We start from the raw sequence: 144,179 nt of genomic DNA on the forward strand, positions 1-144,179 counted from the left end.
CCTCCGTGACGAGGGCCCTATAGGCCGCTTGCTTGAGTTGGAGGACATGCAATACGGCATCCGTCACCCCGCTTTCTAGATTACCCTCCAACTCGGCTATCTCAGCTTCCACCCGGGTCACCTCCTCCCGCTCCCGCCTCCGGGTGTGGGAAATGAGGGACAGGGCCTCTCCTCGTAGTACTGTCTTGAATGCCTCCCACAATGAGACAGCCAAAGGCACGGACCCCACATTCTCGTCAAAGTAGCGCTGGAGTGATTTAATCAATTCAGCGCGAATAGTGGGGTCGCGCAAGTACCAGGGATTGATCGGGACCACCCTACCCTCACCCCTCGGAAAAAGGTCCAGGTGTAACAGGAGCGGGGAATGGTCCGAGATACCCCGTGCCAAATGGCGCACCTCTCCCACCTTCCCAACATAGGCCGCCGGGACCAGGACATAATCTAGTCGTGAGAGACTACCATGGGCCCCCGAATGGAAGGTATACTGTAACTGCGTGGGATGTTTTAAACGCCAGCAATCCACCAATCCCAAAGTGTCCAATAGACCAGAGAGCCACGCTTGGGCCCGGGGGAGGTCCCTAGGGGGGTGACGATCCACAGTCCCGGAAACCACCGCATTGAAATCCCCCCCCACCACCAGAATCCCCCCCGGAAGGCCAAGGAGGAGGCGCCCCAGGTCCGCAAAGGTAGTCGACTGCAGCCCCGGTGGGACGTATACTGACACAAAAACCACCACTTTGCCCTCCATCCTTCCCACCAAGACCGCGTAACGTCCCCTGTCGTCATGGAGCACCTCATCAATCTCCAGCGGAAGCGAGTTCTTAACCATGATGCCCACACCCCTTGAGCCAGACGTAAAGCCCGAATGGGCCACTAGGCGATAGCCACGCCGATTCATGGCGCAGAAGGAGTTGCCAATGAGGTGCGTCTCCTGCAGAAAAACTACATCGGGCGAGATTCGCTTCAAGAACTGCAGGACCACCCCACGTTTAATCCTGTCCCCCAGTCCATTCACGTTCCAGGACAAAAGAGTTAGTTCCCTACCCCCCATCATAAACAAGAGCCACCATTCGTCCCCCCGAGAGCACTATAGAGCTAGCACAATGATACCTTTGCCTTGTGGTGAAAACGAACAACACCCCCCCATCCCTACCCACCCACCCCAACAAAACTCCCCCCTCCCTGCACCCCTGCATGAGCCCGAACAGCCCCCCCAACGTGCAGTGTGCCTGTCGCCCCATATATATAATAAAAACTAGCTAAGCCCCCTAGAGGAGGAGGGAGAACCCCCAAGAGACCCCACACAACCTCCATAGGAGGGGAAATTATACAGACATATGCTTAATCGAGAGTGGCAACATTTTTGTCCAGAGTGAAGCCGAACATCACCCCCTCAGTCCCGATCCAGTGTGCCGTCTCCCCCCGCCGCCCCCCCCGCCCCCCAGATCACGATCCCCAGACAGAGTGTCCAGCCAGTCTCCGGCCGCTTCGGGGCGATCAAAAAAGTGCGTGCGACCCTCTACCTCCACTCGCAGCTTGGCTGGGAAGAGCATTGCGTATTTAAGGTTCAAGTCCCGAAGACGGCGCTTGACGCCTTGGAAGCTCAGTCTCTGCTTCTGGACCGCTGGGGTGAAATCCGGATAAAAGTTCACCTCCATGTTGTCAAGCTTAACCGGCCCCAACAGTCTGGAGGCTTGCAGGATAGCGTCTCTGTCCCGAAAGTTGAAAATCTGGGCAATGAGGGGCCGCGGAGGGGCTCCGACCTTCGGCCTTCCCCCGGGAACCCTGTGGGCCCGCTCCACCGCGAAGAATTTACTCAGCCCCCGTGGCTGGAGATGGGTAGCGATCAGGTCCTCCACAAATAGGTCCGCCGCCGCTTCCTCCCGTCCCTCGGGTACTCCGATGATGCGGATGTTGTTTCTCCGGGCCCGACTCTCGGAGTCCTCCAGGCGCTGATCCATAAGCGCGCTCGCCTGACTAAGCCGGCGCACCTCTGTTTGTAGCGCCGCCACATCAGTAGTAAGGCCCGATGCGGTGTGGGCCAAAGAATCAACTCGGTCGTTGGTCTTGGAAAGATCGGCCCTCACCAGGCCGACATCCACGAGGACCGAGTCGATCTTCTGTGCCAGTGTGTCGAACCGCTGGCCTACCGAGGCCTTCATCTCGGCAATGGCGCCCATGACATCCCGCAGAGTCAGATCCGTGGGCAGGTCCGGGGCATCAGGAGGGTCCTCAGGGGATTTGTGCGGTCCGCCGGGAGATCCCTTCTGGAGGGTATAGCGGTCCATACTGTTGGCCTGATGGGTGGTGCCACGCCGGGTCGGCTTGGTCTTTGCCCGGTCTCCATCTTGTTTGGTGGCCATGGCCACTAGTCTCCCGGTCGCACCAGTCACGTCGTGAAGGGCAGGCAATCAGGGCCACAAGCTCAGGGGGGGGCCACCCCCGATCGGCGGGGTGGGTCACAGCCGGCGGGCAGGCCAAGTCTCCCAGCGAGACCACACCAACACAAAGAGCCCCGCGACCCAACCCTGCAGTGATTGCAAGGGGGTGCGAAAGCGAAAGCGCGGGGTGCGCAACTCGCCAGGCCCGGCCCGCCGCTGTTGTTCACTTTGTCACTGGGTCACCCCTCAGCGCAAATCCGGGGTCTGGCGAGGAGAAGGCCGCAGACTTCAATCGGTGCTCACTCCGGTGTCCGTGGTCCGATTTGACAACGGGAAACGGGTGCCACCTCAGCTCAGGCTCACCAACACATTCCCCTCATCCGAGACAGGATAAATTCAGGATAGTTGTGGGAGGTTGCGGAGGTCCTCGGGAGCCTCGCACCTACGCGGCCATCTTGGTTGCGCGCTAGGCTCCTCCGGGGAAAACATTTTCAAATAACAATTAGGCGCACCAGCACCTGCCGCACGATACTATCAATGGCTGGTAGTGCCCCTGCGACCTCGCCTCTGATGGCGGCAGCGCACAAGCGGCACCTCACCTACCTATGGTGAAAGCAAGGGTGGCGATGTTACCTGCAAAGAACAAGCGGAACAAACCCAATCCTCCCCCCAAATGACGGTCGACAGCAAACATTGCTAAAAGCCTAAAAAATATGACCAACGAAGAGGGAGGCATGGCAAAAGACGTACCCCCAACACAACTGTGGAACTAGGAGGAGGTGGGAGGGAGTAAAACTATATTTAAATATAATCAGCTGTGGTGCCGAAACTACACACAGGCAAACAGAAACAGAGCAGGAAACCGAGAAAAAAAGTAGTCCCCCAGAGAAGAGACAAACAACTGTAGTGTGATGAGACAGTACTTAGTCCCTGCTGCATGGGAGGAATGGAAGAGAAAAAGGATGGACAAAGAGGAAGGACTGACCACTGAAAAGCAAGGATTTTTGAAGGACACTGAAACAAACAAATCCAAAGCAGGGGGATGGCTTTAAGCCAACATAAGAAATTACAACAGGTCTCGAATGCTCGACCTAAAAAGAGTGTCGACATGTTTTGCGCCTCATCTGGTCGTAAGGATTCACAGCACTTCATCAGGACAAACAAACATGTATAGTGGACAAGCTACCCCACACTAAATTGTTGCCACTATGTGCTACCTATGTGTGTGTGTATGTTGTTCCTGGTCCAAACTGTAGGGAGGGAAAAGTGAAGGAGAATGTTAAAAATGCTGGCAGAGCAGATATGGATCTACCAGTGTTGTCCCTAAGTTATGGACCCATAGAATGGTACCCCAACAATGTAGCGCAAGAGAAAGGGCGTAAAGACATAGGAAAAATGCTTATAAAAAATTGCACACTTGGATTGAAAAGTGTAAAGGACACAGGTGAGTACCGCTGTATGGTGCCCAAAAGGTGAGCAGTCACAGGGATGTCCGTAGGAGACGTTGTCACTGTGACCCTGGTATTTACGGTCAACAAATAACTCCCTCCTTTGTATAAGGGATATGTATCTAAGGCAAGAAAATAGTCGTAAGGAATCCAGAGTCTGTCATGACTAGCGTAGGTCCTAGTCTGAGTAGCCATCGGTTTTAATGTATTATTCGGATGTGTGGCTTAAAGCAGGTTACTATCACAGGAGATCTTGCCCTATGCAATAGGTTGGAGTGGTGACAATACAAATCTTGGCTATGCTGGTGCAGGAGAAATCTAGGCACTGCTGGTGCAGGCTTGAATGTTTCATAGGTTTCCTGGATCCGCATGAATGTCTAGCTCCCCAGCAGATCCCAATAATAGAACACGATGCCCCTTAAGTGCTGTTATATTCCATATAGGTACCATAATATAGGCCCCAGTAACTTCATTACCATTCACCTATATTCTTCCCTACATTAAACTTGTCACGGTTTACAGGGACTGACCTTTTACCTAGATACGAAACTGCATTCAGAACACGGGTTTTCCCTAGTTCGAGATCTCATACATTATGCATGAGGATTCTTGGAAGCACAGCAGGACGACCATCTCCTGTATAATATCTATGTATAAAGTTCATGCCCGACGTCATCCTTAGGCCGACACAGTAATACAGCGAGGTAGGACCCCTGGGCAGACCTATAGGTATATATACATCACATCTTGCTAAGATAGAGCAGAGGAGACCGAGACTTCCCGGACGACACACTGACCATAGACGCTGAGGTTCCTGAATGCAGATACTCCAGCTAGCAGTGGTCTAACATCCCTCGCGGGGTGTCCAGCTCGAGACCAGGACGGGGTCCCACAGTCTCTCACTTCAGGTAATGGGGTTGACTAAATCCTAGAGGGATTCTTGGCTTAACACCTATACACATGCTAGGTACATTCAGGTACAGCTATTTAGGGAGGCATCGTAGGATTATGCATTTTTTATCCTGTGTTCTATATACTAATATGTATTCATGATTATTGTAAGATGGTAGAGCTATACCATCCCTTTACCTTTGTAGTACTGCTAATCATTTATATCTTATACCATCTAAAGGTTGTTACAGCTCATCTATTTTACACCAGAATAACAACTGTTCAATAAATACTTTTTGAAAACGCCCAGCCGTTTATTCTGTGTATCTCTCTGAGACAGACCAAGTAAGCAAGAGTGACTGAGCAAAAAGTAGTATATTGTTTCCATGGTCCTGAGGGATCAGGGTTGTCATGTTCGATGGTTGCCAAGAACTATTCTCTCCTTGGTAAGAGGGTATTCTAGTGGCACTGTGAGGTAGTTGGTACAAAAGGCCAACATACCCGGTGGGGAAGTTCAGAATCAGCCTGACACCTGTCCTACAGTGTATGTTGACCAATCGCGCAGATCCTGTATTATTATTATAGGGACTACATGACATGGCGCCGCCAATGTTGGTTGGGTACTTATTTAGCAGAAGAATCCGAGTAGGTCAGTCATGCTATTCTCAGAAATCCCTACTCACAAAACACCAGAGATGTCTGGAGTGGGTGGGCAAAACTCCGCCACAGCTGAGTAGGCGAAATACCCTATTTATTGGCTGTTGGTTAATCAAACTTGATGGACACAGTGTTCCTAAAAATTGTGCAAAACACCCTATCTTAGTTACCTTGAAAAGTTATTACATGTTCCAAACACAATGACTAACCAAGACATAGACCCACTAGAGCAACCACTGCACCTCTTGGAAGACGAGGAATATGCAAATGCAATACATATTGCGGCCAATGTTAGAAATGCGGTCACCCTGAAACTGCTTGCGCATGGTCTATTGCCTAGGGGTGGCATAGTAGCTTTTGTTACACAAATCATACAGAACAGAGGTATTCTATTCGTGGGTTACATTCCCAGCAGCAAATACAAGAACAAAAACATTTCATTTCTACACAGAAGATGAAGCACCAGTGGAATATTGTCCGTATGAAGACATTGAAATTCTGCTCAAGTACAAGGAACACTTATACTGGTTTATAGGTGCCCTCCCCCAAAACAAGAAGTAGAGTAAGACTTGGTCCGCTCGGAAGAGAAGGAGCAATATGGCCAATATTAGCAGCCTACACACCACATCCTGACATCGAAACAATGTCAGGAGGAGACTTACTAATACTTCACAAAGAATTAATACAAATTTATAGAAACATGACGCAGTTTGTCATGAGGACACTTACAGTCCAGCCAGCAATAGTTATAACAAATACAACTCCAGTTCAAAGTAACGCAACTAAAATAACACCACAAACTTTACACGCAGTAATGGGTAAAATGCCCGCAAAACATGAACAAATGCCATTCTGGGTAGCTCAGAAAATAACACAGCTAGAAGCAGTATTTCCGAATACTAGCCCTTATGAAAAACACAGAATGCTGACAATCTGCTTGCCCATGGGGATAAAACCACAGATAGAGGACTGTACCTCTTGGGGTACAGTTTTCACTGCCATATATGCCAGAACTCATGGTTTCCCGTCATTAGCAGTAATACCAGATGTATTAAGACAAATACAAAATGAGTACGGACAGAGCCTGCTCTGAACTTAGTGATGAAATTAATAGGTAATCATGCCCAGGTATCAGCCATAATATTAGCAAATATTAAAGGGGAGGCAGCATCAGTGGCTATCCGCCAACGCATAAGGGAGTTCAGTCCTTTACAACAGGAGCACGAACTGCCTAAAATCATTGAAACTGCGGATGCAGAATTAGGCAGGGAACGTTTGGGTGGAAAAGCATTAAAACCACAACTGATGGGTAGTCCCGAAAAGGACACCTTCAAGCAGACACCTGCTTCATTAAAAAAGAAGTGGTCCAATAACAAAAAATACAAAAAGTTAAAGAAAACAGATCTCAATCCAGAGGTAGATCTCCTCCACAGGAGCCCATCGAAAGGAAGTATAACCTTAGGAATGGGGACAATATTAGGAAACCTGACAGGTATCAGGATACTGATATATGTTCCTCTCGTTCCTTTCAGGGTTCAATGAAAAACTCCGAGAGGGAAGGACGGTCAGACAGACAAGAAGAGCGTACAAAGTCCAGAGTCAAATAGTTCGCTCGACTATACTTCCAAAAAAGAAGATAAACCAAAACAAAAGTCACAGTTCAAAAAGAAGGTTGCAGGTCAAAAGATCAGACATGCCCAGAATTCTGAGGACTCGACTGCTGAACGGGGTATGGGCTCTGACGATGCTAGACAGTGTGGCAGAAGTAAAAATAGCTCGCCAGAACCTGATGGAATTTCTGGTGACAGTGGACTTGAATGATTACATTACGGTAGAAACACCTGATACTAGGGTAAATGTACCACAGAAGTTATACGAAATAACACTCCAAATGGAGGGGGACAAGCCCAGGAAAGTTAGAGGTCTCTTTTGGGAGAACCTGACGTTTGGCTATGACATTTTGTTAGCTGAACAAGATTGGCCGCCAGCATTCGTCATGGATTGCCCTTGGGGAGAATCGGTAATTTTACCAGCATTTTTCGACACTGTGCCCAGATATCTCAAATATACATATGCACAGGAGTGGGCGGTAGCCCTAGCTCGGGCATTATACAAAAACCATGTTGGATGGGATGAGGATTCAACCCACCACATTATTCTATTAAAAAATACTTCGACTGCACAGAGGCAGTATCCAATAAAGCAGGAAGCTAAAAAACAGGTCAGGGAGATCTTAGATCAACTTGAATACCAAGGGGTGATTGAAACTTGCACCTCTCAAATGAATAACCCTTTGTTTCCCGTATCAAAACCGGACAATTCATATTGTTTAGTTTTGGATTACAGACATTTAAACACTTGCACTAAGAGATTTGCAGTTCAAAATGCACACAGTCCCGCATTAAAGAATAACATTGTGCAGGAAAAATACAAAACCATGCTTGATATCTCAAATGGATTTTTCAGCCAGATTGTAGCACCTGAGAGCAGGTATTTAACTGCATTCTCTGTGTTATGCTCCCAGCGACAATTTTGTAGACTCCCCCAGGGGTATAGGAACAGCCCGGGGTTATTTTCAGCCAGAGTAACTGAATTACTTCAAAATGTTTATAAAGAGGCATTGTCCTATGTGGATGATATTTATCTAACGGATGATGGAGGAACACTTGACCAGAGTAAATACTATAATTTTGGGATTTACCTCTGAGGGTTACAAATTTAATTTATAAAAATCAAAGATAGCCCACCTCAAGGTCCTTTTTTTGGGATATGAGCTTTCAAGTGAAGGAAAAAGCCTAGCAGGTAACTTTTTGGAAAAATGTGTGCTGATCCAACCTCCAAAATCATTAAAAAACTTACAATCAATCCTGGGATTCCTGAACTTTGGCAGAGCATACATTTTGGATTACGCAACAAGAGTAAAACCTTTCTACGATTTAATAAAACCTGACTTTTCAGTTAGACAATGGACACAGGAACATACAGATATCCTTCGTTCTCTGCAAGCTGATATGATAGCTTCTAAATTCTTACAGACATGTGTAAACGTACGCAACCTGGTGATCCGTATAGTTGCTTTGTCAATCAGGGTACACCTACCTGACATATAATGAAGCTGATAAAGTACCAATAGCACACAAATCACATTTGTACACAAATGCTGAGATGCGCTTTGCATCAACAGAAAATATTCTAACAGCAGCACAGACTGCTGTCGTGAGAGAAAGAGCACTGGCCCAAGAGAAGCGTATAATTGTCGTTACCCCAGTTCCAGCCTTAGAAGCTGCGACAAAGGCAAGCGTTCCCAACGCTAAAGCCTTCAATCCAAGATGGATACAATGGGCTAATTCTCTCACTTCAAAAGATGTAGAATACAGGTACGACCCAAGTCTAAAAACACAAGCATTTCTGCAATACGAACAAGAATATCCTCAACCAAATGAAATAAAGCCTCTGGATCAGTATGAATATATCATGTACACTGATGGTTCTGCTCAGTCGGCCATAGGAAGTAAACAGCAATACAGCGCAGTGTGTGCTATCGTTAAAGGATGCATGCAGGATGGAAAGTTTCATCTGAGTTGTACAAAATCCCAGTCACTAGGAGGCTGCACGGTGCTGCTGGCAGAATTAAAAGCCCTGTTACTGGCACTGGTAAATACGGCTCAAGAATTCCCCACACTAATCGTGTGTGATTCCTTTTACTGTGTGCAGTCATACAAGGAATATTTACATCAATGGGTGGACAGAATGGGTTTAAAGATGCAAAAGGTGGCACAAATAAGCACAAAACGCTATGGGAATATGTAGTGGAGTTGAAGGACGAACTACCAAGGGCTCACGTGATACACACACTGAGTCATCAACGTGATGGCGTTCACGTTGAAGGGAATTCATTGGCTGACGAAGCCGCAAAGGGGGCTGTATGCACGGCTTCCATAGCTGCAATCACTCGTTCAAAAACGAAAATAGACGGTGAGATTATGGTTGCGATTATTGCTACATGCAATAAATCGGCAGTACCGAAAAGATTTCCACTCAAGTACTCCTACAAGTCAGATGCAAACAACGTTCCATTTGCTCAGATTCCTGGAGTGGGGGATAGAGTAATGCCAAATATGGATCGTAGGTTATGATTAATTCTAGCAGCACACAAGGGTATAGGTTATGCACACGCAGGAGTTACAGCGACTGTTTCTCTACTGAAACAATGCTACTGGTGCCCTGGATTAAAAAAACAAACTAAGGACTATGTCTTGAAATGTGATATCTGTCAGCAGATGAAAGGCTCGACGATAACACGTTCAGTGCAGACACCATTGCTAATATCAGACAAACCACTCGCGTGTATTTATTTGGACCACTGGCGGCCCCTTACAGACAAATGGGGCTTGCAAGTATATCATGGTTGCAGTTGATTACTGCTCTGGATTCCTATTGGTGTGGCCTCAGCGCTTGGCTGACGCTCAAACTGTTATAAAGGATTTACGAGTCTTTATAGGGACATACAATTGGCACATTACATTCTGGCTCTGGCCACATGTTTAGCTCTAAGGCTCACAAGGAAGCGATGGGAAGTTTGGGTGTAGCATTGCGGTACTCCTCTCCGTACCATCCCGGGGAAATTCAGTTGTGTAGAGGAAAAAACGGGACTTAAAAGCAGTCTTTAACAGCTAGAGTATTAGTCTTGGCTGGAAGCTGGGTAAAACATCTGTATGGAGTTTAAAGGGCATTGAATAACATGCCAAGAAGTACTCTAAGGGGTGTCACTCCTTATGAGGTCTTATTTGGGATGAGAATGTGGGAACCTGATCTTGATTGTGAAGGCACAGTGGCGGATGAAAAACCTTTTGACATCCATAAACATTTGGCTGTTTTACAGGATCTAAATAAATCCAGGGCACTATAAAGCAATGTCAAGGTGAAACGGACCATAACTGGGGAAGTCAAGTCTGTCACAGAAAGACCTGTCTGGATCTCTAAAGTTGGGGACCTGGTCAGAGAAAAAATAGTGGACAAAAATAATTTGGGCCATCATACAGAAAGCCTGTACCTGTCCTGGCGGTTGAAGGAACAAGAACAGTACATCTGCTGCCTCTTGCTGGTAAAAAGGAGAAAAGATGTGTCTCACTATACCTAATCAAACCACACTATGTGGCCGATACTGAGTAATAGGCCGCGTAGACTCCGGAGTAACAGACACTCTCCTCTTGCAACTATACAAGAAGTTCAAACAGAAAGACTCATCATGTTTGAAGAGTCACCTGCACGAATGATGGACTATGCAACAATGCAATGGAACTCGTTCCTCTTGAAAATGAAGTTCAAAATCAGAACTCAAATGAAAGACAAATTTCATTTCGAACAAACACCGATATCTAAGTCAACATGCCCCAACAAGAGCAAGCTACAGTTTCCACAAGACCTGCGGAAATACCGAAAATTGATCGGACTGCATCTGGCTATTTCATTGACTTTGATACTTTTTCATTGGATCCAAGTGAACCTGAAACGGTGCCAGCCCAAGAACTTGGCAGCAGCGAATTAAAGATTTTCTGAACTTTCTTAAAAATACTTACCTGGTATCACCTTGGGTTGAACTCTGGGTAACTACCGGTATACTTTTCTGGATAGGCTTAGTAACTGTCTTTTGTATGTTTATAAAAAGAACTTATCTTCGAGAAAGCTCTGCAGCACAAAAAGTGAATGTGATTCTGAAACTACATCTATCATCGCATCATGAAAAAAGAGACCCATCATCAGTGAACATTACAGTAGTTCCTATACCTGACAGTATACTGTAGGACAAGGTTGACTACGATATATTTAGCCCGACCAAACTTTTAAAAATACCACATTTATTTAAAATTTCATTGAGTGCTAGCATTACCTCCAGTACATTTTCCAATGCTTGGGATTATGAAACTGTAAATAATATGTTGTCTGATTTGGAAAAATCTGCTGCTTTTTCTAATAATGAAATGTTGGAAGATACATCAGATTTTGAAACAATGTATTGCTATCAACATTATGGTCATCACTTTCTGCATAAATCTGCTAATCCCAGAAATGTTTTCGCATACCACCAATGGGAACATTGCCCGACACCGCCGAATAGCAGTTTAAGGACATTTGCACAGAAATGTCCATAGTTTTCAGGGTTTAACACGTCAGACCCAGCCTCATATTATTATAAGGTTGCACCAACACCAGCACAGAAAAATATGTTGACTAACACTAAACAGATTTATTCTGCTTCCTTTATTGCCCAGTTGTCTGAACTAAGTTTCGACTTATGGAAAGACATCATAGACTTAAAATCTGTCTGAGGTACTAGAGACTGGCAGGTCCAGGGAACAGAGGCACTATTTAGAGCATGCCTTACTTTTCAGCAAATAATGTTTTTGAATGAAACGATGCAACAAACGACCTGTCTTGGATTAGCCAAGAACAAAGATTTGAATACACCTCGGATGCCCACACCATCACACACCGAGGGTAACATAACAGAAGAAGGGATTACGCTAGATGAGATAATGTAATACAATAGATCAGACCCTGATTGGAAGGGATGGTTGATTTGGCCCACAGACACCAATAGCTGTCGGGAAAGATTCATGGGTAAAACCAAAGGGTTTAGTATCAACAGGCCAGATCCACAATATGTACAGAGGCAACACCCAGGGGTAGTGACATCATACAGTGTTATGAAGTTATGCCTTGATTGGCTAAAGACCTCAACACTTACACATGTGAAACAACACTTATACTTACTTACAGTGGATGTGGACCTACTGGATTTTATATTAGGTGCTAGGAAGCCACGTCATAAACGTTTCTATTATGCTGTCTATAATGAGATTTTGAAAATATCACAACAAGAGGCCGCAGAAAGATTACGAGAAATAGATCGTATAAACCTAGAAAAAGCTCTAGCAGTGGTTGACAATGGGTTAACTACACTAACCTCCAGAATATTCACTGGGCAACATTGTATCTTCTGCTACTGATATACTGGAACAGGATTTGTCCATATTTCAACACGGCCAATCACAATTGCATTCTATTATGTTGTTAAGCTGGACGCTGCAATCTTTGTGCGCATTCTATGTGCCTTGGCATTTCAGAAACAACACGTCTCTGTTTTCTTCATACAATCTAACAAAAAAACAGATAGAAATGGCACAGTGGGGAGCAAAGTATACAATGCTGTGTATTGAAAAACTGGACAAATTAGCATTTACAGTGGCAGAGTCACCGTCCACAGAATGGCTAATCCATGGCCACATAACTCTCTTCCGGTCACTACTTTTCAATTCCAATATTGTCTTGAACAAATGCAGGCAGGCAGATATGAAGAAATGGGTAGGGAATTCATCAAGGAAACTTGGGAATTACCGTACAGATTTCGATGTCGGAGTGGGGAAAAAGAAGTATTTCTAAGCGGTACAAACTGCGAGAATACTTTAAGTGGATTACTCAGATGCCAGGATATAATGCTTCATCGGGCCGGTAACGCTTTAGTAGCAAACTTATCCTGTCACTTGAGGGGTGCCCCAGCTGCTGTGATCACTCCAGTGTTCAGGCTGCTTTCAAATGGGAGTTACTTGATGCTGAACGATCAAGGCTGCTAAAGATGCTTCCGGGCATCGCATATCTGGTAACCTTGAGCTCCAGGCTTACTTGCTGTATGCAAGTATTGTTTCCACCAACACATACAGTCAGGGAGGCGCCGTTATGGCCTTCACTAAATGGTTCATTAATACGGTTTGATGCTTTGAGCAGAATGAAAGCCATGCTTTTACAGAAATCCGTGCCCTTAACCTCCACTCGAGAGACTTTTGATCTTCAAGTCGCAAGGTCTTCGGCAGAGATACAGGCACTCATACGTACAAACTGCCCCTTCCATTTTGCAGAAATGGTAAATCGTATCTTTAACATGTCTTATACGACAGGCATCGTCCACCTATTTAAGACCATAGGTTCTGGACTATTATGCACCTTTCAGATAGTCCTCGGAGTTATACCAATCTTTACACACTCCTTATTTGGAAGCATATGGGAAGGGCTGCCGCTGATCCTGTTTCTAATAGCAGGTGTCCTGCTACGCAATGGACGTCCCAGTCACCAAGGAGAGGGAAACTGTACTCCTGGAGTGAAAATACTGTGATCGCATGGTACAACATCTAGGCACACCTCGCCTAAGAGAACTAAGTGCATCTTGGTTCTTGTCATTTAGACCAGCCTGAATGGAATGCATCTTACCTGTCCTCCGATGCCTGTTTTGCGGAGAAGAATGCTAGTTAGATCTCTGTCTGACACTCCCATTATGTGCGCAACCGGACGTTGATGCTTTACTGGACCCGATAACAGCCCATGTTCTGCAGTGTCCCCAGCATATTCTGATGTTGATGGTGGCATTCCTAAAGCCACCACAGGTAGCATCAACTCCTGTTGGTATGGACATCAGATCATTCTCTGACACCCAGGCCTTGGATGGCACGCAGGCTGCCCCAGCATTGGTTGTGGACAGTACGAAAGATCATCTGTGCTCAATTGACATAATCTGCGAGGTGTTACAGGGACCTTCATCTGCGGAGGCAGCCAACGAGAATGTTGCGTCTTCCAGCCAGGACACAAACATTTGACTCACTTGGCCTGTTGTGTGTTGGGAGAAATTTAACCTTTTATTTTTGAGAAACAAACTGGAACTCCATAATAAATTGACATTCTTTTGAGCATTCATGGCTTTCAAATGCTTATAGTAGTTCGAACTATACCTTCGGACACATTAGGGCTATGGCTTGAGTCACAGTTTCCTTTTTTTTTTTAATTTTAAGATTTTTTTAGACCTTTTTAAATATTGGTTTTAGCACAGCAAGAAAGTAATGTTTTTTAACCGTTTGCGTACCAGTATCTAGTCAGCCTAGTAGTAGTTTAAAATGTAACTATATCATCCATTCGGAAGAGCAGTGGGTGTTATATTCCATATAGAAACCATAATATAGGCCCGGTAACTTCATTACCCTTCACCTATATTCTTCCCTACATTACACTTGTCATGGTTTACAGGGACTGACCTTTTACCTAGATACGACACAGCATTCAGAACATGGATTTTCCCTAGTTCGAGATATCATACATTATGCAGAAGGATTCTTGGAAGAAGAGCAGGACGACCATCTCCTGTTTAATATCTATGTATAAAGTTCATGCCCGATGTCATCCTTCGGCCGACACAGTAATACAGCGAGGTAGGACCCATGGGGAGACCTATGGGTATATATACATCACATCTTGCTAAGATAAAGCAGAGGAGACCGAGACTTCCCGGCCGACACACTGACCAGAGACGCTGAGGTTCCTGTATGCAGATACTCCAGCTCGCAGTGGTCTAACATCCCTCACGGGGAGTCCAGCTCAAGACCAGGATGGTGTCCCACAGTCTCTCACTTCGGGTAATGGGGTTGACTAAATCCTAGAGGGATTCTTGGCTTAACACCTATACTCATGCTAGGTACATTCAGGCACATCTAGTTAGGGAGGTATCGTAGGAATACGTATCTTTTTATCATGTGTTTTATATACTCATATGTATCCATGATTATTGTAAGATGGTAGAGCTATACCATCCCTTTACCTTTATAGTACTGCTAGTCATTTATATCTTATAATGTCTAACGGTTGTTGCAGCTCATCTATTTTACACCAGAATAACAACTGTTCAATAAATTCTTATTAAAGACGCCCAGCCTGTTTATTCTGTGCATCTCCCTGAGACATACCAAGTAAGCACGAGTGACTGAGTGAAAAGTAGTATATTGTTTCCACTGTCCTGAGGGATCAGGGTTGTCATGTTCGATGGTTGCCAAGAACTATTCTCTCCTTCGTATTCTAGTGGCACTGTGAGCTAGTTGGTACAAAAGGCAAACATACCCAGTGGGGGTGTTCAGAATCAGTCTGACACCAATCCTACACTGTATGCTGTCCAAACCCGCAGATCTGGAAAATTATTATCAGGACTACACAACAGCGCACTGCATGGAGGAGGAAAATGACCCTCCTCATCATGGCACTGGTGACTGTCATCGTAGATATAGACAGTACAAACACATAATATCTAAAATTCCAGGTTTCATGTGGCTACAGGATTGTATGGCACATTACCAGACCCCTGTAATCAAACACCATTCCCCATAAGAGCGCGCTGTAGGGAGGGAAAGACCATCTTCAACATGACTATGGTGACTGACATCGTAAATACAGATGTTTAAAAACACATTAAAGCATCTAAAAGTGCCTCCGGATATTTGTGCCTCAAAAGTGCTCATGGAAACTGACTGACAAACAATAATTGAGCAGTTATTTTGCAGCAAAGAAATGTAAGACAAATGTCCCTGGAACCGTGCTCTCCTCAGACACGTGTGGTGTCATTCATCGTAGTGCTGCGATAATGTGTCAAAAACCGGATCAGTTTGACTTGGGCTGTGGCGCTTACCTGAGTAATGCAAAATTGTAGCAACATCAGGTGGCACGGAGGAGCCGCGTTGAAGCGTGCTATCTGTAAGAGGTAGCAGGTATCAAATGCTGGAAAAGGTTACAAAGCCAAGAGGGAATGGAAAGGAAGTCGGCCGATTGGGGATTGGTCAGAGTACTTACAGTTTTAGTGTAAGGACTGCATGTCTGCACTTACCCATCTCCGCTTCCCCGGTATAATGATTCCACAGGGGACCGGAGCTTGTTATGACCGGTTCCTGTATTGGAACACTAGCGCGCTGACCCGTCCTTGTGGCTGTACCGCGCATGACCAGCGGCCATTTTGAGGAGTTCGCGAGTCACATGAAGGATTGCAAGGTGCATTGGTGTGTTTTATGAGAGGCCGAATGGTGCACCAAAGTGAATGTTTAATGTGAGTCTCATAGGTTGGCTTCCAAAAGCATTATATGAGGACTGGGAAACTGGTCTATTATCCGTTAGAAGAGTGTGTTGTGAGTCTGACAGGGAGAGCCAAGTAACGGTCCCTGGAGGGAAAAAAGAGTTATTTTGGAGATTGTTATAGGGATGGCAGATAGCTCCTAGTGCTGTCAAGCTAATGAAGTGGGCAGCATCTCACAACCAATAATGAAGGGATCTCTTAGGTGGTTGGGTCCCGACGTGGAGGTTATGGTCTTGGTGAATGTAAAAGGCACTCTTCTCCGAGGAGCCATCGGAGCGCGGTTGAGCAGGGCTTGCTCTTTCAGTTTACATGTAGCCTCGTGGGTTGGTATAAAGAAACCCCGTTTGGACCCTTTCCGAGGAGTTTAGTACTGTTATAACCAGCGGGCGTACAAAAAAGGGGATGTAGGTATTTAAATGTTCCCATCCGGGTTGTCATAGGACCGGTACTGTGTCAGTCTGGTCATGATCAGAAGGAGATAATTCTCAGGTGGGGAAGGGGGTTTAGACCTCCGTCCAGGGGATCTCATCATTGAGCCCATTTTTGTTTGTCTGGAGGCGAAACTCCCACTGTTGTTCCCGTCTGAAGAGAGTGCTTACATTCCAAGATGGATCCCTTTCCAAGACGGTCCATTTTAGATCTGCGGTGGAATGGTTCACCTCCTTGTAATAATTGCTTATTTTGGTCGCACTTCGGCCACATCTGATGGTGCTTCTGTGTTCTCCTATTCTGATCTTCACTGATCCCGTGGTCATGCCTACAGAGAACATGGTGCATGGGCAGGTAATCAGGTAAATACCATTTTTTGTGTTGCAATTTGTGTGTTGCTTTTGAATCCACCGGAAGGGGCCCAGCTGGAGGACTGTGGAATGGGCAGTGGAGTTGCATGTTGTGCAACTGCCACAAGGGTGGTGTCCTGTTACCTGCGGGAGAATCCAGAGGGTGGCCTGTGTGTTGAGTTTCTTTACACGTGGTCTGGTGTGTACCAGTTGATCCCTCAGTTTAGACGTTCTCTTGAAAGCAAAGCGTGGGAGTTCCAAACTTAGATTACCAGAATTCAAGAGCCTCCAATGTCTTAGGATGATGGATTTCACCTTGTTGGAAAGGGGAGTGAAGGAGGTGACACATGTCATAATATCATCTTTGGAACGTGTGTTCTCTTCCAGAAGTGCCTCTCTATTGTTGTTCCGTGCCCTCTTCTCTGTAAGTCTTACTACTTTCGGTGGATATCTCCTTTCAAGGAGATTCTTGCTGAGTTCCTTAGCTTGAGTGAGGTAGCTGGTCAGGTCGCTGCAATTGCGTCGGAGGCGAAGGAACTGTCGTACGGGAGATTCTCCTGGAGGGCCTTGGGATGGTGACTCTCAAATGAGAGGAAGCTGTTGCAATCGGTGCTTTTTCAGTTAGTCTTGGTTCCAGCTGGCCTTCTTTTAGGCTGATCAGTAAGTCGAGGAATGGAATTTCTGTGTCGGAAATGGTGCTGGTAAACTTGAGATAGGGGTTTAAGGTGTTGATCCACTCTGTGAAGGAGTCGCAGCTGTTTCTGTCACCCTTCCAAAATACCAGGAGTCGTCAATGTACCTCTTCCATAGCAGGATGTTGGTCATGAACAGGTTGGTGGCACAGAGTATGTGTTTTGTTTCAAAATCTGCCACATACAGGCAGGCCAGACTGGGGGCAAACGTGCTCGCCATTGATGTACCTTGTACCTGAGGATAGAGCTGAGTCTTGTAAAGGAAGAAATTGTTCTTGAGCGCTATAGTAGCGCATTCGATGATGAATTCTGCTAGAGTGGGGGTCGGCAAGTTAGTTGTTCTCGGGAGGCTCTCCACAACTTCCAGGGTGGCGTCTTGGGGGATGTCGTTATAAAGTGCCTCCATGTCCAACGTCATAAGGATGTTCATCTCACCTGGGTTTTCAATGTTGGCAATGAGGTTCATTAAGTTTTTGCCTTCTTTCAGGTAAGAAGGGATGGTCTGGACCAGGGGTCTGACAAAGTAGTCGCAAAACTAGCTGAGTGGTTCTAGAACAGAAGCTATCCCTGAGACGATGGGTCTCTCCAGGGGTGGGCGTGTCACTTTGTGAATCTTAGGCAGTATGTAAAAGTACATAGTGACGGGTGTCCCATTGACCATGAAGGCTGCCTCTTTCTTGAAGCTCAGCTGAGTGGGCTAGACTCTGAATCCTTTTTTGGAGATTGTTTGTGAGATCTGTGTCCATTTTGGCATAGTAAGCGGTTTTCGCCAACTGTCGCTGGCATTCACGGTCATAATCTTCCACGTTCAGGATGACTGTAGCTCCGCCCTTGTCGGCAGGTTTAATGATGATAGTGTAGTCCTGAGTGAGGTTATTGATGGCTGCCTTCAATCTGGTGGGGAGGTTGTTGTAATTCTTTTTCCTTTTAAATTTACCCACATTCTTCAAGACAGCTTTTTCAAAGGTCAGTATTTCACTGGGGGTCATAGCTGTTGGTGGAGTGAAGGTGGATTTGGGTCTCAGGCCTGTATCTGTTGGTGTGGCGATGGACTCATGTTGAAAAAAGGAGTGGAGTCTGATTTTCCGGAAGAACTGGTGGAGTTCACCCGAGAGGCGAAAGGAGTCCTCTCCTGGAGTGGGAACGAAGCCCAAGCCCATTTGTAGGGCTTCCGTCTCGTCTTGGTCTAGTGTCCTGTCTGACAGGTTGACAACTAGGATCATCTGGATGCTTGGCTCAGTGTCTTCCTTTGGTTGTCCTCTTTCTGCCATTGAACCTGCTTGTCATTTCGTCTCCTTCTTCCTCTGCTCCAAAAAGGTTGAGGGATAGGGTTTGGGAAGAATGGTGGATAGGGTTGTTGCCCAGCGAAGCCTGGGTACCACATCGGGTTGCCAGCGGGAAACGGTGGTCCGTGAAACTGTACATTTGAGGGGACGGAAGTAACCCCTGTTGGCCTCTGTTGTTGTGGCAGCTATCGCTGCTGGAGTTGCTTTGTGAGGATTGGTAGGATCTATTGGAAGAGGTAGAGTCATCATATGAGGATTGGTCACCCCCAGAGGGTCAGTAATCCTCTTTTGTGTAGGGGTATAGAGTCGTGGCGGTGTTGCAAATATCGCACATGATTAAGAAAATCTATTTTGGACACATAACTTGTGTCACTATCACCTCCAATTCTCAACCAAGTATATCCACTCTGACCCCTTTTTGTGGGCTTTCACACACATTTTCAGCCCCGGGAACCGTTCCTAATAGATAAAATGGAAGCTGCAACTTTCTATTCAGGTTTCGACCAGCCAATCAGAGCATTCCCGTTGGCGCGTGTATTTGCGATTCATCGCAAAACCACTGCAAAATATCCACGGCCAGAGATATCACTATAATTTTAAACTTACATTTCTCAAAAACTACTTAACGCATTTAAACCAACTATGCAAAAGGCACTTCCTTGAACGGACATTAACCTCCATGCCAAATTTGGCGTAAGTCCGTTCAGCGGTTCGGGCTGTAGAGGTGGCTAAAGGTTCCTATGGAAATTAACATTACAAACACAACCTTATTTCGTGCGCCAAGTTCCCAGTCCCCACTGCACATATCACCCCCAAACTTTCCCAATCAATAGTACCCACTGTGACACTTTTTTGTCAAAATTTCATGCAGATTGGTCAAACATAGCCAAAGTTATAGCCAAGTCACAAACTGCTTTTACTATGGAAACTAGGTCCTAACTTGAATACCTACTTGTAATATATATATATTTTAGTTGTAGTAATGATCATAGGATTTTTTTTGATTTGCTAATAACTTTGAGGCAATTTGATGAATCTTCACAAAACTTTCCACAAAAAGGTCTCATTCACCTCAGTTCAGTAAAAACAGGGGAGTGAAGGTAAAAAGTCTAGGGAATGCCAGGTCAAGAATGTCAGGTCTAACATTACATCACTCATGACATGTTAAATGACATCATTGATGACATTACAGATGACATTTCAATTGACATAAATGATTACACCACTGATTACATCACTTATTACATCATTCAGTGAATGTGACAGTTTGCTATACACTTTCCATACTGGAAGTCATTCAGTGAGCTACACCTAGGCCTTATTTTCTATCATCTCTGTAGTTCTAATGAGCGTAACCTTTCACAATATGCAGCACATAAAACGTATCTGTGAAAGCAGCCACATTTAATAGCTATTATGCTCTTTTTTATAGGTATTTACGCACCTAAGAAATGTAATGTCTCTGTAGACATCAATGTGCTCAGCAATTTATTGAACGCTGAATACTGTTCAAAAGAGTGTTCGGTCATTATTTACCTTAATAAGTTGTACTTGTGAATTAGCTCGTCTGACATAGAATTGTAAGTCAGCAGCTTGACATAAATGCATTAGCTACTGCTAAGGCATGCACAACCAGGTCCTATTGACAACCCTCTGTAGTTTCTATAAATGCCTTACACATATTCGTGAAATTGGCAGATGTCATATACATACCTTACTGTGACTTGAACCATTTGTTAGTGAGTTACCCATACGTTATACATTCTTCAACAATTTATAATGTGTCAGAGTTTTCACTGAGTTTCTGGAAATAATCATCTGCACCTTATAAATCTCCATTTTATATAAACATTTTCGATAGCACTAATTTTCAACTCTTTAATGTCAGCATGTGCCCAGAAACCCACAGGTAAATATGTATTGCAAGGATAAGCTTTAGTTTTTCTCACATATTTTGTCAACAAGACTTTGATTTAAGCCACAATCTACTTTAAGTGTACGTCTGCGATTCACACTAGTTGCGCTTACTCTCTACCTTGTTTAAATGAAGTACTGTTTGCACTTAAAAATGTACTGGTAGTTAAACAAGCAGTTGCACCATATCGCTTTTTCCATAGTGAATCAGACTTGTCTCCAGGAGTACACTATTTCTATTTGTATATGGACACATATGCATACACTCACCTACATTGGATTTGTTTGTTTGTCATTTACTACATATTTTGTTTTCTAAAATGATCTAGCGATTTCTAGAGTGATTTGAGAACTAATAGCTTGAATGATGTCATCAGTGATTTTAGACAGTGGTGTTTGCCATTTTGTAGTTAGTTATACATAAGTCAGATATTCCATAGGAAGACCATTTTTTGTTTTGCTGATAACTTTAGCACTGTTTGATGAAACTTCATGAAATATTCCAACAAAAAAATCTCATCCACTTCAGCTGCTTCCTGGAAAGTTTTTGGGTGATCTGTCAAGTCGAGGCTGAGAAAAATAGGGGGCTCCCAAAACACTTTCATGCCACTATATTTTTTATTGGAAAAATTAAAAAACAATATAGCTTAAACGGCTGAACAGAATTACACCAAATTTGGCAGAAAGCTAGGTCTTCACCCAGAAAGCATGCTTTTTGGGATTTGGTGTAAATCTGTTTAGCCATTTTTGAGAAGTTATGTTCAAACTCTATTGACATATTAACAGTTTATCTAGTGAGACTTCTGCAAGAGTTCCACTGGACCCAAATCTAAAGAATTGTGGGTATATGATTGGTTGCAAAGCTGTTTTCCCATGAGCTGGGTTGCTCCCACGGGATTGTGAGTCTCGCGGGAGCGAGCGATCTGATAGACTGGCTGAAACATGAAAGAAAACGTTGCAGCTCCTATTACTGGACATGGGGACTCTTTCCCTGTGTCCTGAAAATGTTTAATAAATTAGATTTTACGGATCAGGACACCCTTGACCTTTATGAAGGCAAGTGATTTACAATGGGAGACTGAGGCAAAAGAATACCACACTTATCACTATAGTGGGTGCTGGTTAAGCTATTAATACAGTGGTGCATGAATCTGGAAGACCTGTCATCTTAATCTTCCACACCAGAGAAGCTCCATCAATAATAAAAAGGCAGGATTCAGCACCCACCCTTTGTTATTTTTTGTATTGACATACAGGTTATTCAAAAAGTAGGGAATTTAAGCATTACTTTAAACATATGATGCACAGACTCAAAGGAATTATTTCTTTAAAATGTGATTTCTTTAGTCATGATCTCATTTTTTATAAAAACTTATTTTATTTTGTAGTAGCCAACGTGCTTCATCCCAACGGGACTTCTTCAGGGCTTCAATTAGTGTATCCTCTGTCTGATATAGTAGTAAAGTGAGCCTTCCCTTGTCAGAATGAGGGAGTCACCTTAATCTTGGAATACTCTAGGTTCTTTCTTCAAAAATTCAAATATGTGGTAGTGTAGTTAAATCCAAATGGTCGCACACTGCTGACCTACCTGCGTGTTACCCCAAAGAACTGTGGTCCCTGTAGTCAGCGTCGGCGGATACACCTATGCTTGTGTTGTGAGTGCAAGTGTGAATAGCGTTAGCCATCCCTGGACACGTGTTTCGAGGTAGTTGCCTCTCGTCAGCAGGGAGTAGGAAAGAGTGTAGGGTTGCTGTGTAGGCTGCTAAAATCATTATCAGGTAAAGTACCTTTCGTAGCAACGCAGGTGCGTAACCTGAGTCCGTCGACTCCCCGGCTCATGGAGCCACTAAATAATTAAATCCAAATGGTCGCACACTGCTGACCTACCTGCGTGTTACCCCAAAGAACTGTGGTCCCTGTAGTCAGCGTCGGCGGATACACCTATGCTTGTGTTGTGAGTGCAAGTGTGAATAGCGTTAGCCATCCCTGGACACGTGTTTCGAGGTAGTTGCCTCTCGTCAGCAGGGAGTAGGAAAGAGTGTAGGGTTGCTGTGTAGGCTGCTAAAATCATTATCAGGTAAAGTACCTTTCGTAGCAACGCAGGTGCGTAACCTGAGTCCGTCGACTCCCCGGCTCATGGAGCCACTAAATAATTAAATCCAAATGGTCGCACACTGCTGACCTACCTGCGTGTTACCCCAAAGAACTGTGGTCCCTGTAGTCAGCGTCGGCGGATACACCTATGCTTGTGTTGTGAGTGCAAGTGTGAATAGCGTTAGCCATCCCTGGACACGTGTTTCGAGGTAGTTGCCTCTCGTCAGCAGGGAGTAGGAAAGAGTGTAGGGTTGCTGTGTAGGCTGCTAAAATCATTATCAGGTAAAGTACCTTTCGTAGCAACGCAGGTGCGTAACCTGAGTCCGTCGACTCCCCGGCTCATGGAGCCACTAAATAATTAAATCCAAATGGTCGCACACTGCTGACCTACCTGCGTGTTACCCCAAAGAACTGTGGTCCCTGTAGTCAGCGTCGGCGGATACACCTATGCTTGTGTTGTGAGTGCAAGTGTGAATAGCGTTAGCCATCCCTGGACACGTGTTTCGAGGTAGTTGCCTCTCGTCAGCAGGGAGTAGGAAAGAGTGTAGGGTTGCTGTGTAGGCTGCTAAAATCATTATCAGGTAAAGTACCTTTCGTAGCAACGCAGGTGCGTAACCTGAGTCCGTCGACTCCCCGGCTCATGGAGCCACTAAATAATTAAATCCAAATGGTCGCACACTGCTGACCTACCTGCGTGTTACCCCAAAGAACTGTGGTCCCTGTAGTCAGCGTCGGCGGATACACCTATGCTTGTGTTGTGAGTGCAAGTGTGAATAGCGTTAGCCATCCCTGGACACGTGTTTCGAGGTAGTTGCCTCTCGTCAGCAGGGAGTAGGAAAGAGTGTAGGGTTGCTGTGTAGGCTGCTAAAATCATTATCAGGTAAAGTACCTTTCGTAGCAACGCAGGTGCGTAACCTGAGTCCGTCGACTCCCCGGCTCATGGAGCCACTAAATAATTAAATCCAAATGGTCGCACACTGCTGACCTACCTGCGTGTTACCCCAAAGAACTGTGGTCCCTGTAGTCAGCGTCGGCGGATACACCTATGCTTGTGTTGTGAGTGCAAGTGTGAATAGCGTTAGCCATCCCTGGACACGTGTTTCGAGGTAGTTGCCTCTCGTCAGCAGGGAGTAGGAAAGAGTGTAGGGTTGCTGTGTAGGCTGCTAAAATCATTATCAGGTAAAGTACCTTTCGTAGCAACGCAGGTGCGTAACCTGAGTCCGTCGACTCCCCGGCTCATGGAGCCACTAAATAATTAAATCCAAATGGTCGCACACTGCTGACCTACCTGCGTGTTACCCCAAAGAACTGTGGTCCCTGTAGTCAGCGTCGGCGGATACACCTATGCTTGTGTTGTGAGTGCAAGTGTGAATAGCGTTAGCCATCCCTGGACACGTGTTTCGAGGTAGTTGCCTCTCGTCAGCAGGGAGTAGGAAAGAGTGTAGGGTTGCTGTGTAGGCTGCTAAAATCATTATCAGGTAAAGTACCTTTCGTAGCAACGCAGGTGCGTAACCTGAGTCCGTCGACTCCCCGGCTCATGGAGCCACTAAATAATTAAATCCAAATGGTCGCACACTGCTGACCTACCTGCGTGTTACCCCAAAGAACTGTGGTCCCTGTAGTCAGCGTCGGCGGATACACCTATGCTTGTGTTGTGAGTGCAAGTGTGAATAGCGTTAGCCATCCCTGGACACGTGTTTCGAGGTAGTTGCCTCTCGTCAGCAGGGAGTAGGAAAGAGTGTAGGGTTGCTGTGTAGGCTGCTAAAATCATTATCAGGTAAAGTACCTTTCGTAGCAACGCAGGTGCGTAACCTGAGTCCGTCGACTCCCCGGCTCATGGAGCCACTAAATAATTAAATCCAAATGGTCGCACACTGCTGACCTACCTGCGTGTTACCCCAAAGAACTGTGGTCCCTGTAGTCAGCGTCGGCGGATACACCTATGCTTGTGTTGTGAGTGCAAGTGTGAATAGCGTTAGCCATCCCTGGACACGTGTTTCGAGGTAGTTGCCTCTCGTCAGCAGGGAGTAGGAAAGAGTGTAGGGTTGCTGTGTAGGCTGCTAAAATCATTATCAGGTAAAGTACCTTTCGTAGCAACGCAGGTGCGTAACCTGAGTCCGTCGACTCCCCGGCTCATGGAGCCACTAAATAATTAAATCCAAATGGTCGCACACTGCTGACCTACCTGCGTGTTACCCCAAAGAACTGTGGTCCCTGTAGTCAGCGTCGGCGGATACACCTATGCTTGTGTTGTGAGTGCAAGTGTGAATAGCGTTAGCCATCCCTGGACACGTGTTTCGAGGTAGTTGCCTCTCGTCAGCAGGGAGTAGGAAAGAGTGTAGGGTTGCTGTGTAGGCTGCTAAAATCATTATCAGGTAAAGTACCTTTCGTAGCAACGCAGGTGCGTAACCTGAGTCCGTCGACTCCCCGGCTCATGGAGCCACTAAATAATTAAATCCAAATGGTCGCACACTGCTGACCTACCTGCGTGTTACCCCAAAGAACTGTGGTCCCTGTAGTCAGCGTCGGCGGATACACCTATGCTTGTGTTGTGAGTGCAAGTGTGAATAGCGTTAGCCATCCCTGGACACGTGTTTCGAGGTAGTTGCCTCTCGTCAGCAGGGAGTAGGAAAGAGTGTAGGGTTGCTGTGTAGGCTGCTAAAATCATTATCAGGTAAAGTACCTTTCGTAGCAACGCAGGTGCGTAACCTGAGTCCGTCGACTCCCCGGCTCATGGAGCCACTAAATAATTAAATCCAAATGGTCGCACACTGCTGACCTACCTGCGTGTTACCCCAAAGAACTGTGGTCCCTGTAGTCAGCGTCGGCAGATACACCTATGCTTGTGTTGTGAGTGCAAGTGTGAATAGCGTTAGCCATCCCTGGACACGTGTTTCGAGGTAGTTGCCTCTCGTCAGCAGGGAGTAGGAAAGAGTGTAGGGTTGCTGTGTAGGCTGCTAAAATCATTATCAGGTAAAGTACCTTTCGTAGCAACGCAGGTGCGTAACCTGAGTCCGTCGACTCCCCGGCTCATGGAGCCACTAAATAATTAAATCCAAATGGTCGCACACTGCTGACCTACCTGCGTGTTACCCCAAAGAACTGTGGTCCCTGTAGTCAGCGTCGGCGGATACACCTATGCTTGTGTTGTGAGTGCAAGTGTGAATAGCGTTAGCCATCCCTGGACACGTGTTTCGAGGTAGTTGCCTCTCGTCAGCAGGGAGTAGGAAAGAGTGTAGGGTTGCTGTGTAGGCTGCTAAAATCATTATCAGGTAAAGTACCTTTCGTAGCAACGCAGGTGCGTAACCTGAGTCCGTCGACTCCCCGGCTCATGGAGCCACTAAATAATTAAATCCAAATGGTCGCACACTGCTGACCTACCTGCGTGTTACCCCAAAGAACTGTGGTCCCTGTAGTCAGCGTCGGCGGATACACCTATGCTTGTGTTGTGAGTGCAAGTGTGAATAGCGTTAGCCATCCCTGGACACGTGTTTCGAGGTAGTTGCCTCTCGTCAGCAGGGAGTAGGAAAGAGTGTAGGGTTGCTGTGTAGGCTGCTAAAATCATTATCAGGTAAAGTACCTTTCGTAGCAACGCAGGTGCGTAACCTGAGTCCGTCGACTCCCCGGCTCATGGAGCCACTAAATAATTAAATCCAAATGGTCGCACACTGCTGACCTACCTGCGTGTTACCCCAAAGAACTGTGGTCCCTGTAGTCAGCGTCGGCGGATACACCTATGCTTGTGTTGTGAGTGCAAGTGTGAATAGCGTTAGCCATCCCTGGACACGTGTTTCGAGGTAGTTGCCTCTCGTCAGCAGGGAGTAGGAAAGAGTGTAGGGTTGCTGTGTAGGCTGCTAAAATCATTATCAGGTAAAGTACCTTTCGTAGCAACGCAGGTGCGTAACCTGAGTCCGTCGACTCCCCGGCTCATGGAGCCACTAAATAATTAAATCCAAATGGTCGCACACTGCTGACCTACCTGCGTGTTACCCCAAAGAACTGTGGTCCCTGTAGTCAGCGTCGGCGGATACACCTATGCTTGTGTTGTGAGTGCAAGTGTGAATAGCGTTAGCCATCCCTGGACACGTGTTTCGAGGTAGTTGCCTCTCGTCAGCAGGGAGTAGGAAAGAGTGTAGGGTTGCTGTGTAGGCTGCTAAAATCATTATCAGGTAAAGTACCTTTCGTAGCAACGCAGGTGCGTAACCTGAGTCCGTCGACTCCCCGGCTCATGGAGCCACTAAATAATTAAATCCAAATGGTCGCACACTGCTGACCTACCTGCGTGTTACCCCAAAGAACTGTGGTCCCTGTAGTCAGCGTCGGCGGATACACCTATGCTTGTGTTGTGAGTGCAAGTGTGAATAGCGTTAGCCATCCCTGGACACGTGTTTCGAGGTAGTTGCCTCTCGTCAGCAGGGAGTAGGAAAGAGTGTAGGGTTGCTGTGTAGGCTGCTAAAATCATTATCAGGTAAAGTACCTTTCGTAGCAACGCAGGTGCGTAACCTGAGTCCGTCGACTCCCCGGCTCATGGAGCCACTAAATAATTAAATCCAAATGGTCGCACACTGCTGACCTACCTGCGTGTTACCCCAAAGAACTGTGGTCCCTGTAGTCAGCGTCGGCGGATACACCTATGCTTGTGTTGTGAGTGCAAGTGTGAATAGCGTTAGCCATCCCTGGACACGTGTTTCGAGGTAGTTGCCTCTCGTCAGCAGGGAGTAGGAAAGAGTGTAGGGTTGCTGTGTAGGCTGCTAAAATCATTATCAGGTAAAGTACCTTTCGTAGCAACGCAGGTGCGTAACCTGAGTCCGTCGACTCCCCGGCTCATGGAGCCACTAAATAATTAAATCCAAATGGTCGCACACTGCTGACCTACCTGCGTGTTACCCCAAAGAACTGTGGTCCCTGTAGTCAGCGTCGGCGGATACACCTATGCTTGTGTTGTGAGTGCAAGTGTGAATAGCGTTAGCCATCCCTGGACACGTGTTTCGAGGTAGTGGTAGTGTAGTACCTGAAATAATGAATTCTCTTGTAGCCCTTAACCGCGGCGAAAATTCCGCCGTGGTGCGACTGTTAGACCTGGCACCATTGGCGTGAGTCTCCCTTCCATTTTTTCGCTGTGTCTCCTCTGTTTTTGCTGGTTATAGATGCTCTGGGCGCTGTGCCGCTGCCATTCAGTGCCACAGCGCGAATGCTCCGTTTGTAAAGATGACATATGAATTGGTACATCCATGATTGGCTTATTCAGTTTACCTGTTAGTCCCTAGTAGCGTGGCCGGTGTGTGCCCAGGGCTGGTAAACCGAATGCTGCTGGTGGGCCTGCAGCACTGGTTTGTGCCACGCACAGAAGCAGCTTGTAAAGTGTGTCTCAGACCTGCCACTGCAGTGTCTGCGTGCAGTCCAGAATTGCCATCTTGGCTGTGAAGTGCCCCCGCTTCCCAGCCCCTAAAACCTTCCCTTGGCATCATGTAAGCCCCCCTTATGATAGGGCGCATTGTATGTGTACGGTAGGACATGCCCTGTTGTATGTAGCATGTCCTAGTAGTGAATTACACCCAATTTCGTTTTTCACTACTGTAAGGCTACCTGTTCTCCATAGGCCAGAATGGGAAGTCTGGGCTATTACATCCTATAGTCCTAACTGACCCACAGAACATGGTAGAAAAACGAATCTAGTATGCCTGAGCTCAGAATATTAAAATACATCTTTTAGTGAAGGTTATTTTTATATTCTGTGTTTGAAACTACCACTTTTAGAGTATAGGTACTTTCTTGCCTAAGCCTTCCAGTTGCTCTGCTATTATGTGTATTGGCTGTCTGGTTTTGGAGGGACAGGGCAGGCTGAGTCAGACCTGGGTTGAATAGAGCGACCTGCCTAGGTGTGAGGGGAGGGGTAGCTCCTGCACTTGAATAGGGCTGTGCCTGGCAAGGTGAAAGCTGGCTCCACCTCCCACTGTGCGTCTGAGGCAGACCCCCTCTTTCTGAAAGGAAGGATGCAGCCTGATCAACAAAGTGCTCCAGGGCTGGGCAGAACTGGTTCTGGCTGGGTTCAGAGACTTGGGACCCCTAAGAACAAAGACTTTGGGGGTATAAAAATGTGTGCCCAAACCCCTACAATTTGTATTGCTCCTGGATAACAAGAAGAACCTCTGTCCGTGTGGCTACAGGAATCTGCAAGAGAAGGACTGTCCTTGTGCCTTGTGTGCTGTTTCTGGGACTGGCCTGCAGCTGTTACTACTGGACTTCAAGAAGAGGAAAGGAACTTTGATTGGACTTTTATTTCTTTTGCTACAGCAACTACCCAAGGGCTAGGAGAGAGCTAGCCTCCTGCTGGAGTCTCAGGCACATCAGACTCCACCATCAGCCTCCTGTTTCCTCCCAGCGAGGATTACTATCTGCAGGTGAGGCTCCTGTGTGTTCCAGGACCTCTATTTCTACTGTTGAGAAGAGAGCGCTGAAAATCGTCGCTAACCTCCGTTAGCGAGCCGCTGCAGCTGGTGAGCGTGAGAAAAATCGCCGCTCCGCTGTCGCCGAGCGCTCGCTAACCCCGAAGATCGTCGCAGCACCTGTCTTGCGGGCCTGAAAACGCCCGCTATCCGAAGATCGTCGCAGCACCTGTCTGCGGGCCTGAAAACGCCCGCTATCTGAAATCATCGCAACAGGATCATCGCAGCGCGGACGCCGAGCGTTCGCCATTTTCCCCGCATCGAATCCGGATCGTCGCTCCCTCGAAGAGCGCCATCTTTGTCAACGCAGCAAGATCGCACACGCAACAGGCCCGGTGCATCATCCTCCCTTTGCGGCAAGGATTTTATCGCATCACCGGATCAGCGTGAAGAAGTTTGTCGCTTTGTCCTGCCCGCAACCCAGCGCATCATCCTCCCTTGCGGTAAAGATTCAACGCATCACTGGCTAGCGTGAGGAAATCTATCGCAACAACTCCTTAGCGACATTTTTGTTGCTTTGCTCCAGGAACCTTTGTGAGTAAAAGGGTCGCAGAGACCCCTGCCTTGAACTAAACATCATTTTGTGCATCCTGAACTATTTTTCCTTGCAGCATTTCTAAAGTCATTATATTTTTATAGTATTGTGGATTTTTACTGTTATTGGTCTTGTGATTAAGTCTATATAAAAATACCTATTTTTCATAACTACTTGAGTGGTGTCCATTTGTAGTGTTCCTCATTATATTACTGTGTATGGTCATAAATGCTTCACACACTGCCTCTGAGATAAGCCTAGCTGCTCGTGCTACGTTACCACAGGGTTGAGCAGGGGTTGTCAAAGGGTGTAGGCTGCTTACTCTGACTTAGGAAGAAGGGTCCCTACCTGGACAGTGGCCAGCCATTGCCAACTAGAGACCCCCATTTCTAACATTGGTGGCAGTGGTGGGATCTGGACTTGCATTTATGATTGCATACAGTAATTATAGTGTACACTACTAGTGAGTGCAGACCATAACATAACCACGTACGTTTTTGAGATTTTTTTATTCTATTTTTGATCGTTATTGCCAGTTATTGCCACAATGGGCAAGCCCAGATCCAATGCCTCTGAGGATCTCTCCTGGGAAGAAGAGAAATTAGACACCTACAATGCCAAGCAGCTCAAATGTTTTTGCAAACGCTTCACGGTCCCTATCACAGGTATCACTAAGAGGGAAGAGTATTACAAGGCGCTGAAGGCCTGGTTAGAAGCCAGGGATGCCCCTAGGAATGAGGAAGGGCCTGTGGAGGGGGGAGAGAATGCAGGGGAGCAGCAGGAAGAAATTGTGGATTTGGTAGGGGATAAAGCAGTTTCCAGCCCGGGCACTAGTGTGTCCTCAAGGGGCCTGACTCCAGAAGAGATGGAGGACAGGGAGAGAGATAGGCGGCATAATATGGAGATGGCTAAGCTTAAATTGGATGGTCAGAGAGACCTAGAGAATAAGAAGTTGGAAGTTGAGATAATGAAGATGAAATTTGAACATGAGAGAGTTTTGAGGGAGTTGGAGATTAAGGCCAAGAGTATTGAGATCTCCCCCTCTGGTGGCAGCATACCAGTAGTGCATACTGAGAGTAGAGTGTATATACCGAAAGAGGTTATTAAGGATTTTCATAAAAGTGAGGATATTGGGCAATGGTTTGCCGCTTATGAATTAGCCATGGTGTCCCACCGGGTCCCTGAGAAGGATTGGGGAGCGGGGTTGTGGGGACGGTTTGTGAGTGAGGGGAGGGATACCTTGTTGGACCTACCCCCAGAAAGTAGGATGATTTACGCCCACATGAAGGAAGCTTTGATTACCCGCTATGGTTTAACCCCTGAAATGTACAGGCAGAGATTTAGAACCTGCAAGAAGATAGAGGGTACCACGTGGGTTGAATATGTGTCTTTTTTTGGCAGAGCAATGGAGCGCTGGGTAAAAGGCAGCAAAGTAGAAACTTTTGAGCAACTGTATGACTTGATTGCATGGGAGCATTTTTCTAGTAACTGTTTTCCTGAGCTACGCCAGCATCTGATAGATTGCAAGCTGACTAACCCTAGGAAGCTTGCTGAGGAGGCGGACCGCTGGGTGAGCACCCGGGTTCGCAAGGGTCCAGTGGGAGACTTCGCCAAAGGTGGGCAGGGTCCCCAGCAGAGAGGTGGGGGGGACAGGGGTAAACCAAGGGAGTTCCACCGAGGGCCCCAAGATAATTCCCAAGGGAACCAGGCAGTGGTATCCCAGCCTCCCCCAGATAAGAAGCCAGTGCCTCCAACAGGTAATCCTGTTCCAAGGAGGGCCCCTACTTGTTTTAAGTGTGGCCAGGTGGGCCACAGATACTTTGACCCCCAGTGTCCCCAAAAGGATACTGCTGCACCACCCCGTGCACCGTCCCGCCAGCTTGCTAGTGTAGCCCTGGGGGAGGAGGAGATGGGTGCCCCAGGTGGGTGGGACCCCGTAGAGTTGACCCTTGTCTCACTAGGAGACTTTGAAATGGTTCCTAAGCCTGCACTGCCTGATAACACTAAAAACTACAGGCAGTGGGTAACCATCAATGGCCATAGAGTGGAGGCTCTGAGGGACACAGGAGCCAGTGTAACTGCTGTCAGCTCCCGGTTGGTGTCCAAAGAGCAGGTTGTGCCCCATGCATTCTACCCAGTAGTGTCGGCAGACAACACAGAGAGCCAATGTGAGGTGGCTCAGGTTCCCTTTGAGTGGGGGGGGTCTCAGGAACTCTTCAGGTGGCTGTGAGGCCCGCCATGCCTGTGGACTGTCTGTTGGGCAATGATTTAGAGAACTCACCGTGGGCTACAGTGGAGAGGAGAGCTCACTTGCAAATGTTGGGACTGCCTGAGTGGGCATGTGCTACCACTCGGTCCATGGCAGCCAAAGAGAGTGTTGAGAAAGACCTGGAGCCTGAGAATATGGCCCAGGTCCCTGCCTTAGAGGGAGGGGGCAGGGGGCGCGGGAAACCGGCCCCCTTGGTTCCCACGGCCCAGGAGGGAGCAGACCCTGAGGGGGATGCCCTGGAGCCTACCGGGGAGCAGAGTACCGACCTGGGGGACCTGCCTGAGCTGACCCAGTGGCAGCAGGAAGGGGGGCCCACCAGGGAGGAGTTTTGTGAACAGCAGAGAACTTGCCCCTCTCTTGAGGGTATGCGGCAACAGGCTGCAGCCCAGGCAGCAGGTGATATGTCCGGTTCACATCTGATTTATTGGGAGAACAGTCTCCTGTATAGCGAGCCTAAGGTTGCTGAGCCGGGGTCAGCCCGTGTGCTGGTGGTACCCGAGTGCTTCAGAACCTTCCTACTGGGTTTGGCTCATGACATTCCATTGGCAGGACATCTGGGGCAGACCAAGACCTTTGAAAGGCTGGTCACCCACTTTTATTGGCCCCAGATGCGCAAGAGTTCAGATACGTATTGTAGGACCTGTGAGACTTGCCAGGCAAGTGGGAAGAGTGGGGGGAAGATCAAAGCCCCACTCCAACCCTTCCCAGTTGTTAGCACCCCATTCGAGCGAGTGGGCATTGACATTGTGGGGCCTCTGGACCCCAAGACAGCCATGGGCAACAGGTACATCCTGGTCTGGGTGGACCATGCCACCCGGTACCCTGAAGCCATCCCGCTCAGGACAGTGACGGCCCCCGTGGTGGGACGTGCACTGATGGGGATCTTCTCCAGTGTGGGGTTCCCCAGAGAGGTGGTGAGCGACAGGGGGACCAACTTCATATCCCAGTATATGAAGTCTCTGTGGAAGGAGTGTGGGGTGACTTACAAGTTCACCACTCCTTACCACCCCCAGGGTAACGGTCTGGTTGAGAGATTCAACCGGACCTTGAAGGGCATGATCATGGGCCTAGAGGAGCCCCTGAGGCGTAAGTGGGACGTCCTCTTGCCATGCCTGTTGTTTGCATACCGTGAAGTGCCACAGAAGTCCTTAGGGTTCAGCCCCTTTGAACTGCTCTATGGCCATCCGGTAAGAGGGCCTCTGAGTTTGGTCAAGGAAGGCTGGGAGCAATCTCCCAGGAAACCTCCCCAGGATGTGTTTAGCTACATCCTGGCCTTCAGGAACCAAACTCGGCGTTTCAGAAACATTGCTGAGGCAAATCTGGAAGCCAGCCAGGAGGAGATGAAACGTTGGCACGACCAGAATGCCACTCTGGTCGAGTTTCAACCTGGTCAAAAGGTTTGGGTACTGGCCCCAGTGGAGCCCTGTGCGCTACAAGATAAGTGGACCGGTCCATTTGAGGTGGTGGAGCGAAAAAGTCAAGTTACCTATTTGGTGGACTTTAAATCTCCCAGGAACCCCCTGCGGGTCCTGCATGTGAATCGCCTAAAGCCCCACTTTGCGAGGTCTGAAGTGGGCATGCTTCTTGCCACAGATGCAGGGATGGAGGAGGAGAGTGAGCCTCTTCCTGACCTCCTGTGTGCAGGAGAGAAGGATGGGTCAGTGGAGGGTGTGGTCCTCTCCACCACACTGACCCCAGAACAGCAGAGAGATTGCCACCAGCTGTTGGGGCAATTCCCAGATTTATTTTCCCTGGTACCTGGTGTCACTGACTGGTGCGTCCATGAGGTAGACACCGGGGACAGTCCTCCTGTCAAGCACAAGGCTTACAGGGTGACCAACAGGGTAAGGGCCTGCATTAAGGAGGAGGTCTCCAAAATGTTTGCCCTGGGGGTGATTGAGTCCTCTAGCAGCCTTTGGTCCAGCCCCGTGGTCTTGGTACCAAAGGCTGCAGCGCCTGGTGACACTCCAGAACTTAGGTTCTGTGTGGACTACCGAGGTCTCAATTCGGTCACGAGGACCGACGCGCACCCCATCCCCAGAGCTGATGAGCTCATAGATCGGTTGGGGGCTGCCCGGTACCTCAGCACGTTTGATCTGACGTCTGGGTACTGGCAGATCGCCTTAACTGATGGGGCAAAGGAGAGGTCCGCATTCTCCACCCCAGATGGGCACTACCAGTTCCGTGTGATGCCCTTTGGGATGAAGAATGCCCCTGCCACCTTTCAGAGGTTGGTCAACCAGGTGTTGGCTGGGCTGGAGGATTTCAGTGCCGCCTACCTGGACGACATTGCCGTATTTAGTTCCTCATGGGAGGACCACTTACGCCACCTCTGGGAAGTGTTGATGGCGCTGCGCAGAGCAGGCCTCACAATCAAGGCCAATAAGTGCCAGATTGGGCAGGGTTCGGTGGTGTACTTAGGACACCAGGTAGGGAGTGGCCAGGTGGCCCCACTACAGCCCAAGATTGAGACCATCCTGGCTTGGGAGCCCCCAAGGACCCAGACCCAGGTGAAGGCCTTCTTAGGACTCACGGGTTATTACAGGAGGTTTGTCAAGGGGTATGGCAGCATTGTTGCCCCCTTGACTGAGCTGACTTCCAAGAAGCAGCCCAAGATTGTGAACTGGACTGACACCTGTCAGAAAGCTTTTGATGCTCTCAAGACTGCCATGTGTACAGCACCCGTACTCCAGGCGCCCAACTTTGCTAAGGAATTTATTGTCCAGACAGACGCTTCAGAGCATGGGGTGGGGGCTGTTCTGTCACAGATGAATGAGGAGGGACTAGACCAACCTGTAGCCTTCATCAGTAGGAGGTTACTTCCACGGGAACAGAGGTGGAGTGCGATCGAGTGAGAGGCATTTGCTGTGGTCTGGGCGCTGAAGAAGCTGAGACCATACCTGTTTGGGACTCACTTCCGGGTTCAGACCGACCACAGGCCCCTTAGGTGGTTAATGCAGATGAGGGGTGAGAATCCCAAGTTGTTAAGGTGGTCCATTTCCCTACAGGGTATGGACTTTACGGTGGAACACCGCCCTGGTACAGAACACGCCAATGCTGATGGTCTGTCCAGATTTTTCCGCCTTAGTGATGAGAACCTCCCAGGGGATGGGTAGTTCTCCCCACATTTCAGCTGGAGGGGACGTGTGTTAGACCTGGCACCATTGGCGTGAGTCTCCCTTCCATTTTTTCGCTGTGTCTCCTCTGTTTTTGCTGGTTATAGATGCTCTGGGCGCTGTGCCGCTGCCATTCAGTGCCACAGCGCGAATGCTCCCTTTGTAAAGATGACATATGAATTGGTACATCCATGATTGGCTTATTCAGTTTACCTGTTAGTCCCTAGTAGCGTGGCCGGTGTGTGCCCAGGGCTGGTAAACCGAATGCTGCTGGTGGGCCTGCAGCACTGGTTTGTGCCACCCACAGAAGCAGCTTGTAAAGTGTGTCTCAGACCTGCCACTGCAGTGTCTGCGTGCAGTCCAGAACTGCCATCTTGGCTGTGAAGTGCCCCCGCTTCCCATCCCCTAAAACCTTCCCTTGGCATCATGTAAGCCCCCCTTATGATAGGGCGCATTGTATGTGTACGGTAGGACATGCCCTGTTGTATGTAGCATGTCCTAGTAGTGAATTACACCCAATTTCGTTTTTCACTACTGTAAGGCTACCTGTTCTCCATAGGCCAGAATGGGAGGTCTGGGCTATTACATCCTATAGTCCTAACTGACCCACAGAACATGGTAGAAAAACGAATCTAGTATGCCTGAGCTCAGAATATTAAAATACATCTTTTAGTGAAGGTTATTTTTATATTCTGTGTTTGAAACTACCACTTTTAGAGTATAGGTACTTTCTTGCCTAAGCCTTCCAGTTGCTCTGCTATTATGTGTATTGGCTGTCTGGTTTTGGAGGGACAGGGCAGGCTGAGTCAGACCTGGGTTGAATAGAGCGACCTGCCTAGGTGTGAGGGGAGGGGTAGCTCCTGCACTTGAATAGGGCTGTGCCTGGCAAGGTGAAAGCTGGCTCCACCTCCCACTGTGCGTCTGAGGCAGACCCCCTCTTTCTGAAAGGAAGGATGCAGCCTGATCAACAAAGTGCTCCAGGGCTGGGCAGAACTGGTTCTGGCTGGGTTCAGAGACTTGGGACCCCTAAGAACAAAGACTTTGGGGGTATAAATATTTGTGCCCAAACCCCTACAATTTGCATTGCTCCTGGATAACAAGAAGAACCTCTGTCCGTGTGGCTACAGGAATCTGCAAGAGAAGGACTGTCCTTGTGCCTTGTGTGCTGTTTCTGGGACTGGCCTGCAGCTGTTACTACTGGACTTCAAGAAGAGGAAAGGAACTTTGATTGGACTTTTATTTCTTTTGCTACAGCAACTACCCAAGGGCTAGGAGAGAGCTAGCCTCCTGCTGGAGTCTCAGGCACATCAGACTCCACCATCAGCCTCCTGTTTCCTCCCAGCGAGGATTACTATCTGCAGGTGAGGCTCCTGTGTGTTCCAGGACCTCTATTTCTACTGTTGAGAAGAGAGCGCTGAAAATCGTCGCTAACCTCCGTTAGCGAGCCGCTGCAGCTGGTGAGCGTGAGAAAAATCGCCGCTCCGCTGTCGCCGAGCGCTCGCTAACCCCGAAGATCGTCGCAGCACCTGTCTGCGGGCCTGAAAACGCCCGCTATCCGAAGATCGTCGCAGCACCTGTCTGCGGGCCTGAAAACGCCGCTATCTGAAATCATCGCAACAGGATCATCGCAGCGCGGACGCCGAGCGTTCGCCATTTTCCCCGCATCGAATCCGGATCGTCGCTCCCTCGCGGAGCGCCATCTTTGTCAACGCAGCAAGATTGCACACGCAACAGGCCTGGTGCATCATCCTCCCTTTGCGGCAAGGATTTTATCGCATCACCGGATCAGCGTGAAGAAGTTTGTCGCTTTGTCCTGCCCGCAACCCAGCGCATCATCCTCCCTTGCGGTAAGGATTCAACGCATCGCTGGCTAGCGTGAGGAAATCTATCGCAACAACTCCTTAGCGACATTTTTGTTGCTTTGCTCCAGGAACCTTTGTGAGTAAAAGGGTTGCAGAGACCCCTGCCTTGAACTAAACATCATTTTGTGCATCCTGAACTATTTTTCCTTGCAGCATTTCTAAAGTCATTATATTTTTATAGTATTGTGGATTTTTACTGTTATTGGTCTTGTGATTAAGTCTATATAAAAATACCTATTTTTCATAACTACTTGAGTGGTGTCCATTTGTAGTGTTCCTTATTATATTACTGTGTATGGTCATAAATGCTTCACACACTGCCTCTGAGATAAGCCTAGCTGCTCGTGCTACGTTACCACAGGGTTGAGCAGGGGTTGTCAAAGGGTGTAGGCTGCTTACTCTGACTTAGGAAGAAGGGTCCCTACTTGGACAGTGGCCAGCCATTGCCAACTAGAGACCCCCATTTCTAACAGCGACGCTTTGATCAAGTGGGCGGGGCCGCGTCAGCCAACGGACGTGTGCAGCACTACAGAGGTAGTGCTCGCGATGTCCGTTGGCCGACAGAAGCAGCGAAGGGGTTAATAATTATTTTCTCAATATCGAGATGAAACAACAAGAGTGATTCACATGAAGATTGCAAGAACACAAAGGTCTCCCCCAATGAGCAGTCATTTCCCACAGCTCACAGCCTTCACCCTTTCAGCAGCAGCCAAAAGCCATTCAAGACTAGTGGTGGGTCGCAAATGTGTCATAAAAAGGTTGTTACTTTATGTTAAAAAAAAACATACAAATTCTCTGAAAAAACAAAGGTTAAAGTCGAGTTGTGCCTGCAGAAAAAAAGTAAGATTTTAAATTACATTAAAAAAACCTTAGAAATTCACTAAAAAACACTATTTGCCAGTTTTACGTAACAGACATAAGTATAAGTTTCACAAGTATATCTTGCACCACTATGATGTTCTGCTTATGACCTCACATATTACAACACTGATGAGATTTTAAATATTTGGCGGTGCAAGTTACATATAACTGGTGAATTTCTAATTTTTTGTTTTTCTAAGGTTTTTTTAACGCAAGTTAAAATCTTACTACCTTCCTCACGTATAATTCCTATTTGACCTTTGGTTTTTTCCAGTGAATGTATACATGCCAGTGGTCAAAGTGCATTAGAAAACGTATGGGACCTGTGATGCTGAGAGCAGTGGGGGCGGGGTGAGTGAGCGAGTGGGTGTGGTCAAAGGCGTGTCTAAACAAACAAAATATTCTGTATCTTTATTCGGTCTTTCATCCTCAGGTAACTACATATAAAATAACGTTGAGTTAAGTGAAATTTGACTGTAAGTTATGTTAATCAGTGGGAAATGCACTACCGTACATTAAGAAACCTCTATTAGTTAATGAATTGTATATTTTTAGTGCTACGTGGTCTAACTCTGTGACAGAAAGTACTGTGAATATGTAAGTAATTATTTTAAACGTGCATTACTCACAGTATAAAGTAGGCTGCTACAAAATGCGCAAAAAGGTTTAAGATATAAAAGGTCTTCCTAAATATAGATTTTATTAATACCGCAGTGCTTTAAAAGAGCCGGTACTACCCTTGTACAGAGCCCCTGCACTTTTTTATTTTGAGAGGGAGAGTACAGGCACTTCGCAAGAGAGATATAATACTTTTAATTGGAGAGTTTTGACACTTCTCAGAAACAAGCAGGTACTCTGGTACAGAGAAACTGACCTTCTATTTTTTCATTTCAAGGACTGGTAATACCTAGACAATTCATAACGCTATTTTTTTTATAACTGCCTTTTAAAAGCACACACTTCACAGGTGAGCTGGTCGCTCCCTTACAATACCCCTCAAAAAGAATGTGTGTGTACCTTCAAGTGATTCCATCAGTCAAAGCTCTTCCGACCTCCCTTTATATTTGCAGATTGACCAGTTGCCCGTATTTACCTTTCTTTCAGGCAGCAGCCCCCTGGCAAGAAGTCTCGTCTAGATGTTACCCCTCCCTCGGTTTCACAGCAGGAGGCTCCCTGCCTTTCACTTCAGCTAAAACATTCCAGCTCTCGGAATAGCAGTCTTGGGACTAAGGGAACTGTTTTCTTACATTAAACAATAAGCATGGGCACGTCGTGGCCCCCAGCCCCCTCACCCCCACCCCCCCTTCGACCACTGATAACGCAATTAAGATTTTAGATTTTGAAAGAAGCTCAAACATGTTATGAAATGAGTGAATGGATCTCTGTTATGAAAAGAATTGCATATTTCACGTGTGTACAGCGCTTCTTGAGGTATTAGGCGCCCGGTGTGCAGCAGCTTAGGGCTGAGGGGAGGCGCTCACGCGCCCGTGCTTTGAATGCAGCCGCCGCTTCAGCAACAAACACGCAATGAATGTTTTACATGTGACGTTTGAGGACTAATGACATCTTTGCATTAATGGAATTCATAGCGGGGCAGATGGGAGCGGGGACACCGTGCTCTCGCGGAATAGTCAATAAGGGGAGGTCACAGCTCGCCCTCCTTTGTGGCCAGGCCATTGATCAGCGAGGCACTGACAGCAGGCGCTCTTAAGGGGGCAGTCTCAGGACGGGGCAGGACAGGACAGGAGCACTCTCGCGGAGCTGACCAGACCAGCAGCAGCACAGCCGGGCTGCAGACATGAACCAGATCTACAGCCGCCGCGAGGACAACCTGGAAGTGTTCACAACCGTGATGTCACCAAAGAGTGAGTGAAGTTCAGAGCTGGGAGGGGCAAAGGCTTGTTTCTACCTGGAAGGGCACGCGCGCCGGTCGGTGTGCAGTGGGAAACCAATTGTGTACTCCTGTGCAGTTTGTGGGAAGGGATGTGATGCATTCCAGGCTACAGCAAAAGTGTGCTACGTGCTGTACTGAGACTGGGGTGGTTCAACTCCTGGATGTCACTTTTACCTAAGTTATGTTGCTTGAATTATCCGCTTCGGAAGGATGTAAGGCTGAGTGTGCCCTGCCTTACCAGGATTAGACCCATGACGCCAGAACGTCGCCTTTAGTCGGCGCCGATCCAGCAACTCACTCACTGAGCCATCTTCTTTACCTTAATAACGGTGCTTCAGATTAAAATTCAAACTGTACCATTCGGTCTATATAAGAGGAGACCGGATGCAATCCCAAACTATCCCAGACTGTTTTGAATGACTATCGTTTGTACCTATGCACGTTTCAGGGATCATACAGCAATCTTATGTGGCAGAACGGGGGCATGCATGTTGGTAGTAAGAAATGTGCATAGCATAGGCAAATTAACTAATTACGTCTATTGTTATCTTGAAAATACAAGGCATGCTACACTGGTGGCCCTTCTGTCTTATGTGCGCTTTCACGTGACTGCGATAGTTTTGTTGTTTATTGTATTTAATGTACTTTTGACTTCTGAGACTACAGAGGTCGTCGAGCAGACAGCTTAAAAGTGTCTTTGTGTCTGACTGCGCATGCGCGACGCTGCTGCCTGTGCCTTGGTTGGGGGAAAGCTGCGCGGATTGTTACTTGGCACTTATTCTACTGTAGAGACGTAATTTAAAGCGAGCCCGCTTTACAGAGATGCTTTCTGTGTTTCAAGCACATTGGAATCCCGTATATGTCTTAAATATGTCGAACCACGAGGTATCCTCCCATCCAATACATGTAAGATCATGGCTCATACGTATAAGGTAATTACGGAATCCGAGTATGCCCGAAAGAGTAAGGTGGCGTGTTCTTGTTTACTGCTGACGATGACCTCAAAAGAAGGTCACGTCCGTCAGAGCCTTCCCAACATCCATTCTAAGAGGATCAGTGACCTGCGACTGACAGGCAGCTCCTCCTATAAAAACACTTTTTGACTTTTTGCAGTTGTTAAGACAAAACGTTTGTAGAATATGGACAGCTTCTACGACAATAGATTTAAAAATAAATTAAAGAAATTATCATGCTTCTTTGTATGCTATGTATTTTCGGAAATGCTTAAAATAAGATCGCTGTGGCATAACACTTAGTAATGTAAAGATGTTTTTCATCCGATCTAAAAGGCATTTTCTTACGCATCGAAATATTTTGAATGTATTTAATGTGCATCTTTTGCTAGGTAAACATTTTGACTTCCCTAAGGTTAACCCTATGACCGCAACAATTAGGGACACATTTATTGACGTTGCACCAGGTCTGTGTCAGAATAGTGACTGAAACTGGAGCAGAATGTTTTTTGGAATATACTTTTGCGCTGTAAAGTTGTCTGAAAGTAAGGCAGAGCGGTGCGTTACGCTGCTCTGCTTTACTTTGTGTCAAGGGGGCGTTCCATGGGTGGTACGTGGACCGTTCCATTCACCCACCCATGGTTTTTGACACAAAGCCGTATCTACTAACAACAGTAGACAGGATTTTGCAGCAAAAAATAACGCCCCTTTGAGGCAGACTTGAAAAGGAGAAATGGTTATAGTTTTATTTCTCCAAACTTTTCAAACTTTGCTCTTGTGCTGCACTATACAGCACACATCCAAAGTGGGAACCGTTTTTCATTTTGTCTAGGCATGTTATTTTATACTGTAAAGGCTCCCTTCCAGAACAAAACCTATTCTAGACACACTGTGACATCTATGCGCTGTGGTGCAAAGATGTGCGTGTGGCGCTCTGCAGCCTAATTGTGCGCCGGCGCTAGGGAGAGAGCAGAACAGCGCCACCTCCTGGTAGAAATGACTCTGTCCTGCTTTCGCCCTCTCACGCAATGCAGCAGTTTTTAATAAATCTACCCCGTAGCTGAGTGTGAACGAGTGCGGCTGTAGATTAGCGGGAAGGCTCTGTGGTGGTGGATTGTGAGAGGAGTGCAGAGGTAAGGTAAGGTGTTATGAATATTAATGAGATGGGGCGGGGTGATGAGTCATGAGTATGTGAGGTGTGTTGGCCAAGAGTGACAGCGTGAATCTGTGACGGGACTTAATGGAAAAACTGAGTGTGGATGAGTGATGTGAGGATGAATTGTTATTGTTATCAATATTTATAAAGCGCACTGTAACCCTACGGGCATCCTGGCCCTGAGATACATGTGCACTGCCACCATGAGTGCTGAAAAAAAACCGCTAGAAATGCTTATGCTCTGGGATAGAGCCAGGAAAGAGCCAGGTCTTGGGAAGTATGCTTGAGAAATGGACAGTAAAGGGAATGATGGTGAGTGGGGGGCAGAGTAACTGAGTTTGTGAATGATTGAGAGGAGCAGAGCGATCTTAAATGTGAATGAGGCGTTATGAGGGTGTGAAAATGTGGAGTTGGGTGACTTGAGTGTGAAAGGCTGCGAGGCTGAGAGGTAAATACCAGATTTGTAAGAGCACAGCTACCTTCGAAAAGGTGTCGGCGGAACCTCGGAAAACTAAGCAAGCTATTACCAGTCACATGGTGCTGGGTTAACCTGCCGCCCGCCCCGGGGATCGAACCGTGAACCCTTGGTCCGAAGTCAGGCACCCTGGCCGCTGCGCCACACCTCTTCCGTATCCTGAGTATAGATGAGTGCGGGAGCAGCAGTGGTTGTTACTCTGGATGAATCAGCAGGAAGAGTCAATATGATTGCGCGCACGAGTGACAGCAAGACTGCAGATGAGTGAGGGAGGGCATTCAAGTCTAAGTGAAAGTGAATGAGTACCAAGTTGCTGGTGAAGTTTCGGTGCACAAGTAAAAAGTGGCTGCTGAAGTGTGGAGAATGAGGGAGAAGCCGCTGGTTAAGTGTAGATGAATGAGTATCAAGCTTATGCTGCAGTGAGAGTGAATGACTATCAAACAGTGGATTGTACATGAAGGAGAAGCCAGAGTGGCAGTGAGTGTTTCTAATGTAGGGAATGAGTCGTGGAAGAATAGATTAACATCGGTACAGCCTTCACTCCATGCCACCTACGGGCGTGCACGCCAGCTTTATGCCCACGGGAAATGGGCCGATGCCTCCACAAACAGAATTAACCCGATTACATTTGGCTCCCCTTGCCGTGTGTGGTACTTTCCCGGGGGGGGGGGGGGGGGGGGACAGATCAGCTGGTAATATCAATATTTTATGGTACGACGCACTTTTAAGGCAACGTGTAGTCCGAACAAATCAACGTAGCTAAGAAAAGACCCCTGTACTGTCTGTCAATTCCGCATTATTCGATAATAAAACAAGTAACCTTGGTAATGTTTTGCTTTCAGTGTGCCGTGCCTCCAGAGGAAGGACGCAACATTCCCCACAGACCTTAAGAAGAAGCGTAAGTTAACTGGATATGTTCGCTTTAGTTTATTTCCATTTCAGCGCCTCTTCTACCTCGCTCTCACTTCCCTCTGCGACCGCACATGACTCTCATTCCTACTTTCTCTTTATCTCTCGTCCCAACCTAAACTCTGGTACCTCAGCAGTATAAAGCGCTCCGGTGTCATCTGTCTCCCCGCCCTCCTCTCCACCCCAGGGCTTTCCTTCAGCAGCTGCCTGGTTATACACTCCCCGGGCCTCTTTTAAATTAAATTTGCCTGCCCCCTATTGACAGAGAGCTCCCGTAACAAGAGGCCTGACTGACACCTCAGGCGCAGGGAGACGCACTGTCCAGTCGGCAGGTGGCCTGCATTCGGCCGTCCTTTGTCCACGAGGTCATGACCTCTAGCCCCGATGTCGGCGGATCAGCAAGCTTCGCCGTGTGCTAAGAGGGTGCACACACAGGGACATATTTACATGCGTCACAGGTTTGTAAAACGCTTTTAGAATACACAAACTGCCCAAAGTTGTCATAACTATCTATTTTAATAGACCAAATAGGAGTGTTTGCTAGATGGGAGGTGTACGGAGAAAAGGCATTTTAGTTTTACTTGGCATCACAGGACAATATGATTCTTATTGGAGCCAATAAAAAGTAGCTTAGATTTGAGTCAGTATGGCCTGAAGACATAGTTTAAAATGATTTCAAAAAATAAAAAAATAGCAAGGAAGAAGCATAGACAAAGTAAATGAGTGGTCCAGCAGTCCTGGCACTGAAGTGCACCTGTGTTATGGTAGATATGCACATTTGATACGGAAACATTATATCACTAAGAGTGGAAGAGAACCAGCAACTGAACTGGCCTGCACGAATCGTTCCAAAAACGTTGCAAAAAAAAGTTCCCAAAAAATAAATTCATTGGTTTTGGCTTCTTCATTGAAAGTTTTGCACTGATCCGTCAAGGGAGGGCCAAGATAAAGGGCTGTTTTTTCAAAAGAGAGATTTCCCACTTTAATTCCCATAGGAATAATTTTTCTCCGATAGAGAAAAAATGGCTCGGCAGAATTACCCCAAATCTGGCAAAAGTTTAACTTTACTTAAAAAGCGGGCTTTTTTGGGATTTCGTTTAAATCCTTTCAGATGTTGTTGAGAAATTAAGTTCAAAGAGGGACTCGGGTTTGGCTGAAGGAGTTAGCCCTTAGAAAAAGTTAGAGCTGTCGAGATAATTAATACTGCAGAAGTTCCTGTGGTACTCCTGCTGTACAAAAAAAAAAAAAAAATAGCCACTTCTGATTGGCTGCAGGAGCCTTTTCTCCTGTCTGCCACTTTGGTACTGCTTTGGGTACTGGAACCTAAAAAATGTAATTGGCGGGCTGCAACATCTGAGCAAATATTGTGGCCGGCATAACAGAACTCGGGGACTCGGTCCCCAAGTTCTTAAAAAAAAAAGAAAATAAAGGGCACATAAGGGTGCAAGGTGAGCATACCAAGCCCCCCAAGCCCCCCAAGCCCATGCAAGGGGTCCCAAAGGTATCCCTGCTTAAGTTAAATTAAAAAAAGATATTTATGGTCTCAGGAACCGTAGCTCCAAGTGAAGCCCTCCCATGTGATACCACTGTACCAATGAGTTAACAAAATAAAAAAAATAGTGGGGTGTGGTCATAGCCAGACCTGCGGCCGACTGCCCTTGTGTAGGTCGTAGGCTGTGCACAGTGAAGGTTGGCCTTCTTACAGTAAATTGGGAGCAGGGATGACCCACCGCTGCACATGGCTGGATGCTGAGCTGAGCAGAGTGTTGGCTGTCTCTGGGGGCTGGGCCGTTGGCCACCTGCAGTGGTTAGGTAGGGCCAAAGTTGGGCGCAGATTGCCAAAGGTGCTTGGGCATATTCAAAATATATAATCTAACAAAAACCCAGAAATGTACTGAAAAACAAAGGTTAAAGTGATGTTATAGTTAGGTACACTTTAGAGAACTAACTATATTTTGTTCTCATGTCATGCCATGCTTAGGACTTCACATATTAGATCAATCATTTTAAATGAGATCATTGATAACATCACTGATGGCATCTCAGTATCCAATCATTAGGGCAGAGTCCGATGGGCCTTGTGGACATGAAGTAATTCAGCAATCTACACCTGTGCCCAATTTTTATCACCAATCAAGTGATAATGTACTTACCCTTTGGCTACGTGCTGAGCACATAGCATATCGGTATACTCACCCACATTTGGTGGATGTTGCTATTTTTTGCAGGTATTCACCTACCTAACAAACAGACCCCCATAGAATTTAATAAGGTCTCCCACGTTTTAAAGCTTGACCACACCCCAAAAAGAGTTTGTCTCTATTCACATTAATGGGATCACCCTATTAAAGATGTTACTTGATACCCACATTTAGGTGAAGAGGATGACTTGTATGCATGGCAAATAACAAGACAACTTCAGCCAGGCCCCATGAACAAACCTCAAAAGTTTGGTAACATTAAAAGTAGGGGTTGTGTCAAAACGTGGGAGAAAATATGGTCACCATGGGGTAAGCATAGGGCAAGGCTGGGGTGGAGGGATAAACACGAGTCAAGCATGGTCAAGAGGGCGAGGGGGGCTGATATACTTAGACGTTTTATTTACTGATTGTACGCATGGCCTGTTGCACATTTGGTTCTTTTGAACTGTGTAGGACCCGTAACCTCATATCTCTCTGGCAGAAAAGTGTTATGATGTTAAGATGTCAACCAAGTACAAACGACTGTAACTATTGCACCATATGGTCACTTGAGCAAAAGTTAATAAAAAAGAGTTTAAAAAAAGTTTGGTAAAATACACCACACATTCTCAAGATAAGCACAACACAGTACAACCGTAAAACTATGCTTACATCCACACTGTGAATTCAACCATCCCTAAGTAGTTCAACCCCTAGATTCTGAATTATTCATCAATTTGCAAGGCCCCAACAGCTTTAGTGCAGTACTGGAAATCATCTTCCACACCTTATAAAGGTCCTCATTACATAGAATTTGTCTACAGCATTGTATAGCAACTATTTAACACAGGCCAGTGCCCAGACATTCACTGGTGAATAGGCTATTCTGAAAATATGCTTTAGCTTTTCCCACAGAGTCTAAGCCACAACCTACTTTGAAACATGCTCCTCAACAGACATCAGATGCGCTCTGCCTTTACCTTGTTTAACATGGAAGTGTTACGTGTGTGTGTATGTGTGTATATGTGTATGTGTATATATATATATATATATTCACTGAAAAAACTAAAGGTCACAGGGACATTATAGTTAGGCTCAGATTTCACTTGTAAAAAACCCGTAAAATTCAGCAGGTATAGTTACCTGAGCTAACTATAACTTACACCCCTGCAATACACAGCTTATCACCTCGCGTATTACATCACTCATGACATGGTCAGTGACATCACTGATGACATCTCAAATGACATTACTGAAGACATCATCAGTGAGTGTAAGAGTTTGTGATTGTTAAACATATATACTAAGCTACTAAAAAAGTTAAATTAGCATACTAGGTGTACCAGTAATGAATGATACTACTTCCAACATATATTATGTGAGTGGCTGTGTGTATATCGTGTGTGACTGGGTGTCTGAGTAGCTGTATGGGTGTGGGAGTGGCTGTACAGGTGTATAAGTGAGTGTGTGAATAGCTGTGTGAGTGAGTAAATGGCTTTATTAGTTAGTGGGTGTTTCAGTGGCTGAAGGATGAGTGAGTGACTGTGTGAGTGGCTGTATGGGTGGGTGAGTGACTGTATCGGTGAGTGAGTGGGTGTCTGAATGGCTGTATGAGTGAGTGACTGGGTGTGTAGGTGGCTGTATGGATGAGTGAGTGGTTGTTTTGGTGTTTGGTTAAGTGAGTTGGTGTGTAAATGGCTTATTGGAGAATTAGTGTCAGTGTGAATGGCTGTATGGGTGAGTGAGCGGATGTAGGAGTGCTTGTATGAATGTGTGAATGAGTATGTAAGTTGTTGAGTGGGTGTGAGTGAGTGTGTGAGTGCTTGTATGGTGAATGAGTGGCTGTGTTGAGAGGCTGTATGGGTGAATACGTGGGTGTTTGACTAGCTTTATGAGTGAGTGTGTGGCACCATGTCATGAGTAATGTAATGTGTGAGGTCATAAGCAGTGTATTGCGCAGACGTAAGTTATAGTTAGCTCAGGTAACTATAACTGATAAATTTCACTGGTCTGAGCCTTACTATAACGAGCTCTTTCACAAACCAAGATCAGCTTTCCACTTTAAAAGCACTACCCGGGCACCTTTTGCCTGAACCTTAAAGTACACTTTCACGTCTCCTTACTTTTGAGACGCTGCCTGCCTAGAATTTGCATCCTTACACTTCCAGCTGATTTTGTGCCACAGAATATACGATTCATGAGACATCCCAAAAAGGGCTTAATGGTCAAAGGGAATGCGATCAGATGAAGAACAACCTCTTAAGCATTGGCAATCGGGTAGCTGCAGTCATGTTATGACATGCAAAATATTGGCAATAAAACACCGAACATAACAAACATTATTCAATCACTCAGCCAGAAAATACAAGCAAAACAATGAGTTTGTAAGAAGGAGTTATTAGGGTAAGATTATGGCAAATGGCTTAAAAACCATGGTGGTCTTTGCAATTATTATGCCACCATTATTATGTGCATGAAGAAAAACAGTTCATGGTACTGCTGAGGGTCAATAACTAGTCTGCTGGTGTCATTGGAAGAGTTGAAATTAGTCGTATTGTAGCCCCACCTGCTGCCAGGGCTAAACAGCTGCCATTAAATGGTCATTTTCCCGAACAGCACATGAGTCTAAACAAAGTGTGAAACAAACAAGAACAAGAACACTGTGCTGCCTCCATTGAAGTAGCCGGTCTCACATCCCTCACTCTCTTCCTCAGGTAACACAGCAGAGCCACTCACTCAACCCCCTGGACCCATCCCACCTCACCTCTCTTTCCTCCTCAGCTACACTTGTGCATGTTGTTGACCACGGGGGCGCCTCAAAGCCCCCGCAGTCCCAGCCGGCTCTCCGTCTCCTGCGGGAGCTAGCATTGCTCCCGCACATAGGGAACTGCTGGAAATGCAGCTCCATGCATGCGGAAGCAATACTTTCATCTCTTTCCCTGCCCGAAAGAGATGAAAACTCCGCTTCCAGCAAACGGGAGCAGTTTGACAGCTCCTGCTTGCTGGAAGCGGAGTGTTTGCTTTTGCTTGGTGGGAGCTGTCACATCCGCCATCTTTGAAAAGGCAAACTTCACTTCAAAACATATTAAATCCAAGCATTGCACTTGCAACATTATAATTCATCCTCTGCATGCAATTGTGATCAATATTCATGTTCAATTATTCATGCCTTATTCTTTTTAACACAATCAACCTCAAAAAGGGTTCTCAGTCTGTGCTAAAAGTACCTTCCATTTTAAAACGGACTACGAATCACATGGCGCTCCATGACGAAAATCACATAATTATGTGCCCTATGCATTCAAATACATACTCATTCACTCCTAAGTGGGATATAAGCAAATGTAACAGAATATCCACATAATACAACCATGTCAAACTGTATTCAGTAATTATGCAAAAACGTATTTAACTCCTTTTCTAGTAAGACAATATCAGCACACGTGACACCAAAATATAGCCCAGAGGGCTGACTCCTCTAATAGGCGTTGAAAGCATTATCTGTCCTGTCAATGTGACTGTGCAGTAAAGTAAAATGCTAAAAGCTACAATTTAATATGACCTTTATATATTGTATATTGAACCTGAACATGGCACATTCATGCAAAATTGTGAACTCATACATGAATTGCGTTTTCTATTAAGAACATTGTAACCTATGGATTGTATGATGGCTTTCTAGCTATAAACTCTACTTTAAAAATGCAATGGGGGAGAAGAAAGAAATGCACATTTTAATAAAACAACTAGGCATCGTCCATGCTTTTTTCAAGTTTCCACTAAACTTTTACTTAACCAATTTGGCACCTTCACCTTCAAACTATTTTGCTTACATTCTTAAAACTAAGTTTAATGGTGATCCCACCTGCCTTGTGGCTTGGGTTGGGTTGAGATGGTTGTCGAGGTGAGATGGCACCTTGAATGCAATGGTTTTCTCTACGTGTTTGAAGGTTTGGAGGTGGAAGAGTTGGTGATGGATCTGTAGTTATTGATGAAGGCTAGACTGGAGTGTTCACATAGGTAGTTGCACAGCAATCGCTACATTGGGTATGGCACCACAATATTGTGGTCAGAATATTATCTGATAAAAAAATATCACTTCATTGGATATTGTTGCAGATGATAGCCTGAAGACAATTTTTAAACTGAGAATGTGTAGTACTGTTTCGCCTTTGAATGATTCATTCATGAAGTGTGTGACTGGGGGACTTAGGCTGTCTCCACATTTTAATTAACGCAGAGTGTATGGTGTCATTTGATAAGTCTTGTAAACATCTGAGTGTGAACACCGAGGTCATCCAAGTCTTACAAACTAAAGAAAATAAGTATTTTAGCGTAGACAGTGGCAGAAGGCTTGCTGTATAGTGCTGACTGGCAGATGTCAGTCAGACATGACAAGCATGAGAGAATCAGAGAGAACTGGCAGCTCTCAGGCTGAGATGATTGGCAGGTGTCAGTCAGTGGGGTCAAGTAGTGATGATGTCAAGTCAATGTCATAATAGCTTAGTGGCAGACAGACTGTGTGCATGTGGAGAAACTATGGATGTTGCGAGACTGGAAGTGGTACCTCCAGGTAGCGAATTGTCAGGAGGCGGAGCTAAGTCATAAATAGTGAACCCCTTCACACGTCCAAGACTTTGCAAAAGGGGTGTGTTTTTGACGTTTAGCAGTTCACATCATATCAACTATTGTAAATCTGCTTGTAAAACGCTGTTGTTCCAAATGATTCTTAGTTCATCTTTTGTGTTCAATACTTATTTTCATAGTTGTTGATAATTAATTAAAACCAACTCCATTCAATCGTAACAAACTTCAAATGTATGAAAACTTAATATTGAATGCATATTATTAGCACTGTTTATCCATCACCAGTGCTCTTCAGACCAATCTAACGTTGACTTGAAAGGAGTGAATCTAGTTTAGAAGCCGCATGCCCGCCTTTGACAATTCTGTATCTAAGACGCATCTTGAATGCAGAGGGCTCAAATGCATTGGGGGTTGGGGAATCAGTTAAGTTGCCAGCTTCTCCTCTTGACCAAACTGTGTATATCTGGGCAAATCATACTATCTGCTTGTTAGTTCTCTTATCACCCAAACCCTCACTATTATGTGTGATATGAGATGTCAGATATTCGTGGTTAGCGATCTGCCAGTATTCCGTTTCCGGGATCTCTTGGTAAAGTCCAATCAGGAGAGCAGGATAGTAGAAGGAGGCTTGGCCTTGAATTTATTCTTGGCTCTATTGCTTCATTCTTGCAAGAATAACACCTGTGCATTCTGAGGCATTTAGATCTCTCTTTTTCTTTCTCCTCATGGTGCTTTCAAAGTTGGTCTCTGTTCTTCACATAGTACTGACGGTAGATGCAATTTGCGTGGCCTGGAAGGTGGCCAGTGTGCCTAAGGGCCGAGCCATATAGAGTATAATAATGACTGTGCTCCTTCTTGGCATGCCATTGGATTGTTGGTGTTCCAATAGTGCGTGGTTCCTCACTGCTCAATCAGTCTATGAACTGATGGATTCATCTTAAGCATCTTGTCCATCAGTCCACAGGGCTAATGGTCATATCTCAGAGGTGTGTAGCTGTGCTGCCAAGATGTCAGAGCCTGATACCTTTGATCTCTAGAAAGGCACTTCATTCACACCCTTAAACCCTTAAAATGTATTTCAAAGCCTGGTATTTGATAGTTGAATGTTCCTGAAATTCTGTCTTTATCCATCATGGGGGGAGCACCGAGACTCTTAGGTAATGTCGAATACTTTCCTCTTCCCCAACCAAAGTAATTCTCTTTATTCCTAAAATAGAAGTCATGTTGCTTTTAGCAGACCCTTTGCCTCGCATCATAGAGCATTTCTCACATTTGGGATGGATTCCACAGCCTGCCCCCTAAAGATAGAGGGTGTGGCTGTCCCAGTGCCGATGACGCAGTTCTCATGGGCAGAACTCTCATTGGGCTACAGCACACAATTCAGGGCCTGGAGAAATACTGTCATCATGATCACCTTATGGCAAACACTACAACAAGCCTTTGCAATGCAATAGATCTCGCATTTGCACGGAGGCACGGACAACGGGCGGGCGGGGGCGAGAAAGCACAGACAACAGGAGGGAGGGGGGAGAAGGTACGGACAACGGGGGAGAGGGGGGCAGTAAAGCAGGCAGTAGGAGAACCTCATTAAAGAAAATAGTACCCACAGTCTAAATAACATGTACCGTATAACACTCGAAGTAAAGGGGCCAGTCGCCATGGGTGGTGACAAATGAAGAGGACGCGGTACTAAGGAGGGACTAACAAGCCTATTGATGAATCAGAAGCCATCATTTAGGACAGACAATGACACAAGCCAGTGGCAAACATGGGCGGGGAGTGGGCGGGGCTTCTATTTGCTACTCGTCTACAATAAGTCTAGCAGAGCAGCGCATGCACGCTGGCTCAAGCTCGACCTAAAAACTATTAACAAATGTGCTAATCTATGGTAGGATAAAATGTAAAAAGGGTAAATGGTTTATGAATACTGAAGCAATTGTTAACGTTTCAGGTTTCAAGACTAAGCACATGTCCAACAGCATTTTGCCTCTTTTAAACCCTTAGCAAACTCCTTGATATATGCTTTGCTACATCTTGCCAACCAGCTTTCCTGGGCCCAGCCATCTGTAAAGTCACTCTTAGATGCTACCAAAGCAAACGTTATGACTTCACTACTTACTGGTGTGAGGTTTTCCCTGCCAACATCCCAAAATGGTAGGATATATTTCAAAGCACTTTATTTAGACATCTTTTACCATTCCTTCCTCTATACCCTAGGCTTAAATTCATCGGAGTTGTTTCTACTCAAGAAGTCATTTGAACAGAAGCCCTATATTTTGAGTTCTTGTATCACTGCACAAATGCAATCAGGGAACACTAAAAACACTTCTGTGGATAGATTATAAGAGAGACAATAATGCAAAAAATAGCCATCACATCACCCTTTTACAGTCATTTGGCCTATTGCAATTGCATGAAGCCTGGGACTATTCACACACCCTAACTCTTTAAAAAACAGTTTAAAAAAGCAATTGCGTGATATCTTTTGAATCTGATTTCAGAGCTTGTTCTCTTTTAAAGCGCTCAGGCATTGTCTTAAACACCTTTGTTTTGGGATTTCTTGTTCCTTATATTATAGAGATATTGCCTCCAAAGTTTAAAAAAAGGAGTATGCCAAGCTACATTTGGGTCAGTTTGATATTGGAGAAATACAACAGCAATGGGGAAAGCTGTTTGGTGGTTGTGAGTTTTGCCACTAGCACATATACTATGCTGACGCCCAAGCTTCCATAAAGATAAAGTATTACTATTAAAACCATCATTTAGGTGCCTGCAGGTTAGAAAGTGTGCCATAGCACTAAGACTACGGTGTAACAGATAAGATATTCAAGTAGTCAAAGGCATAGTAAAATTCATGACAGTGGCAATGGAGAAGTCTGCTATTGAGCACAGACTAAGTGCACATCAGTGCTCGCCTGCGAATGGTAGATTTAACTAGAACCCGGAGGCCCACAGTTCGGACGTCGCCCCCTCTTAAACTCAAACGAGTCAATGACAAAACAGGAATTGCTTGGGATAACGAGTCATGTTTATTCAGAAGACACCACAAACATAGCTTAGCAAAGATGACCCATGTCAAATATTCGTAAAGAAGATTGTCAATGCATATTATACAAAACCAACATACACATCCTGTGCAAAAAAACTAAAATGTGTACAGGGGTTTAGAATTTGACAAGAACCATATTTACAAAGATTGCATGGGATTCCTAGTAAGAAAGAATGTTACAGCACTGAGGACTACCTTCCCCTCATATACGTGGACCACACTGGTGTAACCACCTGCATCATTGAGGGGTGGACCCAGCCCTCGGATTTCTTGCCACCCTGCTCCTGGCACTTCAACAACATGCCACCGCCAGGGCCCAAGATGCAAGACCGGGGGCTACAGACCCATGAGCTCTGCTTGAATAGGGTGACCCATGTCCCTGGGGCCAGTGTGTCGGTCCTTTGCAGAATATGGATTGCTGCTCATCCCCCCCCCCCCACCACTGTCCAGTGAAGTATTTTGTAGGAGAGTGACGATTCTCCAATTATTATGCAGAGAGAATCTTGATTTCATTAAAGACAATCGGAGGCTAACATTATGCAAATACTTTTATTTGCTGCCCAACATGCAGCCCTTTAAAGACTGTAAATACATCACAATAAATAGAACATTAGCAACATAATAAGGAGACACTGCACACTCCCATCTTCCTCCTGGGCTGCGATGACACAGGCGCAAAACTTGGCAATCCAGTTTCTCCTAAACATTGCTATCTGAGGAGAAAACAAAAAAGCACTGTATAGTGAAAGGACTAGAGACAGACTAAACTAAATAGATAATGACAGCAATGCACAAAACGTTAAGTTTACAATATCACCAAATTAAAGATATACAGTATTGGACCCAAACCTCTTAGGGAGAGGAGGGTGGGATAATGTAAGCCTCTGATTGTCTTTAATGAAATCAAGATTCTCTCTGCATAATAATTGGAGAATCGTCATTTCATTACAAGACCGGAGGCTACCATTATGTATGTTTAAAGCCATGTAGAGCTACACTGCTAACATGCTCTATTGGTCTCAAATAGAACTTTGAAAAGGTACCTGCATTAGACCAATCTGCTGCTTTAAGTATTTCAGGCAGGGATCCCCCGGCCCAAAATACTTTACTAGCCATTGCTCCCCTAGAAGAGTGAGCTCCAAATCTAGAGAGATCTATGCCAGCTTCATGCATAATAAAACTGACCCATCTGGCTAAGGTCGCTGAAGAAACAGGTCTAAAAGGACTAACATATGATAGGAGAAGTTGATCAATGCCAACAGGTCTATACGTTGAAGTTTTATTTTCATAACACTTCATGCAATTCACAACACACAGTTTTTCACACTCATGAAAAAAGGGATATAAAATAGACTCTGACATTGTTTTAGTTCCTTTCCAAATATCAAAGTGAAAAGCTTCCTAGGAGTAGAACCTATTGGAAAGTTCCAACGCTCTAATGTCTGAGACCTTTCTAAAAGAAATCAGACACAAAAGAGTCGCCAATTTCATGGAGATCCTTTTAAGGGGGAGTAAATCGTTGACAGGCCAGGAAAGTAAGGGATTAAAGATAAGGGTAACGTCCCAAAGGGATTTGTAACAAGCCTCAGGAGTTCTCCTTAATCTAATACCCTTCATAACCCTTTTGATTAAAGGGTTGCTACCAGTAGCAAGGTTATTAATCAAGGCATGGCCCGTATAAATTGCTGATCTGTAGCAGTTGATGGTTCTATAAGAAAGGCTTGACTCAAAGAGATTGGCAAGATAATTAGCTACTTGTTGTAGAGAGCTCTGTACGGGATCCAGATCCTTTTCCAAGCACCAACAAGACCACTTTCTCCAAACACCCCTGTATCTTTTCCTGGTGCCCATGAATCTTCCAAAAGGCTCTTAGCCTCTCTTGAAAGGTCAGAATATCTGCCTGAATCCCTGAAATCCTCCAAACAAGAAGGTTCATCCTCCCTTCTAGAACCAAAGGATGTTCTTCTCCGTCCGGACCCTGGAGTAGGCCTAAGGATGATGGGATCAGCCGCGGGAAGTCCACCGCTAACTCCATTACCCCGGGAAATCAAACCTGGGATTTCCAAAAGGGTGTTACAAGAATGATGGAGCATGACTCCAGTCTCACTTTCCACAACAATCTCTGAATAATTGAGAAGAGGGAAAGGCGTAACCCTTAACCCTTGATCCCCTCCCAGGATTGGAGAAAAGCATCTACCCCTGATGCATTCGGATCTGGTCTCTAGCCGAAGTATCTCTGAACTTGGTGAGTTAATCCGCTGGCAAAATGGTCTATTTGAACTGGAACCATAACTCTTGGATCAGAGAGAAGGCCTCGGGATTCAATTTCCAATCGCTGGAATCGAGGAGGAAACGAGAATTCCAGTCTGCCCTTAGATTCTGGATTCCCGGAATGAATTCCACCCTGAGAGTAATCTTATGATCCCAAGTTTATGTGAAGGGATTGTTCCTCTAAGGACCACTTTCCCCGGTCTCTAAATTGTTTAGGCAAGCACCCCAACCGCGGTTGCTCGCATCTGATTCTAGGGAAAAATCTGGAACATTTCCGAAAATAGCTTTCCCGTTCCATGCTTGAAGGTTTTTCAACCACCAGTGAAGATCCTGTCGAGCGTCCTCGGAGAGGGGAACTGAGTCTTCGTGCCACAGGTCTTTCCTCAGGCCTAGAGCTTTTAGTCTTTGCAGACCCCTGTAATGGCGAGGGCTGGGTGAAATAGCCTGGATAGAGGATGACAGGAGAACTAGAACCCTGGCTAGGTCTTTCAGAAGGATTGATTCTTTTGATAGGATAAGCGAGACATGTTTCTTTATCTTGGTAACCTTCTTGTAGGGAAGGATTAGGTTGGAGAGAATAGTATTTACCTTGAAACCGAGGAATTCCAACACTAGTGCCGGGATCATGATAGATTTCTCTATATTTATGATGAAACCCAGGTCTCGGAGGAGGTCCACCGTCATTTGTAAATGTTTCTGTATTTCCAACTTGTCTTGAGACATAATGAGGATATCATCTAGGTAAATTATTAGGCGAACCCCTCTCTGCCTGAGATAACTGACCATTGGCTGCAGGACCTTGGTGAAACACCAAGGTGCTGAGGACAGGTTGAAGGGGAGACATTGGAACTGATAGAGAGTTCCTTTCCAAGTAAAACTAAGGTACTTTCGACAGTCATTGTCCATGGGTATCGTAAAATAGGCATCTTTGAGGTCCAGTTTTACCAGCCAATACTTGGGTTGCAAAATGTCCCTCAAAAGATGGATACCCTCCATCTTGAAGTGTCTGTATGTTAGAAAGCTGTTCAAATATTTTAGGATTATGACGGGCCGCCAACCTTTGTCCTTCTTTTGGTCTAAAGAGATAGTACTTAAAAAAACGTTCAAAATCTCTGATAAGGGGATCTTTATAATGGCTCCCTTGTCTAACATTTGGGAAATCTTCAATTCTATCAGTTTTGAATTTTCCTTGTCTAGGGTCATCTCCCTTGGAATCTTTTCTTGGAACTGTTCTTGCCAAAATTCCATCTTGAACCCCACTACAGTTTCTAGAACCCAGGGGTCTTGAGTAATTTGTGACCAATTGTGTGCAAAATGTTTCAGTCTTCCTGCCACCCTTGAGGAGGAGGGAAACTTTGGGCTTACCTTGGTAGGATTGATTGGTGGACCTTGGTCTGCCGCCACGGGCTCTTGAACCCCTCCCTCTCTGGGAGTAGAAATCTGAGTTGTAGCGATAGCCTCTATTGGAACGAGAGGAACATCTTTCATCTTGGGTATAAAATTGGGACCTGTAGGAGCCGCGGTTGACAGGCTGTCCCCTCCTGTCAGCCCTTCCAAAAAGTGGGTGACCCCAAAGACTCTGTGCATGTTTGACTGAGCCCTACTGAACGCGTTGAAGGTGGACACCTACTTGCCCAGAGATTTAACAAAGTTGTCACCAAATAGGAGTCCCTTGATGTCGCACATGTCCTCCTTATGGATAGGTCAGCGCGTTTGGGGTTCATTCTCAGAAGAACCGCTTTCCTGCACTCGGTAATCAAGTTGGCGTTGGCATTACCAACTAAACAGATTGCTCGCTGTGACCAACCTCTTAGAAGCTCAATGTTGACCGGGGTATTGCTGGTCCTAGCCTCTTCGGTCATATCAAGGATTTTGGACAAGGGTCCAAGTACATTGAGTAGTTTGTCCTGGCATTGCTTCAGACATTTTTCGATTCCTTTTCTGGCGTCCCTTCCAGATTTGAAGAGGAAGGTGATCAACTCGGGGTCAAGATTGGGGGTACTGCAAACCTTGTCCTCCGAGGAGGGACGAGGGCACTCATTCCGCAGCAGGTTGCGTGTTTCTCTATCCAGGGGCTTCCTCACCCACTGAGATAGATATTTTCCTACGTGGTCCATTGGCCACCATTTGGGGCAGCGTGGGTGGCATATAGCAGTAGGATTGAACATCTCCCCACTGAGGGAGTCTTTGACAGCAAAGGATGAGGTGAAAGGTTGGTCCAAGTCCTCATCAAGATCCTTCACAGTATCCTGAGTATCAAAAATGAACTCATCCATCTCTGGGACCTCATAGTCCGTGCATTTGTGATGGGCATGTAAGGAATCATCATTAAAGTCATTTGTACCGTTAATGTAACCGCATTCTATCATGCCGCTACGTACAACTCTTCTCTCTGTCCCAAGGTATTGGGATTTCTCTTTTGTGCTGCCAGGAGCACCAGCATCTATTGTAGCGCGAGGGCTACCAACCTCCATTGCATGGGTGAATGCCTCCTTCACGTTTTCTTTTTTGGGTGACTTTTACCCCTTTTTTATTTCCTGAGGTAGAGGGGGAGTCTCCGTCCAAGTGAGAAAGGTAGATCTCCTCGACAGGGGACACCCTCTTTCTCTTAGTTAGAGCAGCGTCAACCGCTTCCCTAACGGAAGATTTAAGTTCTTCCCCAATGAGCCTTTTTTTAGGCTATCACCCATGAGCTCCATAGGAGCTCTGTGGGTTATTGGCATCAGGATCCATCTCTTTACTCAAGATATCTTGAGATAAAATATATATAAATAGTAAATAAAGTGCCTTTATCAGGCCTACTTACAGTTGTGCAGGCAATGCACCCAAAAATCAGCACCAGACTTTTTGTTTTTTTTTAAAAGGCAGATCCCTTAATTTTTACAATTGGAATGTATGGATAGTCAGAGCGCAGCGTGAAATGAGGCCACCAAGTGGCGATCTTGCTCTTTGTTGTTATTTGTAAATAATAGTGGAGATTGGGACTGAAAGAGGTTCCGGCTCGGTCAGGCACCGTTACGCGCTCGAGACGAGGAAACATAACCTAGGTAACCTGACGCCGAGCCGGAGGTGAGGGTTGCGTTTTCCAGATCGCATGGTGGCAATGATGGCATGCTCTTGCGTCTCCCAGCAGGTTGCTAAGGGATGCGGGGATCAAAGCACGCAAGCTTGGGTCCCATTTACTTTTTAAAAAAATGTTATGCTGCCGTCTGTTAACAGAGCCTATAAACAGTTAAGAAACCCACTAAATGGGTTTAAGGGTATAAGTTGGCCCGCGCGGCCAAACTGCTCATATAAATGCTCATATAAATGTCGGCAAGCGGCAGGGGGCAAACAATGAAATAAATCACTTACCTGCTCCTTCCAACGATTGCGGAGCAATCGGAAGGCAAGTTGAAATGAGAGACATTCCCCCCATAAATTGGACAGGGGAGGTTGGCGAGCTGAAAGGCAATGGTTAAGCACAAGAAAATGACAAGGCGAGGTAGGACAGAAGTCCCATACTTATTGCTAGACGAGTACAGCTCGCCGAGACAATGTAATACACAATGAGTATCAGTCAATCTAAGTACAAATAAAGAAAGTAATGCCACAAATGGAAAGGTATACTTAGCTGTGTCAGAGCAGCGAACCAAAGAGGAAGATGGGAGTGTGCAGTGTCTCCTTATGATGTTGCTAATGTTCTATTTATTGTGATGTATTTACATTCTTTAAAGGGCTGCATGTTGGGCAGCAAATAAAAGTACTTGCATAATGGTGGCCTCCGGTCTTGTAATGAAATCTGTTAATCACTGAGATTATCATCACTTGCTGCCGGTCACTCTACTGCCATGAGGGCTGCCAGGGCACTGAGGTCCTTGGCCCTCCCCACCATAAAAAAGGATTTGTGTTAAGGCCCAAGTACACCCACAAATATATCCATGTCTGCATCTAATAAGTGGATGCTCTCACTGTGGAACATGTGATCACCCCTAATCAGCTTGTGCAAGATATTTCTCAAATGGCTGGGACATTACTTGGACAATTCTGCGTTGAGCCGCCTGACAGAAACATTAATGACCCTTACCCTAATATCAGGGCCCCACTTGTGGCGAGGTGCCATATGTTACCATGCAATGAAAGCACTTGGAAACTCCCGGCCCAGCCATGCAGATTCCTGCAGTATACATTCTCTCAAAGGTATACCAAATCATTACCGCCACACGCATGATGATAAGGTTAGGGAACTGCAATCCCTCACAACCCTTTATCTCCCCCACAAATCCACGTAGTTGCGAGATCCTGAGATCTTCTTGATCACACCATCTGAACATCACATTCCTCAACGTGGCCAGCTATGGCCTACAGAGGTGTTGCAACCGGTACGCCACCCGCCGTACGAAGGAGTGACCATTGACCCAGACAATCTTTGATGGCATGACTACTAAAATAAACAAAAGAGAGAGATGTATGAGAATCATGGCAGAACACAAAGCTCAACTCATAACCGCTCATGCTGAATGTAATGAAGACGTATGGGGAGATCTGGTCATGCTCCTAGATAGGCTTGCATATGAGCTTCTGGACAAATGGTCAGGGTGAGCACCTAATGCAGAGTAATGGTAGCCTCCCTTCCCAGCTGACCAGTCTTTGACCTCCTTAACCTAAGGACCAGCGTTCCCTGAGCTATCTGAGTGACACTCCATTACAGCCACCAATAGCTTCTTGCCTGTCCCTTTCAGCTAAGTCACCTACTCTAAACACCCCATAAAATACCACTATGAACACCACTGAGAAAAGCGTGACCTCGTAAAACTGACCTGTATATGAGGTGTAGATTGGCTAGAATTCCAGCTATTTTTTCAGTATCGAGGGGCCTCCTGAGATCTCCCACACCAGAGCCCAACCTTGTCCACCCGACTAAAGCCTACCTTACCAAGAAGCTGCCACCCTCATCCCACACCCCTTTAATCTTAGCGAAAAAAAATCAATAAAAAACATGCTCCCTGGCACAAGATGCAGTCCTAATCTTGTCCCTCAGCATTCCCAAGATCAGACAAAGGGAGTACACCGAAAATGGATTTATCAATCCCATAGTGTGCAAAAAGGACCAATAAATGTGGAATCATTTCCCACAAGTGAGCCGCATGCGCTTAACCAAGCAAGCTGCTACTAATTCAGATAGAGTGGGGCTCCAATTCTCCAGATATATTCCAGGAATTCCTACAACTTGGAGTGAGACAAGGCATTGGCTGCATTACTGGGCACACCAGCGACATGCTTAGCTTTAAACTGTACATTATACCTTAAACACAACAAGACCAGGTGTTTCAATGGCCTCAAGAGCAGTCTATAGGAAGCCTCATGTCTCTTAATGGCCTCCACAACAGACCAAATATGACATTCTTGATCCTGAAGGATTTTGTCCACATAGACACAGTGACGACAATGGGAAACAATTTCAGGAAAATCACATTCCTGGTGAAGCTAGCATCGTGCCATTTCAGGGGTCAATGGCTCCTACACCACTGTGTTTCTAGAATCGCCCTGAAACCTTTACTGCCGGCCGAGTCTGTGAACAAGCCCATCGTTTCATTGAAAACAGTGGGGGAGGGGCAGACTATTGAGTTGAATCGCATCAAGAATGTGTATCAATTTTGTTTATCCTCCCTGATTTCAGCAGGCAATCTAGTGTGATGATGTTTATGTTTGAAACCTGATATGGACCTGGCGATAAATCTGCAAAATGGACGGCCATAGAGATAATTTGTAGGGAAAAATTAAATTTGCCAACCAAAAGTTGTAGCTGGTACAAGGTCACTTTCTTAGAAGACAAAACCGCCTCATTTGACAGCCAGAACGCAAGCATCTTTTCTGGGGGAAGGCTCAGCTCTCCAGCAACTGTGTCAATCTCAGTGCTTAAGAAGGTGATGCAGGGAGATGGCCCAATGGTTTTTTCAGGTGCAAGGAGAACCAAACCCGCGCAACAAGGTGACAAAGACCTGTAATGCGTGCTTACACTCATCGGAGTTGGGTGAGCCCACAAAAGAAAGTCTTCAAGGTAGTGCGTCACCTGACGGTGCCCAGTTTGGTAAACAGATATCCACTCAAGTGCCAAGCTGAACTGTTCAAAACAAGAGCAGGAGACAGAGCAGCCCGTTAGAATGCATCTGTCATAGTAGGACCTGCACCCGAACTGAAAGCCTAGCAAGTGATAATCTTCAGGGTGGACCGATGGGAGCTGGGAAACAGATTCAATGTCCATTTTAGCCATGAAGGCCTCCTGCCCCAGCGGCCTAAGCATGACCAAGGCCCGATCCACAAATGAGTATGTAACAGAGAATGCCTGTGGATCAATTGCGTCATTGACTGACCTCCCTTTTGGGGCTGACAGATGGTGAATTAGCCCGAACTGTCCTAGCTCTTTTTTGGGAACAGCTCCTAATGGCGAGCAAACAAAGTTTTTTCCAGGCAGCTCAGATAAGGGGCCAGCAATCCTGCCTAGGGATAATTATTTCTGCAATTTATTTGATACAACCTCTGGGTAGGTGTGCGCGGACAGCTAGATATTGCAATGCGCAACCGGAGCTACAACAAATGCAGGAATCCTGTTACCTGAGGAGACACCAAGATACAATTGCTGTGCCGCATTGTCGTACAGTTCCTACTAATCGAGTAAGACTTTGCGTTTGGACAACTTATGCGTCAAAATATAGAGAGTGAGGCCACATTTAATCAGAATATGTTGCCCCAAATCCTTGCAAGCTCACAGTGCACCATCTCAACCCCTAAACCTTACAGGGTAACAGATGGTGTCAGCAACCGTATAACATGACCCCTATGTCTCCCCAAGGTAATGGGGAAACAGTTCTACCCTTTCATGGTTACTTTAGGCACAAGAAATACACAAATATGCATTTCATACATTTATTGAAGCAATTGGATTCCTTTGCAAAAAACATGAGCTGCAATTATTAGTAGAAGGAAACAAAGCATTATTACCAGCTTTACAAGAATGGTGAAGAAGATGAATAATTCAACCATTATAACGTTTCAGTGAATATATGAATATACATCATAATGAAAATCCTACCTACTCTGACTCAACTCTGGAGTGCGCTATAAGAAGTGCATTTTGGCAGATCTCTTGGAGCAGCTTAACTCCCCATTTACCTCTATGTGTGATGCATCTGGAAGCCAGTCTGCTGTAGATCAGGCCGTCGTCCTTTTCAGGATAGTGATAGAAGTCAGCAGGGCCGGCAATCAGTCACAGGTGACCATCCAGGATAATCCATTGAAATGCTCCTCTGAAGAGCCAAACCTCAGAAGCAGTTGATATAATAAAATTGGCTTCATTTGCACTGTGTCTGAGGTCCTGTGGTAAGTCAATGTTTGTATTTCTGATTTAGAGCCGTCTCCAAACGGACAACAGCATACTAGCACAACGCGTTCAGTGTACTTTATACTTGAACATAATGTAAAGTGTCATGATAAAATGCTTATGAAGAAATGTGTGATACAAGAAGAACGCTTTCTGGGTACGTTATCATGTACATGCAAAGTAAGTCTAAAAAGATGTCAAGTTTAAATGTGATCTTGTTAAATGGAAGCTTTTTGTGCATGGGCTCTGTTGAAACTCACACCAATATCCATACAAACTGGAGTTGTCAGGCTGTTCTTGATTACTGGATTCAGTGGGTTCCCTGCTTCCTTTTTGCTTTAGATTTTTTTACACACTGGAACTCAGAATAAGAGGTGAGGCCACAATAGGAGCATACATGCTTTGTATTTGCAGGATCCAGATGAGCGGGTGCATGCCTTCCTGTTGAGTGCCCAGCAAGCGCCCTTCCTGTCACCAGTGGAATGTTGGGTGCAAAAAGGATGCTTCACTAGGGTTTTGTTGTAACTGTATCCAACTAGACATTCACTTCGGTCTTGTCCCACCCGATATCGGGGTCCTCAACATTGACCCATCTGAAGCACTGGTCATACTCAAGCCAGGCAGTACCGCTATAAACGTGGTGTGCTTTAAGAATCTTTTTTGCATATAATACCATAGAGGCGGCTAACTTAGGCCTCTATTCCAACATAAAAGCCATGTAAACATTTGACACCAAAAAGCCAATTCGATCTATTCTCTTCGAATTTCTGCTTTTTCTCCCTCACCATTTCCTTAACATCCTTCTCCTTAGTCTCCAAAACCCTCCTTTTTGCCAGAATCAAGGAAAACATTTCTATGAAGTCACCTCTCCGAATCTTTTCTTTTACAATTCCTTTGCAAACTGCATAGCTCTGCAACAGTCTCTGTCCTGCCATCATGATGGCCATGTGGAAAAGGCTGACACCAAGTTGATGAGGGATAAATGGTCCGTTACCATTGCGACAGCGGGATTGGAAGGGACGCGCTGCTAGTGCAGCTCCATTCCTGCCTCCTGCCCCACACTTGCGAGACCCAGGGTCGGAAACCCAACCGGAGGACCCATATCCCCCAGCTCCCAGGCCAAAGACTTGCGAGAGCGGGGGAGGGTGTGGACCCACAGGGGCCCGGGTCCTAATTCTGCTCACCCCAAAGGAGTGCGCTCTTTCCAAAGGTCTGGTATGGCGATCACCTCCCAAGCAGTAATGCCAGATGTCAAGTTAGAGAATAGGCATTTGATTAACATTGCACCTTTACTTTTTTTTCTACATATCCAAGTCGTATAGCAATTAGATCATAGCGAGGACGACTTTTACTCCGTGTGTGTTTCTATCAATAAAAAGTGTTATTTTATTTCATGCTCTATTTACTTATATAGGTGAACCAGCTTGATGTGTATCTGTGACATTTTGCAATTTTTGAAAATTAACAATGCAATACAGAATTACATTAATTCATTCATTTTGGGTGAATAAAGTGTGACAAGTACAAGGCACCCTCTTGCTATCAACGGTCCAGTGCACCAAATGTGATTAGCGTGTTATCATTAACCTAAACATGAGTGTCCTTTTCTTTGGCATATCTAGTATTTCTCCCTTACTCTTGGATTCACAAAGTTTTGCTCTCTCTAAATTTGTGGCATGACTAAAGAGTCTCTGCAAGCAACACTGTTGTACTCTCATGCCCAGGCGCAAAAGCACTGACCTCTAGCTTTATACATTTTAAAGCAGTCCCATAAATAGGATACTTGCCCACGTTTTGGGCTCAGCAACACTGCTTGGCCAGGAATAGGCTGATATACTGACAAACAGACATAGAGAAACAGGGGCATTTTACAATGCCCCCCTGCAGCACATTAACGCCACTGGAGCATCACTTGTATGAAGCTCCGGAGGGGTAGTGCGCCTGCCCACATTTACAAGGCTACGTAAACCCACCCTGCATGGCATTATTTATTTTTTTTTTAGAGTTTTATATAGCGTGAACTTGACCCGAATCGGGTATCAGAGCGCTTTACATAGCACCAGTTGCATTACAGAGCGCTTTACATAGCACCAGTTGCATTACAGAGCACTTTACATAGCACCAGTTGCATTACATGAGGACACATTCATTTTTGTTAGGCACAGGGAGATTAAGTGATTTGCCCAGAATCACAGGGTGTTCAGCGTCATTGCTGAGACTCGAACCCAGTTCCCCAGATTCGAGGTCGACCGCCCTAGCCGTTAGGCCAACTCCTCATGACCTTGTAAATGTGACACCCTTTCACACATTACTCTGCGTGAAAGGGGCGTTCCGTAGGTGTTGCTGTAGGTGTTCCCACGCAACACCCATGGAATCTGACACATTCCCAGATTTACAAGGTTTTGTAAACGTGGGAATGCGTCATATTCCTATGGCTCCCTACCGGAGGTGTAAAAGTGGCACAACAAGGAGAAATGCCTTTATTTCTCCTCATTTCTTGCTCTTTCTATGTGTGCGACATACAAAGAAGGAGGAGAACACCATCAATGATTGTTTATGTGCAGGAATGTGTCCCTTCCTGCACATAAACAATCATCCCTGCAACACACCCTTGCACCATGGTGGGTGCAAGGCTGAGCTAGGCAGCCAATTGTGTGCCAGCGCAGAGGAAAGCATAAGGATTCGTCATATTGCAGTAAATACGATGCATCAATGCATTTTACCTAATGGCGCTGCTCAGCACAGCAAGATGGCTTGCGACACCGCATTGCGTCATTTTCTAGTAAATATGCCCCATAGTGAGATGGGACTAAGACACTCCCGCAAACTCAGTGGTCTTGTTTGATGACCTCTTGTAAGCAGTAGTCATTTTTTTGACAATCTTCAAACAAGCCATAAAAATCTTAGCGACCTGGCTCTATAAAGCATGGAGAATTTGCTTTTCCTAAATTTAGCACATTACTTCTATTCATAACACCATTTAGGAGTTAGACGGATTAGTGTGAGGGAACATTGTTTCTGGCAGCCATCTTGGCATAGGTGGCCTGTTGCCATGGCAACCTTTACTTTGCTTACATTACCAGCAGTTCGGTCAGCCGGTTTTCCAGACCACCAGAACACAGAATGTCCTCATGTAGGGTCCAAGGTGTTTGTTATGGCTGCACGCCCTCCCCACAACGCCAGGCCATAGCTATGTTTAATCCTCACTGCATGTTACAACACACTAGTTTCACGAGCTTAAAACTCGCCTACACAATTCAACTTTTCCCCATTCAAATCGGGTGCATATTCAAGCGTTTCAAAGCCATTGAAGTTTTACAATGAACAACTCTTTGAACGATTCCCCTGGTATCATTAACATGCGCACAATCATGCAAAGAAGTCAAAGCACTATGTAGGTTTTACCGAATTATTTTATTATTCACGTTCTCCAGACACATCAAAGAATCGCTGGGCAAAGAGGGCTTAGAAATTAATCTGTTGATTCCTATCTACAGAATTACCTCATCGGCGAGAAAAAACATTTTTTCCTCCTTTCAAAACAGCAAACAACCAAGCAGACATTTTTCCAGGATAACACCTTCATATAGCTAACACATATTGTGCTTGCAGCATTTAGGGTTATATAGGCCCTTCTTCAGGCAGTTCCTGCACAACCAAAGTAGAAATCTAGGCTAGTTTTAATTCTACTTCAATTGTGAATCTGCTGTAGTTGTAAATTTGCTTCATATTAAAGGTCTGCTTCAGTTCTGAATCTATACAGTTTCCATATATGTTTTCAGTGGTGAGTCCAGTATAGATGACCATGTAGTGCAGTTGTAAGTGTACTCCAATTGAGAATCTGCTTTGGTTTTAATAGCCTGCGTCACTTGGAATTCTACTGTTCCGATTGTGAACCTACTACAGTTGTAAATCTACTACAGTTGTAAGTCTGCTTCAGTTGCATATCTGTACAGCTGTAGATCTACTTTTGATGTAAATGTATTTTTGTTGTAAATCTGCTACCTTTGTAGGCCTTCTACAGTGGTAAATCTACTTCAGTTTAAGGTTTACTTCCTTTGAAAATCTGCTACATCTATAAAACTACTTTCTTGTAAGTTTATTTTGGTTGTAAATCTGCTACACTTATGAAACTACTTCAGTTGAGAGGCTGACATCTGGTACTCTTCTTGAGATGCAAACCTTTTTCAGCTAAGAATCTACCATAGCTGTAAATCTTCTTCACTGGGATTGCTAGAGGTGTAAATCCATTTTGATTCAAATTATATTTCGTTTATACATTTGCTATAGTTGTAAATCTACTTCAGGTAGAACTATACTGCAGTTGAGAATCATCTTCTACAGGTGTGAATTGAGTTGAGCTGTAATGTGCTTGATTTGTAAATATACTTGGGTTGAAATGCTGCTGTAGTTGTAAACCTGCCTCAGTTGCGAATCTGATTCGGTTTGTAAATATACTTTCGTTTTGAATTTACTTTGGTCAGGAAGAGGTTGCTTCCTATTGGAGGAGCATTTGAACATTTAACTAAATTGTGCTGATCATATCCTGTATAGGAGAACGTCTCGGGAGTATAAAAGATACCTACAACAAGGTGTAGGGGGGCGGGGTGGGCGTGAGGCCGTTTTCAGCATCTGTCAGTGTTGCTGCTTGCAAGTTAGCAAAACACTTTCAACTGGGCGATCCCGTTGTGCCCTCCTGACCTTTCTACCCCTGAATGTGACTGACTAAATGCACACTATGTGAGACGTTTATATATATGTGTTCATTCTGTTAATCCATTCTGGAAACATGTTGCATTATGTAATCGTTTCCCACAGCACGTGACATATGAGAGTGAGACATTGTTTCCAAAGAAATGCCCGTGTTTCCCCCTCACCAACGGGTCTAAGGTGGCTTACAACGGGTCCAAGGTGGCTTACAACGGGTGTTGCAAGTACATTTGCAGTATTTTTAAGTTACAAAAATGACTAAGTCATCTTATTTATTTCCGTAAATATTGAGAGACCGAGGGTGGAGAACCATATATTTACAACCCAAAGGACATCTGTGGGAAGTTTTTTATTAGTTAATTTCTATGTGAACGGCGAGTTTAGAAGAATGTAAATCAGTCAAAAGCTTATACTTTTGTAAAATTGCCTATTTAGTCTTCTGTGAAAGGCCAGGGACGTGTAAGTACTCGCCATCTGGGTTTTCCTATAACTAAAACCCCCTAGCACTCACTCCAAGGTCAAAGCTGCTTACTTGTGCACACCATTGCATGTACTGTAGTCCCTTACACTAGTATTTTCTTTACAGTGATAAGAGTCCCTATTGGTCAGCTCTCAGATCCCAAGAGGGACACATTTATTCAAAGCCGCCTTTGAACTGGGATGCAAGTAAACGTCCAAGAAGGGGATGAACATGCACATTGTGCAGACACATATCAGTAATAAATGTAAGATGTGTAGCTGGCCGCTGTCATGTAGAAGGAGAGATCTATGTACTATTCTGTCGCCTCATCTAACATCAGCAGTGAAAAACAAACAGCTAAATCTAGTCTAGGAATATAATAATTGTCTATCTTGCAGCCTACGCCGCGCCCACAAAAAATACTCGCCGGTCCCCAAACATGAGTGTTGGTGTTCAGCAGCCAATACCAGCACTAATTAAGCACTGTTTGTTACTAAGTTGAAAGGAAGTTCTGGGTGGACTGTGTTTGCATGAATCACTATTGTGCTGGAGCGGTCCGATGGGCAAGTAAGAGGTTAAAGCCAGTCAGGTAGCGCCTGCAGCCTCTGATGACATCCCAATTGCAGAGCTCTGATGTGGAGTGTGCAGTGCTTTTGAAAGTGCACCCCTCTTGTGCTCTCTGAATCACATGTGTGTTTACAGGTCCTATTCTCACCCCACCCCTCTTTCCACTGCGAATGGCATGAGTCATTGTCCGTTATAAGAAACAAAGGTGAGCAAAGATAGGTGAAGCATTGATAACTCTGGAGTAACTGTTGCTTTATAAAAGTAGCCATGTTCAACGCCCCCCCAGCCGTCTTGTGTGGAATGAAGACTATAACGAGCGGTGTACTTCCCTCTCTCCTTTGGCAGTCAGAGTGGTACAACCTGTATGGTGAGACAGGAGTGTGGGTGAGTGCAGTGGGCCACAGTACAATGTCCTCCAATTAGGACAAGCAAGCTTAGTGCCTCCCTCTGACGTTTTAGCAGTCCAGGACCTGCCAAATCCCACTCATGAACAGAGATATGATGACCTGACAGAATCATAAATCGGGATCCTAGCTCCACGGGCCACCTGGCAGACTAGGGAAACACCCATTCCCTAGACTCACCCTTAGAGTTGGTGGACATATATGGTCAAGCAGCAAGGCTGGCCATTCAATGTTCTCCTTGTAAATTCCAAGGAGTGATTGGGGTATCAGACTAACGAGCGACATGAGCCAGGGCTAGTCCCATGTAGAACAAAACATGTGGCACTTGAGTCTGAATGTTTTAGAAATTGGCAACCAAAACAATGTTGAAAGCCTGAAGGAGGAGGAAAATGGTGTCTCCTATCCTGAGTGTCCTGCCCAGACATGGCCTTTCCCAAGGTGCACCCCTGGATGGGCAAGGCACTTGCCTTCATAGGGACGAGTGGTAAGCTTTGCTTCGCCGGCGGAGTTCGCAGAGTTTTGCCACTCCACACTCCACTTGTAGTTCAGCAAAAACGTAGCCAGCCTCCGTGTGGCAGAGATTACCGGCGCCCACCCCTACTTTATATAGCTTCTTGTAAGCACTCTCTTATAATATAAATTACATATCTCATGAAGCATGTGACATGTAATAATCAGTGTCTCGAAGCGAGTCCGCCATTAACTGTGTAGAATGCTATGACCATAAATCAAATGCAAATGTATAAAAGAAGTTATCAATAACCTGCAATCCCCATAAATGGTTTGCCTCTCTGTCTTACGAAATGCCTTCTGGGTATTGTAGTTTAAAATGTTTTGCTTGTATTTGCACTTTCTACATAAGCTCGCATGACAGCCAACGGGAGACAGACATGTTTCATCTCCGTTCTCCAATGACTAAAACGGCTGTCTATGGCTTGACTTTTATTGGTGAAAGTTTGACCCTGTCACAATAGAGCTGGAGGCTGGTGGATTGGGTCAGGTGTTCAAGCTTTTGATAGACTAAATGGCAGATGCAGTGGGGAAGTTATGAGCTGCGGGTGGATAGATGTGGTGAAGCAGGAACCAGTGGAGGTTGGCAGGCGAGTTGCAGTAGGCCGTGGCGGATCCCTGGGCTCAAGTAGTGCGGCAGGCTGATGAGGGGTGGTTGAGTGCTGTATTTTCCTGAACTGGTGTGCTCGGGGGTCCCCGTCCCGGAGGATATGGGGTCCGGGGTGGCTAAGCCTGCTCAGATACCGTGTCCTCCTGACGGCGCTTCTGTGATGCCTGTGGGATGCTGCCGGTGAGTGACCATGAAAGATAGTCTCCCTTAACAGGAAATCAGTATGAGGCCGCTGCTGTTTGCCCTAGTGATGGGTAAGGGGTGCACAAGGTGAGATTGCATAGTGTATGTGTGCTAGAAAAAAATTTCTAGAGCTGTTCAATAAAATTGAGCAAGAGAGTCAAAACAAGTATATTGTCTTGTACAGCTTGATTGTAAGTGACTCTTCTTAAGTCAAAGTGAGCCACATCTGCAAAGCACAGAAATCTCTTTTGTAAACCTGTCCATTCACTGCTTGACTGCATTTCGCATTTACCACATGCAAACTAATTCCTGCCCTGTCATCCAGGTGCATGCATATGATAAATTGTAAGGTGGTGACAGTGGCCAGGTGCAATGAAGCGTTTTGACGAATATACACAACACTCGATCTGTAAAATAACAATACTCTACTTCCACACAGCATACGTCACTCCGTACCATCTCAGATAACGTTGCAAAATAGTCATAGTAAGCACTAGATAAACACAGAAAGAAATGAGGAAGAGTTTTATCAAAAGTGAGGGTGGGCTGAACTCTGCGGAATCTCCCTAAGGGGCATATTATCAAGCACGGCGGTAAAATTATCGCTGCTTTGGCGGCAGAAAACTGCCGCTAAAGCGGCGATACTGGACTTGATAATATGCTGCAGAGAATTCCAATAGAAGCCCATGTTGACACCAGAACATGGGCGATAATTTTAACGCCGTTTCTTGATAATGTGCTCCTACGTTTTTATGTAACTGCACGCTAAAACTCCATGAGTTCTGCCCAACTGTACCTCAAAAAGGCCGCTTCCTCCTTCAGGCTCTCTTCAGAGAGCGTATCACCAACCTCCAGAACATGCAGACACACGCTAACTTCAGAAATGCCTATGCCTCCATCAGTTCAACCACACTCCTACTCTGTGCAGCTAGGTCATGACTTCACAGGTAGTATGTCATCTGAGTGCAAGAGGAAACTGGTGGTTATTAGTAATTAGTAGCAGTATGAGGTTAACACAGAACTCATCCGTTCATTCACTCTGTAGGGTGGAATCCCTACACACAACTTGTTGTAGCTGTCCATAAATATGGGAAATTCTTTGAACTATGTGCTATGCGGTATCCTTTAGACACCTTCAGCTTCAGTGTCTGTGATTTACCCTTATATGTTCTTCCATAATGTTTTCAACTCCAAAGCGCACACATTTTACACTGAAAAATAAGACTCCCATGGACCAAACAATGTAGTTTGAAAGACTGCTCTATTTTGTTTCAGTTGTCTTGTACTTTGGTTTCTAAACCAGTTTATAGTGCACAAGGGTGCACATGAATCAGATAATTATCCAAACACGTTGTTAAAAGTGTGTGGAATGTTGGTCCATAATTAAATGCCAAACAGCTCATTCATTCTAATTTAACTTCTGAATCTCTGACTTCCCCATGCTTGCGGCCTCCACACCATCACTTACATTTGTTCCAAGTCATTGGTCTCGTCCAGATCACGCCTTCGAGTTTCTGCCTTGAAGTTGACACCATCTTTAATGAAATCTACGAGTGCTATAAAACATCCCTTTCGCCTAAACTTCACATCTCGCTGTAAAACTCCATTTCTGCCTCTGGGCTCACTCCAAATCAGCACTCAGACTTTATACACACCCTCTTTCCATATAACTAAAACTCTAAATTCCAAAATTCCAAATCTAGCCGAGGCATTTGGAATTTGTGGCATACAATTTACATCATACTCAACTACAGATATTTATTTAGTGACAAAAGTATATTATGAGTAAGCCTGGGCAGAATTACGATTACGCCGGTGTATTTGGAGTAATTTAGGTAATCTCGCATTACTCGACACAGATTTACAGATAATTACGCAATTACTCCACCTTGCATAATTTAAATCTGTGGGTGTAAATTTTCGCAGTCTTGATGCTTTGCACCAGGATCTCACAAAATTCTCTCACAGATAACTTTTTTGTGCCATTCAGTTCAATTTGGTGCACAAAAATTCTATGAATGAGCCCCATCAGGATAAGGAACTCTTCCTGGTTTTCCTGAGGATTTTGTTTCCTTTTTAATCTCTTTGTACCTGAAATTAATGCTAATTATGTGATTACACCTCCTTGTGTAATTAAGAGTAATTTGGGGAAAAAATCCTATAACAAGAGCACATTTAGTGAACGCAAGTGGCCACTTGCACTTGCTCGCCGTGTTCTGCCGCATTTAGCAATGTTTCTTAGTGCAAAATGCATCCTTGCGTCCATTTTGGATGTGTAGGTGCATTTTGTGCTAAGAAAATAGCACATAATGCTCATAGTAATTTGGGGGGAAAATCCTACCCTAAGAGCACATTTGACCTTAGCGAGCTGCTTACAAAAGGTATCCTCGCAACCATTTGGGACGCAAGTGGCATTTTTGCGCTGAGAAAATAGTACTAGACACAGAATTACTTTTCTCATGTAATTCAAGTATAATCTCACTGAATTCTTAGGTAATTCCGCATGATTACACTACACAGAATTGCGCGAGTTACGCCCACCCCTAATTATGAGTCATTAATAGTAACTAGCACCCATAATACAAAGTTTGAAAATGAATATCCTCTATGCCAGTGCTCACCTCAGCCCCAGCAGAGGCACAGAAGGACCAGATTGTGGTATTTCCATAACTGCATCCACACTCCACCTCTTCCCTTTCCTTCCACCCTCCTTAAACTCCATTCAACCACACAAGAGCAGCCTCCCTCCTGTGTTTTCCACCAGCCAGTAAAGGGAGCCCAGCAGAAGCTAAGCATCTGGTTATTCTCCCATGGATTCTCTAGGGCTCTATCGCTGGGAGATGTTAGGGGAAAACATGCATTTAATGACTGAAGTTGTGGAGAACGTGAGCCATTAATGCCAGTAGAGGCCATGTGGCGCTCCATGAGAGACCACGGCAAACTGCTACTCTTGTGCCAAGCACCACCCTTCCTATATTTGGAGCTCTCCATTACAACACTGCAAAAAACATAACGTTTTCAATCCACCATATGTGCTGCACAGACGCTGAAGCCAAAGATGGGGCAAGATACTACACACAGAGACTTCCAGCCGCAGCACAAAGGGCGTGAGAGCTTATTTTGGGTGGAGGAGGAGCAGTGCAGGTTCTGAGTGAGAGGGGTTGGATAAAAGATGAGGCATGAGTCAATGCAGACCATTCATACAGAGACTGCATGTTGCTGCATGTTTAGTAAGAGAGGGAGAGCATGTGCCTGATGGAGGCCGTGCAGGACAGGCATGGAGCAGCCACAATCCCAGAGTGACTACCTTGTTACTCTTCCACCAATGCACACTGAAAGAAAATAATGTAGATAGCTGGAAAACTCTGTGGGCTGATCAACAACATGAAGCACATCTCATAGAACCAATGGATCACGGGGCCTGACCCAAACAAGCTGATGGTTGAAGGGGTCTGACTAGAAACCCTCTCTCTAAAGTGACACAAACCAGTGAAAAAAAAAGAATTGTGATTTACTTTCCAGCACAAAACTTGTTTCACTGGAAAGTAGTCCTACAGTACACAACGTAGGTTGTGCTATTTTGCGTTAAGTGGGCCTACCAAGGATTCTGATGCAAAGCCATAAAAAAGGTAGAAACTGCTATTCTCCAAAAATGTACATCTACTTGCGACTGGCGTAAAATTAGAGAAACGTTTTCTTTTCTGCAGACTATTTCCATGTTGTAGATGCCTAGGAATAGTATTTTGTACTGAAAGGATACCCTTCCAATACAAAAACCTCACATGCACACTCTTGCACTGTGATGCAAGGGTGTGTACTTGGTGCTCTATGTTTGATTTATCTGTTTCTCAATGCAAATATTATTTCTGCACTTGCCCACAGTGGCGGCTCCTCCCCTAAACTGGAGGAGGATCGCCCCACTACTTGCTGAGTGAGTAATTAAAAACAGAAAATAAACTGATAATAACTTAACATTATTATCATTTTATTTAAACTACTGGCTCAGTTGGATGGGGGCGGAGCTGGGCTGTTTAGAGGCTGGGGGAGTGGTAGGCAATTCCTAAGTGTGCATGACAATTTGGTCGGCCGTCTCGGGCCCGCCAAAATGTCATGCACACTTTGCATGTTCTCCACCAGGCTACAAAAAACCGGGGTGAAGAACATGCCCAGGCTCCCATTCTCTGTCTGAGCACCGAACCACAGTGCTCAGGCCAATCACAACGCTGCATTGCAGTGTTGTGATTGGTTCAGAAGAGCCTGGGCCCGCTGCATTCAGATATGAGTTTAAAAAAAAATCTTTTACTTACCTCCCCCTCCGCTTCCCCCCTCACCCTCCCATGCCCATTTGGTAGCAGCCGCTACTGCTTGCCCATTTTTACATCCCTCCAATTTTGTTGGCTCATTCCGACAAAGGACACAACACAATAACACAGTTTACATGCACTTCAGTTGATGGTTTCCTCTTTCACTAGGTGTAAAACATGGCTTAAAACATCAAACAAATTGATATTTTGAAGCCGTGTTTTGCACTCTGTGAAAGAGGAAACCATCTTTGTATAAGTTTGTGGGTAAAATTAAGTGTTCGAAATTGAGTGCCTTAAATAATGACAAGCTAGAGTGCGAACTTATTCCTAGCACATATAACAGGTTTAACTTCACTAGGCGCTTTGCAACAGATACCAACCTGAGCATGATGGTGATTTAAATGAAAAATCAGCATTATTGGCCTTATTCTCTAAACATTTGTGAACAAGCAAGAAATATGTGCATTGTAGATTTGCATCTAAGATTTACGTACATTTCCAATGTGTAGGGACTTCAAAAATGTGTACAAATCTCTGCTGGTCATTTCCTCCATGCCTACACCAGCAGATTGTCTGTGGGATGGGCATCCACCTGAATATGTGCGCTGGAAATGTGCAGTTGCACATCTATTTCCACATCAAAAAATATTTTTCTCGGTTTCCCTTTTGAGAAAATACTGCTACTACACCGCATAATAGATGTGGGTGTTCTTTCTTGTTCACACTCTGCTAAGGCACTTTAACACTCCCTTTTTCAGTAGCTTTATGTACCTTACCAGGGTGGGACAGGCAATGTAAAATTTTTGTGAACACCCACAAATATTTTTTTCTTGGTATTTCATCCGTTTTGTATACACTCCTTGTAATACCCTCTTTTCCTCCCATGCCCCTAAAATTAGGGGTGTATTCAGGGGCGTAGCTTCAGGGGGGTGTTTGGGGTGTTACTCCCCCATAATAACTGTATTTTCAGGTAAATAGTTGGGTACAGGGGCTATCAGTCAGTGAGGTGTTTGTCAGATTTCACCTGGAATTTTTACATACACACAGACATAAACACACACACACTTACCCCCTCTCACTGCTTTGAAAGTCTTACAAAATGTTGGTTATTTTACAAAATATGTTTTCTCTCACCACACCAATCCGCATTCCTCTCTCTTTCCACTGCCCCGAAAGCACCCCCCATGCGTTCTGCTTGTTGTATAATGTATTTTTGAAAACACAATTGGGGAGACGAAAAGGGTATGGCACCGTACATCCCTTCTTGTAACATATAACACAACTAAGTTGTACGGTGACAGTGATTCAAAAGCAGTGTATTCAGTGCCCCAAGATTATTGGCTCTGACACATATGTGAACTTTGCAAGACCCTAGATCCCTACCTGTGGAAAGTCATCCTTAATGGAATTGGAAACCTCACACACCTTTTAGTGTCATGCTTCATCATAGGAGTCCTCTCCCCGCCCTGGTAGGACAGTGCCACCGAGGTGGACTCAACCTACTCGAAGACTGACTAGGTAGGAGGGAGTTCTTGTATAAATCTTACTGGACAACACCATATTACAGGGGATCCAGATGAATATTTAAAAAATACCTTAGTGTGCGTGGGTAAATTGTACTTTTATTTAGTGGAACACAAGGAATGGGTAAAACTAAAAATGGGTTTGGTAATTGATACAATGACTCACACCCAACTACTTGCCAACATGTTTCTGCCCATCAATAATAGCCTATAAGGTCTGGGGCATTCGTCAGGGCATGTGGATCCCTAAGGTGAAGTATTATTAAATACTGTTCAGACTAAATAGGTTTTAGGTAGGGGGGATTCCTAAATTTGGTCCTGCCACGTTGTCCTACATGTTAGTGATTGTGTTTGAAAGAAACAACCTACATTAGAAAAATACAAAAAGGAAAGAAAACAGGATATAGGGATTACAGTGGTTGCCTAATAATAAAATTAGAGAATCATACGATCATTCAGTAACTAGGGAGATCAAGGGTCGTGCTTGTATAAGTGCTCATTTAAAAAAATGCTCATTAGAAAACAAAGTAAATTCTGTGTGGTCCATAGTGCTATGGCTACTAGCCAGTGTCGACCTACTTCCTTAACTTTAGGCATGATGGACATTACATAAGATTCTTTAATATGTATACTATAGACCACATAGACCTGAGTGATAGGTAAATCAATGCAATGCTTGGTATCGTTTTGCGTTGCTTTGGGTCACTTGTAAGCCCTTACTAAATAAGTCTCTTAGTATCTGGAAAAAACTCAAAACTAAATTAAATATGCAGGTGTAAATCTTCACAGTGTTGATTTTTTGCACCAGGATCTCAGAAAATTATCTGACAGATAACTTTGCTTGTGCCCTTCAGTTCAACTTGGTGCGCAAAAAATTCAGTGGACGAGCCCCATCAGGATAAGGACCTCTTCCGGGTTTTCCTTAGGTTTGGTGTTTGCTTTTTAATCTTTTTCTAGCTGGAAAACTATTCAGATTTGGAGAAACTTATTTTCAGAAACCTGGTGAAAGTAAACAGCGAAACTTCTAGAAGGGGTTGTGAGGAGTAGCTAAGTTGCTGGGCCGAACTCCACGTCTTCGGCTTGTTTCTCACCTACCCTATGATAGTCAGATAGCTGAACTATAGTCCCCATGATGTTGATACTCTATGTGAACCAGGTCCGCACAGCATCTTGTGCACTTAAGATGAATTTAAGCACACAAAAGGATTTTGCAAATATAGGAACTCAATTCCAGTTCGCAGACTCAGGCAGAATTTTATGTTCATAAGGTGCAATTATAAATGTGTAAATTCCACTAGTAATGAGGAATTACTACATTTGTAATTTTAAGTTTACTGGTGGAATCCCAGGCATTTTTGGGTAGAAGAGTCTGCAGAGCTTTAAATGGGCCGGTACTGTCCGGTACTGAGTACCAGCACTTTTTTATTTTGAGAAGGAGAGTACCTGCACTTCTAAAGAGAAACTTAATACTTTTAATTGGAGAGTACCAGCACTTCTCAGAAACAAGCAGGTACTCTGGTACAGAGTACCTGCACTTTTATTATTCCATTTCAAGCACTGCTCGCAAGTATTTCCTTCTTTAGAAATGCATGCAAATTTGCTCCTGTGAAGGGTGGGAATGAGGATAGAACACCCCTATATTTTATGTGTTTGCTCAGGGTAGGTTTTCACATGGGGGATAAGCATCTTTGGGGCAGATTCCGATGTCGGACGGACCGGAGTTCGTCCAACATCGGTTAGGAACTGTAACCGAATGACCTCCTGTCGTCGGTTACAGCCCTGGAAGTAGGATGCGACCGAACCCTGTTCGGTCACATGCCTATACCTTTCAATGGGAGCATGCATTCCGAACGGAATGCATGCTTTCATTGAAAGAGCAGAGGTGCAGTTCATCCCTGCACCCAGTGGCAGGCACCCCAAGGTGCCTGTCACCGGGTGCAGGGATCAACAGAGGGGCACCATTGGTGCCCCCTAGGCCGCCATTCGGTGGCCTTGCACTCATGGGAGCCCTGCTGGGGGCCCCCAAAGCTGTTTCCCAATGTCTTTTTGTGCCGGAAAGACCGGCACAAAAAGGCAGTGGGAAACTTCCATCGTAATCCCTCGGCCGGGGGATTACTGCAGGGTTTCCGGATGGCGGACAGGCTCTCCAATCCCGTCGTAAGTCATTCGGAAATCCAAGTCGGGTTCCCTTCCGACCGAGCCCATCGAAATGGCTCGGTTGGAAGAGAATCCGAACAGCAGATTCCGATGAGGGCAGGAGGGCTCCAACCGACGGTCGGAGCCCTTTCTGCCCGCATCGGAATCAGGCCCTTTGTGTCACATTTACACATGTATAAATGTCAGGAATTGGAATACACCAAGAAATCTATGATTGCTGCAGATTTTCCGGAAGTATTTATGGAACCTTTGTTCTTGACTGGCAGCCAATAAAGATATATGCATGCTTGTGAGGTGTGTTCTCAAAGCAGCACCCCGGACCAACTGGAGTTTGTCAGTCAGACCACTGGGAGCGCCTCTTTGTGGATCATAGCAACCATCAAGCCTAGAGTTAATAATTGCCTGTCACCTGCTGGTATAACATGGATAAGGGTTTTCAATCCAACGACTTAAAAAAACTCTTTAACTGTCGCTCCAACTCGATCTTTCACAAAAAATTTGCAGTCCATCCAAGCACCAAGGCTTTTGACCTCATTTGTAGTAGAGATTCCCAGGCACGTTTACTAGGGCAGTGGATATGACATCACATCCTATAAGCCCTAATGACATCATCGGGTTAACCCATACCTCAGTCTGTTCCTCTCAACAGCTGACTATTTGTTGCAGAAGGATTAGAGGGTGGTCAAGTGAGAACATTTCAAAAAGTAAAGATGACTCTTAAAACAGTGTGTACTTTTTATGCCCGGTGATTAGGGGTAGCAGCTACAGCCCACTCATATTAGCAATATCATGATTGCATAGTTGGAAATGGCAGGTTGTTATAGTTACTCAATAGCAGGAGGGAGGACTAGGTGTCACTCGTACTGATCCATTTCCTTTTTCTGTTATCACCTCATCAGCATATGGCCACGGCGTTCATTGCCACCGGTTGTGCGTATGCTGGCAGAAAATCGTTATTCTAGGCTGTTTACCAGGATTAGCAATCTGGGGAATAACTCGAAAACAGAACAGTTCTCCCCTCTTGTCCAAATTTCATGCACTCCTGTATACTTCGTATTTTGATTGGCAAGAATTTCCAGAGTTTTGCCGCTTGGACCAAGAAGTCAGAGCTTTCTATGGATTTCCTTCCGTAAGGAGGGGTATGAGGATTCACAGTGCTAATCTCGAGCATAGCACCCTCTTTTGTAACTATTGTTTGCAATTTAACTGTAAATATAGTTGTTCTGTTCCATGGAAGGTTTTATGACCGATGAGGACTGCCCTTATCATCTAGCCATAGTTAACCATTGAAGGGCTTGTAAGGCCGTTGTTATGTGTTCCTTAGGGTGTAGGCAGATACGAAGTCTTGCCTCGGCATTCTAGGTATGTTGTAGTTTGCATATAAGGAAACACATGGCCCACAAGCATAGGCTCATGGTGTAGCCTATACTGGGGATCATGAGGGAGAGGAAAGCTTTTAGCTTGTGTTGGTATCCAAGGTGCCCATTTGTTGTCAGTTTTTTTAGCCTTGTTAAATAGTTATTTTGGACTATTGTGATGTCTCAGCAGTGAAATATCAGAATGTGCTTTGTCACTGCTGTGACAGCCATTCTACAAACCCAAACCTTTCAACTAAGTCTAAGTAGCATCATACCACCCTTCTGTAAAACTCTTTGGTACCTCTTCAGAGGGTATACTGTGTAATGTAAATGCAATTATAAAACTTGGGAGGCTACAGTCCCTATATAAAAACCTTTCTCAGATGTTCTTGTTAGAGATGAGTTGTGACATCTCTCTTCACCTGTAATAATGAAATAATACAGCTGTTCAACTTTTATAAATTATTGCACATCACAGAGCGCAATTAGATCTACAGTTTAAACAATGAAAACTGAAACTGGCTTTTCATTCTTTTGATCTGTTTTCATCAGATGAACCATGATTAGCAGAAAGGAGATAATTATGGACACATGTTTATTTTTTGCATGTACAGATCTTTACAGGAAAAATAGAATCTCTGCATGTTTTTACACATTCAGAGGACACCATTTTTTCATCTAGCTTACATGAAGCTGATTCTAATATTTTAGTGCTTTTTGATGTGCTTAATGTCACACAACATAATTCTTTTTTTCTTCATGCTTGCAACCATACCAACTACTTCAAATAAAAGAGCAAGAGTTGAAGGTTTTGAGCAGTTTATGGAAAGGGTGATGGTGTGACTATATATTATAAGGAATAATATACGCTCTGGTATATATTTAAAGGCTATTGCAAGTCATCTCAGTGTTTCATGACCGCTATATGGTCATGGAACGCCTTGGTGATTTGCAGTTTCCTTAAAATCTATGGCCATCGGGTACTTTATCCTATGAATAATGCAGTATAATATGTTTTGCTGTCTACTCTGCTGTTTCACTAATATTATCACATTCTTTCTTCCCCCCTGTAGGTAGCAGAAGCATCTGATGTCATACACTTCTGGCCAGACGAGTTACTGCCCTGCCCGAGTGAGCTCATCGACATCCTGTGCAGGGATGATGAGGTGTGGCGCTTCGGACGCCTGCAGAATGGGCAAAAAGTTCTCTTTCCTGTCAAGTATGCTGCTAAGAAAAGTAAGTGCTCGCACAAGGTTTGTTTAGTATTCATGAAGGCTTGGACAGTTTCAATCTTGCGGCCTTTGAGTGCGCTGGTATTCTATTCAGAATTAGTTTTCCTTGCTCATCAGAGAATGTGTGGCTTATGCTCTGCTGTTAACAGTCACCTAAAAAGCAATACATCGCAGAGTGAACACACAATGCAATTAAACTAGTTTAATTTATATGCCTCATAATTTACTTCAGTCATCTAGAATGAAAATTCCTGAAATGGTCTTTCTCAATTTAAGGCATTAATTGGAATTGATGCGTATATGTATGATTTTTTCCCTTATACCTCGCATGCATTGTTCAGTGGCGTTTTCTTTTACCTTTGTGTACTTAAAATAATGTTAGCACCTAAAGGATTGGCCAAATGGTATTTAAGACTAAAACACCCCCGACTTACAGATTTCATCCTTTGGAAATCGCACGACAGGTCAATGGACCTTTACCACCGTGGTAGGAATAGAGCTGGAACGAAAACACATATCATTCATATATCATCAACTTTCAGATCCTTGATGTTCAGTCAATGATGAGAGGTTGCAACTGTTTTCAAAACCTTTATTTGTCTTATTAGTATGGTTTTGTCATCTTCATTCAAATTAGTTTGGTTTATAGAAATGTTGAATAAAAGGTTGATTAGTGACAACATAAATCATTTACAGAGTGTTCCATAACGGAAATTGTCACAAACCAAACTAAAGAGCCTAATCTACCCTTTGCAGAGAAACGCATAAAGAGTCTCTTTTCAGAAAAGAACAAGATTTTGGAGCATAGAAAGAACTATCCATAAAAAGTCATTCTGGAAACTCAGCCGAGTTCCCCACAGCTGCAGTAGCAACCATCAGAATATCAATGACAGAGGAGTGATTGTTGCAGTAACACTGATTAGAGGAAAGTTTTTTTTTTAATCACCTTTAGCAATAGCTGTCGCTAGCAAAGGTCAAGGGTGCAATAGAGTGACTTGCCGTAGCACAGTCATAAAAGGTCTCTTCCAAGTTAGTCTCAGAATTCAGAATGCGGATTCTTCCCTAATTAGCAAGGAACACTCATTAATATAATATCACACAATAATGTAAAGAAACGTAGTAGGTGCTCAAATCTCTCCTCCAATGGAATCCACCCATCGGATGGTGTCATCAACATTTATTGCTTCTTTTACCCATTCCCACAGTAAACAATCATGCCGGCACATAGTAAAACACTGTTTCAAATGTTAGCAACATAAAGGAAGGTTCTCATGAGAACCCTCTTACCTGAGCTAAAGCTGTGTTCAATGTCTAGGGTGAACACAAAGGGTAGTCAGATGCGCTGAAACAAATACATCAATGATGTGCTTTTAAGCATACTTAAAGTATATCTAAATTGTTGTTCATTCTAACAGCCTATTCATTATGAATTGCAGCAAGGTTCATTGTTATGTGAAATGATCTAATATGGTATGATGAGGCTAAGGAAACATAATCTTGAAGTCAGCACGTTTTCTAGCAAGATGCTGCTGCTAGGCAAAATGTGCTAGATAAACGTCTATTTAGCTATGAGCAAGAGTTGGAAGAAAAAGGCTTTTGGGCCTATATAAAGGGGCACATTTAAGATCTTTTCTTCACGTTATTTTCATTTACATTTTAAGGCAAGCACATTTTCTCTACGTGTTATTTTTATGAATTATTTTTGCAACGTTAAAAATGCATTCGAAAGAGATTCTTACATGTTATGAAGCAGGCACATTTTTCCTACGTGTCATTTTCTATGTGAAAACATTTCTGTAACGGTTAAATGCATTTTAAGGTGAAATTCTAGTATGGTCTGTAAGTCAAAAATTTGTTTTTAGAATTCATTCCTTACAATAAAACCTTTTAAACTTAAAAAAAAAACGATTGCAGGACATTCTCTCTTTGAAATGCTCTTTATGCCGACAACTTGACAAATGGCGCACAACCAAGTTAAGACAAGATCTAAAACCATGGAATTAATTGAAAAACTATGCTCATACAATCCCAGCCTTCACATGCGTTGAGCCAGGGGGTGCTGCATCTTCTGCAGTTCCAGCGCCTCGAAACTTACTGTGCTCAGTCCCTTTCCCTTTCGTAATCAATCATGTCCTCTTTCCCTGCCCATTACTGTAAGAGGTGAGTGAAGCCACCAAACTCCACTGTGCACATTAGAATGCCGATGAAATTACCTCACCAGATCATGTGAATCTTACATATAAAAACGAAAACAGATGGTTTACTATTGATCCCAAAAAATTCACTTTTTACGTCCAGTAAATTTATAAGCAATGTGGATAGTAGTTTGCTCAAAAATGCACAGTTTAACGCTGCTTGTACCAAAAACCAATTGGGGGAGAATACCCCTACCAGTTTCCCCAGTAAAGTGTTTTTAAATCCCATAATTTTGAGAAAACATGTTACTCGTGCTCACCAGTCACGTGACCCAGCGGTGCCATGAAAAAAGCTTCTCAACATTTTATGTGGTCTGACCTCCCTTTTTACTTATAACCATGTTCTCCGTGATTGCCCCTTATCTCCTTTATATTGATAGAATCCTATTCCTCAGGATTCTCCTTTGTTGCCTTCTCTCTTTTGTACGACTGTGGGTCCTATATGTATTATCAACTTTATATAAAATGTTCTCAAGGCACACCATCAGTGTCTGACATGCAGAAAGTGCTGGAAGAAGCGGCGTAATTGGGTACTTTGACAACAGGGTTCATCTGGGCTTGTGCATCAGGTGTCTAAGGCGGAGGAGTGTCGCCCCGCTGCTCTGTGAGCAGGTGAAAAATAAAAAATAAAATGACAGTAAGACATTGTTATTGTTATTTTCTTTTTCTGCTCTTGCTCAGTTGATAAGGGGAGTGATGGGGCTGGCCTGTGTCAGAGGAACAGGGTGAGGAGTGTTGGCACTCTCCTAAGTGCGCATTAATGTTTGGCTGGCTGTCCCGGAACGGCCAAATAGTCATACGCACTTTACATGTTCTCCACCCAGGCTGCATCACTGGGTGGAGAACATGCCCAGGCTCCCACTCCCTCGGTGAGCGCCGAACCACGGCGCTCAGACCAATCACGACGCTGCTATTAGGAGTGTTGTGATTGGCGAGGGGAGTATGGAAGCCTGGGTCCTTCCTGTTCCTGCTTCCTGCCATGGAATTATAGAAGCGGGCGAAAAGGACCAAGAGGTGGTGGCAGCAAATAGTTAAGTGCACCCAGCCCCCCCACAACCTGCCCCCACCCCATTAAATAGCAGCTGCTACTGTGTCTGAAAGAAATAGAACAGCACACCATACTCTTACAAGTTAGCAAAAGTGGACAATAAACTACACACTATAATGAGACTTCAGACCAAAAGAAAATACAAGCTATTAGTGTTTATTTCTGCCACCCTGACAAGAATGGAATGGTTACACGAGTAAACAGTTTATGCTATTTATATTAAGTGACTGTCACAGATGTAGTAAGGAGACTGACCAATAAGTCACTCGCATGTAGTACTGTCCTAAACAGTCCTACTACCAGACATTTGAACCTGCAGGTAGGCTGCTTAGGACGATGGTACCAATGTGGAAGAGCAGTATACTCACAGGTACGTTAATTCCAGCTGTGGGCTAACTGATGACCAATCTACATAATAATCCTTTCCCCGTGGCTCTTAATCTGGGACAGGAAAAGGGAAACATAATCTTTCACTCTTTGGATTTGAAGTATGTTGCGGCATACACGGAGGTCCCGTGCCATTCGTATTGTGAACACAGGCTTGGACTGAGATCTGCTGGTTTCAAGATGGCACAGGGCGGAAAAATGAGGCCCACTGCTCCAAGCTGGCTCCCTGTACCTCAGCATGTTCTGGTGTACATCTTGAGGACAGACGCATGCCAGTGAAGGAGCAGAAGATAAGATAAAAGCCATCCTCCAGTCCTCAACCATCAAAATTGCTACTAAGTAGGAGGCTCCCTTAGAGCTCTAGTGGTGGCTTCTATGTTTAACTACCAATTGAGGCAGATTCTCATAAAAGATGAACACATGTAGCTTCAGCTCCTCACATCCTACCTGGGCCTTTCTCACCTACCATGTTAGTTGTGGCTGAGAAGACCTTTCAGTGTGTGTGTATCCGTGTCAGTGGTCCCTTCTTCCATGATGATGAACTGCTCGTACTCAGGTACCCCAGCTACGTCAACCAGCCAAGGAACATGGCCGCCATCGGGTCCTCAAGAGACATGGTCCAGGCAGTAGGATGGCACTCTCCTTCCACCGGCAGATGCATCTACCTCCTGTCAACTCCCACAGCACAGGAGGAAGTAAGCCAGGCAGGGTAGATCAGCGTGCGCACCCCCCAGCAAGACTTATTAGAGCGTTCTCCCAACGAGGGCTTGGGCTGCAGTGCTTTGCTCTCCAAAACACTGTAGATTTACATCAGTTGTCATATTCCTCTAATCACAAAGCCCTGCACTGGAGTAAATAGGGTGATGTCTGGAGCACCTTTGAGATACAATTCAGCAAATACTTGAGAAAGATTGTCGAAAGCCAGCATGATGGCCAGTTATTTCATGCACCCAAGCAGCCGCCTGCAGCAATCTGAATATCACATTTGAATATTGGCATGGGACACTCTTCCTTCCATCCTTGTGCGGAGGGCAAATTGAGTGCCTTAAATTGAGTAATCATAACATCTCTTATTTACAGTGCTTGGAAATTACATGTGGTACAAAGCGCTAAAAAAACATATTATTTTTATCAAAGAGGCTGTAACCACCTTCAGATTTGCTCTTGTGCAAGTCCTTCTGACTATGACAAAAGAGAATTGGTTTAATTCTGAAATGCTCTGGATACTATCTGAAGCGTGATTTGTGTGGTAAAGATGGGGACATGTGGTTCTTCAGACAGGAAAGAATGCACCCCAATGTACAGGAGTACTAAAAAGGCATCAAATGGCAGTTATCTGGAGCAGAACCGTTTATGTGGTGATACCAGGGCTCCCCTTTTCATTGTAAACCAAAGAACCGTCGGTACTGACCAGTGACAAACTCTTTCTAAAGGAGCAAACAGCGAATCAAATGCTCCTAGAATCTTAAGAAATGTCGATATTTGTTATTCTGTGAAGATGTAAAGGGTTAAATTCACTTTTGTTTGCTGCCTTCTTCGGGTGTAGGTTTTAAAACGTGAGTGATGGTGGAATGGCTTGCTAACTATGTTAACGCCTTCATGTTGCAGGAGACACATCAGAAACAAGAACTGCAAAGTCACGTGGCAGCCACCCCGATGGAAACTCAGCAGCATGTGAAGTAAGCAAGGACATACTGTGGTATTCGCAGCGTGGGCTTTTTATTTTTTAAAGATGTGTCTTTATCTTAACCATTTTTAGGCAGTCCTGTTAGTGTTACAGGGTTTTCACTAAGGTCTGGTCATGTCTGCTGCGCTCTCCCTTGTCCCTATGTGTTCTATCTCCTTTACATCTCCATTTAAAGGTTTCTTTTTTGCACCCCTCCTTCTCCTCTTCCTACTCGTAAATGTAGGGATTCATGTTCCAGTATGCAGGGTATGCTCAGAAAGTGTATTTGTGCCTGTGCTGGCTGTCAATACCCTTGGCTACTAGCTGACCAATCACAAGTCGTCTCTCATTCTTTCACTTTTTCCATAGGCTCAGCTCTATTCCGATTTTCCAGGCTGTCAGCTAGCTTTAGTCTGTTAGTTTTTATTAAACTTAGTCCTCAGACATCACATCATATTTTATAACCGTTCTTTTGACAAATGTAACACCCTGTGGCCCTAGTGACCAGTTCAGCAGTCACAGATGTTTTTTGTTTGGTCCACCCGCTCGCACATTGTTTATGGTTTTCCGCTGCGCAGCTAGTGAGAAAAAATCCAGTGAAATTCAGTTTCAACCTAAACTGCAAATTTCGGTCTCAGGGATTGTATTGGTTCCCGTTGATAATTTCATTTAACCAATCACATTTAAATGAATGTTTCCACACAATGTACATGGCCCTAGGCCTAAAAAGCCATATCCTGCACATAGTTTCAGCTGAAACCCTCTGTAGCTAGTGAAGTCAAATCTTCACCTGGCCCAAATCACTGCTATGGAGGACTTTGCCACCTGAATCCCCAATCCATCACATTTCATGAGCACCAAGTCTAATCCTCCTGAAGGTGACTCACCTCCGTGTGTGATATCTGAAGAGCATACTTCCATCACCTGTATCTGCACCCCTTCATGTAGTACAACATGATGACACCACCAGCTGGTAATAAACAAATACAACCGGCTACTCCACAGTAGAAAACAAGCAATATACATTAGTAAACCTTCTATTATTCTAATAATGACAAAAATATTTCCAAATATCTTATTGATAAAACCCACGAAAACAAGTGAGACACACTCATTGCCCACACTAGCCACGTGCATCTCTTTTCTTTGTGGGAGTGGGATCCCCCATATCGCAAGCAGTCCTGACAAATATGAGGACTGAGTCACCTTTATTATAAACCAACATATTTCAGTGTATGCCACTTGGAGATGACAGAAAGTCTCTCCCAGACTTCCTCCAAATTGTACCAAATAGATCACTAGAAAGCATGAGAATCCTGATCCTTGACTAGTAAGTTGGCTGACGAGATGTTCCTGGGTGTTAAATGTCATTTCCTTTACAAATGTTAACCACTATTGTTCTCCCTGTTCAGGACCACCAAACATTCCCTGGAGGTCCCAATGGGAAGAAATTACTCCATAACGTCTGCCCTCAATAGTTAAATAAGACCGTCTGAGTTCCATTAACTGACAACCCAACGTGAGTTAGGCCGTGGGTCAAATGTTTCTGCAAGCGGACTCTCCAGCAGTGGAACCATGGTGGTTCTCCTGACACAATGGCGTGATTACGGCATTGACGGTGCAGCGCCGGGCCCGTCGCGCCGCCACACCACCAAAGACGTTGTCAGACCGCCCACCAGATTAGGAGTTTCCTCCTGTCTGGTGGGCTGGTTTTTGGCATTTCCACGACAGTGCCTCAGAAAATGTGCACCGCACTGGGAACGCCAAAAACAATTCCTGCACGACATGGACTGAAATTCCATGGCATGCAGGAACTGGAGTACATGCACACAGGGGAACACATGTTGTGCTCACCTGCATGCATCCCCATGCAGAGGAGGTACAGGGGCCCCCTTTGTTTCCTCTCCGTCATGGTGTTCAAGGAGTAGGAACCTCCATGACATCGCTGGCGAGAGGAAACTCATATTATGCTTGGTGGGACAGTGGTAGTCCCGCCAAGCATACTACGGCTGCCTGATCGCTGCAAGGAAACGGCATATCCCTGGCGGCTGCGGTGGAGCAATGGCGGTCCAACCACCCTAATCGGAATCGGCCCCTTAGTAGAGCAGGGAACCTGTGAGTTTGGCAGACAGGCTACTCTGCCACTCTTTTGGCAGAGAACCATACCAAACTCTAAATAAACCCCTAAGACTACCCTGGCCTCGTCTGAGAACCTCTGTGGACATATGTCTGTCTAAAAGGTGCCAGCTCGATGCTACAGTGAGTGAAGCCGTGGCCCACTTCATGCCAGGCTGTATTTTGTACAATGCAGGACTTACAATGGCAATAGATTAATAACACTGAGCCTGATTCTACTGAGGCTTCAACTTTTCTTTTTCAGACAGTTGTAGTCATGATATAAGGTATTTCGTAAAGGGTATAGCTATCCAAAATGATAATTTTTTTGTGTTAAAAATATCTTAGTTGTTGATTGCCTTTTGGAGGTTTATTTGTGCATGAACTGGTGCCATACACATTTTAAAATAAAAATGCAACTCAACAAAGACCTTGCTTCTTGTTTGATCCAGGCTCCTCCAGCTGTTCCAGACACGGTGACGCAGCGCAGCCCAGTCCAGGAGCCTCCGCCGGGCAGTCCTGTGACGGAACAGTAAGTCCGTTTGTTGTCACGCGCCTTGTGCAGTCCGCCGGGAATATTAAAACTAGCAGGTGGCCCGGGTCAGAGGTCACGTCCCTGGCACAATGAACCGCAAGAGGCAAATGTCCCCATTCCCCACAATCCTCCTCAGCAGATCTGTGCACACAGCACTGCAGGTTCAATCGCCTGAACCGTTATTTTAGTATTGTTGCCCTGTTGTTCATACGCTTGAGAACTCCAAATGTGTTTGGCATTTGACAGAAATGTTTATGCAAAGCACCTCATATACATGCAAACGACAACTATGCGCACTTTAAATGTGTACTTAATAATCAGGACGAGGGTTTTTCATTCAAAGTAGCATTCAATAAATCTACGGGAGCTCAGAGGGCGCACAGTCAGTGAGCCCCCTTCGCCTCTGTGCCTGCGTCTGTACATCTGCTTGCGCACAGAGACAGAGTGTTTCCTCGTCTGCTTAGGGCCACAACCCCATGCAAATGAGGGTACCCCCACCCCCTCCTTGTGACCAAGCCAGGGCGACCAATATTACAGAAGGGCCGCACAAGCGTCTGCAGCCTCCTTCTGTAATTGCAAAGTGCCCCAGCGGGGCAATACGTGGGCCAAACACCTGTTGTGTCCCCCGAGCTCTTACCATAATAAAGCACACAACCTACCACTTATCGTTCTGCAAACCTCTTTAGACCAGTGACTATTTTACATATACATCAAATTAGACGGCTTGCAAATATTTTTCAGTGCAGCAAAATAAGCTTATATTACACAGGAAGCAGTCAGTGTTTGAATTTGTATCACTTTTCCGGATTCATAGCAGAATCCTCTTATGCACCGACATGTCTTACCCCACACAATTACTGTTGCCTTTAGATGATGTCCGAGATAGTGCATTTTCTAAGATCAGACTCGTTCCCATCACCTAGAGGATCTTGCATAACTCCTAACCAAATACGATAGAGTTGCCCCTCACATGTCCCTCTTCTGTCATTGTTCTTCAGAGCCAACGTATGCAACATTGATGAAGACTATACACAAACTTATGCTGTCAGAAAGATAAAACCTAGTGTCTCACAGCAAAAAGGCTTTCTGCTTTGGGTCAAAAAGTTAAAACAAAATATAGACTTACACAGCTGCTTTTTAGGTCTGGTGTTAGCCAAGAAGTTTAGATTTTACGAAACTTAAATAAACAATACACTTTCTCATTGAGGCTTTCAGCCAACCCTCTTCGTTCATTGGGGTTGTTGTGTCATTCACATTTTAATTCCACCCACTACAGCCCACAGTATGGGACAGTGGGTCAGCCCACTTCTGCCATTGGCTAATTCACTGTGAGTGACAACATTCTGCTTCTTCACAACAAGCACATCCGCACACAAAATAGTTGCCTTCAGTACCGGGGACTACAATAAGAATGTGTGCGTTGAAGACCAAATAATGCCTTTGATTATAGCCACTTTTTTTTAGTATTTGTTAGAGCCCGCTAGATTCTTTAAAATAAAGGTTTATACAAACCATGACAAAAATAACAGTTTTCATTAAACATAGGTACCCATGTTAAGGTCCAAAATGTAGGCTGACCGCATTGCACTCATCGTTTCCCCATAAAGTGATGTTGAGTGGGATTCTTTCATCATAGGGTTAGGACCATATAATGGGTATTTATGTTCACAGAAAACTGAATTCACATAAAAAACAAAGGCCCGGATTTAGAAAGATGACACAGAATGCAGTTCATCACCCAAAGTTGCTGCACTGCATGACACAGAGAGAGCAGGAAAACCTTTATCTACAGAGATATGGCTCTTTCCTGCTCTCTCCTTTGAGCTGGCACAAACTCAAGCTGCCTAGTGCCACGCACAGACCTTTGTGCCATAGCACAAGGGCGTGTGTATGATGCCTAGCATAGGTTTACTGTGCCTAGATACATTTTAAAATGTTCCCACTTCGGATGTGTGCTGTACAATGCAGCACACATGCAAAATGGGAAAGGTTTGGAGAAATAAAAGCATTTCTGCTTTTAATGCCTGCTTCAAAGTGGCGTTATTTTTGGGCGTAAAACCCGGTTTACTAATATTAATAGATACAGTTTTGTGTCAGAAATCATTGTGGTTGCAAAGGAACGCACAAGTACCACCCCTGGAACACCCCCTTGACGCAGAGTAACCAAAGCAGGGATTTCCGCTCCTTTGTGTTACTTTCAGGAAACTTTCCAGCAGAAATAAGTTTTGCACTAGAAAGTAAATTCTAAAAAAGCATTTCTCACTGATTTGTATCACATTTGAGATGCAAACCCAGCTCAAAATGTTCGTAAATCTGGGCCAAGATTTCAACATGAACTGGGATAAAGCGATAAAATCCCAAAACACATATCGGCTGTGTATGCTATTAATGAGTGGATCATCTAGTGGTTGGCCTTAGAAATATAAAACGGGCAAAAAAAAAAAAAACAATATTTAAAATACACAAAGTTTATTGTTGACATTAATAAAAAGAAGATTTTTTTTAACTATGCTCTTTATGTGAAGTATGATAGAGTAAACCCTACTTAAGAAGTACGTCGAAAACGAAACCAAAGTATGAGTATAATCAAACCCACCAGTGGAGTATCTGAATAAGTGAGGCTTCTTCCACCAGGCTCATTCTTCATAACCATACTGTAGCATACTTGTTGGGGACGTCTCCCATGCCCTTTTATTTCAACGTATTAATTTTAGTAATTTTTTTGACTACTGTTCATGACTGTACCATGACTGCTAAAAATGACGATCCACCTTTTCTTCCTGTCACTTGCAGACCTGTTGACTGTCGCCATCGAAACACTACAGAAGACCAGGCACAGCCGGAAGGAACAGACGCGTCTTTCCTCTTGGAGCGCATGCCCAGTGGGACGCCGAGCATACTAAAGAAAATGTGGATGAGGCACAAAAAGAAGGCGGGATATCTTGGCGCCAAGAATGGTGCTTTTGAGGCAGATTGAGTAGCGATGCTGCCGGTGCTCTTCCACTTCTGGAGTGGGTGCCCTTTTGCACAAGGACTATGCTTGAGTGCCTCATCACAAGTGAGACACAAGGTTCCACTGTTTCACTAACCCTTCCACAGTCCGAGTCCAGTCTTAATATGTGTTTTTTATCCTTGTTCACACACTCTACTGCCAAAGGTGCTGGATGCAGAATACATCATTTTATTTGTATGTTTCTGACTCCAGCTTTGTTAGATTTGTACCTAGGGAGCTAGTTTATTATTTTTATTTCTGCACTGATGTGATGAGTGCAGTTGTGTATTGCACAATCACTACACAGTATACATAACAATGACTGGCAGCCGATGGTCTGTCAAGGCAGCCAGTAGGTCAAGCCAGAAGTTATAATCAGACTTGGACAGTATGTTGGAGGCTTCGTCGGGTTAAGAGGGAGCACCTCACACACTTAGAGCATGATTCACAAAGGTAAACGTATACTTTTGTGTAAATTTATGATTGTTTGCTATTCACAAAGACAATATATGGGTGGTATCTTTACGAGTGCGAGGTTCCTTCGCATACAAAAAACTATCATTTTATGTGAGGAGACTCCGCATTCGTAAAGATACTACTCGCAAATTTCTTTGTGAATAGCAAACAATCGTAAACTTACTTAAAAGGGTAAATTTACCTTTGTGAAGAGGGCCCAAAGTATTTAAGGTTTACAGGAGAAAGAGGTTTCATCTAATTCTTCATTCTAATCTGAGTAATTGTCTACCGTTGATCCAAAGGAAGGCCAAAAACAGCCAGTGTTGGAGCATCAACCAATCTTTTCCAAAGACAAAAACCAGTAATGTTCAATTTAATCCCAAATAACACAACAATCTAGGTATATAACATTGCTAGACAAACCATTATTAGCCACTGATGAAGTTCATTATGCAGAGTTCCTTCAAACTTGGTTTCAGAGCATTGAGATGCTGCACTGACCACATTTGCAGGCATCCTAAAGCCTAGTGTGACTGTTTGCACTGTGTTAATCCTTTCCTCTGTAAGTGACTGACTCTCTGTCCCCGCAACCTCGATTGATAGCCAGTGTTCTCTATTTAGCATAAGAGAACCACTATAAATGAAGAGGTGTACAGAGACAGCTTAATTTTAAATAGAGGGGGAAAAATCCCATTGTATGCTATTTTTCACTAAGATACAAACCATAACTGGCTTTACCTCACCTCATGACTCAAGTGTTCGATGCGGTTGGTTCATTCAGGTGGCTTATAATAATGTACTGACTACTATTGCTTCTGGTAATACAGAATGAAACAAACCTTTCGCAAAAGTGTTGGAGCATGAAATAGGCACTCATATCCACCTTGATATATATGAACGCCTTCTGCACTATGTCCTGACTTGCACTGTCTTTGGCCTAAGAGCTTATAAAGAATATGATGTAGCACTAAACTCAATCCCAATTGTCTTTTAGCACTTAAATACTTGGTGTTTATGTGAGCATACTTGAAGGTACTCATGAAATCATCCTTGGGTGGATGTACGGGTGCGTCAGCCAGGCCAGTATTCAAAAGTGCGCCCTGCACGTTACACACAGATCTTGACACACTACACCTTTTTTGCAACTGGTATTGCTTTTCTCCTAGGGTTTCCAGATCCTTTCTTAAAGGCAAAACCCGTGGTATTATATTGCTGCCTGCTTGTTTACGATCAGCAGAAATATTGCTCCTCGCTTTTAGACTCTCGATAAATTATTAATCTGTAAATTCTACAATAAATAAAAAATCCATGCCAGAAATTAGTCTATTCAGAAGCACTGAAATGGTTGTGCTAGAACATAAGTGGTGTCAAACTAATCTCTTTTGTTACCCCAATGCAGTTGACATTAATTAGGCTAGCATTTGAGAACGAAACCTACAACCAACTTAGTAATGCCACAAAATCAAAAATGTTATTCAAAAATGAGTGGTGGGTAGCTGAAATTAATTGCCTCCATTAAATATCTGGTTGTAAAAGCTGTCACTAAACTAGATGTAGACCACCAATGAATAGCACAAATAAAAATGCAGTACTAGGTTGTGTAGAAAAAGAGAAGTAATCAATCCACTTTATCGTAAATTGGTAAGACCAGTTTTAGAAAATACTCAATTTTGTTTGACACAGTATGAACAACTATGGATAAACTAGCGAAAGCTCAAGCGGGGGGACCACCAACTAATCAAATGACCTTTTGGGTATAAAGATAAATGAAGTTAAATGTGTTCTGCCTTCATAAAGGAGAGCCCAGGAGTGGATATGATAGCAATCTCAAATTTTGCATGTGCAGCAATAGAAACACAGGGGATTTCTTACGCAGGTGGCACATTATAATTCAAAGAATTTAGGTTTTATACAACAACATTTGTAAAACATTGGAAGTCTAAACTAGTGTTATGGCTGCCTTTATGTAGTCGTCAATTCAAGATTCAAAACCCAATGTCTGTCGTGATAAAACTGCCTAGAAAAGCTACGGCGTCTGCACTACACAAGAGGATTGAACATGATGATTCACTCCAAAGGCTCCTCTCTATGTAAAGAAACATTTGATCCACTGAAAAACCTGTGAAATGCCACACATGCATTAATACATCCATAGCAGCACACATACATAATATAATACATACATTAAACCAGCTGAAGGATGTGTCAAGAAATATTCCCCGCTGTAGTCTGCCATTCAACCACTGTTCACTCAATCTGCAAACGTGGGATCAGTTTTCCTTTTGATTCAAATTAAGAAGTGGAATTTAGTGGGACAATTTGTAGAATACTTTTCAAAGCCTATGTACCTCGCATAAACTTTGTTTCGTACATCCACATTTTTGCTTTAGAATTGAAAAAAAACAAGATCACTTATGTCTAAATTCACTCTGATCCACGTTCTATGGAATTTGTTTGACCATATACTATAAAATCAGCCCCACTAATTTGGACTGCAGGATCTTTCCTTATGCAGTTGTGATGTTCTGCCTTCGACCACTTCTTATGAACTGGCACCACATCTACCCTTGAAAGCTGAAAAAATGCCTTCCACACCCTAGGTGGAAACACACAGTGCATCAGATACACTCATTTCATTTCCCTAGGATAGACAGCCATTTCGAGTGCCTTGGCATGGTGGGCCGATCATTACTGTGTTTATTTCACCGAAGCTATTCCCACCACAAAGGCAAGAGCCACTCTGGAGACAAAAGGCCTTTGACTGGGCAGACAACTATACATTTGCAGATGGCCACCCAAGCACCTGAAACCTGACTGAAAACCTGAGTGGAAAGGCACAAAACACTACTCGATTCAGCTCAGGTCCAGCTAGTGTCACTTCCTCCTTCCGGGTCATTACAGGCACTATTTCCGGTCCTGAACATTCGGGTGCTCGCCGGATGCATGCTGAATGTTGCAATCTTGCTTTACTTATACAATAACAAGGACTGGAGACAGTGTGGGTGATGACCTGGAGAGAGCTGGTCCCTCTAGCTTTAGCCGACCACCAATAAAGATAAAATGTAGCTCTGCTTTGACTCATTGATTTATTGTTGCCAATATTAGCAGCACTGCTATAAACGAGTTAAACTCGCAATTTTTACCAACTTTACCCAATTTTTCCGAGCAATGTGTTATGGTGCTTGATACTCAGTGGAATGAGCTCCAACCAAAAGCGACTGACTGGAATGACTGAAGCAAAACAGAGGACATTTAGGCCAAAGCTGGATTAACCTAAAACATTCCTTCCATTTTAAACCTGCCAAATGTTTTGTAGAAAAAAACACACATCAGCCAAGGGTTTTCCGAAACTGCTAAATGTGTGTTGTAAAATATTATGAGTGGGAAACGTGTGATGTGATAACATTTGTGCTCCAAGTAACAATCTCATCTTCTGAATTTATGTTGCGTTATGTTTCGAATGTATTTATTGTGCGATTCAGAAGTTTGCAGAGTGGAAAAAGATTTCTAATTAATTTATTTAATTTATTTTGCGCCTGTGTGTTCCATGTGTGATCTTTCTAACGTATTTAATTTACAATGAGCCCTTGAGTGTGGACAATGTCTGCTCACAATAAAATGATTGACAAAGTCATTTGGAAGTCTGGTCTCAACTTTTTGTTCTTGCAAATATCCTTACAGTGAACTACGAGTTGCAATTGTTGGATAATATCAATACAAGTGTGCTCGATTTTTTTTACTTGAAACATCGATGTTCGGGTTTGGATTCAATGATCAATGGCGCTGTAAAAGGTAAAGCATCATTGTTACAGAGTAGCTGTGCTTCTAGGCACATCGACCTGCATAGCACGAAGTGCCCTGCTTTTGTAGACACCCTGGATTGCAGGCCTGCCAGCCCCCCACAGCCCTCACCCTCGGCTCTCTCTGACAGAAAGATAACAAGTACATTAATCCCTGAGAAAGGTGTACATGGCGGCACTCAAGGGTACCTCTCCGAGGTCTTTTCTACACCACCCCCCATCATTATACCAACGTCTGAGACCGACCACCCGGAACCTGCGGGCCATGCGTCCACTCCATCCCGATATAAAACTTAGAGAAAGATACCTTCTCATGCAATATTGTTCTGTTAGGAATGCCCTTCCTGTGGAGCTGAGAGTGGAGATTTCCTACAGGTTGGCCAGGTACTGAAAACTCATCTCTTCAAAGCAGAGTAGGGCCAAGAGGTCCAAAAACCCCAATGAGCTCAAAGCCAAGGTTTCACCGACCCATCTTTCTCCATCAGTTGTCATTCTCATGACTGCCTGGTCAGATGCCGAAGTCTGACCAGTCACACACTGACTTCCATAATTTTCCCTCATCGTGCATGTAGTTTCGAAAATATTACCAGAAAAAGCCGTAAGTGAAACTTCCTTAACCAACCTAGAGTATCCCATGCTCATTTGTGTACTGCTGTCCCCCACGCCTCCCTCCCCCCCAAGCAAAGCTTTTTGAGATGGCCGAGACCATTATGCAGCCTCGGATTGGCAAGGCAGGCAATCGGACATCGGCCGATGGGCCTCTGGTTGATGCCAATTGATGGGGCGTTTTTTATTGGTCTACTAAGGACTCCACCCCTGGTGCACAGCGTGAAAGGCTGTTGTTACAGCCTTAACAAACATGACCCCATGCATATGAAGTCAGGCCAGCGGGCTAATGTCAGAGGTAGAATGACAATAGGCTGCTCCGACTATCACAGCTTGAGATGTGCCTGTCCTCTGGCTCCCTCCAGATGTGACAGAGGCCACAAGAAGGTGCTGATGGGAAGCCAGTAGCACTTACTTTACAGGGGACTGCCCGAGGGGAAAGGACTGGAACATCGGGTGGTGGTGTTGGTGAGGGCCAGCGAGGGAGCTCCTCCGTTTATTTTTGTCCTCCTCCACTCCATGCAACAGGCAAAGATAATTCAGTCTCCTTTGCATGCCAGATCAAAATTACTGCAGTCAACATGGACAGGTTGTGGTCTTAGTTGACTTTGAAACTGGGAAACCAGGTTCAAGCCCCAGCGTCAGTTCGACATCCTGTGATTCTGTGGAAAAAAATATATATATGCCCCTCTGTAATATTATCTGGTGCTCACTTAAAGCGCTCCAATGCTTCTGGGCCTAGTTCATGCTGCATAAAACTGCATGTAAGGAAAGTGAAACTATTTTTTATTCTTGCTTTACACACGAACATCATTCCCTTTCTCAGAACGTACATATGATGCTAGCCGCGAGTAAAACAAAAAAAATACAGAGGCACCTTTCAACAGTCTCCTAACATTGGAGGGGCTCTCTTAAGTACTGCAAAAAATAAAATGAATATCATTAAATAGTGAGTGTAAAAGCAGTTTATATAATGTTCCCCAATGAACATCAATCAAAACATCTACAGCAAACATATGGATAAAAAACATAATTAAAAGTGAGTTCCTACAATTTTTGATAATTCTGTGCTTCAAAAGTATATTTTTTTTATTGGAATGTTAATTTCCTATTTAAGTACAGGCCCTATAAGCTTTAAAATACTTTTATTATCGCAAATGTTTGTCATCATTTAGCTAAATTATCCGAACTTAACATCGTATTGCGAAATGTTGCGATCTTCAAATATGGCCCACTTTTTTTTGGGCTGCCCGGGCCTAATTGTGACCCCAATCCAACCCTACCGGTATGTATCACTTTACAAGTGTTTTTTATTAAATAAAGATTTGATTATCCGAAGAACATGGAAAGGTAGTGATTGGCGCAGCACGGATATAAGATCCAGCCCGCAACCGCAGTCTCAGTTTCAAAAAGCGTTACAGATAAGGCCACATTCTGGAATAGCTCATCAAAGTGTGCAATTTGTACAGGTGGTTACACGTGGTGCGCACCAGCACTCATTTTTGGAGCCCTGGACTTATTTTTCACCATCATACTTTGACCCACAGCAACAGCTAGACAGATAGCGAGATAGAAAGGAGGAAGAGAATGATATAACAAAGTCAAACGGAGAAAGTAGAGCTAAAGAGAAGGAAGAGTGCAGGGTGGTAGAAAAAAGAGACATGAGGTGGAATCAAGACTAGGTAGCCTTGGTATTTAGAAACCCGGTCAATCAGTAGCCTGAGGCAAGCTGCAAAGAAAGTCTTTGGACCCCTGCACACCCTGGCTAATTGCAAGTGATTGCAAAACAGAGACTCAAACCTCGATGGGGGTCACCCAGATAGAGAAAAAACAAATGATGAAATAATTTGCCTTTCATTTACTAAGGTGCTCACAGATGCTCACATGCCACTGTACAAGTTAGCACTGAGCATGTGGGCCTTTTACGTGGTAAGTAAATTGAAGCTATATTTTGCATCATACTGCGCTGGTTGAGTAAAAGCGAGCTTATTTTTTTAAATTAGAAAATTACAGCTCTGCCGATAAAATACCCCCACACAACACGCACCCACCCAACATTTTCAGCCCAAACTCCTTTTCGCTCTGAGCACATCCTGACACTACACATCTCCTTCTGAAAATCACACCGCCATCCTGAGACCAGACTTCTTCATCATGAGGTCGCTCTTCATACTCTAACTACGCCGACACCACCTAAGACCTAACTACCCGCACACTGCCAATCCTCATCACCGTGCTACTGCTGCTTACTGCCCTTTGGATTGCACCCAACCTATAAACCACATGGCTCACTCTCATGCAGACATCTCAGTATGAATCATCTACATACCCTTTACTCACCATTGTAAGTTGCCAACCACTGTCCACAGTAATAGACATATGACATCACGTCACTTTACCCTGATGGCTCTATGGATCCCACTGAGTTTTCAGAAATACCAGCTATATCAGTGACCAGATATTGGTCTAACAATGAAACAAGCATTGATGAAGCCTCACCTGCTGTGAATATAACCTGACCTTCTCTCTTTCAGTAAATCGTTAAAAATCTATCTCTTCCGCATCTCCTTCAAACAACTCAGTGCGGTTGTTTTTGTATTGATTCCAAGGACCTCAAGCTTTTCATTGCACTCTTTTTAGGTCTGGCGTTAGCCATGACCATTTAATTTTACTAAAATTACATATGTATATAATATACTTGCAGGGGCTTTCAGCTAGCTATCCTAATCTATTGGTCTGTTGTGTCATTCAAATTTTTCTTCTGCCCACTGCAGCATACAGCGTGAGGCAGTTAGTCAACCCACTTTAACCATTGTCTAATGTTACTGTAAGCAATAGCATTCTGGGGTACACTTACAAGATTTGCCGCTAAGCAGTTTTGATGTTGCTTAGTGGCAATTTTTTTACCGCTGCTGATTGCCAATTCCTGACGTTATGTTTGCGACATATTAACAAATAAGACATTGCTACAGGGCATTAGGATCATCTAGCGGCCGGGAAAATTGTCGCTAACACTAGCATCAAGGCGATAGAAAAATACACATTAGCATTATAAAAGTGCCAGCCAGCCAATTAGAGGGCAAAAAAATTCATGTTAGTTAGCCTAACGTCACTATTCAGCATCTAGAGGCAAAAAGAGCTTACAAATACACCTCTAAGGAAAGAAAAGAAAAACCCCGGAAAGCAGAATGGAGCAGCTAGGACCAAGTTCAGCACAAGTCAACAACCCCGCCAAACCCTCCAACAACCAGGATGACCAGCCAGAGTCCCAGGGGAAGAGGAAATGCAGAATCAGGGCCTCATTTATGAAAAGTGGCATATCGCTGGAGAAAACCAGCACTTTTCATTGCGCTATCCTTGCGACACCATGGCGGCGGATACCTGGAAGCACAGACAGTCCCTGGGGCCTGGAGGCCTCGCTGGGCCTGCGTCTGAGACCCAAAGTGGGAGGCACCAGTGCTGTGGAGTCGCTGCGGCCTGTTGGTGAAGGCGGGCCGCATCGAGACAGAGCCTGTGGGCCATGGCGGTAGGCACTGAGGTGTCGACAATCGTCCTTACCTGGTGGCGAAGGATGGCAGGTCGCATGTAGACATGTTGCTGACCTGTGTCAGTAGAGGCGCTCCTGCACAATGATGTGGGAAGGTCTGCATTGCATAACACGCTCCACCACTACACTGGGGTGCATGGAGGAGATTGACGATGGTGGGCCGCACCTCTCTGCATCACAGGCCGTTGGAGGTGGCGCTGCCCAGATGCTGTGAAGGGTGAGGCCCCTAAGCTGCACCAAACTTGTGTGGTGGGAGCGCCGTGACTTAGCGCCTAAGATGGCCCTGTTGCATCACCTGCATTGTGAGGTTCCCCAGCGGACTCTGCGACCACTGCTGTACCCAGGATTGTGAAATCTGGCCTGGCTGAGGCTGCTGCTGGTTGAGTCACAGATTCAGAGAGAGTGTGGCGGATTGAGCCCCGGTGTCAATGTCCAGGTGCGGAGAAGGTGGCATGGGGAACGGAGGAGGCCCGGGGGTTGTGTGGGGCCCAGGCTTAGCACCTGTGGGTGACACACATCGTACCCTGAGCAATCCCTGCGCTGCGACAGACCCACATCACGAGGGCACTGCACAAGACTGGTGGGGGCCTCCACTAACTGACTCTAGTCACTGATATCAGCCGTTGGTGGTGGCGGGTGCCAGAGGCACGGTGTCGATTTGAGCCCAGGCCCTTGGGCCAGCAGCTTGATCCACTGTTACTCACTGGGGCACTAGGGAACACAGAATCTGATCGCCACTGTTAGATCAGAGGAGCCCACCAGGTGGCGCAGCCTTTCCTTGCCCCCGGTTAGTGCACTCTTGTGTGTATGGGGGATTTCCATCGGTGCCGCCCGAACAAAGATTCCTGGCTACCATACACCTGAATCGGGGAGAGGGGCCAGCTGGCCACACTGCACTGCACCGCAAATCATACATAATACCTGGGCATCCGGTGCAAGGATGGTTCAGGGACAGGTCCTAGACCCTTTCTGTTTCGCCTACTACAGGGATCGAGATGCTGTCCTGAGGGAGGTGCGCAATCTGGGAGAGGTAAAAGTAGATAATGCCACAGTACTTTTCTTCCCTGACTACGCCATAGGGGTGCAGTGGCATAGTGGGTAATTTCTAGTGGTTAAGTGACGCCTCCAAGAGTTGGGTATCAAATACTCCCTCCTCTTCTCTGCAAGGCTGTGAGTGGTATCAGATGGTAACACGCAATTCGGTGACGCAGCCGAACAGGTCTGGACCTGGCTGGAATCTGCTGGTCACCAGGTGCTGCAGACAGGGAGTGAAGGGTCTGTGCAACAAGCTGTCATTCGCGGAGCCAGTCATAGTGGGAGGCGTAGGTGGAGCAGGCGTCCCCTGCCACAACTACAAGCCAACCCCAATCTGGAGCAAGTTATACAAGAGAGGAAGAAGGAGCTGCATTCAGCGGCAACGATGCACAATAACACTCAGAGATAGGATCCCAACACTCCCCCTGTACACTCCCCAGCGACGATGACTCCACTGAGACGTGGCCATATGGTGCGGAGTCCGGGCGGCCCCTGGATGTGACTCCTCAGACGGCGGCAGATGACCTAATTTAAGGTGTTGACTACCAAATGGAACATGTTGTGCGGTGATATCTTATGCATTCAGCATGGGCCTCTTGTGTGCCGGCTGTTATGGTGCCATTGACCTAGAGATGGAAGGTAGTCTGGGAAGTTTGGCGCCTGCCTTCACAGCTGGACTGAAGATTGATACAAATAACACTGAGCGCTCTTTCCGGTGGGCATGTGGGGCAACACGTGTGCTAGACTCTCAACCCCCTAGAGCCTTAAGCACTGTTTGGCTGTCGATACTTGCCGGCAGTTACCACAAGGCGTTATTGCCAGTTTGGGCAGATACATGTTGTCCCTCCGCTCTTCTGCTGTTCAATGTTAAAATACTCCCGTTCTCCCCCTCACCTTATTGTTTAACATGCGCATATTACAGGCAATGTTGTCCTGCAGGTGCTGCCTACATCTTCAGGCTTTTGACCGGATACTCTGCTCCATCCCTCCTGCTGCGTTCCCTGTGCACCTCTACGCACTTGCATAATTCCACACATGCTGGTTACTAACATAATCACCTGGAATGTGAGTGGCATGCACACGCCATTGTGCTGCTACGCTGTGCATCTCTGCCTTATTGCGCAATTGCAGGTAACATGTATCACACTGACTGAAGTCCACAAGCTCCAGCGCCAATGGCATGGTAGGGTATTTGCACAGATTAATCCACATATGCGAGGGGGTTGCCTATCTGGGTGTGGCCAAGCGTCCACTTTGCCGTGGAGGAGATGGAGCTGGATGGGGAGTGCCGCTACATATTCGTACTGGGGAGGTTGGCATATTATTTTTATTTCTCACCGCACGACCTCCATGTCTGCATTGATCGCATTGTGAGCTCATTGGAGCTGCTCCTGGTTTGTTGGCATGTAGACTATCTGGGGCGCACATATTCGGATCACAACCCCCAGCTTCTCCAGCTGGAATGAGAAGATGCCAAACAGGCGATGCATATCTGGCGCTTTCAACCTGCAGAGATGGAGGATCCTTCTTTTCGGACTTCACTGGGCACTGCCACAGCGGACTTCTTTCAAACAAACACCAGTTCTGCTGCCACCAGAGGCATGGAATGGTGAGCGTTCAAAGTCATGATCAGGGGGGCACTGCATGGGACTCAGCTGGGGTGCTTTCAAACAAATTGATGGTGATCTCATGCATATTGATCCCTCCCTTCTGAAGCTGGAGTCTGCCTCAATAACATACTCAAGCAGTACATGAGCATGCAGACCTACTGGAGTGATTGCTATGCCTGAACTATTCTGCGCATTCCGCCCGCACTCATGCAGCTGCGTTTTCTCGCATGGCTAATCCATCAGATGCAGCTCTGAGCTCACCAGACACTACACAGCTCTGTATGTGTCTGCTGCCAGCATTTGTCTGGCTGATCTAGCAGGCTTCTTTGCATCCACTCACTTGCCCACCATTACGCCGGAACAGCGGGTGGAACTGGAGGAGCTGATCACACTATTTGAAGTCAGGGAGGCCATAGGAGCTCTGGCCATGGGCAAGACGCCCAGGATGGATGGGCTGCCAGCGGAATATTATTAGGCATACGCTCATGTGTTGGCCCCTCGCCTGCTCCCCCTGTATGGAGATTCGCTTGAAGCCTCCATCCTCCCGGCCTCTCTCCGTAAAGCTCTGCTTGTTTCTTTGCCTAAGCCGGATAGAGACCCAACTCTCTTTGGCTTCTACCGGCCACTGGTGCTCTTAAACGTGGACTATAAAATCCTGGCCAAAATACAGGCAGATCAGATGGCCCCCCTGGTGCCCAATCTGATGCACGCTGACCAGAATGGATTCGTGTGTTCCCAGCATACATCCATTAACCTGCGTTGATTTTTCCGGGAGGCCAGATTTTCAGCCTCACATTGGCCTCACTCAGGGTGTCTGGTGCTTGACTTGGAGAAGGCATTTGATACCATGGAATGGGAGTTTCTATTCACCGCCTTGTCTTGCTATGGACTTGGGGCTCATTTTCTCCACCTAATACAGCTGTTATACACCTCTCCTCCCGCTAGAGTCAAAATGGGTGCCCTTGTGTCGGACCCTGTGCCCATTAGTCGTGGTATCAGGCAAGGGTGCCTGCTGTCATCTCTGCTCTTCTCGCTGGCTATAGAGCTGCTCGTGGAAGCCATTTGTGGAAATGGGGTGGAATGGGGTATCCCCTTGGGTGATGGGAACCATGCGATCTCCCTATATGCAGATGGCCTGCTCTGGTACATTTGGGACCTAAGGGGAACACCTGTTGACTTGGCGCGGATCCTCAATGATTTTGCATCCCTCTCTGGTCTCCAAGTGAATTGGACAAAAGTTTGCTTGAACCCATTCAACCAGGCTTGCCCCAACCACACACTGGTCATTAACAATATACCTGTGAAGTGGCAGCCCACTGTCTTTCGGTACCTTGGAGTACGTGTATATCGTCAGTCAGTGGACCTACTAGAGGGGAACATTTCGCAGGCGATAGCAGTCGTCAGGTCGCAAATGCTCTTCTGGCAAAGTCCCCCCCTGACCATCATGGGCCACATAGCGCTACTTATGATGGAGGTCCTTCCCCGGTTACTGAATTTCTTCACTAACTTGCCAGTGTATATTCGGCCTCCTGTCTTCCACTCCTTTGAATGCATCATGCGTGATTTCATATGGAATGGATCGCGGTGCAGGGTTGCTCTGCCCAAGCTATACTTACCAGTTGGTCAGGGAGGCCTTGAAGTGCCCAATATGGAGCACTACTACCTGGCGGCGAAATTGCAGGGGGTGGCCAGATGGTCTAGTGGACTAAATCTTGAGGACAGGGCTGCGCTCTCGCCAGTGTGGATGCACTCGTCAGTCCTGGCACTGTTTCATCCCAGGAGAAGAGGTGGAGTGCCCATCCAGTTATGTTGGAGGTGGCATATAAATGCTTTCACCGTTGCTTGAGTCTCACACACTCTGCCATCCCATATGCACAGGCATTACTGCTGCAAGGCACGCCAAGGGGCGGCCACGCCACAACTAGGGTGGAACTTTCTGTCTGGCAGGTGGTTGACCTACAGACTCTGGGCGACCTAAACCAAGATGGGCTGCTGGCACCCTTCGACGCCTTAGTAGAGGATCCTGGACTGCCACAATTTCAGTTTTTACTGTGTACCCCGTTACTTACAGCACTGCGGACCCAATAGTGGGACGTGTCTCGGAAGCCTGACATGCATCTCACAGTTCAATACATACACAGGGAGGCATCTCACAAAGTAGTTTGCTAGCTCACTGCGCATGCACACAGCACACCTGTTAACGTCTCTTCAACATCGCTGGGATGCAGACCTGACTCACCCATGCGCAGTCCGCGAATGGGTGGCTATACTTGAGGGACTTACCCATATTCCTATAAAGGCCAGATTCCGTCTCATTAAGTACTAAGTATTGCACAGAGCCTATTTGATCCCAGCTAAGATCAACAGGTACTTCTTGCATGGAGATGCTTGTTGTCCCATATGTAAGCTGATTGATGTGGATCTCATTCATTTGCTCTGGGGCTGCCCCACTCTCAAGGAGTACTGGCGCAGCATCACAGCACATTTAGCTGGCTGCACTGGGCGGACAGTGGTGTGTACCTGGGATGTATTTATCCTGGGGCTCTTCCATAGATTGGCTAGGCACAGGGTGGAGTCCAGGTTTATAAGCCTGGGACTACTTAAAGCTAAGTGCTTAATCACCAAGAAATGAAAACGTTCAGAGCCCCCCTCGCGCTGGCGTGGTTCCGTTCACGAACAGTCTGGACGCAAGCTGAAAGTATCTCCTTGCACTGCAAAGACACATTGGGGTTACGTAAAGTTCTGATGGCAGCCGACTGGGATGTTATATTGTAGGACTTTCAACGCAGCTGGCAGTTAGAGGGTGAGTCCCAGGCCCCAGTAACATGCACGGACGAAGTGGTGGTAGCGGGCGACACAGTAGCATGTAAGGCAAGGATGTTCCATGGACGCACTGGCTCCCTGTGTTGACCCCTTTCTACCATCTCCATGTACATTCTCCACCTGCCTCATCATCTTCCAGTGATGCAACTAGATATTTAACCATTGATCCTACAGTTGTGTGGGTTGAGCAGGTGGTGTGGGAGTGAAGAGAAGTAGTGGAGACCTGAGTTGGGCATCAGTTAATACTGTTATTCCCTAGACCTTGGTTCCTCTCCCCTCCCTTCAAAGAGCAATACTCGTCAGCTCCTATTAGTGGCGTAAGATACAGCGTCCAATCCCCGTATACCTTGTAACACATATTTGCGAGTGCCCCCGTGTTAGTCGCAGCAGCCTAGGCTCCAGGCCATTTACTGAACTATTGACTGAATTATTATCACCTGTGATGTATGCACCTCCGCGTCTGAGCTGAAATGATGCTTGTAACCGTATGGCAACTATGTTTTGCGAAAAATACTAGTAAAGAAATTAAACAAAAAATGTGTGCTGAATGCCCCTTTCTAGTTCATTTTTGTGCTGGAAGGTGGCCCTTCCTACACATAATCAATCAGCCCCACAATGCAAGCACCCTTGCACCTTGGCACCAGGGTGCCTGCATTGGCGCATGGCAGCCATTGTGCGCCAATGTTGAGGAAAAAGACAGGAATGCACCCTATCTTATTGATAGGGCACATTCCTGTTCTCCTGTTTTGTCGGAGGGCAGCACCACAAGATTCCTTGCGGTGCTGTCCTGCACCAAAACCTCTTAAATGAGGCCCTAAGTGTGTTTGCATCGTTTTTAAGACCAGGTAATTTCTGATGTTAAAAAACTGCCGCTAATGGGACTTAGCAGCACTTTTTCTATTTTAGCGACATACAAACAAATCCTTCTAAATATCGCATTGTGTGTTTTGTGGGAGTTTTTACAATGAAATTCCTACCTTGCATCTCATTTTCGGTAAGTCACGCTAACAGAAGTGGCGTGGTGGAAAATTCACTGTAACGCTGGAAAAATGACGCTAACTGGACTTTGCAGCAACTTATAAATATGGCGAAAAAAAAAGCTGCAGTGATGTCAAAAAATTGGTGCCCCTCTGTTCTTTCACAGGGAGCACATCCACACAGAAAGTAGTTCCCTTAATGCCAGAGGCTACTATGGTAATGCATGCTTTTTAAACCAAAAGAAATATTTTTGCTTTTAGGGAATTATCTTTTTATATTGACCTGGCAGCTTTACTGACAAAAAAGGTTTACAAAAACCACGACAAAACAAGTATTTGCAAATCCAAAAGACTGCTGACAACGCCAGATCTATTGGCTTTGCCAATACTTATTTTATTCTACAGTGTTGTGACAGTAGCGCTGTAGAAAGGCATTACATAAATAAAAATCGCCACTTAAGCCAACATTACAGGCACGCAGATATTCTGAGTTGATTTCAAACAGCAGGCCCCTTGAATCCCAGTTCCTTCGTTGTGAGGTAAATCTACCGGTGTGACCCTCGTGTCCTCCCTGAATCAGTCAGATTTAAGAGCAAGACAACACACTTTTGCAGAGGTGAGAGTCCTCGAAAAGATATTCCACCTGGGCTAAACGGGATTTTACCATTAATACATGCTTGAGAGTTACTAGGCTCCCCAAATTCTTGAGGTACTGAAGATCTTGCATGAGTGAGAACATACCATCTAGATGGCCGCAGACGGTGAGGACAGTGAGAACGGTCCAACAATGTTGTAAGGAGTGGTATAAATGAGATCTAATTGGCCAGATACTGCAAACATAACAAAGTAGAAAACATAGACATTCCTAAAAGACCGAGTGCACCTGTTAACATTATAGTTAGTTACCACTTTCTCCCTCAAACTGCAACAATTCGGGACAACTTCAAATCCCCATTCACCATTCACTCATACAACCACTTCTTCCACTCCTTTACTCACCCATTCACTCATTGATTTACACATTCAATCAAATCATGTATCCATCACCTTATTCACCCATCCATCCACTAATGGACTCACTTGTCATTTCAAGCTCTTGTATACCCATTCATCAACTCATGCACTCTTTCACTCACTCGTCCTCACGTTTACTCATTCTCACATTCACCACTCAACATTCCATATGATCACACACAAACATGCGAATCAATGAAGATGCCACTTCATTCATGAAAAAGAACAGTACTATTGACTATTTGTGGTTTGAGGCAAATGCATCTCCACCCTTGTCTGGCTACACATGTGCCATTAGTGAGAAGATGCCTTTTAAAGAACACAAAGAAAAAACAAAGAATAATGCTTAATGCATCTTAAGATAAATGAATCATACTTGTGTTTTTCCAGGTGTGCACACACTGTGGATTGTGAGCAGTCCCCATTGCACACATAAATACACAAGGCAGAGCACCATCCTCTAGGAGCAGCATAAAGACTGCACATGCAAACTCTCCCTCCGAGAAGATGCTATTTTGTTTCCGCATAAATATTTTAAATGTTTCACTTCACATATAGGAAGGATTCTCTTTGCCTGACCCATAATGTTGAGACCCCTCTCTTGTATGTAATATCACCCGATAACTTTAAGTGAGTTTCAGAAATGGTTACACTGATTGTCGGTCCTATCGTTCGCTAACCAAAGACACGCTAAAAGGAAAAATGGAAAAAGATTTAGGGCCATATTTTGAGTTTGGCTGTCTGATGAACTGCCAAACCCACGGTGATGGTCCAACTGCCCTACAATAAGTTGGGCAGTTAGACCGCATTGGGAAGGCTGCTGCCACCAGGGATCTACGATCTCTGGCGGTCTTGCAGCGGTCTGAGGTCCCTAATACGCTGGTGGTGCCGCTGTGGCACCGCCAAGCATATTAGGAGTTTCCTCACCCCCACAGTTTTCATGGTGGCAAGCCTTACATGAAAAGTGTGGCAGTGAGGAAACAAAGGGGGCCATACAGGGCACCCTGTTGCCTCTGCGCCAGGAGGTAATGCAGCGGGGCACATGTTGTGTTCCTGTGTCGGCATTCATCCCCAGTTCCTGCAGGGCATGGACTTGACAATATATGTTCTGCAGGAACCTGCAATGGCGTTCCCATTGCAGTGCCTGTTACGGCTGTCCTATGAGCCTTTAAACAGGCACTGCAGTGGGCCAGCCATCACACTACCGCCCGACCTATATTCCAGTCCGAATCAAGCAGGCAGTCCTTTGGCGAGGTGGGAGCGGGGCGTTGGCGTGGCAGCCCAATCCCGCAGCACCAAAGTCATAATAAGGCTCTTAGACACATTGCCATTGCATAGTGATTGATCCTCTACTTGTGCCTGAGTTTATACAGGAAAGGGCAACCGTGCCTTCCTGGACTCGCCACCATCCATGTGCTATATTATCTAATTGCTCCTAAAGGGAGGTTTCATTCCTAGATGTTAACGGTATCCCCTTTCATTCTGCTCCTCTCACAGCACCCCAGTGACTATCCAAGATCTTCTGACACTCAAATTACCTGTTTTGAGCTCAAAACATTCTGGAAGAGCAGAAGGCTCCAGAATATGGGGTGTATTCCTCAAAATAGAAAACGCTACACGTCAGTATTATAGAGTTCAAAGAACTCGGGTAATGTTTACACAGCCCAGATAAGCCATCCCACCAATGACACCACTCTTAAATCAAATGTGGTGAGAAAGGTTGCTCAACACAGGTCTCAACAAAGCGCGAGGCAAGTAGACAGAATTCCGGTTGCAAACCATTAATACATACAATACCAATCGGAGTTTGGCAGGGACGCCTACAAAATGCCCCCCCCCAAATTGTTAATATTTATCCATTTGCAATTCTATTTTAGAAGTCAGTAACAGTTTAACAAGAAGAAAAGCCTATTTTGCAGTTACAAACGCTCCTATTTGGTGAATCAGAAGATTCTGCGACCACCGAATAGGTTAATACATCTGGTCCTGTGTCTCTTCTACCTCTGAGCAATTCCCCTCACAAAACCACAATATGGAGTCCAAGGAGCTAAGTTACACAGGTAAATCTACACATGCAGATTTACTCCCAGTAAATTACTCTTACACTTTTGAGTAACTTTACTACTGTTGGCTATTCACCATTAACGAGTGTAAAGATACCCAAAGTGTAGACTTACATGTCCCCACTTCCTGAAATAGGGGTGGAGTCATTAAAAATGTGACATACAACTGTAAAGTAGTGACTTTTCAACCGTATTTGATGTTCTGCACACTTGGTGGAGAACCCCACAATCGGGGCAGAGATCTCTTTATGGTAAAGTAAGTTTATTGAGCTTTAAAAAACAAAAGTAAAATATTTTTATGTTAAATATTTATGTTAATTCTAAATATTTATATTAAGGGTAGAACAATATAAATTAACTACTGCATTCATAACTTAATAAAAAATAATGCTGTTTTGTGTTTGTACAGATTTTTACAGATAAATACAAACAAAAAACCATTTATTTTCTTGTCTGTATTTATTTTTAAATGTGGATAGAAATGGAAATCGGGTGCTTTTTGAGTGATTCTAAATGCACATTGCCATGACTGCCAGGCCAATAACTGTGTGGATTGATAGGTAAGGGGGTTAAAAACTAAAGGAATTTTAGTAAAGAGGCTTAAACAGCAGTAGATATGCACAAGGTTAATACTGAAAAGTGCATATTTTCATATAAGTGCACTGATTTATCTTCTACAAGTGTTCATATCACTGAAACCTGGCAGGCATTCAAGCTTGACTGCATATGTATTGGTTAAATAAATGTGGAAATAAACAAGTTTCAGCTTTATTTTTTCACAAAACCCATAATAAATATGGATAAATACAGATAAAGTTGGCAAAAAATAAATATGGATAAATACTGAGGGAATGTCAAAAAATAAATTCCATAAAACCGGGAGCCCTAATTATACATTAAAATTTAATTATTTGTAATATATTAAATCTAAAAATATATTTTCTCGAGTTTCAATTTCCCACTTAATGTAAAAAATATATTCTTGCTACATATTGAAGTTATTACAATTGGATAAAGTTAATTAAAAGTAATTTAATGATTTAAATTAATATTATTGATACGTTACGTTTTACATTAAAAAAGGGTAACAAAATCATTTAAAATAAAAGAATATTTACGTTACATTATAGACTTTTTTTTACATTAAAGAGCATTTATTTATACTTGTATAAAGTTTAAATTATTATATTTATTTGAAGATTATTTCCTATGAACTTTTATTTTAAGTCCCTTCCTTACTTATAAGAAGGAGTTGCAGTACCAGTGGTTGGCCATGTGTGGTGCTGTATTACTTCAGCTCTGAGCTGTAGTACATGTACTACTGGTTTGAGTCCTTTTCTGCTGTAGTAACTATAGACGGATAGTTTATGAGTAGCAATGGGTTTACTCTTTTGTGGGTGGGTGCATGGCCTGCCAAACCCCTTCCTAAACCCCTTCTTAACCCCTCCTTGCTCCTCCTTTAAACTCTTCCATTTACTGTTAAGTGTTCACCATTTTCCAGACAGTTCTGCCTGTCTCTCCCTCATTTACTACTAAAATGTGTGCGTCTGTGTGAGGAGATCTCTGTAGTCAGGGTGGAGATCTCTTCATATAAAAGGTAGAAGGGGTGAACATCTCCGCATGTAGGTTTGTGAATAGCAATTTGTAGCACATTAATAGTACTACTGTAGTACTACAAAACATATTACAAAATAAAGTTTGTAAATAGGCCCCTAATGGTGGATCAATTAAATGACCCACAAATTCTTGGAACAATCAAGTCCACAATTTCACACTCCTGTGTGGAAAACAAGAATACTTATTACTATGCTAATATCTTGTTGGACTCCCTGAAAGACTCATTGAGAGGCATAATGAGAAGTATGAAGGCCTAGAAAAATAAGTGCAATAATATTGCTCTTGAAAATTTGGAATCGCAAATCAGACTCCATGAGTCCCAGCATATTCAATCCAAAAATGAATAAATAGTGGATCGATTAATGTACGTCATGCACAAAAAGTAGGTGAGCCGAAGTTTGGGTTACATACAAAATTGCAAAAGGTAAGTGTTCTAAATATGGTGAGTAAGGTCCTTTCATATTTTTTTAAATACGAGAAGGCAAAATCTCAATTTTTTTTATCACAACAGAAACTCCTGGGTCTACAGGTAAGAGAAAGGTAAACAAGAGAAACTTCCCAGTACTGATGGAATATTCCTTTTAAAGGACCGTATCCCTCACCCACTTAAGGTGGCATGCTTCATCATTGGGTAACCTCTTTGCACTGTCAAACCTAGTCAGGGTTCAGGCTACAACCCCCTCTCTGAGAGGGAGGAGATCAGGGACGTTTATGAGTAATAGGTATACTAATTACCTTTCAGATGAGCTAAGTGTGATGAGGGGTTCAGAGCAAAAATGAAAACTGTGAAAACTAAAATAGCTACAGGGTGCGCCATAAAGTTTTATTGGTGCGTCCCTGGACCAGGATTAAAAACCAAGACTTATGTAGATGATCAGTATATAGCCTGCTTCTATGTCAAGCAAACTGTTAGGCCGACATGTTTCAGCCTAGTACCCTATTACCAGTGATCTTGTGCTAATCCCTTTCCTGACATGGTGAGTAGCAGTACTCTACCTATCACAAGGATACAGAGTACCTTGCTTGAGCACCAGGCCAGGATTGAGTTGAGGCATGATGCCCAACGTTAGGGGGTGACCACCAGTGGATCCTCCTTTACCTGGATTAGCACAAGATCACTGGTTTTCTACACACATTATACATATTTCTTTCCGTTGTTTGGTTTAGATGACTTGAACAAGCAGAAACAAATATTATAGGTCCTGAGGAAAGCAGCTACACCTCTCTGTGAGGGTATTAGGCTGAAACATGTCGACCTAACAGTTTGCTTGACATAGACACAGGTTATATATTGATTTTCTGCATAAGTCATGGTTTTTAATCCCGGCCCAGCGACGCACCAATAAAACATTTTGGCGTACCCTGTAGCTAGTTTTAATTTTCACAGTTTTCATCTTTGCTCTGCACCCCTCATCACACTTAGCTCATCTGAAAGGTCATTAGTATATCTCTTCCTCATAAAACATCCCTGAGCTCCTCTCTCTCAGAGAGGGGGTTGTAGTCTGCACCGTGACTTGGTTTCAAGGTGCAAGGACTTTACTCAATGATGAAGCATGCCACTTTTGGTGGGTGAGGGAAAACGTCCTTTAAAAGGAATATGCCATTATTACTAGGTTGTTTCTCTTGTTTCTCTTTCTCTTCACTGTAGACCCATGAGTTTCTGTTATGATAAATGTAGACATTTATCACAACAGAAACTCCTACTTATACCGTAGTAGGTTCTCCTGCGGGCCTCTAAATCTCCTCTGGCCTTCTCGTAGTGATTTGGAAAATCTCATATCTGCCATTAATCTAAAGAAGGCATAGCACAAACATGAAACACCTTCCATTTTCAAGAACTATTATGGCGCTTTGTATTGACCAGACATGAATATTCACTCTACTCTTTGTGAAAATTACGTGAATGAAGTTAATTTCCCAACACCATCAGACAAAAATTGACACAAATTAGAAAATCTATTTGCTATTTTATTTCAGAAGTATCAACAGCTCTCTTGACCTTGCTCAAAGGGAAAGCTCTTGACCCATGTGGGTTTCCTGTTCTCTTCTATAAATTCTGCAAAGACAACCTGACCCTGGCCTTGCTAGACCTATTTCACTATTTCACAGCACTTGGCAAAGTGATGGGTCTGACGACAGACATCACCATAGTTGTAATACATAAACAATATTAAGGCTTCATACAAAAGATCTATAGACCTATTTCCTAACTTATTCTCAAGTCTAAAATGATCATAACAATTCTGGAAAGCAGACTGAAAACACTCAGCCATAATATCATGAACCAGTCCTAGATAGGATTCCTGAGGATTCTCAAGCAACAGCTCTAGGTCACTGTAAGACATTGTATTATTATTTGGGATGGGTAGCTGCAAACATCAAAAAATAACCACAACCCTGTCAGGGTGAAGCCTCAAAGTCACAAAATTAACCTGAGCACAACACCCTGATAGCTATGGCACAGAGCAGACAGACTTAGCAGAGGGCAAAGTGTAAAGTATTTATGCAGTACCAACACAGCAAAAATGATCAAAATGCAAAAAAAAATCAAATCAAAAACTGAATTAGAAAAATAGAGCAAATTGTAATAACTAAAATGACATCAAAATAACAAAAGTCCAATATGGTAAACCAGAGACTTGAATTTTTAAAGATTTAAGGGAAATAGTGCCAAGAAGCATAAAGCGCCTATGATCATCAATGGTCGCTGTAGACCAGGATGTAGGCACAATTTGAAGAAAGATGTGAATAAACGTGGGGCGGTTACAACAACCAAGTTTGACATGGTAAAAGGTTTCACCTTCTGACTTGGAAGTACTTTTCTGATCTTCCGCAGATCCAGAAAGTGTTCTGGTGTGGGTTTATGGTGGTGCCACATTACCAACTGGGTAAAAGTTCCTCGGCCAACTTTACCCACTTTTCCAGGATTCCTGTTTACCTTACTGTAAACATGCCAAAAATGTCATCTGTCAGGGCATTTTCAAGATGGTGAAAGTCTTCGGTCACAGTATACATGAGCTCTGAGGGCTGTAGTTGTGTCTGGAGTGTACTATGGTAATCCTAGTGCCCTCCTACATCTGACACTAAAATCCAATTTCGAGCAGGTGCTGCAGCAAAGTTTATCTGCAATTGAAAACATTTATATCAATAATGCGTATAAGCTTACGTTAAAATAAAACTAATACTAAATGCAAAATTTGTAGTACATAACCATACTCAAATGTTGTAGGCCTTTATGTGAATAAAGTGCTGAATTAAGTTAGATTAACTGTCAATGTCATGTTAAAATGGAAAATAATGTTTTTAAACTGAAAGACTTGTTTTCTACATAGAATAGTTGTTTGTGCAAGATGTTTTGCTTCGCTTTGCTGCAAATGTTGCAACTTCAAAAGCCTACGGTTAGCTAGTGAATAGATACTTGTTGTGTATTAGACAACTGATAGCGAGGGTCTCACCGGGAGGATCCGAAAACAACAAGACGACTGATTCATGGGAAGAAGCTTTTGGACCACCAGAAAACAATTTTGTAATCTTTCAAGGACTGATGTCTAAAAGTCTATTATGCTCTGCTGTGAAAATGGGGAGTCCTTCAGCAACACAGTGGATACACAAGAATTGTCTTGGCATCCTGTTCTCTCTCTTTGAAGTGCACCCCCAAGTGTTATACGTAAATCCAAAGAAAGAAGTCTTTTTTTTTTTTAATTATTTTTATTATTTTCAATGGCAGAGGCAAACAGAGTACAAGGATGAAAAAAAAAAGAATAATGAAGAAAAAAAAAAAAAAAAAAAAAAAAAACAACATTTTAAGCAATGACAATCGATCGCACAATTATTAGTACATTAGATTAAATCCAATTTTCGATAGGAGACCAAAGTTTCCTAGCAAATGTCTTCTTTCTGTGTCCTTTCAAATTATACACAGCTTTATCCATTCTGTAAACATTTAACAATTTTCCCAACCATTGTTCAAATGATGGTGGATCAGAATCTAGCCATCTTGAAGTAATACATGAACGATAAACAGACATTCCAATGAAAAGAAAATGTTCTTGGTCAACGGTTAAACTCTCAGATGGGGCATATAAACCAAGAATAATCACAGATGGACATAATTTAATATTAACATTGAGCAAATTAGTCAAAAACTTTTCTATCCTGTTTAAAAATACAGTTAATTCAGAGCAGCTAAAAAACATATGACAAGAATCAGCTGCTAGAGTTCCACAGCGGCTACAATTAATACCTTTCATAACTTTCCATTTAGCCAGCTTTGCCGGTGTATAATAGAGATCTAGAGATGCCATGTAATGTTGACTTTTAAGAGAGCTGTTCACTAGTATTTTATTGCTGATCTCAAATGCCCTTGCAAGATCGATTCCGTCTGTGCACAGTGTCTTTTCCCATTTCTGGGTTTGGAAGTCAAGATCATCATGCAACATGGTGATCATTGATTGGTAAATTGTGCCAATGCGGCTATCCCTCCTGACATTTTCCAAGGCTATATTGGTCTCCATCGCGTTAGTATGTAAAAGGTGTTTTTTTTCCAAGAAGCTGCGAATTTGTAAATATTTAAAAAATTCGTTTCTGGATAGACCGAATATATTTTGGAGATTACTAAAAGACATTAAAGCCCCATTTTGGTACAGTTGCCCAGTTGAATGAATCTGTCCCAAACGGAATCGATTCATAGGAATGTCTTGAGAAGTGCCAGATAAAGAAAGATTACAGCAAATTGGTGTATAAAAATTATATTTTAAAGTTATCCCTAAAGTTTTGTTGATTTGCCTCCACACCAAAAAAGCAGAGAGAAGAACCTTAAATCTTGTTTTTTTGTAATAGCTTGGCTCCATGAATATCAATAAGGATTGGCGCACCTGAACACCCATAAGCATCTCAAAAATAGATGGTGACAAAAAAGTTTCGTTAATGTGATCATGAAATAATAAAACCTTTATATTTTTGAGAGTTATAGCCCAATAGTACATTCTGAAATTCGGGAATCCTAACCCACCGCGTTCTGGCGGTAGAGTGCACCATTTTAGAGATCTTCTTGAACGACGATAGCCCCATAAAAATCTGGACAGCATCCTGTCTATTTTGTTAAAAAGAGACATAGAGAAGAATAATGGAATAGTACGAAAAAAATAGAGAAATTTTGGAAAAATCAACATCTTGATAACATTAGTCCGTCCGAATAGAGATAAATGTAAATTATTTATCCTTTCTAAAGTTCTATTGGTGGATGTGAGTAAAGGATCCAGATTTAATCCAACAATGTCATCTATTTTAGATGAGATGGTTACACCGAGGTATGTGGCAGTATCATTTAAAACAATATCAGTGGGCATGCAGGTTTTAGAATGTATAATTTGGGTTTTTGAAACATTTAGTTTGTATCCAGATAATTTGCCGAACTCACTAGCAATTTCTATTATTTTGGGTAAGGCAGAAGAAGAATCGGAAGTGACAATGGCCACGTCGTCTGCATATGCTAAGACCTTATGGTCTATCTCATGGAGCCGTACAGGTGGAATACCGGGCTCTATAATTAATCTGTTCAAATAGGGTTCTAAATAGAGTGCAAATAAAAGTGGAGAGCAGGGACACCCTTGTCTGGTCCCCCTAGTAATTGAAAATGGGCTGGATATATCCGTGCCTAATCTTATTACACCCTTTGCATTAAAATAAAGTGACTGAATAGCTTTAATGAATTGTGGTGGAAAACCCTTCCATTTTAATACGGACCAAAGGAACCCCCAGTCTACTCTGTCAAACGCTTTTTCAGCGTCAAGTAAGATAACTCCGACTGGGGATTCCTTTGCTTGGGCCCAATCCAGTATTGCAATAACACGTTTAACGTGATCTGTGGTGTCCCTGTGTTTAATAAACCCATGCTGGATATTAGAAACCAGGCCCGGCATAACTTCGTTCAATCTATTTGCAAGGATTTTGGAAAAAATCTTACTATCAGCTGTAATCAGGGAGATAGGACGATACGAGCCTAATTCCTTTGGGTCCTTATTCTTTTTAACAAACACAACTATAGTCGCTGTAGACCAGGAATCAGGAGCTTTCTCTTGGAAGGCTGCATTAAAAATTTTAAGCAGCTCTGGTTTTAACAAGAGTCTGAATGTCCGATAAAATTCCAAAGGAATCTGATCGGGCCCCATAGCTTTACCAGCTGCAAGACTCATAATGGCCCTTTCAATCTCATCCCAACTTATTAATCTAGAAAGTAAATCTATATCTTCTGTGCACAGAGATAGTTGGTTAAAGTTTTGTACATACTCTTTGGGATCAAGGGTCTTGTCGACTTCATTGTTAAAGTCGTTATACAACGTCTTATAGAAGCCCTGAAATGCCTCTAATATTCCCTCCCGGCTTTCATGAAGGGCCCCATTTATATCTTTGACACAATATATTTCGTTAAAAGAAGATTTTTGTCGTAGACGCTGGGCTAGAATTTTACCCGTGCGTTCGCTAAGTTCATAGCGTTCCGTTTTATATTGTTTAAATTTTGCAGCTACTTCTTCAGCCATATGTGTGCGAAGACCTGAGCGTTCAATAGTTAAGCGTGTTTGTACATCCTCTATATTAGCATTATTTTTGCATGCGACAGATAATTCCATCTCCACCCGCCTTATCTTATTTAGCCTGTCTCTAAAGTCTACTTGGTTTTTTTTCCTCTTATAATTTGCAAAACTGATTGTCTCGCCACGTATAATGGATTTGAAAGAGTCCCAGACTATTTGCGGAGAAGCAGTATCGTTATTTATCAAAAAATAATCTTTAATAATATTAACCATAAATTGAAGGTATTCTTCGTCTAGTAATAAATTTCTTTGAAATGACCAAGATCTGATAGAATTTGGGCGGTCAGTAGAAAATTGCATCTCTGCAATTATAGGGTTATGATCTGAGATGACTTGTGGTAATATCTCAATACGAGTTTTCTCCAGAAAAAATGATGATACAAAAAAATAATCTAAACGAACAAATTTTTGATGAGGAGTAGAAAAGAAGGTATATCCGGGGTCATTGTGATGAAATTTGTTCCAGACATCAGTTAATCCATTACTTATAACCAGGTCTCTAAGTGCTTTGTAAGTTTGGACCTTTCTACCCACATATCTCTTCTCTAATTTAATATCCCAGTCGGCTGGCATGTGTATGTTTAAGTCTCCACAAACTATGATCGGCTGTGCCCAAGTGGATAGTTCTGCGTTCATAGTATTAAATAATTCAGCATCATCCAAATTGGGACCATAGATACAGCATAAAGTAAATTTGCAACTTCCAATTTTGAGCTCAACCAATCCCCATCTACCCCATTTATCAGAAAGAGTTTTTACACATTTCCCTATTCCCTTTCGCATGCAAATTGCAACACCTCTTTTAATACCCATTTGCTTAGACGTAATCAAGACTTCTAGTCCCAGATTATTCAAGAGACAGCGTTTATCCCATGAAATATGAGTTTCCTGTAAACATAGGAGATCGATATTCAACCCTTGAAGCATTGTTCGGAGCATGGCAATCTTCTTTACATCATTGAGACCATTAATATTAATGGAACATATTTTCACCTTTTTATACATTTCCAAAATAATAAAAACAAATTATCGATCGTCATCAGACGTATTTGTTCCTCGAAATTGCCATTTAAATACCTTATAGTCATCCCTGTATTGAACACCTCTGCCTTACACCCCCACCACCAGCCCTTACCCTTACCCACCCCAGCCCCTAGACCCAGAGCCCCTCCCCCCACCCTCCCCAAAGTATGAGGCATAGGAACTATCAGTTCCTGAAGCGAATGGATGCCGTGCCCCCGACCCGTGGCGTCCCTAAAAGAAAAAGAAGAAATAAAGCAAAAAAAAAGAAGGAGAACAAATATAGAAATAAAGAAGCGTAATAAACCTACAGTCAAATAATTATTATACAGTGCAATACTATTATTACGCCCCAGTTCTATATCTGTCATACTACACATCCAAAAAATCGTTTTATCTGTTCAAGGAGACTCCAGATACTCCTTAGCTTTGATTGTAGAAATAAAGTATTTTGTCTGACCCTTATAAATTGTCTTTAATTTTGCAGGGCCTTGAAGAAATACTGCCACTTCTTTCTTCTGGAAGTCAGGAATTAGTTGCTTCAATTGCCATCGTTGAGCCACAGTAGCTTGGCAATAGTCTGGACGGACAAAAAACTGAAACCCTGGACCATCCGCTTTCTTATCAGGTCTAGCATTTGCAAATATAACTTCGCGAGCAAGAAAGTTATTAAATGACACCAAAATGGCCCTAGGATAATTTTCTTGACCTTGCCCTTGTCTTTGTTTCCTTATTGTAAAAGGAAATCTGTGTGCTCGCTGTATTTCCCGAGCCCAATCCCAATCAGTGATGTCAGGAAAAGCGTCTTTTAATAAATTAATAATAAACTTCCTCGGGTCCCCTCCTTCTTTATTTTCAGGGATTCCCAGAAAACGCAAATTGTTTCTACGGGCCTGATTTTCCAAACTGGCTAATTTATCGGATAGGTCATCCTTTTGAACTCTGAAATCTCCCACTTCCTGTCTTTGAGCCATACATTCTTCTTCTAATACAGATATCCTAGCCTCAGCCTCAGTGACCCTATCAGCAGTCTCAGAGCATAGTTTAATTGCACGTCGTACTGCATTTTTAACTTTAGCACATGTCATTTGCGTACGTTGATTTTCGGCCTTGCTCTCTGCTCTGTGACACATCATAGTATCAAAAATTGTTTTCAGCGTGATCTCTTCGTTATTCACTTGCTGTGGCCCAGAATCAGGTGTCGCGGTATGGCTGGCCCCTGGAATATTATCAGTAGCAGAGGCAGAGGCAGTGATTATTAAGTTGGGAGATAAGGAATTAGAAGCCGCCTCTTGGCTTGTTGTACGAGACGATCCCTTCTTCCTCAGCTTCTTTTTTATAATAGTTCCCACATTAGTTTTGTCAGGGCTCATACTAATCTCACCCTCAGAAGATAAGCTTTCTCCACTAAAGTCTGCCCAATCTTTATTAGGGTCAGTTGCTTCGTCGGATGAGAGTTCTGATAATGAATAGAAATTTTCAGGGAGCTCTGGATTATGTTGGTGCCCACTGGATTCATTTACAGTTGATGCTTCATTTGGTAATAATGCCGATGATGAAAGAGAGCATGTGCTGTCGATGATATCTCGATCCGGAACTGCAGGTCCCATAACCCCCTTCTTCAACGAGTCAGTCGGAAATGGAGCAGGTGTCAAAATAGAGGGATTATTAAAGTCATTCGAATTATCACTAATTGTAGGTACCTGACTGACAGACTGACCTGGGGTTATATCAATGCTTTGGTTAGCTTTATCACTTATTTTCTTTTTTGCGGCATGCTTTACGAATAAGTCTGGCACAGTTTGTAAATTAGAGCTTTTTATGCCGATTAGATCATTGGTTTTAGCGGCAGCCCCCTTATTAGAATTCTTACCCTGTTTGAAGGAGGGTTTGCCAGGGAGCAATGACGTCGCCTCTGCCATTTCAGTTTCCTCGTTTTCTTGCTCCGTGTTGCCTGAATCGGGTCCCGGACCAGTGTTTCTATTACTGCGTGTGGCTATGGAAGATGGAAGTGGCGTCCTCTTCTTCTTCCGTGAGCCGCCTCTTCCAGGAAAAACGCTACTCTGTGGCCAACACAAGCAGAGTATACCACGCCACAGCGGAGACCGCCGATTGAGTTCGAAGAAATTTAGCAACATTCGTGAGCTCAGCTGGAGACCAGGATATTTTGTAGCAGGATATAGTCACTGTGTGCTGGAGCGCAACAATGATTCTCCGTCTTAATGCTGAGCAGTCTGTCCTACAGGGTCTGCACCCTCCAAAGGCACACACAAGCCAAGCTCCGAGCCTCGGATCCAAACAGTCGCAAAGACGAAGGCACCTCTCCTCCGCCACTGAGTCAGCCAGAGAGCGGTCGATGCCTCACTGCCTCTCTGTCTCTCCGCCTCCCCGCCGGGGCGTCACTCCGGCTTCGAGCCCGAATTCGAGTCGGCGGTCAGTCCACGGTCAGGCAGAAGAAAGGACCCCAGGTTTTGCACAACACCGCAAGGCTCCGTCTCCTGCCTCTCCGCTCTCTCCCAATGACCGGCCAGGGCGGCTTCCGCGGCCGCGGCAGTAACGGCGGCAAACCGATACCAAGCAGCGTAAACACCGGCAACGGAACACAGGTGAGCGGGATCGTAATTACCAACACATAGCCAGTTCTCGATCAATTGAGCACGTAGGACATCTGAGTTTCTCCTTCTCAGGTGGAAAAGCAGTAAGGCGCCAGGAGCCAGGGAGCTAGCTGCCTACACAGCCTTCCTCACGGCAGCCATCTTGCCTCTGGCAGGGAAAGAAAGAAGTCTTGATGCCAAAAACAGGGTCTAAAGACGGTGTCCGTAAATACTATGCACCCTACCTAACTTGTGGGCTATAAGGCATACACTGGGGTGGCTTACTAATATTTAAAAGGGAGGTTTTTACATGTCAAATTATTTTAACAGTTCGTGCAGCAGGTTTACATTACAACGGTCAGGATACAAAGGGTAGGCCTGAAACTATATTTTCATTTCCACAATAGTGGATGGCACAATAAGTGCTTCAGTCCACTGGTGGCATTTGGCTTCCAGGCCTAGGGCAAACTTTGGACACCATATACTAGAAACATTTAGGCTAATTGAATATACCCGTTATGAATAAGTAAATTTAACAACGTTTAAAGGCAGAGCACAAGCACTTTACTTCTAGCAGGTGTAAAGTGCGCAAAGTTCTAAAGGCAGCAAACAAAAATAGGGGCCAGCAAAGGTGGAAAATCTAGGGTGTTCAGGCAGAAAAGATATTTCCTACAGCCAGGTTACAACAGTATTGAAAATGCAAAATACATCAACATCTCAATAGCTGCAACAGTGCTAGATGCAAAAAAGGCATTTAACTAAGTTTTGTGGACCTTCTCGAATACGTGCAATCAAAACTTTAATTCAGAGATAACATTATTAAAACGCTCATGCCAATATACAGTAGCCAAAGGTGAGGGTGAATAGTACTTTATTGATGTCCTTTGATCTGAAAGATCTGTGGTTGATGCTCGTCCTCTGACAAACCTTTAGCCTCAATCAGGAACACTGACAATGGCATACACTAGGGAAACAAAACCCATAAAAAAGCAGGCTATGCTGATAATAGTCTAATAATCACAGCCGATGAATCCTTCATCTCTGTGATACTGCATCAGTAAATATGCACATGTCTTTACATATATTGTAAACAGTGACAAATTAAAGGCTTTGTCACGCCCCGCCCCACAGACCAGAGGAGACTGCTGCTTCTATTTGGTTTCAGATTTATTGGTTTGCTACGGACACTTGTATAGGGGTGGAAAAATGGGGGGGGGGAACCAAGAGGGGTTGTCTTTGTACAGAGGGGTTCCTGAAGTTCTTCCGGCTTCTGTCGTCTCCTCCCGCTTCCTCTGTGGTTTCCTCGGGCGTGGTCCTGCCAGGCGTCCCCTCGGAAAAAAGAAACACCGGGCGATTAGTATCTATCCTCTCCCTCCTATCGGCTCCCCTTGTTTACTCTAAGGTGGGGCTTTCTTGTTTTCCTCGTCCCCGGGGCCTTTTTGTCAGGTTTGTCCCGTTGGAGAAAGAATACGGGCTACCCACCCGCTACCCCTATCAGTGGGTGTCTATAAGCCTGAGTAGGCCAGCTGTACGTGCCACCAACCCATGAGGGACCTGCCGGTTTTCTCTAGCACTTGCCTGAAGACGGGACCTGGCTCACGGGCCCCGGCTGCCTCGTCCTTGGGTCCTTCCTGGGGGTACGTCCCGGCGTAGCCTCTGGTTTCTGCCTTTGTTCCTCCTTCGCCCCTCTGTTCGCTGGTTTCCTCATCCTTGCTCTGCTCCTCGTCCTCGCACTGCTCCTTGCTCTCCTCCTCGCTCTGCTTCTCATCCTCGCGCTGCTCCTCGCTCTCCTCCTCACTCGGCTCCTCGCTCTGCTCCTCGTCCTCGCGCTGCTCCTCGGTCTCCTCTCTCTGCTCCTCGCTCTGCTCCTCGTCCTCGCGCTGCTCCTCGCTCTCCTCCTCGCTCTGCTCCTCGTCCTCGCGCTGCTCCTCGTCCTCGCGCTGCTCCTCGCTCTCGCGCTGCTCCTCGTCCTCGCGCTGCTCCTCGCTCTCGCGCTGCTCCTCGCTCTCGCGCTGCTCCTCGCTCTCGCGCGGCTCCTCGGTCTTTGAGTCCCTCAAGCCCCTCCTCTCCGGTGTGAGTAGAGTCAGCACCGGTAGTGGTGTCCCGGTGCCCCCGGGGTCCTTCCTCGAGTCCCCCTCGTCACACTGCCTTCCTTCCAGGCATGGCCGTTCGGGCCATGCAGCAATCGTTTGTGGTTGGTTTTTCCAGTGTTGGGATGGCCTTGACCTTGTCTATCTGGGGTCGGATCTGTCCGTTTTGTATGTGGTAGCCCAGGTAACGAACGTTGTCAGTAGCGATCATTCATTTGTCAGGATTGGCAGTCAGACCTGCTTCCCGAAGACTGGAAAAGATGGCCTGTAGATGCATAAGGTGGTCCCCCCAGTTGGTGCTGTAAATCACTATGTCATCTAAATACGCGGCAGCGTAGTCTTGATGGGGTCTAAGTACTATGTCCATAAGGCGCTGGAAGGTGGCAGGGGCTCCATGGAGGCCGAAGGGGAGGACTCTGAAATGATATAAGCCTGAGGGAGTGGCAAAAGCCGTTTTCTCTTGGGCCTGAGGGGTGAGCGCTATTTGCCAGTATCCCTTAGTTAAATCCAGTGTACTGATGTAGCGGGCTGTCCCTAACTTCTCAATAAGTTCGTCTACACGGGGCATGAGGTATGCCTCGAAGTGGGAGATGCTGTTGAGGCGCCTAAAGTCCACACAGAAACGGACGGTGCCATTGGGTTTTGGGACCAGGACTATAGGGGAACACCATGGACTGTGGGAAGGTTCGATGATCCCATTCTTCAACACATCTGCTACCTCCTTTTCCACTATTTTTCGCCTAGCCTCGGGGATCCTGTAGGGTCTTTGTCGGATCGGGCTTGCCCCATCTGTAAGAATGTCGTGCTGCACAAGGGGAATGCTTCCGGGTTTGGCTGAAAAGACATTGGAATAGGACTCGAGGAGGGACTGAAGGTCAGTTTTCTGGTCTGGTGTCAAACAGGACCCTTTGGGGATCTCTTTGATGCCCTTGGCGTCATTCACCTGGGGAAAGGGTATTTCTAAGGGTTTACTGTCGGTGATAAACAAATTTGTAGGGGTTTGGGTCTTGTGTCCGTGGCCAGCGGTCCACTGTTTCAACAGGTTGACATGGTATATTTGTCCTTTTGTACCTGAGTGGGGTACAGCTATGCGGTAAGTGACTGGAGTGACCTGTGCGAGCACAACATAAGGGCCCTGCCAGCGGTCTAGTAGTTTGTTGTCAGAAGAGGGAAGGAGGAGTAACACCTTATCGCCTACCATAAAGTGTCGAAGAACCGCTTGTCTGTCGTATTGTCTTTTCTGTTTCTGTTGTGCTGCATCTAAGTTACACCTCACCCTGTACCAGAGTGTAGACAACCTGTCTTTGAGTTGTGTTGCATAATCCAATAGAGCCTTGCTTTCGTCTTCCTCTTCCTCCCAACTTTCTGCTGCCATGTCCACTAACATCTGGGGTTTCCTCCCAAAAACCAACTCAAAGGGACTGCACCCCGTAGAGCACTGGGTATGGGTTCGAATGGCAAACAACATCATGGCCAAGTGTCGATCCCAGTTCCGCCCGGTCTCTGATACTGTCTTTTTAAAGATGTTCTTTATGGTCTGGTTGTACCGTTCCACCAAGCCGTCTGTTTGAGGGTGGTAGACCGAGGTGCGTATTTGGCGTACCCCTAACAGGGAGCAGATCTGGGCCATCAACCTTGACATAAACGGGGTCCCCTGATCGGTGAGGAGCTCTTTGGGGAATCCTACCCTGCTAAAGAAGGTTAACATGGCCTGGGCGACGCTGTTTGTGGACATGCTGGTAAGGGGAATGGCCTCCGGATATCGCGTTGCGTAATCAACCAGCACTAGGAGGTACTGATATCCCCGGGTCGAGGTGATAAGAGGGCCGACCACATCCATTCCCACCCGGGAAAAGGGGACTTCAATAACCGTAAGAGGACATAAAGATGCTTTGGGTATATGGGGAGGGTTGGACATCTGACATCTCACACAGGCCGCGCAGTATCTCCTTATATCGAAGAAGACCCCGGGCCAATAGAATCGTCGCAAAAGGTATTCTTCAGTTTTTTCCCTACCGTAGTGACCCCCTCCCGCCTTGTTGTGGGCTAGATAGAGAACCTGAGTGCGAAACGGTATGGGAACTAGGAGCTGTCGAAGAGTTCCATCGGGTTTCGTTACCTTCCTATATAGCAATCCCTTTGATGTTACAAAACAGGGGCCTACCTGATCGTCTTTGTCTTCTATGGCCCGTGCCCAGGCGTGTCCCAATGCTGGATCCTCCCTCTGCTCGGCCCTAAAGCTGCCAATAGGTCCTGGATCTTCGTCTGCGCCTAAGGGGGTAGAAGGGGTGTTAACTCGGCCGGTTAAGACAGTGATTCTGTTTTGCTCTCTCTTTTCCCGACGCGATTTCTTTGTTTTGCACACACCTGGTTCTATGTCCACGGTTGACAGTGGAGCTTCCGTGAGCCATTGTTGGATATCTCTCTCCTCTATCGCCCTAGATAGGAGAGCAGAGAACCCCTTATAATCAGTACCGATGATCATATCTTCGACTAGGTGTGGAATGACCCCTACTCGGATGATGTCGCTCTGTTCTCCGAACCCCAAGGTCACTGCCGCCACCGGGTAGCGTTTCTGGCCCCATGCATGCATGTAATAATGACTCCTTCCTCCTCTTGCCATTGATGGGCCTGTACCCGCTCTTGTGAGATTACCGAATTACAAAACCCAGAGTCAATCAAGACCCTGGCATTGGTATGGTTCGCCTTAAGGGTCAGGTGGTAGGCTTCATCACCCTTTCCCGCCCATAGCACCCTGCCTGTGGCGTACTCGACCTCCATGGGTTCGATGGAAGTGGGTTTCTGTGGGCAGTTGCGGGAAATGTGGCCCCATTCTGCGCACTGAAATCATTGGGGTCCCTGACTGCTCTCTCTCCCTTCTGGCCGATGTATGAGACGGGGATCCAGAAGAGGGCGTGAGGTTGAGGGAACATTATTCCGTGGGGCACAGTGAGGTTCGGGTGTTGTTTTACCCAGGCCCGGGTCATTGTCGGGATGCCGTCTATGTACTGTTCCAAAAGGATCTTATCCACCAATTCTTCTTTACTACTTGCATAGGGCAGCAGCCATCTATTACCGAGATCCTGTATTCGATAAAAGAACGCCCTGGGATTATCCTGGGGTTGCCATTTCTCTTTACGGAATTTGCTTCGGTACTGTTCTTGGTCACACCCGAGGCGTTCTAGGATGGTTTTTTTGATGGTATCGTAGGGTGTGATACCAGAGGGGTTGGCGGCTTGATAGGCTGTTTGTAGTTCACTGGACAGGAGAGGAGCGATGTACTGGCCCCAGCGTTCCATAGGCCACTGGGCCGTACTCGCCACCCGCTCAAAGTTAGTGAAAAAGTAGTCCGGGTCTTCGCCGGCTCTGTACTTTTGTAGTACGGAGCTGGGGACGGATGGACCTTGGCACTGGCAATAGTGTCTGTTAGTTTTTGGATGGCGGTATCGTGGATGGCCTGATTTTGTACCTAGACACCTGCTTGGGCTTGCAGGGCCTCTTGTAACACCTCCCTGTCCTTTTTTGCTTCCGTGGACTGGGCTTCGACGACTAGTTGTAAGTGGCGTTGTCCTTCAGCCAGTTGGGCCAGCATTTCGTTTATACCAACGGGCTGTGACATGCTAGTAACTGGGCGGTCTCTTCGTGTTTTACCGGGGTACACTTGTGGTCGTGCGCGGGCGTGGTGGTTCGGTCCTGGATCCCACTTCTGACATCACTGTCACGCCCCGCCCCACAGACCAGAGGAGACTGCTGCTTCTATTTGGTTTCAGATTTATTGTTTTGCTACGGACACTTGTACAGGGGTGGAAAACAGGGGGGGGGGGGAACCAAGAGGGGTTGTCTTTGTACAGAGGGGTTCCTGAAGTTCTTCCGGCTTCTGTCGTCTCCTCCCGCTTCCTCTGTGGTTTCCTCGGGCGTGGTCCTGCCAGGCGTCCCCTCGGAAAAAAGAAACACCGGGCGATTAGTATCTATCCTCTCCCTCCTATCGGCTCCCCTTGTTTACTCTAAGGTGGGGCTTTCTTGTTTTCCTCGTCCCCGGGGCCTTTTTGTCAGGTTTGTCCCGTTGGAGAAAGAATACGGGCTACCCACCCGCTACCCCTATCAGTGGGTGTCTATAAGCCTGAGTAGGCCAGCTGTACGTGCCACCAACCCATGAGGGACCTGCCGGTTTTCTCTAGCACTTGCCTGAAGACGGGACCTGGCTCACGGGCCCCGGCTGCCTCGTCCTTGGGTCCTTCCTGGGGGTACGTCCCGGCGTAGCCTCTGGTTTCTGCCTTTGTTCCTCCTTCGCCCCTCTGTTCGCTGGTTTCCTCGTCCTTGCTCTGCTCCTCGTCCTCGCACTGCTCCTTGATCTCCTCCTCGCTCTGCTCCTTGCTCTGCTCCTCGTCCTCGCGCTGCTCCTCGCTCTCCTCCTCTCTCGGCTCCTCGCTCTGCTCCTCGTCCTCGCGCTGCTCCTCGCTCTCCTTCTCTCTCTGCTCATCGCTCTGCTCCTCGTCCTCGCGCTGCTCCTCGCTCTCCTCCTCTCTCTGCTTCTCTCTCTCCTCCTCTCTCTGCTCCTCACGCTGCTCCTCGTGCTGCTCCTCGCGCTGCTCCTCGTCCTCACGCTGCTCCTCGTCCTCGCGCTGCTCCTCGCTCTTTGAATCCCGCAAGCCCCTCCTCTACGGTGTGAGTAGAGTCAGTACCGGTAGTGGTGTCCCGGTGCCCCCGGGGTCCTTCCTCGAGTCCCCCTCGTCACAGGCTTACTTCCTAAACCTCCTATTTATCGAGACATGATAGAAAGCACAGACCTCCATTAGCAAGCTCCACCCTGGAATGACTCAGGTGCTGGTGTAATAATAAAGTACAGAAATCAGCCACACACAACGAAAAGTAACAGACTCCATGACTAGGGCACTTCAGGATTCATGATCACTTACATTCATAAATTGTTAGGAGAGATTGGAAATGATTAGGATTATGGGGACATCAATCGCCAACATACCCCTCAGTCGTTTCCTGATCTTTCGCCCCTGTGAGTTCTTTGACAAATCAAATTTCAAATTCCATTGTAAGCACTACAGACCCAGAATTTATCCACAAAAAATGAGACACCGGAAGAGACTAGGTAGCACTAACCATGTGACTGTGCCAAAGTGCTTTCCCAATCAGACAAGGAACTCTACAATTTCTACCAGCAACCAATATCCCGACCCCATGGCCTGAAATGGAAAGATAACTTGTTTTGAATCCCCCAGTCCTCATTTATTTATTTATTCATTTTTATATAGCGCGAACTTTACTCAAAGGTGTCAGAGCGCTTTACAATAGAACCAGTTACATTACATGAGGACTTCAGAGTACATGAATTACATAAAAGATACAAACAGATAATCTCTAAATTCACATAAGAATGGTAGTAAGTACATAATGGCACTGCAGATACTAGTGGTTAGAGTTACATATATAAACGTAGCAAATTCACTGAAGATTACATTTTAAGGATAGTTGAAGGGTTTAGGGTTGGACAAATATATATTATATATTTACAGAGCATGATCTTCTCGCCATTGCTGGGGTTCTTGCATTGCTCGTTCAGCTAGGCCATCAGAGTGCAGGTGCACACATCTTCACTTACAGCAAAAGGAGGACTCTTCCATGACACTGCCCACGCACTAGCTCTACTAGATAAAAAGTCGCTATCCCCCATGATGTCCTTATGGTTTATTAAAAAGATTAAAATCAATGGAAATGTTTTATGCATTTGGCACAAGGTTTGCAATTCTAACAGAAGACTGAAATCCCATGAAACCCCCCCAAGTTGTCTTTTACACAGCTCCAAACACAATTCAACTTAGATCATGTGGATTCTTACACGCTTTTTAAATTGAAAGTATTCTTAACAACACTGAATAGACCCCTCTATCTGGACACGCCATGGATACTATATAAACATTCACTTTGATGGAGTCTAGATTAATTCCAAGATGCAACAAAAGTGGAAAGTAGATTTAAGGTTAAAACAAAATTCAAATATTTTGCGAGGGTCAATGGCCTCTAATAAAGTTTATCATTTGTATCATGTCTCTCCCACTCTGGCCCAAACAACGGAGCAGATTTACTAACCTTTTATGCAATGTTGCTTGAAAGGGAGCAGGGCTGGCACACTGTGGACTGCCGCGCACCAACGCACACACCCTTGCACCATAGTGCAAGGGGGGTCAGCGTTCTCTCAAGGGGACCCTTCCAGTAAAAAAACTATGCTTTAACATTTTTCTCACTTTGTACATCTGCTGTATAGTGCTCCACAAATACAGAGCTGGAAAAATTAGGAAACTTTTAAAAGTAGGCCTGCTGCAGGCCTAATTTTTTTGGGCACAAATCCTAGTCTACAAATGTGTAGATATTTGCAACAAAACCTATGGCTGGTTGCATGGGAACGCCCATGTATCGACCATGGCATTCCCCCATGACAAAAAGTAGCACATAGCGCTACTTTGCGTTACTTTAGGCAATTCTTCAATTCAAATCCTATTTTGCTTTGGAAAATGAATCCCACTACATCACTTTGTGACAGGTTTGTGCCCAAAAAAGTAACACAAACCCAGTTCAACATGTTAGTAAAGTAGCCTAGTTAAAAAAAAAAAAAAAGAACAAAAGAAAAACTGAGCCTAGTTTTCTATCTGCTCACAAATCATTTTGGACCCGTTCATGGGTCTTTATATACTACCATTATTCCTGACAAACCTACTGGTCCTGTTTAGATGAGAAAGGAGACCTATCACTTTTGACCTTCAATTCCAAAATGATCTGAGCTCAGTGGCGTAGCATGGGGTCATGGGGGGCGGATATGGGGACAGGGCTCCCCCCCCCCCCCCCCCCGCGCTATTACCTGCAGCTGAACAGGGCGGCAAAGGCTGGTACCGCCACAGGCCTAGCTACACCACTGTCTGAACTTTTTGCACCGAGGAATCCAAGATCAAATAAAAAGTGCTGCAGGTTGACATTGCACTCCACTCCATACCAATCAAGACCTGGGCATCAGTGATTTCCTTCTTTTAGTGTTATTTTTTACTATGATTCCAAGAAAAACAATCTAATTGGAAAAATGCTGGCCAGGTCTTTGCTCATCCCCTGAGGCACTAGGTAAACATAATCAATGGTAACAGATCACACTGGGACACACTAGATCAGAGGTCTTCAATCTGTGGGGCGCAACCCCCAGGGGGGCCATCGAGTCCTGGGAAGGGGGTTGCCCATTTCCAGGCCTCACTTCTGCCTGGAATATAAAGCATGTGCTCTTCCTTGTGGAAACCGTAACGCTTCATTCCAGTGGTTAAAATGTTTCAGCAGAAGTTAATTGAGTCTCCTGTGCTGTGAAACGAAGAGGCTGCGCAGACAGGTAAAACAATCCTTCATGCCAGGTTCCCTGAATGAAATGCAATTGTGTGTTATGAGCTAATCTGCAAATGTAAAGGGTGTTTGGGAGCGATTCTGGCTTTACTTGCTTTGTGATGGCAAAGATTTGGTTTTATTTTGAGTGGTAGTAGGAAGAGTTAACAACTGGGCTGTAAAGTGCATGCTTTTAATCATAATTTACACTGCGCTTAGTACCCTTGAGGAGGTGGTGAAGTTATGCAAAAAAAAATGCATCACTTATGCTCCAGTATTACTAAACTTTACATTTTGGATGCTCCATTTTATCCTAAAACTATCTGCACAGTTTGTAGCAGTCTATCTTATATTGCGTGAAATGCAAAAATAAAATAATGACTTACACATTCACAGTACTTTCTGTCACAGGCTGTGACCTCGTAGCACTAAAAATACACAAGTCACTATTCTCCACTGCGCCAACCAAATTTAATTCTGGGGCTCTCTGGTTACACACAGACCTCTGCAGTGCATTAACTAATAAAGGTTTCATAAAGTACTACAGTGCATTTCACACTAACAACTTTTTAAAATGTATTTTTCAATTAAGCTACCCATTATTTTATATGTAGCTACCTGATTGTGAAAGACCTAAAAAACGAACAAAATATTTTGGGGCTGATTTATGAGAGGCTTGCACCGCCGGAGCGTCACTTTTTTTTAAGCTCCGGTGGCACAAGCATCTCAATTATACCTCTGAAGCAACGAAAAGTCACCCTGCGTGGCTTTACATGGGCTCATACATATGAAGTAACACAAAGCAGCGCAAGTCGCTGCCTTGCCTTAGTCTGCCAAGTAGGTGTTCCATGGGCATTGTGGTGGGGGTTCCCATAAAACACCCATGGATTTTGATACTGCCCCAGATTTACAAAACCAGGTACACCTGGTGCAGCACCAAAACCTTCCGCCACCCCACAGCAGGCATAACGAGAAGAAATGTTTCAATTTTTCCTCGTTTTTTCCTCTTTCTATGTGTGTTGCATTCTGAAGCTCACATAGAAAGAGGAAAACGCCTTTTTGGATTGTTTTTGTGCAGGAAGGTGCCTCTTCCTGCACAAAAACAACCCTGCCGACATTGGCGCTAGGCAACAATTTGTGCGATAACGCAGGGGGAAAGGACAGGAATGCACCATATTACTAACCCTGAGCGTAAACTCTGCTCCGCCAGCGGAGTGTACAGAGATTTGCCCACTCCGCGCTCGGCTGGCAACGTGGAGTATGGGGCAAAACTCCGACTCCGCAGCGGAGCAGAGTCAGCCAGCCCGCCTCCCCCTCAAATAAATAGTTACAAACTAATTTAACTGACATAAAAACACATTTACCTGTATTGCGACGTCTCCGAGCTGCCCTCCTTCTCCTCGCCGTCTCTCTCCTACGTGAGCCGCACATCTTGAGAGAAATGTGCATGTGCAGCCCACCCTAGTGATGTGGCTACCTGTGGGCTACATGCAAAGACCTTCAGCCACCACCCCTTTCCGTAGCGCCCATATAACAAGGCCTATGGAAATACCAAGCAGAAACATGCTGTGGCCTTCAGCCAATTCCTGAACCCGTTACCCCTTCCACAGCGCTTGTTGGGAATGGCAGCAGGCCAGTGCAAAGTGTTGATTTAGCATTTAGTTTCCAGCACAAAACTTGTTATGGATTGGAAAAGTATCAAAAAGTAACACAAAGTAGAGATATGTGCTAATTAGCATAAACAGGGTTATCCCTGGTGGGTGCCTGGGCGTTCTCATTGAACCACAACAGTTTTCGATGCAATGCCTTATTTACTAACATTTGTAGACAGGGTTTGTGCCAAAAATACACCTACTTGAGAAAAATGTTTTATTTTATCCAAACATTTCTAACTTTGCATGTATGTTGTACTACACAGCATGCAAACAAAGTGGGAACAGTTTTAAAGTAATTCAAAGTATAGTATATGTGATGGAAATTGACCCTTCCAGTACAAAACTTATGTTTGACAAACAAGCATACACCGTGGTGCAAAGGTGTTTGCATAGCACTAGGCAGCAAGAAAGTGCACCAGTTATTAGGAAGAGAGCAACAGCACCATACCTTTGCAGATATGGAGCTGTCCTGCTCTCTCCCTTTCAAGCAATGCTGAGCAATAACATAGGTTGCTGCACTGCATGAGATATTAGTAAATCTGACATAAAATATCCAAGAAAATGTTAACTCTAAGGATATCTGTGTTAATGCCAAATTTGACAGAGGCAAATCAGAATGAATTAATACCAACACGCTAGCTGTATGCTAATACGCCCTGGGGTTTATTTACTAAGATTTATTGCTGTGTTTGCGTCACAATAGTGATGCAAAACAACGTTATCTTTTGTTACCTATTTACTTTCCAGCATAAAACCTGTTTTACGCTTGAAAATCGCTTTGCATTACTTAGCGCCAAGGGGGGCGTACCATTGGTGGTGCGAATGCGTTCCCATGCAACCACCCAAGGTTTCTGACGCAGAACCCTTTTTACTTAAAAAAGCAGATAAGGTTTAGCATCAGAAAATAGCACTCAATTCAGATAGGAGCTATGAAGGAGAAATGCTTTTTTACTCCTTTGTTTTCCGACTTTGCATGTGTGCTACACTGTTCAGCACACATACAAAATGGGAAAATGTTTAAAGCTAGTCTGAGCGTAGTTTTGAGTACAGAAGGGGTATCGTTCCAGTACAAAACCTACGCTAAACTTACGGAGAAGCCCTTGCACTATGGTGCAAAGGTGTGTCCATGGCACACGGCCACACATTTCTGCATCGGCGTTAGGAAAAGGGGAGAAGAGTGCCATAGGTCTGTAAATATGGCGCTGTCCTGCTCTCTCCTTCTCACGCAGTGCAGCATTTGTGGCTGCTGCACTGTGCTGAGTGAGAAACTGGTAAATCTGGCCCTCGGTTTGTTAGAAGCCATTGATTATTTCACAGCAAGTAAGATACCCATGGTTTTTGTACAAATGGAATTCTAATCTGAATGCACAGATTTGAAAGTGTTTTCATACCAGATAATGAAGGAAAACGTTTTGGCAAAATAAAATATTTGCCTAAGATCACACAAATTAAGAGGGGAAGCCGCGATTTATCCATGTTTTCTGGTTACACTTTGTACCAAACAGCCAGCAAATGGTTATTTGTCTTTCCTTGTGCTAAGACTTTGCTTTTACCTCTGTGCAGTTTTCTGCAGTTTCTGTTATGCGAGAACTCACCTTGCAGGTATTGGAGCTCTCTCGGTTAGCACCGTTACGTTATAGAAGGCCACTTTTCATTGATTATAGGTATGTGGAGGTTATGTGATTTAACCAGAATCGCAGGATGTTGAGCCGAGGCCGAGACTCGAAATTGGCTCCGCACCGCTGGCCGTAACGCAACACCCAGAAGCGGGGAGGTAGGTTGGCACAAGGCACATGAAAGCTCAGCTTAATGGTCCAAAAGGACCTCGAGCAGAGCCAGGTTTCAGGCTCCAGCCTAGCTCGAGCTTCCAGTGGCTCACCCACCTCTACATCAGCACTGAAATCACTGGCAGTTATATCTACAGATAAACAGTCGCGGCCGGCATGACTCACAGGGGGAAGGCGGGGGTCGCGCAGGGCGAGGTTAATAAAAAAAAAATAAACAAAATTAAACTTACCTTTGCCTCCGGTCTCGCATCGTGTCTCCTCTCTCTGCTCCTCAAAGGAAGCAGGCAGCCTCCCTCTCCTCCCCTAAGCCAATCACAATGCTGCAATGGCACAGTTGTGATTGGCTAGTTTGCTGACCACACAGGAGTCTATGGGTAGGCTGTTTTCTCCATGCAGGCTGTATGCAGCCTACATGGAGAACATAGGAGAGTGCATATGACTGGTTTGGTCGGCCCTGAGGCCGACCAAACAGTAGGTGCCCACAACAGTGGGCAAGCCACTCCTCCCCTGCCTGGAGCACGACCACCCACCCGCCCGCTCCCAACCAAACCCTTCTGCTTTCTCGCAGTGCCAGAAGCAGAAACATAAAATGGTTTTCATAATATCATTTTATTTTTATGCTTCTCGCACTGCGAGAAAGCAGTTGGGCGATGCTCCTCCGCCCACGTGGAGGAGCCACCCCTGCAGCTGAGTTAGAGTTTATGCTGCACTGTGTACTTAAAGGAAAGAATTTATATTATGTTATTTTTGCACCAACAATGGAATATTTGCTGAATGAAATCCATAATGCACATTATTTATGAAAGCATTTTTGTGGGCTCACTTAAGGATGGCTACAGTGAATCCCACCAGCGTGTAGCCACAGGTGACCCTCTGCCCCTCCCCTCCGTAATGGAGCAAGCTGAGATGCGTACCTAATTGCTGTTTGGTACGGTGCGAGGGCGGCTGCTGGACGTTCAAACAGAGGATCGACCATTGCGGTTCCTGCGGAGGGAGTGCTGCGGACCGCGGATGCGATTCCTGGGCTTACCTGACCCCTGCTGTCTGGAGAGGAAGAGCCTCAACGGTGGCACAAGTAGCAGGGGCATCAGGCCAGTTGTTTGGAGGCTGCTTTTGAGTTCTCTGGGGCAGGCTCCGCGCTGGGGATGAGACCCAGCTTCAGAACATTGCAGAGCATTGGCTGTTGGTTTCCTGCCGGCCTATCAGGAGTCGTAGTGGCAACGAAAGGACCGGATTTTGGACGGATGCCGCATGGGGCACAAATGTATGCTGAACATCGCTGGGATAAAGTCATCGTACGTTTTTTTTCTTTCCTTCTCTCCCAGTCTTGTCAACTGGAACTTTTTCTGAAACCGCTGCCCAGTATTAATGAAAAGTTAATGAGAGAATTACAAGTGCGCACAGATATAGCTTCTATAGAGGAGCATGTTGCAGGGCTTTAAGCATGAATACTAGGAGGAAAGATCAGACTGTGCTTTTTCTATAACAAATAGACTGAACTGCTAAAAAACAGGAACAGTACTGTCTTGACTGACCTTACTGTTTCTTGAGATAGCCAGGCATTATGGCGCTTCCTCTGTTAAGGTGTCAAGGTGCCCCTTAGGCGCTGGCGTGGGAGATGTATATCGGCATTTCGCAAAATTGAAGGCTTATTCTATGCACAGACCATATACTCTGGCAAATCAGCCCCTAGTGGCTCAGAAACTGCTACATCTATAGAACCCTCTCCCCCTGCTGCTCAGTTTCACCGTGGTGGGTATGAAGCTGGAAGCAGTAAATTAGAACACCCGCTTCACACTATATTAAGGACAGGCTGTTCACCTCGCAATAGGTCAAAATAATAGCGTGCTTCTGGACATTTATTTTTTTCCAAGATGTAGAAGCATTTAAAAATCACCAATGTATTAGCCCATGTTGATAAAAGTGGGGGACACAAATCTAAGACCCGGTCGACCCAAGTGAAGACAGCCTCAGCAACTGTAAGAGCTGAACATTTGCAGAAAGCTTGCCAAGGCTTGGCTAGAACATCAAGTCCACTAAGTTCAGAAGATGATCTGTGGGATCTCGGGAAGGGTACTACTGATGATCAGACCTTGGAAATCCTTGAGACTCTTGCACTAGATAAGACAAATGAAGATCTTACAGCCGAGGGACTAGCTCTGGCTCAATGCGGCTCAGCTTCAGGTGGGGCCATTATCCAAAAAGATAGCCAGGCAGTGGGAAATCCTGCGAATTCAGAAATGTATCAAAATAAAGAGTCCGCGAAGGAAGATTTCACTGGCATGCACCAAGCCAAAACTAAGGAGTATCCTTTATTTTTGAGGCCCAAAACACCTCTACCATCTGCACAGCCTCCATGTACAGAACAAGAACCTTTGGGGGAAAACACAAGCGGATGGGCCACTGGATATTCAAATATCTACCTGTTCTCCATCGATTTTACCTCCAAGACCCCTGGATCATTTAAAAGGAGATTTGAGGGAAGGTCAGCCTTTGATCTCCCTGGTAGATACAACGACTGTAACAGAAAGTCAAGGTCAAACTCAGCTGGCTCCGGAGGAGCCTGCTGGGATCCAGCATTCAGTCACTGGGACCAGCTTTCAATGTGACATTAATTCATGTTGAATCTCATCTTGGATGAGATACGCGAGATGAAAGTGACACAAGCAAATGAGAATGCAGCCTTACATCTTCGCTTGTCAAAAATTGAAGAAGTAGTCGCCAGCTATCCGGTAAGATTGCAGGAGGCTGAGTCCAGGATATCGCATCTTGAGGATCAGATGACTGTGATCCAGCATCCAGCAACCTTGGATAAAAAACAAAACTTTTTTGGGGAAAGTGAGCTTGAAGAACCAGAAAACCAATCCCGATGCTCCAAACTGCGGCTGGTTGGGGTCCCGGAAGGTTGTGAGGGGTCACAAATGCTCCTGTGGGTTGAGTCATTTATTAAGGATAATGTGCTGCCTGGATTTACTGGAGATCTTACCATCGCAAGAGCACAGAGTCCCAGCTCAGCCATTTCTGAACTCAAAGTTGCCCAGAACTATTATTGTTAACTTTGTAGACTATCTGATTAAAGAATGGGTATTGACTCAGGCAATCCAAAAGAAGCAGATTTCAACTCAAGACGTCCCCAGCTGTCGCATCTTTTCCAATATGTCCGCAGCAGCAGCCCATCGTCAGAAAGAATTTGTTAAACTTCTCTACCTGTTCAAGGCGCAAGGGGCTCAGGCTTCTATAGCCCAGCAATCTAAGCTCCATGTTCTTGTACAAGGGAAATTCCATATGTTTGCGAACCTCGAAGAAGCACAGGAGCTTCTTCAGAAAATCACTGTGGGAAAATAGAGAATTAAGTCAGGCTGTTATCATTATTGTTTCTATTCTTGGGAGGAGGGAAGAAGGAAGGGGGAAAGAAGGTGGAAAGGAAAAAGTATGTTTTATTTTTCTCGTTCAGATTAAGGGAGGGGCATGGTCACTAAGGGTGCAATAACATGGCACCCAGTTTGGGGGGTAATTGTTGGGAGAGGGCAGGGGGTATGGTGGGCTATTCCCCATCTGCCGGGGTTTACGGGGAAGGTGGCAAGGTAGTGGGGAGTGGGGTGTTGGAAGGGGTAAGTAAAGGAAAAAATGAACAGGAAAAGAGTGAAGTTCACAGGATATATCCACAGAGGAGCAGGAAATTGCAGGGACCGGTTTTGAAGGTTGACGATGGGAAATGTAGGCTTAAAATAGTAGAAAAAATGTCGAAGGCCAACCAATATGGAATCAAAGAGGCAGAACATAAAAATGGTTAGGTGTACTGTTAATGGATTACTGAACCCGCAGAAAAGCTCAGCTTTTTAAAATTTGATAACATCCCTATCTCCCGAAATTATATTCTTGCAAGAAACACATTTCAGGTCCGACACCCCTAAGATATCACTTCGGAAGAAATATGCGCTGGTGGATTTTTCATCTGCTAATTTAGCGGTTAGAGGGGTAGGGATTTTACTATCTAACACACTGGATTGGCAGGTTAAGGATGTCCGGCGAGATGGAAAAGGTAGATGGCTTTGGGTAAAGGTAAAGCTTGAGGAAGCAGTGCTGAACTTGGTTAATTATTATGGCCCTATAGAGGATGATACTGCAGCACTCGAGCAAATTTATCAATTGCCAGTATGAATGGACGGCATACTAATTCTGGGCGGTGATTTTAACTTTATTAAAAATCTGGCACTAGACACATCAAAAAGGCAAAACGACAGCTAAAGCCTAAAACCGCAAAATTAGTAAGCAGTCTGTCAAAAGATTTCTCCTTAATAGACCCTTCGAGAATAGGGAATCCTGGCTTTTTCGCAATTTACCTGTTACTCTGCAAGATTTAGATTGGCATCCCGATTGGATTTTTTTTGTGGATAAGTTGTTTACCAATGGTCCAGCAGAAATACTGGCCAATCATTTTCGGATCACTCTTTAGTTTAATTTACATTAAGGTTAGGAATCACTTCAAAAAAGAGGCCAAGATGGCAGTTTGACAAATCTCTATTACAAGATACTACCTATGCGACAGAAACCAGGATGTTTATCAAAGAATTTTTCCAGCTAAATGTAAATACTGCCCCAATGTTTATGGTTTGGGAGGCATTCAAAGCTACTTTTAGAGGCCAGACGATCTCATATAAGGCAAGAATAAGTAATTGGCGTAATAAAAGATTCTGGAACTACAGACTGCTGTGGAGAAGGCTAGACAAAATGCAACCCTAAAAAATGCAGCAGAGCCCATATTAAGAACACAACAGCAAGAATTAGCTAAAGCCAAGAAGCAATTGAAGGATTTTTTTTTTTGGTAGAGGCAATTGCAGGAAGTAAGGCCTACCAACAAAAGCTTTATGAGGAAAGCCAGCAGATTGGCAGATTCCTGGCTTGGTCCACGAAAAGTCAGAAAGCAGCTCAATTAATCAAGTAAAAAACCCATCTACTGGCAATGTTAGAAGATGACAAACAGGTCTTCTCTGAGGTGTTTCTTGCACATTTTAATCAAATATATGCAGAAACACAGGCAGTAGATGAGGCAGAATTGACAGATTATTTTGAATCACTGGAGCTACCACAGGTATCACAGCAGCTCTCTGAAACATTGAATAGCCCAATGGGAATCTCAGAAACTCTATTAGTATTAAAAAGTATGCCTAATGCTAAGGCTAGTGGAGTAAATGGGATCCCGGCGGCAGTTTATAAGGTATTTCAAGAAGAACCACTTCCCTTTCTAGCAAAACTGTTCAATCAAATAAAGGCTGGTATAGACATTCCCAAAAGTTTTAAAGAATCAGTGCTAGTAGTCTTCCTTAAAAAGGATAAAGATCCCTGTGACCCCAAATCCTGTCGCCCTATTAGTTTGTTAAATACAGCCTACAAATTGCTTATGAAAATCTGGGCAAGAAGGATAGCCCCATGTGCACAACAGGTGGTTCATATTGACCAAAATGTTTTTATTCCAGGACGGTTAATGGCATCTAACTAAGGGTGGGTAGAGTATGCGTAGTGGAGCTCCACCTAGCACCACGTATGACGCATGACGTAATACCTACGGGGCGGCGAGGAGGACGACACCGGAAGAAGGGAGACACCGCGGCGAGGAGGAGGGAAGGCAGACGACAAGGTAAGTGGTGTTTTTTAAATTTCTATATGGGTGGGTGTTGAAACCTAAAACGGCAATATGATTAAGCATTCACTAAAGACATGAATTCCCCTTTTTTAGAACAAGTTTCTCTTCTTATGTTGCCTAATGTCCGGACTCCATTTTGTATTATCGTGTCTCCACGTGTTCTGCACGAGAAGAGTCCTATCTTCGTGTTAGTTGCTCTTGTAATCTGCCTAGTAACAGTCTATAAATAGCTCCTTTGTCCGTCTGGCGCATGTCCAGACTTGACCACATCTGTTATCAGTTAGTCCTTGCTTGACCATGTTTTCGCGGGCTCAGGAATGTATTAACTCCGCCCATATATTGGTTCTGTATCGAAAATGTCCATAAAAGGTAATACTCTTTGCCTCATGTTGTATCCACCCACTTATGAGCCCCTCTGTTGTGTATAAAAGGGGACTGTGTACGCAAGTTCTTTGTGCTACTCTATGCAATACTGAAGAGTGTTGTATAGGTTGTAGGACCACCCTTAAGGGTTAATAAACTTTGTCTTTGTATTTGCAGTTTTCGTGCCAACTTCCTTCTAGCTTTTGTTACAGGAGAGCTAACCCATGTATTCTGCGGGCCTAGCTGGGGCCTGTATTCATCAATTGGCACCCGTCACGTGGGGCTCATCGGCGACTCGGATGCTCGAAGGATTGGTCGTGACGAAGGTGAGGAATTTGGCCGGGGATGTGATCACTGCCAGCGGCGGTTTTTAGTCCTGGCATCCCGAGGTTTTCTTCCTTCCCTTCCGAACTGACCTTCTGGGTGGCGCCGGTCCTCGACTGAGACCTCTTCTGTCGGTTTGCCGCGACAGCCGTTTGGGCGAATTTTGGAACTTGGCAGTTGGAATCTGGACACTCTTGATTGGTAAGAACCGTTGTACGGTACTTGCTCCGAGTTTTTGAAGCCTGGGTTGGCTATTTGAGTTTGATTTGTGGTGACCGGTCATATTTTGTATTGATTACTGTGGGAATATATGCGTTGCAACACATATAGGCAGGTAATGTGGAGATATTTCTCCGGAGTTGTGTAAATCTGAACGGCGCAAAGTTTAAGTGCCATTTTTGATAATACTGCATATTTTGCATTATTTTTCAGCATGCCTGCTTTTAGCGCACTCCGTAAGTGGTGCTGCTGCTTTGGAAACCGGTTAAATCTCGAGGAATCTGCTCCAGCCCCCCCAGAGGGGACTCCTAATAGGGATATGTATGTGAAGCATGGTCTTTCCTCTATAATGTACAGCACAGTGTGGAGGAAATACACCAAAAAGGATCCTGAGTTACGATGGCCTTTGTATGGATCGTTTGATATGCGTAAGATTGAGTATGTGGAACAGTGTATGTGTAAACGGCGTGCTCGGCAAGACATGTTTGAATGTGTACGGTTATGGGTGAAGGAAGTGCGTGAGCGAGAGAAATGCGAGAAAGCGCTGTTTGATAAAGAGCAACGGAAAAATGATCATGTGAGAGCGCAGGAAGCGAAGCGTCGGGAAGAAAGAGAACTGGCGGAGAGACAAGAGAAAGAGCGTAGGTTGCAAGTCTCGGGTCAATATGCTGTCCGCCAGCCACTTTATCCTGTCCTTACTAATCTTGAAGATGATTTTTATTTATTAGATCGTTCTCCGCCCCCTTATGTTGGCGCGTCTGCCCCGAGGTCACAGGATTCTGTATCGGTTTCGGATAAGGTAGACACGCGGTCCATGTTATCAACTGAGCGTATGGGTGAGCTTCGGAAAATTTCTCTTCGTGCGCTTAAGGACAAGCTATCTCTTTCTGAATTATTGGAATCTTTGGAACATTGGCGGGATAAAGAGCAGCTGTATTTTCTTGAAACTTTTTCTCATGACGTGATTGCTGCCTTTCGGAAATATTCAGATGTTTTCAAGCCTGATGATGTAGTATCAGATTCTAAAGCATTACGTAACGGTGTTTTTTCTCCCTCTAAGGTACCCGATGCGGTCCGACGGCTGTTTGCATTGCGGAACGCGGCGTTTGAACTTAAAGAGAGAGCGCGCCTACAGGCAGCGGAAAAGAAGCAATCGGATTTGCACATCAGCGGCGGCCAACCATCTACTTCCGATTCAGATAAGGGCAAACTAGTGCATGCTAAACCGATGCGAGAGGCGACACCTTTGTATGTTCCTCCTAAAGGAGCGGGAAATAGTTCAGATATTTCTTCCCCCGATGCTAAGGGATATTTTGAGTATAATTGGGTTTATACTCCCTGGCATAGGGCTAATGTTATGGCATTAAAGAATGCATTGCCTGACCCCCGCAAGAATCCAGCGGCCTTTTATGAAGAGGTCGAAGGGGCCTTGAATTCTTGTACTAGGACTTTAGCGGATATAGATTTGTTCTTTGGGCTCATTTTACCACCGGATATGTGGAGATCTGTGCGGAAGGTGGATGATGTTCCCGCTTTTAAGGCTAGGTGGTCCGAGATTGAGGATGAGGATAGGGAGAGAAAACCCGCGCAAAAACCACCGCGGATTATTTTAGACCTTCCTGCTGCTATCTTGACTAAATTGAAAACAATTATCCCCCCTAAAAAGATTGACTGGAATATGTTAGCCTCATGTAAACAAAAGGTCGATGAATCAGTTTCAGATTTCTTCACGCGCTTTGAGGAGACATTCCATGATTTCAGTGGTCAGTCACTTACGGATGATACGGGTCGACATCTTTTTGTTGGTAAATATGTGGCGAATTTATTACCGGGAATAGCAGCTCGATTGAAAGCGAGTGAAAGTTCTTGGTCCACCTCGTCTCTGGCATCCCTCCTGACTATGGCTCAATATTATGAGCGTCAGGAACAAGAAGCGAAGGGGAATGAGGAGAAGAAATCGAAAGATTTGAAAACTAAGGTGATGTTAGCACAAGTATATGGTCCGCCTCGTCGGGGTGTTGAAAGAGGTAGAGGAGGATTCTATGGTCCCCCTTCGGGTCGGTCAGATGTTAGTAGGAATCAATGTGCGTATTGTAAACAGTCGGGTCATTGGGCTAGAGATTGTCCGGTATTATATGCATCTCGTCAGGGACGTGGTCAGGGACCACCGAGAGGGGGTTTTTCGAATTTTAGAGGGAACTCTAATGATCGTGCTCGATTTGAGCCTAACGTACAGCAACGGGATAGACCTAATGTATTTGATCGGCAACATCAGTATCAAATGTCTGGGAATGACCGTTCTGGGTACCATGACTCACAGCATGCGTAGGATTGCGTTGGATGGGGGTTAGAATCAGTTGAAGTGCCGGTTGATCAGAAGGGTCCTTATGTTTCAGCAAATGTTTTGGGTTCTACTGATCGGTTCCTAGTTGAGACAGGGGCTACTCGCAGTGCGCTGTCTAAACAATTGGTTCCGAGGGCTCCCCCATCTGGCTTAATGGTTACATCGGTAGGGTTTGATGGTACACTCTCTCGAAGCCCTCTTTCCCGACCCCTTGCATTCCATGTTGACCACTTTTCTGCACCCTGTCCGTTTTTGCTTGCTCCGAACACGCCCGACAACATTATGGGTCTTGATATGCTCAAGCACTTCAGAGCCACGATCCGCTGCTCCCCTACTGGAGTGCGTGTGATCTTAAATGATAATCACCCCATGACAGAACGGATGTGTGTGGTTGCAGAGGATACTGTATTGGCTTCCCTCCCTAATTCTTTGTGGGCTACTTCGGATACCGATGTGGGACAGATGGTGATTCCGCCGGTCCACATCAGTGTCCAGGAGGGTGCGGTGTTGCCGCGCCTCCCTCAGTATCGCATTTCCCAGGAGGGGGAGGAGGCACTCATACAGATTGTGCAGGATTTGATTAAGGTGGGAGTAGTGGAGGAAGTTCCCTATAATGTCTGCAATAGTCCTATTCTACCCATTTTGAAGAAAGATACTGATGCCAGGGTTTATC

General features: G+C 45.0%; 1 protein-coding gene across 1 annotated transcript; it reads left to right on the forward strand.

Annotated features, from left to right (window-relative positions):
• The first annotated feature begins 39,796 nt into the window (after nucleotides 1-39,796).
• Nucleotides 39,797-96,038, forward strand: VXN (vexin). The gene is made up of 6 exons (XM_085605516.1): nucleotides 39,797-40,032; nucleotides 43,488-43,543; nucleotides 80,861-81,023; nucleotides 86,258-86,328; nucleotides 88,883-88,962; nucleotides 91,759-96,038. Exons 1-6 carry the CDS (start codon nucleotides 39,966-39,968, stop codon nucleotides 91,940-91,942), a joined length of 621 nt encoding a protein of 206 aa, XP_085461642.1. The 5' UTR covers nucleotides 39,797-39,965; the 3' UTR covers nucleotides 91,943-96,038.
• The last annotated feature ends 48,141 nt before the right edge of the window (nucleotides 96,039-144,179 follow it).

This window comes from Triturus cristatus, chromosome 5_1 (assembly GCF_964204655.1).
Source record: "Triturus cristatus chromosome 5_1, aTriCri1.1, whole genome shotgun sequence".
Lineage (NCBI taxonomy): Eukaryota > Metazoa > Chordata > Amphibia > Caudata > Salamandridae > Triturus > Triturus cristatus.

Bases quoted from the DNA above. Each gene is read 5' to 3' on its own strand.
- VXN (XM_085605516.1), top strand. From the start codon at position 39,966: ATGAACCAGATCTACAGCCGCCGCGAGGACAACCTGGAAGTGTTCACA. The intron at 40,033-43,487 runs GTGAGTGAAGTT...TTTTGCTTTCAG, and splicing joins AACCGTGATGTCACCAAAGA to TGTGCCGTGCCTCCAGAGGA. The intron at 86,329-88,882 runs GTAAGCAAGGAC...TGTTTGATCCAG, and splicing joins GAAACTCAGCAGCATGTGAA to GCTCCTCCAGCTGTTCCAGA.